The 118,070-nt window shown below is 34.1% G+C and overlaps 5 protein-coding genes and 1 non-coding gene across 10 annotated transcripts in view; 3 read left to right on the top strand and 3 right to left on the bottom strand.

The window, feature by feature from the left end:
• Positions 1–6,466: 6,466 nt before the first annotated feature.
• On the bottom strand, positions 6,467–8,921 carry LOC102662984 (calcium-transporting ATPase 9, plasma membrane-type). Its single transcript, XM_014769468.3, has 5 exons — positions 8,305–8,921; positions 8,138–8,202; positions 7,463–7,579; positions 7,344–7,383; positions 6,467–6,630 (listed from the first exon to the last, which is right to left on the bottom strand). The coding sequence occupies exons 2-5, from the start codon at positions 8,153–8,155 to the stop codon at positions 6,467–6,469; spliced, it is 339 nt and encodes a 112-aa protein (XP_014624954.1). The 5' UTR covers positions 8,156–8,202; positions 8,305–8,921.
• A 4,243-nt stretch (positions 8,922–13,164) lies between these two features.
• On the top strand, positions 13,165–26,459 carry LOC102662059 (putative transposase). Of its 3 annotated transcripts, none has more exons than XM_026126329.2 (8): positions 13,165–13,328; positions 14,983–15,072; positions 15,379–15,544; positions 24,547–24,856; positions 24,944–25,159; positions 25,256–25,520; positions 25,600–26,235; positions 26,324–26,459. In XM_026126329.2, exons 3-6 carry the CDS (start codon positions 15,462–15,464, stop codon positions 25,262–25,264), a joined length of 618 nt encoding a protein of 205 aa, XP_025982114.1. In that variant the 5' UTR covers positions 13,165–13,328; positions 14,983–15,072; positions 15,379–15,461; the 3' UTR covers positions 25,265–25,520; positions 25,600–26,235; positions 26,324–26,459. The 3 variants fall into 3 exon arrangements, with proteins under 3 accessions (XP_025982114.1, XP_025982115.1, XP_025982116.1); XM_026126330.2 differs by having other exon boundaries at positions 13,165–13,333; XM_026126331.2 differs by lacking the exons at positions 13,165–13,328; positions 14,983–15,072; positions 15,379–15,544 and adding an exon at positions 21,047–22,303.
• A 34,840-nt stretch (positions 26,460–61,299) lies between these two features.
• On the top strand, positions 61,300–84,479 carry LOC100779829 (CHD3-type chromatin-remodeling factor PICKLE). The gene is made up of 27 exons (XM_041011425.1): positions 61,300–61,304; positions 61,395–61,642; positions 61,747–61,842; positions 61,975–62,111; positions 62,186–62,398; positions 62,545–62,652; positions 64,014–64,064; positions 64,233–64,332; positions 67,261–67,403; positions 67,528–67,631; positions 67,903–68,041; positions 68,370–68,539; positions 68,714–68,780; positions 68,864–68,986; positions 70,026–70,135; positions 70,212–70,293; positions 74,575–74,775; positions 75,132–75,267; positions 75,362–75,464; positions 75,569–75,643; positions 75,869–75,930; positions 76,332–76,408; positions 82,016–82,146; positions 82,492–82,909; positions 83,553–83,640; positions 83,794–83,867; positions 84,010–84,479. Exons 1-27 carry the CDS (start codon positions 61,300–61,302, stop codon positions 84,340–84,342), a joined length of 3,594 nt encoding a protein of 1,197 aa, XP_040867359.1. The 3' UTR covers positions 84,343–84,479.
• LOC102661985 (3',5'-nucleoside bisphosphate phosphatase) lies at positions 65,191–66,539 on the bottom strand. The gene has a single exon (XR_005889263.1). It is a non-coding gene; the product is annotated as a 3',5'-nucleoside bisphosphate phosphatase (transcript).
• A 7,100-nt stretch (positions 84,480–91,579) lies between the features above and the next one.
• On the top strand, positions 91,580–98,275 carry LOC100779295 (brassinosteroid-related acyltransferase 1). The gene is made up of 3 exons (XM_006601116.4): positions 91,580–92,335; positions 93,347–93,826; positions 97,600–98,275. The coding sequence occupies exons 1-3, from the start codon at positions 91,877–91,879 to the stop codon at positions 98,098–98,100; spliced, it is 1,440 nt and encodes a 479-aa protein (XP_006601179.1). The 5' UTR covers positions 91,580–91,876; the 3' UTR covers positions 98,101–98,275.
• Positions 98,276–116,945: 18,670 nt separating this feature from the next.
• LOC100777171 (two-component response regulator ARR12) overlaps positions 116,946–118,070 on the bottom strand; it is a 6,255-nt gene continuing 5,130 nt past the window's right edge. For all 3 annotated transcript variants that reach the window (XM_041011443.1, XM_003549264.5, XM_041011442.1), the window contains one exon: positions 116,946–117,381. In XM_041011443.1, the coding sequence (XP_040867377.1) occupies positions 117,307–117,381 (75 nt within the window). In that variant the 3' untranslated portion in view covers positions 116,946–117,306. The remainder of the gene's footprint in view (positions 117,382–118,070) is intronic.

Raw genomic sequence — 118,070 nt, 5'->3', positions numbered from 1 at the left:
CAAAATTATGGCATAGGAGACTAGGACATATCTCATAGAAAGAATTAAAAGGCTAGTGAATGATGGAGTACTTGAGACTCTCAACTTTACTGATTTTAGCACTTGTGTAGACTGCATAAAGGGAAAGTAGACTAACAAGATAAAGAAAAATGCTAAGAGAAGTTCAGAAATATTAGAAATTATACATACTGACATTTGTTGTCCCGATATGGACTCACATAGCCAAAAATATTTTATCTTTTTCATAGACGATTGCTCACGATACATGTATCTTTACTAGCTTAATAATAAATATGAAGCGTCGGATGCCTTTAAGGTTTTCAAGGCAGAAGTAGAGAAACAATGTGGAAAATAAATAAAGAATGTGAGATCAAATAGAGGAGGCGAATTTTACAGCAAATACACTAAAAATGGACAAGCATCTAGTCCTTTTGCAAAGTTTCTTCAAGAGCATGGTATTGTGGCCTAATACACCATGCCTAGCTCGCCTAATAAAAATGGTGTGGCTAAAAGAAGAAATCGAACATTGATGGACATGATAAGAAGTATGCTTAGCAATTCCAAACTTCCTCGTTCATTATGAAATGAGGCTCTTAAGACAATTGCATACATACTAAATCGGGTACCAACAAAGGCGGTCCCTAAAACCTTATTTGAATTATTGAAAGGTTGGAAGCCAAGTTTAAAAGATGTGCGTGTTTGGGGTTGCCCAACTAAAGTTAGGATTTATAATCCAAATGAAAAGAAGCTGGACCCAAGGACCATTAGTTCATATTTCATTGGTATGCTGAAAGGTCTAAGGGGTATAGATTTTCCTGTCCAACTCATTGCACTAGAATTGTTAAGTCAAGAAATGCAAAGTTTCTAGAAAATGATGTGGCTAGTCGGAGTGATTTAACTCAAGGTATTGGTCTTGAGGAAAATCAATGTGAAGGAGCAATTCCTACATCAAGTTATAAGCTAGTGGTTTTTGGCGATACTCACCAAAATTGTGTAACACAAGCTCCACATCAAGTTGATCATATCCTAGAAGTTGAACAACATCAAACACAAAATGTTGAGCAACCTATTGAAAAACATCAAACACAAGAGGTTGAACAACCTATTGAACAACAACCAGAAGGTGTGAATGTAACATTGAGAAGATCAACTAGAATAAAGAAACCTACAATTCCTAGTGATTATGAAGTGTATTTACAAGAGTCTCAATATGACTTTGGAGTTAAAAATGATGTTATGGTATGATGCTATGAAAGATGAATTGGAATCTATGGCAAATAATAAAGTATGAGATCTTGTTGAGTTGCCTAATGGGATAAAGCCTATTAGATGTAAATGGATTTTCAAAACCAAGAAGGATTCAGTAGGTAACATTGACAGACACAAGGCCTGGTTGGTTGCCAAAGGATTCACTCAAAGGGAAGGAGTTGACTACAAAGAAACTTTTTCTCCTATATCCATGAAAGATTCCTTACACATCATAATGACATTAGTTGTTCATTTTGACTTGGAATTACATCAAATGGTGACTTAGAAGAAGAAGTTTATATGACATAAGTGGAAGGTTTTTCCTCTAGTGATGGGGCAAGAAATAAATATATGAACTAAAACAAACATCACGTCAATGGTATTTGAAATTCCATAGTGTCATCTCATCATTTGGTTTTGTTGAGAACAATATGGATAGATGCATATACCACAAGGTCAGTGGGAGTAAAACAATATTTTTAGTCTTATATGTGGATGATATACTTCTTGCAACCAATGATTTTGGGATGTTACATGAAGTGAAACAATTCTTTTCTAAGAATTTTGACATGAAGGATATGGGTGAGGCAGCATATGTCGTTGGCATAGAGATCCATAGAAACCAATCTCAAGGGATTCTCGGCTTGTCTCAAAAGGCCTATATTAATAAAGTTCTAGAAAGATTTTGCACTACTAAAAAAGGGGTTTTTAACGACGGTTAAAATACCTTTTTAACAACGATTTTCAACCGTCATTGAATTAGACGACGTTAAAAACCAAAGATAATGAACGATGATTGTTGTCTTAATCATCGTAGAAAATTGAAAGTTTGTAAGACGGTTAATAATTCATAACCGTCTTAGAAAGTAAGGATTCTAAGACGGTTAATTATTAATAACCGTCTTAGAATATATGCATCAAAAGCCTTTCTAAGACAATTATTTTTTATAAATAACCGTCTTAGAATCCTTACTTTCTAAGACAGTTATAAGAAATAACCGTCTTAGAAACAATACATTTTAAATGCTAATTAATTGTACAACCCAAACAAATAAAATGCCAATATTAATTGTACAACCGAAATAAATTAAATGTCAATATTAGTTGTACAAGCATATGTTGTGCTACACACTACCCCAAACAAATTAAAAACCTTAAAGCATATACATACAAATTAGCTAGGTATAATTTTAATTGTACAAGCCAAACAAATTAAAAACTTTAAAGCATGCTATGCTACATACTAACACAACTTTATATGAAAAGTCTAACAATATTATATGAAAGTAAAAGGCATACTTTTTTTGGTGAAAAAAATAGGGAATATGGTGGCTACTCCATTCAGTGACTAAAGCAACACAAATCAAACATAAATTAAAACATTAGAAGCATGTTCTAAACGTTACCTACTGAACCAAACTCATTGGAACACGGTAGTAAAATGGCATATTTTTAAAAATATTATGCATTGGATGTAGATTGAGAACTTTTTAGAATACCTTAAGTAGCTTGGTCCTAATAAATTAAGGAAAAAAGTAGTAATGCAGGGGCATTTAGGCTAACCTGGATCAGTTAGCCATCCAAATGGTAGCATGTCCAAATCAGGCCAAGGTTTTCCCTTTAAACCTTTTCCTCCTATTAAATTAGATGCAGCAAAATCTCTGAAAGAGTGAAAGATAAATCAAAGATGTAGATAATTTGAAGGTAGAGTAGCAGAAGGTGGAAGGGCACATATTTTGATATCAAACATATGAAGGATTTAATTAATGACCTTGCTATATTAAAATGTGTTAACTACATTACTAACCATCTTACCCATTTGTGGTGTTGCACTGTTATTAACCATCTTAGCCATTTGTGGTGTTGCACTGACTCCAGGAGATAGAGAAAGTACAATGGGTTTGTTAAGTCCATTGAGAATTTGCATAGATGGTAACTCAAATGGTGAATAAGTTTTCCAACTTACACTACAAAACTAGAGAAGAGATTATTTACCAGATTTGTTTTCAAGAGCTAAAACAAAAACAAAGTCAGACAAAGATAGCTGAAATGCATCCGACAAAGATAACATGAGTATGCTTCATGTGGACAGACATCTATAATTCCCTCAAACTTCAACATTGAAGCGTGCTGAGAAAAATCAAGCGTGTTTTGAGAACAAAATATCATGTGAATCAGCCAACTAATAAAGCATTTAAAAATCTGAATGGAATTGAATAAAACTTGCTTGATACTCAATTTCTAAAATTTTAGAAGTATCTAAACAAAGTTTAGATCAACAGTTTAGGACACAACTTATCCTCAACAAAGTTTAGATCAACAGTTTAGATCACCAATTTCCTTATATTAAGATTTCCGCAAGGTCCACGATGGTTTTAGCAACATTGTCACCCTCAATAAGCTTTATCTCCACCTTAACCTGTTCAATTTCAATATATATATATATATATAGAGTAAGGTCACTCACTAGCTATCATTGGAATCTACTTTCAATCAATTCATAAAAGCCTATTATATATATCCTAAAGAACCCATCTTAATTATATGTAATGCTTTCCAAGCGAGGATTTCTTTACCTTCGAATCAACGCAGAGGTCAATGAACTTTTGAAGGAGCAATTTTCTCTTGCCTTTCTCCTGTGTCAGATGCATGTTAACATACTCTACATTTACGTGGCTCCTTGGAATTTTCCCGATTGTTGTTAAACACCAAAACATTATAATATTATAATATAATGCACAAAGAAATTAAAGAGTACCTTATCAAAATGTTGCTCACCTATGAATACACCATCTAATAATTAAGATGGCCGAAATAAGAAGTATTATTATTATTATTATTATTATTATTATTATTATTATTATTATTATTATTATTATTATTATTATTATTATTATCTCTAAGAAATACTTATAGTAACAAATAATAAATGTGATAAATTATTTGTAATCAACTAGGAGTGTTTTAATTTTTTGAAATAAAAATAGAATGTAATTATTTAATATAAATAATTTAAAATATAATTTTTTTTAAAATGAACTCAAACATGGATTGAGATCAAGTTACTTCAGCTACAACTTTTAAATAAGGGGATATCCTAGTTAGTCGTTAGTATTCTGGTAGTGAGAATAGTAACTCTCTATTTGGAGGCATAAACATTCACAGAATGTGTCCAGCTCAATTACTTGAATCTCCGAGAGCAATTTCATAACCCAATAGCTTTATAAAGTACAAGCTGTTTTGAAGGGAATGTTTAAATAAATAACTTAAATAAAATACTTATTAATAAATTCATATTATATAAAATTTTAAATCATAAATATGATATAAAATGTATTAAAACAATACTAAAATGGGTGTTTGCTCTGATGTTGTGGACAGTATATCCGATGTATCTGACAATACATTCAGCAGGACTAGTGGATCTTCACATTGGGACCATTTAGAAAATATATATTATGGAAGACAACTTAGCAGTAAGGTATCAAAATTCTTTAGCTAATTTTACTTTTAAAAATTAAAATCATTTTTAAAATTTTAAAAAATGAGCAGCTTTAGTTATCAAATTTCAACCATTACAAGTAGTTTCAAATTGGGTCTGTGATTTAGCAGTATTGTATGCACCAGCCGCAGTAAGGATAGCAGCAAATGCCCAGATGACAGCAATGCAGAGAAGTAAAGCAAACCTCTCAAGTACTTGAAGAATAGCATGATGAAGCCGCTTCAAATACTGCCAGGCCATACAAAAAAAAAGTCATATTTGTATTATAGGAAAAAAAAAACTCTTGAGATGAAGCCGCATGTGAAGTAAGATTTCTTGGATCCATGATCTTTTTGGAATTCATATTTGAGATGAAAGAATGGCATCAATGGCTTGTCTCACTTGAGAAATGTCAGGGGCTTTTCCACCTAGGACTGGCCAAAATTCATCAGCTGCCAACACCTTCACAATGAACAAGTAGAGAACAATGATGTCACATGTGAGATTCCAATTCAAATTAAGCCATGAAAAACTATCTTTTTTAATCCGATATCACTAAAGTGTTTTACGAAATCAATAAAAAAAAAACTTTTTTTTTATATATTTTGATGTAGAGCAACGAAACAGCCAACTAAACAATACAAACAATGAAATGGAGCCAGAACTAAACAATACAAACAATATCCGGTGGCTCTTTGGTTCTTAAATTGGATTAAGGCCTTTAAATTAAAAAAGAATAGTATATAAATTAATGCAAATTTTAGTAAATTAATTATATTATGTATAAAACTAACTTTAAGATTAATTTCATGTATTATTAGTGTTAATCAATTACTAGAAACCATCTTAAATATGAATTTTATTTGAGAGTTGTTTCACAAAAATACATTTATACCATATAGCATTTTTCATATCAACATAATATCATGCGATAACAGCATAAGAGGATATGATATCATGTCATACCAGCATAACACCAACTCCATCTGCTACTTTGCAACCAGACATAAAAAATGGTGTTTTGTGATCCTTGTGAACCTACAGAACACGATTTTCTTAAAAGTCATAAGAATTAATAACCAATAATTTGGTGGATAGAAAGTATATAAAATCAGTCTAAGAAATAAATTGATACAGCTTGTATTAGAACAGAGGGGTCACAAAATAAAATGCACAAAGTAAACTGCTAAAATTTAGTATATTGTGAAGAAATAACTTTTTAATGCATTATAAGAGCATTCATAATTCACGTGTGTTCTTTTCTTGCTGCTAATGCATCTCACTGTTTTTATCCTGTTAAACAATTCTCCATATGAAAGAAATTGTTCAAACCAAATAAGACCTGGTAGGTTCATCTTAAATTTTTTAGCAATTATGAATACTGATTGCACCTCTGTTTTTATTCCAAGTGCCAATGACACCGCAGCAGCTATTATCAATATTATGAGAGTCAGATCTTGTCAAGCTTCCCATAGAAACCTCTGAAACAATCACAAATCACAATTAGTTCATCAATTATAATTTCAGAAAAATTTATATGTAGAATGATGAAGTCATTAGGAATATACCCAGAAACTTCTTCCTTTTTCCGAGGATATGTATTAGTTCCAAATGCATTTTTCCTTTTTAACAGATGAGCATCATCTCCACTAATACCTTTATCCGGATTAGATTTTATTAAATTTGATAAGCCTCTAATCTGAACAAGATATCACTAAATTGTATTAGCAAATCAAATCACTTCAACATTTCTATAAGCAACCAAACAACATGTTGAAGACTTGCCCCTCCATATTGATGTAAAGCAGAAATATTCTGATCCGTAGACATTGAAACAAGTTGTTCGAGCCCAATATCATAGTCACCAACTGGAGTTGGGGGTGACACTGCTGTACTTATCACTGGATGATTCAAAATATAAATTGAAAGACCATAAAAAGAAACTCAAAATGCAGATTGCAATTAAAAAAGTAATAACCATTGACCACAATCAGTCATGTGCAATTGGTATTATTACAGTTAACAAAAAAACAAAGCTTGTACATTCCAAAAGCCGATTAATTAATTGAAGGCTACTGCCAAGATTCATGCTACAGAATACAGATTGATTTATAAACAATATATAATGAAATCCAAATAGGACTAGAAACTGAAAAGCGATTCACATTAATTGCAACAGCTCAAAAGGAGAGTATGACTTTCGCCAGTTAAAATTTCTAAATTGCATATCCACCTAAGGTTATCAAACACATCAGAAAATTTTAATGAAGTTACAGAAAATCAAATAATTTAATTATTTTCCTGACCATTATCAATAGTCTGCTACTAGATCCTTTTGTGATACAGTACCTTAAAACCAACAGCATCAATGCCAAACTATTTCTTTTTTTTTAGATTTTGAGCCAATAGTTGACCACTCCGGTTAATTTCTCTTAACATCTATATTTACACTACAAACTCACCATTGCCACAAATATGTGATTTGTTAATTATGTGTTAAAGTGGTAGTAGGATAATGCTTAATAAAATTGTTATTTCCTAAGCTCATGGTAAGCAAAGATGACAATCATCAGAATCATTAAAAGATGAGAAGAAGAAAAATTAATAAGTGTACCTAGCTCACGTTCACCGGCCAATCTGAAAAGCAGTGCTGCCTAATAAAACAATAAACGGTGGATTAGGAAAGTAAAAGATAGTTAGAAACAATTAATCAGGGAACACGTTTGTCATTACTCTTATGACTTGTGCATGGGCTCTAATCAAGTGTTTCTTTTGCTCTTTCTCTTCTTCCTTTCTCAAGTCCAAAGTATATCTAAAACGCCTGGATGCATTGAGCACGAGTGCTGCTTGCTGTACATGGGTGAAACTTCAGTTAGATGCCTTGCAAAAAGCATACATACCGCTACACTAATGCACCTCGTCAAAATTACACTGGCTAAAGTCACAATCCAGATATATTAAAATAATGGTAAAACTGGCACCAATTAGCTTAAAGAAGAGATGAATCAGTAGTTTTGAATATGAATTAAATCTGAAAACTAACCCCTTCGGCCCGCACCACAGAAGCATCTTAGAATTTTCATGCTTTCCATTTTTTTAATAGGTCTGATCTTCTATTTCTATGCCCGGTATAAGCATGCATTTGCAGGTTGTTAAACAAGAGATAGATAACAAGGCTGTGATGGGTTCAGTGAACTGTGGTTCTTTATTTCCAAGCAAGGATCAGTTTTCTGCCTTTAATTTTTATACATCAAATATGTAGAAATATCCAACAAATATGAAGGAGCTAATAACAAAATTTTCTTAAGGAGCTAATAACAATTATGAAACAGAAAAAGAATGGTACGAAAATAAAAAATAAAAAAAAGAACTAATTTATAGTGAATAATAAAGAAGCGAGGTACCCACAATCAAACATCGAGACATTGAAAACTGCTCTTGGCCAGGTAATGCTCCGCCAATTCATCGGGTATCTAAATGAACAAAGGGGGTTGATTAAATATTGTAACATGGGGAAGAAGAAAAGCGAAATAAAATAAAAATAAAGGAAGATGAAGGGAAAGTAGGTTACATACAGTGGAAGTATAATTCATTAAAGAAGCGAGGAAATCAGATAGAATAGAATCTTCATCGTTCCTTCCATCACTTGATTGCGGGTTCTGGTTCATCTTTCCAATCACTACTACTCAATGCTTCTGAAAGTTGCTCAGTGAATCACTGTTTTTAGCTATAATCTGATGAATCATTTAGCTGCTCGCCATCTACCATCAGTATTGGCACCTTCTGATACTCAGACCATTTGATTTCTTTCTTACTGAGAGGGTTAACCTCCACAACTTTGTAAGGTATATCGTAGTAGTTCAAAAATGTTGGTAAAGCATGTAAAAAAATTAATAACAAAAGAGAACAAAGATGCTGCAAAATTTCAATGGATAAACTATAGTAATAAAAGAGAGAAAAAATATAGTAAAAAAATCAATAACAAACGAGAACAAAAATGCTGAGAAAGACACATCTTTGACTTTGTTGCAGAAATAGCAAGCCTCAAACTCAAACTGGTAGAGAACAACATCGTTCGGGATAGCCTCTGGTGGTGGGGGCTCCTAGGCGAGGACTTCCTAACAGACCAGAGCCCCAACGACGCCAAGGGACGCGACAACGAAAGGCCTAGAAGTGATGAGAAGCGGCGACGAACGGACCTAGAAGCTGTTAGAATATGGGACGTGATTATGCCTTTTTTCTATGGAAGGATATGGTAGAAATGGATGACAGAAATGATGGGAGTAGGAAGAGGATGAGTTTTTAAAAAATTGACATCTTAACTTGAATTGTGCTTATTAGCTTCTTTACTTACATTACATGGCTTGCTACAACTTATGCCTTTATATAGGTTACATAGGTGATTTCTACACACTTCTATACTACTTAGTCCTAGAGTCTTCTAGACTCATTTATCATCTACCATCCATCTCTATAATGTTTTAGGTTCTTCTATGACTTTAGATAATAAGATATTTTTCTACATCCATTAAGAAGTTTCTACACTCTACAACATCTTCATAGGTGTAGAACTCTCTAGATAATGGACCACCAATTATACATCTACACTTTTCTAGATTAATCTTCAATAGAAGCGAGGAGAAGCGACAGTGGTGACAACAAGAGGCGGCGGTAGTGCTGCCGTAGAGCGCAACCACTCTCACTTTGGCGTTGGTGTAGATCTGGGAATAGGATGGTTTGTTTCTAGAGACAGAGAAGAGAAAGAGGCAGAGAGAGGAAAGAAGCACGACCAGTGCACTGCCCGATGCAAGAGAGAGAAAGTGGGAGAATAAATGACCAGCTGCCTGATGAGAGAGAAATTAAAGAAAGAAAAAAAGTGTAAATATGCATCATTCAACGACGGGTTTTCAAATAACCATATTTAAATTCACAATTTTAAGACGGTTATTTGAAAACCGTTTTCGTTATTAGTAAATTTATTACAATATTGCCACCAGATTTTTTTTAAAACGGTTTTTGATCAACCATCATGGTTGACGCGTCGTAATAAATGCTTTTTTTAGTAGTGCTGGATGAAAGATTGTTCACCCAACATGGCACCTATTGTGAAAGGTGATAGATTCAATTTGAATCAATGTCCTAAAAATGAGCTTGAAAGGGAACAAATGAGAAACGTTTCATATGTTTTCGTTGTAAGAAGCCTTATGTATGCGCAGGTGTGTACAAGACCTGACATTACCTTTGTGGTTGGAATGCTTGGGAGATATCAAAGTAATCTAGGAATAGAGCACTGGACAGCTACAAAGAAAGTGGTAAGATATCTTCAAGAAACCAAAGATTATAAGCTTATATATCAAAGATCTGACAATTTAGAAGTTGTTGGCTATTCAGACTCATATTTTGTTGGTTGCGTTGACTCTCGCAGGTCAACAGCTGAATACATCTTCATGATGGCTAATGGAGCAATATCTTGGAGAAGTGCAAAACAATCATTAGTTGCCACCTCTACCATGGAGGTTGAGTTTATTTCATTATTTGAAGTGACATCACAGGGTATTTAGTTAAAAAGTTTCATGGTCGGTTTACAAGTGATTGATTATGTTCCAAGACCGTTAAAGATATATTGTGATAATTCAGTTGATTTTTTTCTGGCTAAAAACAATAGAAGTGAAAGTCGAAGCAAACACATCGACATTAAGTATTTAGCTATGAGGGAACGTGTCAAAGCAAATGAAATCATCATTGAAAACATCAGTACTGAACTAATGATTGCAAATCCATTGACAAAAGGCATGCAAACAAAGTCATTTAAGGATCATGTTAAGAGTATAAGACTTGATTCTATCATATAAAGTTCCTTTATGTAGTAAAACTTTAGTTATTTGTTTGTCTTCTCATTTTGTTGTATACATTTTTGTTGAGAAAGACGTGTAATTTGGACTCAATAAATATTGAACATGTTGATTCAGTTAAATTGTTGCTTTTACTAAGAGTGATTATATTGTAATACATGGAAGGTAATAATCATTTTTAGAAAACCTACTGCCATGATTCATGTGGTTAGCATCTTGGGTGTGAGCATAAAATTATCAGTGTTGTAGATATCATAAAGTGTGAGAAACATTGGACAAAGTGGGAGAATGTTAGTTTTTATTTTGAAATCAAATTAAAGTGATCCTAATTTTTCTCATTCACTTTTTCTTCTCAACCACTTGACTTGGTCATATTTGGTAACGACATTTCAATTTTAATTATAAAGTTGTTAAGAGAATATTTGCATCCTGATATTATAGAATCAATTTTTATGATGGATAGAATCTGATCTATATAAATAGCATAGAGTCCCTAGTCTAAACACAAAAAATAATACTCATTCCATCTGAGTGATTGTGTTAAAGCCTATAGAAGCATTCTTTGCAATAGATGAGTGTTGTCAAATTCATATGCTAAATTATGGAAAGAGCTATGGCTAGAGGTTAGTAACATAATTAAATTACATACACTATTATGTTGTTTTGGTGTACAAAATTTTATCATCCAACTCAAGACCCACCCATGTGGCAACAGGTTGCATGACATACTTGATATGATAGTTGGATTGAACCGGCTGGTGGATGTATTGGTTCCCAGTTGAACTAGCTTGTTTGATCTATTTTTTAAAACTATGCTCTCACATATATGTATATGTGATGCCCTAGTATCTTACATTTAATTAGTCATTATTTGTATCTTGATATATATCCATGTTGTATTCAATTTTCATAAGAAACCAATGCTTCATGCACGCAATGTAGGATGTTACACTTAGATTAATTTTACACCTTTTGTTTCAAAATAATTGATGTTTAAAATTTCTTTCACATAGATTAAGAACAACAATAAACAAATTACTTTTGAAATAATTTTATTAAAGTGTCCTTACTCTTCATAAATGCATTACTTGTAACCGGCAATGGTAGTTGAAAAATTGAGAGGCACAATACTCAACAACCATTGGATTAATGTAATTTATTAGGAAAAATTTTAAATAAAAGTTTTAATAGCTCATTAAAAACTATAAACATAAGTCAATATAAAACTTTTTTAATGCTAAAAGATCAATTTTTATGGAACTAAAGGAGTATCCCCTCTGGTTTCGAATATAAAAAACAAAATTTCATATATTTTAGTCCCAAATAAAAGTAAATTTCAACTAATTTAACTATATTTAAGAGACAGTATCTAAAATAACATTAATATAATTGAGATTCTATTTCCAATAACTCATTTTTTTATATCAATTTTCAATGAAAGATAGTTTGAGAAAAAACTTATATTCTTAGCGAGATTAACAAAATTAAACCTTAACTAATTTTCTTAATTAATTAGTATGATTTTTTTTATAATTGAGATCAGAGAGAGTACTTGGTAACAAGTTGCTGAGTACACTCTTCATATTGTGGCATGTTGGATTTGATTATTTCTTGCACTTAATTTCAATAATAATTTTTATTTTCATATCAAAAGAAAATTATTATTATTATTATTATTTTATCTAAAATGAATTATAAAATCATAATCTTCCAAAGTAAAGCTTTCAGTTTTTTTTTTTAATTCAAGCTTTTGATTAATTAACATGGCAAACGTCAACATGCAAGATGAAGGAAAGCAAGAACATGCTGACATCCTCATCTTCGATTCGTGAATGCATTGGGCGATCTAATTAATCTTCCACTACAAGCAATGCAACTGTTACGAGTTGGGTTATTTACTCTAGTTTTTATGAGGTTGTGATTTCCTTTTCAGTTTAAACCAATTAAGCACCTTGCATGTGAAGCTTTTGCAATAGCCTTGATGGTGAGTTAAACAAGTTTGTCAAATTGTTAGAAGTGGACAATGGTCAGAGTTAGTTTCAACAGTTACTATATGCTAGTGGGGTTAATTACCATTGCTAAAATAAGAAGAAACTTATTGGTTTGTGGAGTTAATTCTTTTTTTAGGCTTAACATCTTCATCTTCGCCTGTAATTACATAAGCATTAGATACCTTTTGTTAATTTGTAAATCACTTCGGTTAAAATAACTACCATTAGATCTTAAATAATAATTCTCATATTGATTTCAGCATAATTTGAAAATTTTCCTTTATAAAAAATAACAAATTAATTTTTAAAAAAATAGTAAAAATACATTGATTTCTTCTTTTCATAAACTACCTGTATGAACCATTGGGTAAGTACGTTGATAAACATGTCCTAATCAGTCACACGAAAAATTTATTATAACTATTAAAAATATTATTTTAAAATTAAATACTTATGGTAACTATTAAAAAATAGGACAAACTCATATTTTTCCAGAAAATTCCATAATATAATATTATATTTGTTTAATATAAATATGAACTAATAGTGCCTTGGGCAGTCACATCATTTCTCCAAGCAGTTTATCCTTGTCACTGATTCTTCAATTCAATTCACTGAATATTATACTTTCTTTGCCATCATTCTCTCTCACCGACACCTTCTTTTAACTTCAATTCTCTTTCTCCAGCAAAATTCTGAAGCTCTCGCTTCTTATCCTCACAGCAGTCTCACTCTCTCCACATTTTGCTTCCCTATGTACGGTGTGTTTTGTTTTTTTCTTTCCTCTCTGACATTCAGTTCATATAGTTTTCCCCTTTGGTTTCAAAAACAACTGTTGTTGATGCCTTATAAATTCTTTTGCGCTGTTCAAAACGCGAGATCGGAAACGGTGCATGGTTCTGATTACGCTCTAGGTTTTTGTTCTGTTCGTGTTAGCAAAATTAACAGGAATCTTGAAGAGTTTTCCGGATTGCACACCAGTTCAACAAGATTCCTCGAATCAGCACTGGGACGTTGTTATGGATTGTCATTTTTCCTTTTCTTTCTTTGTTGTTTTGTAGATTTGTTCATATCCCTGTGTTTTGCTGGTTTTGAATTGTTTTAAGTGGTTTGTTGCTGTTGTTTTTCGTTTTCTGTTGTGGTATTAATGTTTGTGGTGCATGTTGTTGTTTTGTTGCTAGAGTTTATCTGCAATTGAAATGAATAAGTTTTTATGTTCTTTCGTTGTTTACAATTATGTAGAGTATGTTAGTGTGCATATCTAATTGTGTATTTGCTGTTTTGTTTCAAGATTTTTTCTTGCTACAGTTTATCTGAAATTGAAAAGTAGAAATTTCGTTTGTTTCGTTGTTTAATTTTGTGAAGAGTACACTGTATGTGTATCAAATTGTGCATTTATCTGGTGGATTTTGTGGTTTCACTTGCTACATTTGCTGTTGTATTTAGGCATTATTACTTTGTCTATTTGAACGGATTATCCTAAATGACCTATCCTTATTGTTTTTTCTCCTTATTTCACTTGCATTATTGAGAAGAAATGGATAATGATCCTATTTTATATGGGAAAGGAAATAATTGCAGAAATCTATTTTGAAATAATTAAGGAAAGTTGGAAAATTTTACTAATATTATTATTACTTAAGATTTTTCTATAGATATGGGTTCAAGTATGTATTTGGTACGATATGATACGGTATAAATGTGAAGAAAAAATGAGTTTGAATAAAAATGGTTGCTGCCATATGATTCACATGTCTTTGCCTATGATATGGATATGAGATCAATTTTTTAGTAAAGTGAAAATCTATTTTTTTTTTTTTGTAAAATAATGTGTTTGATCTGGGATAAAGCAAAGTGACTTATAGTTTGTTCTTTCAGTGGGTCTTAGAGATTTCTCAAGATTCATGCACAAGTATTCTGCACCTAGTTCAATCATTATAAAGCAATACTCGAAACGTATATTTTGAATAAGGGTTTTCACTATACTGCACTATTTTTTAAACCACACCTTTTTTTGAAGCAAAACGTTTGAAGGCCATTACAATTGCCACGAAAAGCAATATTAAGTGCCGGTAAAATATTGTAGTCATTCCTCAAAAAAAAAAATTCACTGACATTACTGTCATTCCTATGATGCATTTAACGAATGCCCGAGAAGTCAAGCATATGCATTTATTCAGTTTATAAATGTTGCAAGCGTGTGGGCTATTAAACTATTCTTTTGGTGAGAAAAAAAATACTATAGGGTAACTAATTTTATCTCTGGACTTGCGTATCTGTGAGTTGATACATGTGTTTCAGATTAAAAGTTAACTTTCTATGTTAGTTTTGGTTTATTTGTAGGATTTTGGTTGATATTATGAACTGATGTAGTGTTCTTTGTTCTTGTTTGTGCAAATCTTTTTAGCAGAACATGAGTAGCTCCGATGGACTTCGTGCAAGATTAAATGGTAGACGCCAACCTCAGGAGCAAAATGAGAAAATAGATAGAAGGGATTTTGTAAGTTACTTTCTTTCCTCTTTGCGTTAACAGTTTTAATTTGATTTGAAGTCAAACTTTTTTCCTTGTCATATGTTTCCTAAAGTATGTTTGCATCTTTGGCATTATTGCATTGTGGGACTTGCTCAGTGGGTGATTGATAGTTAATTATATTTTGCTTCAACCCCTATTTTATTTCTAGTCCAACTTGATATGTTTTCAATAAATTTTAAAGAAAAATTATAATTCTTTGACATACTATTTATCCCCTTAACTTTTTGTTTGGTTATTATGGATTAATTTGGTTGATTCTATCTATTTAATTAGCAAAACATGGGAGGCATGGTTGAGGATATATCATCGTAGAAGATCCTGTCGCAGCAAGCTAAATTCTAATTTAGTTAAGTCACATGGTGAATCTAATATTTTGCCTAAAAAAACGGGGATCGGGAAGCCTCAGGAAAGAAAAGAGAAAATTGATAGAAAAGATACTGTAAGTTACGTTCTTCCCTTTTTGCGTTGACCTTTTTAATTTGGTTTAAGTTATACTTTTTTAGTTGTCATATTCTTCCTAAATTTTGTTTGTATCTTTGGCATGTAGCATTGTGGGCAATGCTCAGTGTGGGTGATTGATAGTTAATGTTATTTTACAGTAACCCAAAAAACCAACTCTGGGCTTCCATTCAAACTTGATATATCCTTCATAAATTTTAAAGAAATTTTCAAATCTTTTAAATACTGATATCCTTAACTTTTTGCTAGCTAGTAAGAAAGGATATGGTGCTCTTTCTTGTTGCTTATGTGAAAAATCTTCTTTCTACTCCTTCAAACTTTTTCAATATGGTCACAAAGCTTTTTCATTTTTTTTATTCATTTTTAATATGCCTTCTCTTTTTAATTTATCGATTACCTTGATAAATCTCATGTTTGTCATGAATGAATGAGTGCAAATGGAAGAGAGAAAAATGGAGAAAATGAAAAAATGGAAGAGAGAAAGATGGGAAAAGGTAAAACTAATTAATATTGGAGTAATGCTCAAATGAGCAAAACTCTCTCATTACATAAATACATTGTACCTTATATAATTGATACTAGTAACTAACTTGTAACTAACTAAACTAATCTATATCTCTAATATCCCCCTCCCACGCAAGCTGGAAGTTGGAGAAGATATACATCAACATTAAAGGAAATGAGAATAAAATCTGAAAAATTGGAATATAGCTAAACATGTCAAAAATACATCGGCCAAAACAAAAATATAGAAACAAATCAAAATGTAGGTGCAACCATGGTACATAGCTTCTAGAAATCTTCTACCAACATCGGTTTTCTCAATCTTCTTCCAAGGGTCCAAAGCAAGCATCAAATATCTCAACCATCAAGCGAAATTAACAACAAGGCCATTTGGCAGAAGCTCAAATCATCAAAGCATGAAACTATCAAAGCTTAACCACTAAACAGAAACTATACCTCAAAAGTTTAACCACTTGATAGAAGCAACAAGGCTTAACCATCAAGAGCAAATAGCAAAACAATAATTCAATGCTTACCCATCCATGGCAAAAGCTTAAACAATACTTAATCACCATGGACAAAAACTTACATCAACAAAATAGAAGAATCACAAAATTTGTCTTCAATGAGGACTTTTCACAAATACTTTGTGAACCAACAGCAATCAAGGCTTAACCACTCATGGCAGAAGCTAAAACAATACTTAACTATCATGGACAGAAGCAAACAAATGAACAATGCTTAACCACCACACATGCAAGAGCTAAAATCATCAAAACAGGCCCAATATCAATGAAACAATAAAAAGATTAATCACCAAACAGTTGGTGTGCACCTTTTTGAAATAGTGCAGAACTTCAAACAATAGTCAATACCTTCAAAATCTTCAAAAACATTTAATCAAACACCCTGTAGGCAAAGGAAAATTGGGTAGTGCTAGACATGGAGAGAATCTCGAGGTTCTATTTTTGATAATGGAAATGCTAGTGGTGCTGATTCTACAGCGGTAACAAGATCATTTGTTGAACAACATGAAGGTCCAGAGAAATCAACAACAAACAAACACAATGCTTGATTCTGCAGTGGCGAGAACCGACATGAGCAGAGGAGAGGCACAGAACGGTGGTCTTCAGGGTTTTTTGTCATCTATGTTCTCGACTCTCGACAGTGTTTTTGGGGTCAACATTTCAAGAACCGCATCAAAGTGTTTTTAAGGCTTCCAGATTGGAACAACAACAACAACCCATCAATATTGGTGGTGAGAATAAGCAGAAAAACATGGGTGGTGAAGGAAGAAACAAAAGGGTGCTGTAGGATATTGGGAATATTCTATCTTGCAAGATTTCGATTAATGCTTCTGGCCAGTCTAAAGGCCATGGTTTTGTGCAGTTTAAGAGTGAAGAATCTATAGGATTCAGTGACTGAGAAACGCTGAAAAAATTATGCGTGGAGGGTGACATTGCTCTGATACCATGATAAATCTCATGTTTGCCATGAATGAATGAGTGCAAATGGAAGAAAGAAAAATGAAGAAAATGGAAAAGTGGAAGAAAGAAAGATAGAAAAAGGTAAAACTCATTAATATTGGAGTAATGCTTAAATGAGCAAAACTCTCTCATTATATGAATACATTGTGTCTTATATAATTGATGCTAGTAACTTACTAAACTAATCTATATCTCTAATATAGCTTTCTAATTCTTTTGATTTACAAAACTTCCCTTAATATTTTTCCCCACTTTAAGTCCCTACTCTTTTACAAAGATGTATTGTTCTTAAGTTCCACCTATATATTGCCTCATTTTTATGAGTGAGAACGTAAGTTTTTTATTAAGTTCCCCAAGTCCTCTTTTATGATAACAACTAGACTTTGTATATATTCCCCTTTCTTCTTATATTTCTTCTTAGGCTTTCACAATTATTTTTAGTATCTCATTTTCCTAGCTCTTATTTCCATTTTCTTTTCATCATGGTAGCCACCAAGTGAACAATTGTTTCTCGAAAATGTTGGTTCATAAGCCAATTTTGCATTGGTTAAGCCTACAAGTGACAACCTAGATATGGCTTGGGAATGGAATTCCCTAAAAGATATAAGCAACAAACGGACCCTAACTTATGATTTTTGCCTAAAGACAACAAATGGTGGAATAACCCAAGCTAAAAAGCATCAGATAGGGTTCAAAGGAGATGTTAGTGCTTGCAAAAATATCCCACCTTCAATTAAGCTCAAAATTAAAAAGGCTTACGAAAAAAAGAAGGCTGGAAAAAGAAAATGATGATGATGAGGTGGAAGCGGCAGAAGAAATTAACATAAGGGCTGGAAAAAGTGGTGCCAAGAGAAGTATTACAAAAGGCTCTATGAATATGAATACGCTTAAAATCCTTGAACTATCAAACAAACTCACTCTCGGAATGGCCAAGAGAAAAACAAGTATAAGGGATAATGTAGTATTAAAAAGCTAGGGCTAAAGCTAATCAATACATTGCCCAATTCATCCATGCATTATGAAATTCCTTTCAAGGTTGCCCGCTCTAAAGGCTTCAAGATGATGATTGAAGCTGTTGGAGATTACAATCAACAATTGAATCCTCCTACACAAGAAATGAACAAGCCACATGATGATCAGATAAAGCAAACTCAACATGGAGAGACGATTGAAGATGAACAGGTTGTTGAGCCGTCGTTGACGTAGACTTGTGGAGGAAAAGAAGGAGGAAAAACATGAAGAGAACCTCGTTGAAGAGGAAAAGAAGGAAAAGAAGGAGGAAAAACATGAAGAGAACCCCAAGCCCAAGCCCAAGATCACTAAGAAGTATGCAAGGAAAAGGAGGAGGGTTAATGCACTTGCCCTAGTATAGGAAAATGAAATTCCTTAGTTCAAGTTGGCATTAATTAGTAGTGACAATAGCTAGGGAATTTGAGTTGGTTGTGCAGAGAGAAAATATTAGTGGAGGAAATAATAGGTTGGAATTTGGAATTAGGGCCTTGGGAGAGATTAGGCCTCTTGAACACCTAGAGTTTTCTATTTTAATTTGTCTTTTTACCATTAGCTTTTATTGTAAAAACATATATACCCATGTCAGGGGTTAAATCCTTTGATTAAGCTTGCTTATATACCGTCTCGCAGTTCTTTTCCTTGTAATTTGTGTGGTTCCTTTTAGAAATGAAAATAGTGATTCTATTCAAGGAATCACTTGTCATATTATTGCAACACACGCACTCTGCCACAAGATGTCGAGTATGGAGAGGGTTGAATAAGCATGTGACACTTTATACTTATCAAAATAATTAGTTCATGAAAGACATTAAATGTTACATTTAATTTAATGCTTGAATGACCTTTTTTTTTTGTCAAGAGCTTGATGGATGCTAGTGAGTTTGTTTCACAAATCACTTTCTTGTATCCTTTATTCCATGCTAGAGTTAAACTATTGTAGATACCTAGCAGCTCCGCATGCAATGAAGGTGTTAACTGTCTAACTCACTAACTGAGAAATGTTTGACAAGATGTGTTGGCCAAGCAACGAAAGTGTTAAGTGTCTGACCCCCTAACTCAATCTCTTGAATGGGTACAAGAATGGGAGCATCTGCATCTCTAACTTCTTCAACACCAACCTTGACTTGATCATTGCGCAAAGGGATGTTGTGAACGGTTGTCAACCCCTGATAAAGTCTTCCTAAGGCAACCAAGCGGGGAGGATTTTCTTCGACGTACAACCCGCATTTGTCTAAGTCACCCGTGTCTGGGTCGCTCCCTGAGGGATCAACATAACTCTCCTTTATGCTGATACAAGCAACTGAAGGACCAACCTCAGGCTCAGGAGGCAGTGCGAGTCCCTGTAATTGCATCTACAATTGAAACTGAGAATGCATCTGGTTGAAGGACAACATTAGTTGTCAAGTCACTTTTTCTATGATCGACTCTTCCAGTTGGTCCCTGATTTTTTGCGTCAACTACTCCAGGTCTTTGGGAGTCATGGGTGAAGACGTGCAGAAGGTCCTTAGAGCCGGTCCAAAGTATTGTTTGATCGTGACACTGGCTTCAACAACACGCACACAACCAAGGTGCTCTGGTCGCCCAATGGCAGCAGTCAGTACATCCTGACATCCATGGACAACAAAGGAATCCTATGAGGCCTGCTCCTCTAAGGAATCCTGTAATGAACACATTTATTGGTTTAATCAATCAACCAATAAATATAAATAACTGAAATTGACAATTGAAAGTGACTTACAATCTTGTCAACAATTTCTCACTACTAAAAAAATGAGTTTTAATATCGCCCTATTAACATCGGTTATTTGAAAACCGATGTTGTAAGTGTTTAACGACATCGGTTTTCAAATAACTAATGTTAATATAAACTTTTTTTTAAATTATTTATATATTTTAAAAAAATCATATATTGCGTTATTAATTATATTTTAATTAAAAAAAATATAATAATTAATAAACAATAATAAATTCAAAAGGTAAGCATTTAAAAATTAAACTAAATTTTTAAAATGAATTTCGTAATTTTAATTTTATTATTTCATGATTATCATTTAAATATAACACATATTTATATAAATTATTTTATATTAGTTAATTTGAAAAAAAAAATTGTTTTTAATAATAGAGTTTAACTTTTATAGAATGTTGATAAAAATAATTATATCGTAAAAAAATTAAAATTTATTATTAATATATTTTTATTTAATTATTATATTTGAAAAAAATGATATTTTTATTATTTTTAAACAAATTTTTCAGAACAAAAATAAAAATATTTTCATGAGACACGAAAATTATATTTTAAGTCTTCAAATATAGAGTTAATTATAATCCACATGTAATTTATTTTTATTATATTTGTCATTTTTTTATTATTTTTAACTTCATTTGTTAATTATGTGAATTTTTTGTTAATAAATTTAATAAAAAAATTATTTAGGAAACAAGAAACAAAGAAAAAGAATTATATTTAAATAGTGATGAATATTTTTTGTCAAAAGTTATTTTAATACTCAATTAAATATATATTTTTTTAGATTTACTTAATAAAACTTTAAATTTTAATTCACGAACTAAGTTTCAGAACATGAATAGTATATTAGGTCTCGTAACCACGACACACTCAAATTTAGTATGATTATCATTTATGAAATGATTATCACCGAGTTCTTATTATAAAAAATTCATCCTTATTAATATTTAATATTGTATTAAAACTTAAATTTAAAATCACTAGTTAAATTAAAACAATCTTATCAATTTATTTATATACTTAGTAGCAAACAAAAATTGTTACAATTTTTTTATAATATCAATTAATTGAAAAATATTTTGATATAATTTTTAATATAATTATTACAGAAATTTACGATACTATAACTTATTGTCAAAAAAGTCATAGAATGTATGCATACATTATTTATTTGATTAAAACGTATTTTTTGTTCATCTATTTTTTAAAATTCATGATTTTAGTTTTTCTATTATTTAATTTATTGATTTATTGCTAGCTGCGTGAAGTGCACCTAGCTAACGGGTTGATATGAATTTTATTAAACTTGGGGAATATACTATTGGGATTTGAAATGTTACAAATGCTTGTTTGATATTTGAAATTAATCATAAAATTGAAATTAGATTTATTAATTTAAATTTATATAGTTGAAACTTGAAAGTCTTTAAAAATCAAAATTATAATTTAATATCACGATTTTATCAATTAATAAAAAAATATTAATTTTAATTATCTAGCTGAAAGTCTTTAAAATCAAAGTTATAATTTAATATCATGATTTATCAAATAATAAAATAATTTTTTCACGTTCTTTCTAATTCTTACTTATGTTTGTTTCAGATTATCAAGAATTGATTTTGAAGAAATATATATTACATTAAAAATTCTTGTAAACATTTTACTAATGTTTTAAAAAGTTTTTAAAATTTAAAAAAGGTTATCCTATATTAGGTTCAGTTGGGTCTACGTAAAATCAGACCCAAAACCAATTATAAAAATCATGGTGTCCAATTTCTATTACCTAAACCCACTTTAACTAGATTTTTGTCAAACCAAATTCTTAAATTGGGCCTATACGTCATTTCTCCTGTAAAACCCTAAACCCTCATCAAATTGGTCCCACAATTACTGCAAGAGTAGTATTCACAAATTCAAATTTAATACCTCTCCTCGAAGAACTCAGATCACTACCACCACTCTCTTCGCCAGATCTTACTTCCAGGTGCGCTTCTTTTTCCCCCCTCTTCTGTTGTCTTTTACGGTTTTTAGAATTCATTTTTATACATTACTCTGCCATTTGCATTAATTTAATTTTTGTTTGGTGTTCTCCGTAATTCATGAAAATGTCACATGTTTTCTTAATTGTAATTCATGAAAATGTCACATGTTTTCTTAATTGTGGAGCATTTTGGGGATATCCCCTCCCTGGTTGCTTATACGTCGCTTGAGGTGATTATTAGGAGAAAAGCACGTGTGTGTTTTTCTTGCTTATTGTTTATTTTATTTTTCCAACAATTTGGGGTGTATGAATGAAAATGCCTCTATAATAGGAGATTCAAGTTGACTAACGGTTGAAATTCTGGAGTTATATGGGAAAAGGAAAAATTGATGCGACTGACGTGTTTAGATTGTGACAAAATGTATCCACATGATTTATAACAATATATAGTTAAATTGTTTTTAAGAGTAGTAGAAATAGAAATTACGTTAATAATAATATATAGTTAAATTGTTTTTATTGGAGTTGCAATTATTTTTATAAAATATAATTGGAAAATCTACGTTAAGCCCAAGCTTAATAATATTTATAGTTAAATTACGTTAATAATATTTATAGTTAAATTACGTTAAGTTGATAAGTTGTAAAGGAAAGTCTACTTTTTTTTTTTCAGGCACGTTAAGCCCAAGCTACTTAACTTTAGCTAAAAATAATAATAAATTATTGGAAAAAGGATGATTTTGCTGAATTGATACAAATAGACTTTTGTTGCGTATAGAAGAAGTTTGAATTGAAAAATTCTTTCTTCAACAAAAAGTTCCCTTCCCAATTCCTCCATCTCTCTTTCACAAAAAAAGTTCTTCTCACCGCAAACTTTCGTTCCTTAGCAATTCGAAGAATGGTAGTATGATTTATGTTCAAATACTTTTTACTTGATTGATCCATTAATTTGTTTTATCTTAACTCTTCTAGTTTCTGAAGCTAAAACAAAAACTAAAGATCATTTTCAGCAATAAAAATAATTGAAACTTAATAGAATGAAAGATGAATTTTTTTATAGATAATAGCTGAAACCTTGTGCGCAGACTATGGTGGATAGGATTTTCTTGCTATCTTCGAATGGGCTAGTCACTTGTTTATTAAAGTTTGCATGTTGGTAGGAAGGTGATAAATTTCAGATGGTGCAGAATTGTGATATGGTTGCTATTAATTGGATTTCTCTTAGCACCTAGCATTTTGCTTGAGAGAATGAGTGGGGCAGGCTCATGGTGAGTGTCTTTCAAACTGACTTGGCAGCGGGCTCACCTTAGCTTCCAAGTGCTTTTTTAGGAATAAATGGTACGGCTTGAAAGTGATTTTAAAAAAGAATGCAATATGGATCCCTGTAAATTCGATTGGTTTTGAAAGGACAAGGAAAAAGATAATATTAGGAATTCAAGACTGAAACTATTTCTATGTAATGTGACGAAATAGTTAAACTATTGTGTGATTGAAACTAATGAATGCTTGCAGTGATCCTGAAATTATGTTGCTCTATTTGTGGATTTTTCCATAAATGATTTTTCCATAAATTATGTTAGCCACGTAAGTAAGAGTTTGGGTGCAAACAACACTGTATCCTTCTTTACAAAAGCACAAGACCAAAAAAGTACAATGCAAAACAGTGGGGTTACCCTAAGGGCTGAATCTCAACACTTCGCTAGTGTACATGATGACAATCCTTGTGTAGCTTTCATCCCTTACTTTGGTTTCATTGAAGAAATTTGGGAGCTTAACTATGTCAAATTCAATGTCTGTGTTTTCAAATGTAAGTGGGTTGACAGTAATACCGATGTGCGGACCGATGATGTGGGATTTACGTTGGTGGATCTTAACAAACTCGCTTACCAGAATGATCCTTTCATTATGGCAGAACAAGCGAAACAAGTATTTTATATCGAAGACCCTTGTGATCAAAGGTGGTCAGTGGTTTTACATGGGAAAACAATAGGTGTCAATGTTGAAGATGATTATTCATACATTGATACTTATGTTAGTCCTTTGTCCACACAACTGTCACCTAATGTCGTTAGAGAAGAAACTGACGATGTTCATGCTAATAGTAATGATCACGATGAAAGAGAATTAATTAACATCGTCTAATGTAATTTTTTTTTATTTTGTACTTAATTTCAATTCATTTAATTACATTCATACGCATTTATATTTTTATAACATATTGAATTAATGTTTTTTTTTGTTTACAGCCAAATGGCTACACAGCCAAACTCTCCTCCGCCTCCTCCTCCTTCTATTGGTGTAGCATCGCATTCGTCGTCACCACCATTGAAGCGGACTAGAAAGGCCTCATGCCTAAGATCATTGGTGACTAGACCAGTTGGGGCAGAGAGACCCCTTGTCCATGTGGATCCTGTTACTGGCAAAGCAGACGGTCCCCACAACAAGAAATTTAGAACATATTTAGGGATCGTTACTCGTGATAAGGTGGATGTCACATACGAAAATTGGAAGCATGTCCCTATTACTCAGAAGGATTTGATATGGGAGGATATTCAGGTATCATGTATTATTTCATGTTCCATATTGTTTGTTAGCCAAATATTTGAATTTAGTATTCATAAAACCTAATTTACTCTTTGTTAGGCTGAATTTGATATCCCTGAAGCATCTGATTTAAGGACAAAAAAAATACTTCAGACTGTGGGGGAGCAGTGGAGACAGTTTAAGTCTGATTTGATGTCGAAATGGGCACTTGCAGCTGACAAGGATAGTGTCGATGACACTGTATGCAAAATGTACGGCATTAGCAAGGAGAAATGGGCCCAATTTTGTCAGAGCCGTAGAGACCCTTCATGGGAGGTAACTAATTTGTGATTTTCATTTTTTTTTTAACTTTAAATGAACTTATTATAATACATTGTAATCATGAGTTTCATTAATGTTTCATTTTTACAGAATGTGTGAAAAAAAAGCACAAGCCGTCCAAAAACAAAACACTGCCCCTCACGTGATGTCTCGTGGGGATTATGAATATTTAGAAAAAAAGTTGATGGATGAGAAGAGAAAGAAAAAACTAGAGGAAGCTACTCAATCCAGAAGCACTGACACCGTCATTGATCCTCCATCTCCCATCAAACGACACATGAAGTGAAAGCTAGCCTGCACCAAGAAAACTGGTGACATGACATTTGAAGCAGCAAATGAAATTGTTGACAAGATTGTAAGTCACTTTCAATTCATAATTGTAATTATTTTTTTTTATTGTGTGATTAAGTATAGAATAAATGTGTTCTTCACAGGATGCGCTTGAGGAGCAGGCCTCACAGGGTTCCTTTGTTACCCATGGACGTCATGATATGCTGACTGCTGCCATTGGGCGACCAGAACACCCTAGTCGTGTGCGTGTTGTAGGAGCCGGTATAACCATCAAACAATACTTTGGATCAGCTTCAAGGACCTCCTTCATTGCTCCCGAATACCTGCAACAGTTCACGCAACAAATCAAGGACCAACTAGAGGATTCAATCACAGAAAAAGTCACTCGACGACTAATGTTATCCCTCAGCCAAATGCAATCACAGGGACTCGCACTGCCTGCTGAACTTGATGTTGGTCCTTCAGCTGCTCGTGTCAGCACAAAGGAGAGTTGTGTTGATCCCTCAGGGAACAATCCAAACACCGGTGACTCATACAAATGCAGGTTGTATATTGAAGAATATCCTTCTCGCCTGGTTGCCCTAGGAAGAATTTATGAGGGATCCACAACCATTCACAACATTCCTTTGCTGCATGATCAAGTCAAGGTTGGTGTTGAGGAGATTAGAGAAGCAGATGCTCCCATTCCTGTACCCACTAAAGAGGTTAAGGTCATGGGACAGGCTCTTAACACATTCCTTGCTTGGCTGACACATCTTGTCAAGCGTTTATTAGAACAGGTATTTTAGTGTCATTAAATGCTTATTTTTTCAATTAAAATGTTTATTGTGATTAAATTATGTCAATTAATTATGTTGGATAAACAAGGAGCTGTGAGACCCGCGAAACCTGCAGATAGGCTAGATGATGAGGTTGATGATCCGCTATATCTAATAACATTGACCATCCCACAGCTGTTTTTGAAGCCATTGCTGGTTATGTGGGATGCTACCTTGTTTAGTCTGTTTAATGAAAACTTCCCCTTGTACATAAAGCATGAAGATCTGTCTGAAATTGCACACGATGGTCAATGTCTCAGCATATCTGTTATATAGTTGTGGATTCTGTAAGTCAATTTAGATTATTGTTAATTACCTAATTTATTGTTTTACCTTCATGCATAATTTACTTTGTGTTAACAACAATAGGCATATGACTGAGACAAGTATGCAAGCCGGGAATATCGATGTGTATGGATTCCTCGAGCCACAGTCTATCCAGAGATCTGGCCAATCACAATTTGAATCAGAAAATTACATTAAGAATTGGATGCAAAATTCAAAACCGGATGTGTACCTAGGAGCCTACCTGAATGAGTAACTTAAACTCAACAAATGAATTTAAATAATGTATAATAGTATAATAACCTATATTGGTCTCCACTGCAGTGCACATTGGCAAATGGTAGTCATTTTGCCTAAGGAAAATGTTGTCATTTGGTTTTGTTCGTTGCATAATAAGCCAGACAACTACCTCAAAGGCATAATTAATAGGTCAGTGTTGTTTTTCAATACATTTGCATTAGCATTAGTCAAGTAAATCAAAATTTTAAATGTACAATAAGAATCTATGTTTGTATTCAATAGTGCTTTGAAAGGACTTGACGATACTCAACAAAGTAAATCCAAGCCTCCTGCTAGGTGAATTGTTGTTAAAGTAAGTTATTTAAACAATATGTTTATACTTATATTTTAGTACTGTGTAGACTAATTTGTACTGAATGTTGCATATCTAAATTTCATAATGTATTTAGTGTAATAGACAAAAAGGAAGCACTGAGTGTGGGTATTACGTCATGCACTGGATGTCAACTATAATCTTAGGAAATTTCCAGAATAATTGGGAAATGTTAATTTTTAATTCACCAAATTTAATATTATTATGATTGCTAATATATTATTAACTTATGTTTTATTATATCATGCAGTATTTCACTGATCCTAGACCATTGGAACCAGAAAGATTGAAGGCGCTTCGCAACCGGTGGGCAAAAGTACTATTTGAAAGTGAAAAATGAAACTTAGGATGTTTAGACAATTTTGTAATTGTAGTTTATATTTACTTACTTAATTTACAATTCATGTCTCAACATTAAATATGTTTTAAATTCATAGTAATTAGTAAATTTCTCATTGAATTTTCTGGTAAAAATTGTTTCAAAACGGAATGAAAATTATATGTTGTGTGGTCTGATTTTAAAATTTGCAGGTTATTCTTGGGATTTATTGAAAAAACAGACATCATGTTAAAAAAAATTCTAAAACAACATCGGTTTTTAAAAAAACTGATGTGAAATGTTATTTACAACATCAATTTTTTTAAAAACTGATGTTAAATGTCACATACCTCAACATTTTTTATCATCGGTTTTTCAAGTAATCGATCTTAAATGTGACATTTGACATCGGTTTTTAAAAAAACTGATGTTGTAAGTAACATTTCACATCAGTTTTTTTAAAAAACTATGTGAAATGTCACCTACAACATCAGTTTTTTAAAAAACCGATGTCAAATGTCACATTTAACATCGGTTATTTTAAAAACCGATGTTAAATGTCACTTACAACATCAGCTTTTTAAAAAAAAAACTGATGTGAAATGTTACTTACAACATCAGTTTTTAAAAAACCGATGTCACATGTCACATTTAACATCGATTATTTAAAAAACTGATGTTAAATGTCACTTACAACATCAGTTTTTTAAAAAACCGATGTTGATTTATAGATTTATAAATTTTTTTTCATAATTCGTATCATATAACATCGCTTATTTAAATAACCGATGTTGTATTTATTAGTTAACATCGGTTTTGAAAAACTGATGTTAATGATACTACTTTCCACATCGGTACTTTTAACATCAATTAATAACCGATGTTGAAAGTCTTAAATAATCGATGTTAAAACCTTATTTTCTAGTAGTGTCTTTTGCTGCCTCAGACGTCATTTGGTCAATTTTCTTGGTGCAGGTCATCTTCCACTTCACATGTTGTCTGATAGGAGATGGAGGATCAATGATAATGTTAGTGCTTTTGGATTTAGCAGCTTCCTCTAGTTGTTTCTTTTTCTTCTCCTCCATCAACTTGTTTTCTTGAAATTCATAACCCCCACGAGACAACACGTGAGCGGAAATGTTTTGTTCCTAAATGGCCTGTGCCTTATTTTGCACATCCTTTAAAAAATTAAACATTATCCAAAGTTATTATTACTAACAATAATAAGTAAATTTAAAGTTTAAAACAATGAAAATCACAAAGTTACCTCCCATGAAGGGTCTTTGTGGCTCTGACAAAATTGGGTCCACTTCTCCTTGCGGATGTTGTACTTTTCGCAAATAGTGTTATCGACATCATCCTTGTCGACTACAAGTGCCCATTTTGACGCCAAATCAAACTTAAATTATCTACACCGCTCCCCCACGGTCTGAAGTATTTTATTTTTTGTCCTCAAATCAGATGCTTCAGGGATATAAAATTCAGTCTGACAAATGAAAATTACATTTTATTGTTAGTAAATTACAATTTTATTGTTAATCAACAACATGCAGCATTTAAGTAAAATACTTGAATATCCTCCCACAACAAATCCTTCTCAGCAGCAGAGACTAGTTTCAAATTCTCGTATGTCACATCCACCTCATCAAGAGCGACAATCCCCAAATATGTTCTTAACTTCTTTTTGTGGAGACCGTCGGTTTTCCCAGTTGCAGGATCCACATGGACCAAGGGTCTCTCTGCCCCAATTGGTCTAGTAGCCAATGATCTCAACCGAGTTGCTTTTCTTGTCCTCTTCATGGTAGAAGGTGAATGTGATGTTGAATCAGTAGAAGGAGGAGGAGGGGAGCTGGGTGATGTAGACATTTGTCTGTTAAGAAAAAATATTAATTTTAAAAATGATCATAAACTATTTTATGTTATGTAACTGAATAAACTGCAATGAAGTACATATAAAAAAATTACATTAGACGATGTTAATTAATTCTTCTTCATCATGATCATTACGATTTGCATGAACGTTGTCAGCTTCTTCCTCTTCGATGACGTTAGGCGAGATTTGTGTGGACAAAGGACTAACATAAGTATCAATGAGTGAATCATCATCTTTAACATTAACACTAATTGTTTTCTCATGTAGAACCACTAACCACTTTTCATCACAAGGGTCTTGAACATAAAATACCTATTTAGCTTGTTCTGCCATGATGAAAGGGTCATTCTGGTAAGCGAGTTTCTTAAGATCTATCAATGTAAATCCTACATCATCGGTCCACACACCGATATTGTTGTCAACCCACTTACATTTGAAAACACAGATAGTGAATTTGACATAATTAAGCTCCCAGATTTCTTTAACAAAAGATGTTGTATAGTTTTGTTCCTTGCGTAAGAAGTTTGACAATCAAATCAAGGTTGCAGTTAACAAGTTAATTTTCAATTTGGATAGAATTTACTTTATTATTAGTATGGATACATGAATCTTTTTATCTTACAATATACACACATATTTTTTCAACCAACTCTTTGAATAGATTGCATGGTAACCCCTGACAGATTATCACAATTCAAAATAGAAATTAAATAATTTGGGAAAAGAATGAAATTTGATTTGTAGAATATTTGATTTAAAAAGGTAAGGATTAGATAGAAGATAAAAAATATATTTTGAATAAGATTTAGGTTTGAGAAATTTTGGGATTAATTAATCTAATAATTTAAGGTTCTTCATAATTCTTTTCTAATGACGAATCAATCTAAGGTAATCTTCGTTCTCTTTCAAGAAATGGAGATGTGCAGAATTGAATTAACTCTTACTATCGTGGTGCTATGTTCAATTAAACCCTTTACAATCTTTACTTGCTAATTTGTTTTATCCACCCAGGATTAATTTATTGTCATGAATTAAAACTTAAGTTCTCCTCCTATGATTCCAATTCGTTAAGTTCACCTCTCATTTCATTCCTAAGCGTCTAAAATCATGAAAAGTGATCAAGCGTCTAACATATATAAATTGCAATAACAGAAGAATTAAACAAAAAAATTAAAGAAAACCTCAAAATAATTAAATTAACATAGAACAATTGTCAATAAAAACATAAAACCAACGTAGAGGGAGGATATCATAATCTTTGAGGTGATTTTAGCATGGGACCTTTCTCTCTCCTCTTTCTCCCATGAACAAATGTGAAATAAACTAGAGATTAGACTCTACTAGAACTAATTAATAAATAGAGATTATTGATATAAAAAAGGTATAGATTAGACCGGAGAAACTAGAGTGTTTTCTGATTGGTGTACAATATATGCATATACTAGACTTTGGCTCGTGCGGATGCATGGGCTCATACTCCTATTTGAGTATTGAAAAGTTGGAATAATTAATATTGAGTTACATGTAGGTAATAAAGTATGATTTTAAGGCAACATGTTAATACTATATATTGTTTGATATTATTTAGAATAAAAGAAAGGATGCACAATAAAAATATGTGAATCAAACGATTACATGATTGGATAATATGTAGCTCACTAAGTCATGAAAGATTAAGAACACTAAATCATGAAACATCAAGAGGCAGAAAAAAAGATTTGAGAAAAAATATAAATCAACGAAATAAGTTTATAATTAATCAAAACAAACTGTAAACTGTTTAGTCAAAATTAAAAAGAAATTGAAAAATTGTTTGATACCCAAAGGTATTGAACTTACAACATTAATAAAAATATCAAAAGAAGGCACATGAAAGAACCTCTAGGATGCACATGACTACAATCAGATATTAGTAGTGTCATACCGTACCTTCAAATTGTTGACTGCATTTTTTTTCTCTTCTTTTTGATCGAATCCCCTACATCATAAATTAAAGAAAGCAATACACACACAAAAATTACAGAGCATAAACCTTTCGTCTGCGTTTATTCCACAATTAAAATTCATATAACATTACAAGTGATAACCGAAATCTTACAATATTAATAAAAATATGAGAAGGCACATGAAAGAACCTTTGGGATGCACATGACTACTTGTGTCTTCAAATTGTTGACTGTATTTTTTTTTTCTTCTTTTTGATTGAATCCCCTCCACCATAAATTAAAGAAAGCAATACACACACAAAAATTATAGAACATAAACCTTTCGTCCACGTTTAATCTACAATTAAAATTCATAGAACATTATAGATGGTAACTGGAATCTTACAAAATCAATAAAAATGAGAAGAAGGCACATGAAAGAACCTTTGGGATGCACATGGCTACAATAAGATATTAGTAGTGTCAGCCCATGCCTTCAAAGTGTTGACTGCATGTTTTTTTTTTCTTCCTTTTCATTGAATCCTCTCCACCATAAATTAAAGAAAGCAATATACACAAAAATTATAGAGCATACACCTAATAGAATATGCTTATTAATTTGAAAATTATGATAATTTTCATAACAGAATATTTAAAATTCATTGTTAAGTACCTATTAATTTGAAATGAAAACTAACAAAAATATATATAAAATATGCTTATTAATTAAGCGTTAATAAATTGACAATGATTACAATAAAAACAAATACAAAATTGAAGTTGGTTTGAATAATATGTTAAGATTGATAGTGTAATATTTAAGATTGACTCTTAAGTACTTACTAATTAGGAATAAGTTAACGACTAACAGAATATGGTTATTAATTTGAAAATTATGATTATTTGTTGTTAAGTACCTATTAATTTGAAATGAAAATTAACAAAAATACAAATAAATATGTTGATTAATTAAACGCTAATAAATTGACAATCATTACAACAAAAACAAATACAAAATTGAAGCTAATTTGAATAATATGTTAAAATTGATAGTGTAATATTTTTAATTTATTATTAAGTACCTACTATTTAGGAATAAATCAACGTCTAAATTGTCATCATTTCAATCTCCTAATAGAACTTTAATAAAGAAAATCAAAGTTGATAAAATGCAAATTCACCACAAACTATCACACTGTAGAATCTAAAACAGAACCAAAAATCCAACCTTTTCAAAAAATTCTTGTTAAATTCAAAACCAACAATATCAACCTCATGAAACAAAAAAAAGGGTCACAAATCACAAAAACTAACCAATTCAAAACACTATAGCTATGGCAGCAACATTAACACTACAACTATACTCATGCATTTGAAATGAAAATTAACAAAAATACGAACAAAATATGCGTATTAATTAAACATCAATAAATTGACAATTATTACGGAAAAAACAAATACAAAGTTGAAGTTGGTTAACATTGACGAATTTGATTTATTTTGATGACGAATTTGGTAACAAATCCAAAAATCTCCCGTGTTTTATTTTAATAAATTAAACTATAGTTTAATTTTTATCTTTGACATTTTTAAACTATATTTATTAATTATTTATTTATTTTTCGTTTGAAACATTAATGTTATGTTAACATTTAAATTTAAAAATAAAATTAATTTATTATAATGATGACAAAATGTACTGATATTGATAATTATTTATTTCCATGCAAATTGATTTCGGTCATTTGATTTAAAATGCAAATCCATCAATAATCATTGAAACAAATATAGAAAATAAATATAAATTAAAAATATGATCTTTCAAAATCCAGAAATTGAAGTGAAAGCTCAACAAAATCCAAACAGCCCAAGAATCATTCATTCATGGGAAACTGAAGCAAGTTAAACGCAAAAGATCAAAAATTATTAAATGTTGATTGACATTGACGAATTTGAATTATTTTGATGACGAATTTGATAATAAATCCTCACATCTAGCGTGTTTTATTTGAATAAATTAAATTTTAAGCGTTAATTTTTTAGCTTTGATATTTTTAAATTATATTTATTAATTATTTATTTTATTATGATGGACTGTAGACAATGCTGTTTTTTTTATAAAAAAAATTAATTTTCTATTGTAAAACCCTTCGTAAAGTCATAGGAATGGTGATTTATTACCAACATTAGTGTAACATCTTAAATTTTCTACACGGTATCTATTTCAACTCTCAACAATCTTACATTAATGAATACCGTACTGCCTCCACAATTTCAATCCCATTTGAAAAATGACTTTTTGGTAAAGTACAACATTAAATGTAGCAGTTGAGTGTCAGAACTCAGAAATGAGTGTCCGACCATTTAGTGCTCATTCACCTTTTTCCTAGCTTGGGTTCAACTATTTAAGTGTTCTTCACATTCTGATCTCACAAATCCATTTCAATCGGAATAATATGTTTACTATTACTATTAGCATCAACATTGAATAAATTAAATAAATTTTTAATTGATTACATGTTACTAATTGAATAAATAAATTAATAATAACAGTTAAAGTATTATATATTAACCTTAATGATACAATAATTCAAATTACATGTTAATAATTGAATAAATAAATTAATAATAACAGTTAAAGTATTTTAGATTAACCTTAATGCAGTAATTCAAATTCAAATTAGAAATTTTAAAATGTTGCATGATCTGAGTTTGAATTCTATAGACACAATAAACATAAAATGTGGAGGAAAAATCTTTAAAATTGCAACTAATATATTCCAGATAACGCTTTGGGTGGCAGTTTCTTTATTTGTTCAATTGAAGATCAAATCTTCAGCACCACCGTTAGCCTGTCCCAAAAATCAGACCACAAAAAAAACGAGAAAAAAATAAATAAAAATGTCTCCTTTATTCTTCAAGACTTTAATTGTGAATAATATTGTTGCAAAAAATCAGCAATAACTCTTGTAACAAAAATGGCAGAAGATCATTTAAAAAAATGAAAAAGAATAAAGGAGAAACAAAAAGCGGAGAAGAATCAACAACAACAAAAAAAATAGATAAAAATTAGACAAAAAACGGGAAAAAATAGATAAAAATGACACCTTTATTCTTCCAGACCGCCTTGTGAATCATATTGTTGCAAAAAATCAGCAACAACTCTTGTAGCAAAGATGGCAGAAGATCATTTTCAAAAAAAAAAATGAAAAAGAATAGAGGAGAGTAGAGAAGAGAGAACGGAAAGATACCAATTGGGGAGAGAGAACTGAGGGAGAAGAGAGAACTGAGGGAGAACAGGGAGAGGGAATGCGAAAATGGAAAACGCAAAAGGATAGTCTTGAAAAGAACCCAGAAATCATTTTCCAGTCAACCCAAGCAAAAAACTGACAAACCAAGCAAAAAAGCTTCGGCCTTTGGGTTTTCCTCATGGAAGAGAAAACAACCAAGCAAAAAATTTAAACTTTTGTATAAAGGAAGAATAATACACAAACACGGTCAAATAAGGCCGAGGATCACAAAAAAATCCAAGTTTTTGTACCGACAGAATCCACAAATCAATGGAGAAAGAACCATGCAAACGAAAAAGGAAAACACAAAAGGATAGTCTTGAAAAGAACCTAGAAACTGTTTTTCAACCAACCCAAGCAAAGAACTGCCAAACCAAGCAAAAAAGCTTCAGCCTTTGGGTTTTCCTCACGAAAGAGAAAACAACCAAGCAAAAAAATTAAACTTTTGTATAAAGGAAGAACAATACACAACCATGGTCAAATAATGTCAAGGATCACAAAAAAATCCAAGCTTTTGTACCGACAAAACCCAGAAATCAATGGTGAAAGAACCAAGCAAATGAAAAACCAAAACACAGAAGGATAGTCTTGAAAAGAACCCAAAAATCATTTTTCGGTCAACCCAAGCAAAGAACTGCCAAACCAAGCCAAAAAGCTTCGACCTTTGGGTTTTCCTCTTGGAAGAGAAAATAACCAAGCAAAAGCCTTTGGGTTTTTCGGCCAAACCAAGCAAACGGAAAACGAAAACGCAGAAGAATAGTTTGGAAAAGAACCCAGAAATCAATGGAGAAAGAACCAAGCAAATGAAAACCAAAACGCGGAAGGATAGTCTTGAAAAGAACTCAAAAATCATTTTCCGGCTAACCCAAGCAAAGAACTGCCAAACCAAGCCAAAAAGCTTCGGCCTTTGGGTTTTCCTCTCGGAAGAGAAAACAACCAAGCAAGAGCCTTTGGGTTTTTCGGCCAAACCAAGCAAACGGAAAACGAAAACGTAGAAGAATAGTTTTGAAAAGAACCCATAAATCAATGGAGAAAGAACTAAGCAAATGAAAAACCAAAACGCAGAAGGATAGTCTTGAAAAGAACCCAAAAATCATTTTTCAGCCAACCCAAGCAAAGAACTGCCAAACCAAGCCAAAAAGCTTCGGCCTTTGGGTTTTCCTCTTAGAAGAGAAAACAATCAAGCAAGAGCCTTTGGGTTTTTCGGCCAAACCAAGCAAACGGAAAACAAAAACGTAGAAGAATAGTTTTGAAAAGAACCCAGAAAAAATCATTTTTCAGCCAACCCAAGGAAACAACTGCCAAACCAAGCAAAAAAGCTTCAGCCTTTGGGTTTTCCTCACGGGAGAGAAAAGAACCAAGCATCAGCCTTTGGGTTTTCCTCACGGGAGAGAAAAGAACCAAGCATCAGCCTTTGGGTTTTTCGGCCAAAACAACCAAATGAAAAAAGAAAACACATAAGGATAGGAGACAAAAGAACCCAAAAATCATTTTTCGGCCAAACCAACCAAAGAACTGTCAAACCCAGGAAAAAATCTTAGAGCCTTTGGGTTTTTCTCACGTGAGAGAAACCAACGGGCAAACCAAGCAACAACCTTTCGCTTTTTCGGCCAAAACAATAGGAGAGTGATGGATTCCCTCATTCCTGTCCGGCATTTGGAGAACAACAACACCAAAACATTGTCTTCGATTGCACTGGAATGAGAGAGAATGAAGAACGGGTAGGAAAAAAAAGAAAGAGAATGAAAGAGAGAATGAGAATAGGAAACGGTGGAGAGAGAATGTGCATTTTATATCAACTAAGATAATTGTGCGTTTTCAAATTCTGAATGGAGATAATTGGTACCGCATTATTACGGTTTTTGAAAATGCAAATGTCTTGGAATGGGTAAAACATCAAGTAACTCATTTAATTTTTTTTATTAAGAAAAACATAAATGTTAAAATTTGCTAGACCGATACGTCACCAAAGATTAATGTTGACATTTTTTAGCGAGAAATGGAAACACTACGTTGTGACAGCTGACCATCTAGAGTCTTGTTTATATAAGTATAGTAGATTTCTTTTGTCAATTAAAGGGACTTGACTGCGTACTAGATGTCATGATTATTTGATTTTTAAATACGGTACTAGATGTCATGATTATTTGATTTTTAAATACGGTACTGGTGGGATGCAATCATTTTTCACTTTTACTACCTAACAAGATTGAATAAATGAAAAAGGCTGTTGGATCTACCTCACATGTAATTTTGCTAAACTTGCTGCCATACTCTAATTACTAGTAGTGATATGTTAACTTAATTGGTGAGTTTGCATGATTCATTGATTTGGAAATCTGAAAATTATAGTGTTTTACGCTATTTTAACTTGATGTCATGCTCTAATTAAAATGATAAGACAGAATTGATTTTTATTTGGAGGAGGCAATATTATAATTTAAATTGGTGAAAGACTAATGAATTAAAATATACAACCTTACATATGATTCCACGAGATTTTCTAGTCATTTCTATCTCAATTCTTACTTCACATTGTGATGGATTACATTCAAAAGATTGGTGTTGGACAGACATAAAAGGTAATTACATTAATACTTTTAATTAAATATTCATATTAATTATATATTTGAATGAACTTGCTGTCCTTTTCGGGTTCAACTAAATTGAAGGTGGACAAAATGTTACTCCAAAATGTGTTAGATAAAACAGAAGTTTATGATGTTAATATATATATATATATATATATATATATATATATATATATATATATATATATATATATATATTTCAATTTTAACAATATCAATTATTAGTGATTTTAATTTGGATGTTTTTTTGTTTCATAAAACAAGTGGCCAAAGCGAGATTGCTGAAGAGTAAAATATCAATTGAAGAATGAAAATTAAAATTGAAGTTGTTTTTATTATTATTTAGACTTAAAGAATTGAATTAATATTTTTAATGAACTTATGTTTTAGATAGATTAATTTTATTTTAACTAATGTTTTAAAGAGACTAATGTTATTTGAATTTATGCTTATGCAATATATATATATTTTAAAGAGTCTAATTCTCATTAAATTGTTGAACATTATATATTTTTCTTTGTTTACTAAAAAGAGTTTTTTTTTCAGTTTTTAATTTTTTTAATATTCATGGTATCTATGGGTAGTTACATATGCAGGTACCCACAAGTTTACGGACAGACATGAACGGATAGTTTAGCATGCGGGACGGATAGCAGTTAGCTACTCATGTCTGCCGTGGCCATGTCCGTTGCCATTCCTAACCAATGCCCTAATTCATGCAATTGAAAAATTTGGACATCAAAATTGGTCCTACTGTGGAGCTCTTGATGTGGGTATTCATGGATTGTGTCAAACCGTGGCTTGCATTGGATGATCTTCCAATACATGCAGCTGCTACCAGTTGGCTTATCTACTCCAGGTTTTACCGTAGCACAACTTGTTTCATTTGCAGCTTCTTATGAGGGTGCGTTTTTGTTTTGGTTTGAAAACAAGCATCTTGCATGTGAAGTTTTGCAAACGCCTTGATGATGAGTTTGTCAAGTTGTCAAAAGCGAACACAGTTGGTTTTCCTATAAGAAAGGTCGATCAAAGTATAGATAAACTACGTGAACCCATAAGAAAGTTGAACATGTATCTAGTATATGTACCATATCGCGCGTGTAAGATGATAATATTTTAAAAAGTGAGGAATGAAATGTCTTAATTAATTTAAAAAAATAAGAGATTAAAATTACGAATTTCTTCAAAGATAAAAATACTAAAATTATGAATTTTTTTTAAAAAATAGAAATTACATTTTAGTCAAAAGATAATTGTTGCACATATACGATTTAAAGTATTGGTATGATATGATACGGTACGATGTGTTACGCAAGAATTTTTTAAAAAAAATGTAGGATTGAGTATGTAAGTTGTATTAATTATAAAAAAATTATAGGTATATAAATAAAATTACTGGTAAGTTTAAATTATAATATTTCCTAATGTTACAATATAAATTAGCAAAATATTGTAATTCATCATTTCTTGGTTAGAATTTCTATGCATGCCACCAGGTTTGCTGAAATTCAAGTGTTTCTCTATTTTTCTCCTTTGCTCTTCCTGCTTACCCTCAACCCTCAAGCCAAAGAGAATTGAAGTTCTTTTTTCATTAAAATGTAAAAAGAAAAAAGAAAGGAAAAAAAATTCCATAAATATGGTTGCTGCCATATGATTTGGATATCTATTTATAAAAATACGTGCATATGATATATATATATATATATATATATATATATATATATATATATATATATATATGGGTATGAGATCAATTCTGGACTAAAGTACAAATCTTATGTTTTAAAAATAATGTATTTGCAATTGATTTGGAATCAAGGAAGTAACAACAAATCGAGTTCTTGTTTGTCCTTTCAGTGGGGTCTTAGAGATTTCTCAAGATTCATGCACAATTTTTCTACACCTAGTTCTGTCATTTCACCATGGTTTTTTAAAAATCTTCTTAGAAACTACCATTTCAGTCTTAAAAAATATTTGAAGGTACCATAACATATATAGTTATTTACAACAAGAGTTACTATCAGGGTACCAAGCTTCTTCTCCAACAGTGTTTCAATGGCAAGAAAAACTGCTAGCATCTCCGCTTCCAAAGCAGTACAGATTCCCATGTAAGGGCCAAGAGCACCAACCGCCACTCCCCTCTCATCCCGAGTGTACAGAAAGGGTGTTGTTGGCAAAACGTAACTGATTACGAGCTAGTCAAATACCCCACAACCCAAAAACAGTAGCTGATGCTCTTCTAACAAGCATTACCTTTTTGCTGTTTTTCTGTCCCACCAAAACCAATAGAGCATTTACATGTTGGGTTATTTACTCTAGTAATTTTTAAAATCAACGTGGCCCAACCTGCCTTATTAATTTGCATCTTCTTGTAATTAGGGTGCCTCTCTGTTTCCGTTTTAAACCAACCACCTTGCATGTTGAGTTTTGCAAAACACCTTGATGGTGAGTTAAACAAGCTTATCGAGTTGTTAGAAGTGGACCCATCAGTTGGGGTCATATCCATGCCATAAAATTAACAGGGTTGGACTCATTTAATTAGTACGTTTAATTTGAAAGTTTACGAGGAATATGAGTTGTTCATTGATATTGATTACCGTGAAATATTAATATGCTAGTGGGGGCTTTATATGGTGTAGTAATGAGAATAATGCAAAGTAAGTTTATATATAATTCATAAATCAAGAAGATATATATTGGTTTCTGGATTTACCTTTTCTTTTTTAAGGCTGAGCATTTTCAATCGTGCAAACTTGTGAAAAATAAAAAGGGAAATAGTTGTTTATTTCTTGTAACATTTTATGGTATGTTTGGTTTGCATTTTTATTTTTTATTTTTATTTTTTGAAAATTATTTTTATTTTTAAAAGATTAGAATTCTAAAAATATGTTTGGTTTGATTTCTTGTTTTCTGTTTTGTAAAAATAAAAACACGAAAAATTTATAATATATTGATTTCTTATCTTCTTATATTTTTATATTTGCTTAAAACGGAAACATATTTTTATAATATTTTTATATCTGTCACCGCATGAGATTTTTTTTTTTCATTTTCTAGTTTGTTTGGAAAAATATTTTTACTAAAAATGTTTTTAAAAATTCAACCAAACACATTTTCATCACCATTTTTTATTTTCAGTAAAAATGAAAACAGGAAATCATCAAACCAAACACTCCGTTATCTTCCTAGCTTGAGCTGTATTTACCTAAGCATTAGATGGCCTTTTGTTTGTAAACCACTTGAGTTGATTAGTTCTTAAATAATAATTCTTATGATAGATAGTGACAAATCCTTGTTGAGGTCGTGATACATAAATACTCGATGTCTTGATCTTTTAAGCTGGCCGGGCATGCTAACATAAGGTTAATTTTTACAAATAGAACAATACTATATCGATACACACATTTTTCAAAATATATATTAAGGTATTTCTCATTTTCTTATTGGCATCTAATGTGTATAGGCAGATGAGCAATCTAAGTTATTTTAAAAGTAATTTTTTTTCTTTATGATGGTAATGAGTAATTAATTTAATCATTAGATTTCAAAAAGAAAAAATAGTGAAAATATAAAAGAGTTCTCATGGAATAACTTGATTTCTCTTCATGTAAAAGAGTTAATTTAGTCATTCTATCTTTGACAATGTAAGTATTTAATTTGATGTATCTAGTTATTTGATATCCATCATTAATGCTTAAATTTATGTCTTCGAAGAATTCTGGATCGAGCTTAAGTTACTGGCTAAATTAATAAGTTACGAAAATAGCGTAGCTAAGATCTAGCGTAGAATTTGAAGATGGATGAAACCTGTTTGAAGATTTGAGAATATTATTATGTGTTGCTTTAAGCAAAAATAATAAAAGTTCAATGTGATATTTACTAGCCATAAACTTTATTCGTTAGTACGTATTGTTAAACTCTTTGGCGGTGAAGTCTTTTCATAACTTGAAGGAAAATATAGCACATAACATTAATATATATCCACGTAGCATGCAACACGATGAAAGTGGTTCACTATAATTAGTTAAGCTGCAGTTCAATTATGATGTGTCAAAACCAAAGCTTTTTTTTTAAGGACTAAGACTCTTATTAATAAACATTTTGATGTGAATAATTAATTTGAGAATTAAGACAAGCTTCGTGAAAACCTGCGGTAAATGAGATGCATTTTCAATCTTCATTTTCTAGTTCTAGCTATCTAATTCTCGTTTACATACCTTGATCTTTTTACCTGGTGCTAATAATTATAGAGTAAATAGTTAATTTAATCCTTAATTTATATCACGTTATTTTAGTCTTTAAAATTAAAGAAAACTTAAAACAATTGGTTGACTAGTTTGACTTTTTATTAATTTTAGAGACTTAAATGACAATAAAGTATAAATTCAAAGACTAATTATCTAAAAAAAAACTATTTATTTAATAATTACATGAAGATAAAGAAGACACATTTTCAACTTTTTTAAAAAATTAAATATACATTCTCTCTCTCTATATATACTTAAAAAGTCTTTTGGCATTAAAAATATATAAATTTTGATGGATTTTTTTAAAGAAGAATTTTGATGAATTTCATTACACTTTTTAATATATGAAATTTATCAGATAATTTTATCCATATCCTTGAGATTTTGCTATAAAAGATATATTATTAAATAATTGTAGAAATTTAAAAAAAAAATAGAAAATCAACGTATAATTTTAAATTTTTGTTCAAATCCAAAAGTGAGAATGAGAAAATATTATTTCAAAAAAGGTTATTAAAGTTAAAATCAATATAACTATTAAAGATTAAAAAATTATATTAATTTTACTTTTTTTTTTATCAAAATCTCATCATTTCTTATTATTTTTTCACTAACTCTTATAATTTTAAATATATTTCTAAAAATTCACATAATTTTTTTAAATCTTATAAATCTATAAAGTTCTATTCAAATTCTTGAAATTCTAATGATATAAATAAATTAAAATTTAAACTATCATAAAATTTTTGTAAAAAATATGATATATTATAATATTCCTACATAATCTTTAAAATTAATAAAAAAATTTATATTAAAATAATCTTTTAAAATTCTAATTGAATATCGATCCTAAATATACATTTTAAACTTTCAACAAGAAGAGGAAGGAACATTTTCAACTTTCAACATAATTTGAAAACATCCCTTTTAAAAACATTAATTTTATATTAAATAAAATAACAAATAATTATTAAAAAAATTCAAAATACATTAATTACTAATGTTAATATTAATAAATAATGTAAGTTGTCTTTTTGTATAAACTAGTGGACCAATAAGAAACTTAAACGTGTATGTCCAAGTCAGTCACACAAAAAATTCATAATAATTATTTAAAATTAGGACTGACTCATATTATTAATATTAATATTTAATATTAAATATATAATACTACCATAAATGTGAACCAATAGTGCTTTGGGCAGTCACATCATTTCACCACCCTGTTTAATCTCGTCACTTTTTTCTTCTACTAAACCACTGAGAGACTCTTTCAGACACACACATACCTTCTCTAGAAATTCAAATCTCTTTTTCCAGCAAAATCCCGAAGCTCTCGCACACTCAAACTTCTCAACATTCTCGCTCTCTACGGTTCCCTTCGCTACGGTGCGTTTCGTTTTTTTTTTTCTTTATTTTTCCTTCTCTTTGGTTCGTGTTCTTCTCCCTTGCTTTCAAAAACAACTGTTGTTGCCGCCTTATAAATTCTCCCGCGTTGCTCAAAACGCGTCACCGGAAACGGTGCACTGCTTCCGATTACGCTCTAGGGTTTCGTTCTCGTTCGCGGGTGCCAAACGGGAACCTCAAAGCATTCTTCGGATAGCATACTTGTTCTCCAAGATTCCTCCAGTCGGCGCCGTGGTGGTTTATGGATTCGTTGCTTATTCCTTTCATTTCTTCGTCGTTTCGTAGTTTTAGCTGAATCCTTGCGTTTTTGCTTGTTTCGAATCGTTTTCAGTGTTCTGTTGCTGTTGTTTTGATTTTTTGTGTTGTTTTTTCTTTTCGTTCTTTATCGTTTCGTGGTTTCATTTTTAATCCTTTTGTTCTGCTTGTTTTGAAATCGTGTTTAGTGTTCTGTTGCTGTTATTTCGATTTTATGCGTTGTGTTTTCTTTTCTTTCTTTATTGTTTTGTAGTTTTGTTTGAATCCCTTGTGTTTTGCTTGTTTTGAATCGTTTTTACTGTTCTGTTGCTGTTAGTTTCGATTTTATGCGTTGTTTTTTCTTTTCTTCCTTCGTCATTTCGTAGTTTTATTTAAATCTCAGTGTTCGGTGTGGTCTAGGGGGTATTGCTTGTTAAGAATTGTTTTAAGTCTTTTGTTTTGAATGTACGTGGTGTGTGCTGTTTATTTGCATGTTTCAGGATTTTCTTATGCTAAGCTTTATCGGAAATTAAAATGAAGTTTTCGTGTTGTTTGGATGATTATGCTTGTGAAGAAGTATGCTGTACGTTTGTTGGTTTGGTGTGTGTATTCAGTCATATGTGTCTGCACTATAGTTGATTTGTGGCTTCACTTGCTGCATTTGCTTTAGTATTTCATCCTAGGCATGTTTACGTTATTTTCCTACGATGAAGACTTCAGGGTTTATCTGAAATTGAAATTGAAATTGAAATGAAGAAGTATTTAGTATTCGTGTTGTTTTATTGTTTACATTTGTGAAGAGTCTGATGTGTGTGTATCTAATTGTGTATTTATCTGGTGCGTGTATTTGGTTATATGTGTTTGCATTTACGGTAGATTTGTGGTTTCACATGCTGCATTTTTTGCTGTTGTATTTCCTCTTAGGCAATTTTTCATCATTTATGTTTCTAGAATGAAGAGTTCATTTTCCCTGTTAGGAAGTTTAGAAACCCTCCATACATGGGCTGAGCTGTGACCTAGAACTCGCTGAACCTTGTTATTTATTGATCTGGATATGATATGAAAGTGTTGAATTAATTTTATGTCTGCTCCTGTGCTTTGTTTATTTGATTAGATTAGATTATGCTAAATGACCTATCCATATTGTTTTTCCTCCTTATTTCACCTGCATTACTGAAAGGAATGAATTATAATCTTACTTTTTATGGGAAAGGAAATAATTGCGGAACTCTATTAGGAGGTAATTATGGAAAGCTGGAAAACTTGACTTGTAATTTTTTCAACAAAAGAATGAGTTCTTAATTTGTGGCACAGAAATGGGTTCAAGTATGTATTTGGTACTTTGTGAAATGAATGTGTTGTTGAGGAAACTTTTTAAATTTTAGGATTGGGTATGGTAAGTTGTATTAAATAAAATATTTAAGATTCTCTGTATTTAAATAAAAATTACTGGTAAATTTGAATTATAATAATTCCTAATGTTACAATTTGAATTATAGAAATTTCTTCATTCCTCAATTTTCTACCCCTTCTCAACTAGAACTAGAAATCCTCTCTCATCAGGTGGGCTGAAATTCACTACGTGCTTCTCTATTTTCCCCCTTTGTTCTTTGGGCTTGTCCTCCACCCATCAGTCAAAGAGAAGCTTATTTTATCATGTAAATGCAAAAAAGAAAAAAAGCAAGGAAAGAAAAACGAGTTTGCATAAATATGTTGCTGCCATACAATTTGCATACCTATTTATAAAAATGCATATGATATGGGGATGTGATCATGGTATAGTGCAAATCTTATGTTTTAAAAATAATGTGTTTGATTTGGAAATCAAGGAATTAACAGCAAAGCAAGTTCTTGTTTGTCTTTTCAGTGGGTCTTGGAGATTTCTCAAGATTCACACACAATTATTCTACACCTATTTGAGTCATTATACATCAATACTTGAAATAGTAAATTTTAGACGTGTTTTCACTAGATTGAACTTATTTTTTTAACTAAATCTTGCTTGTCCAAGAAGTGCAATCTCCCCTTAAACTGTAGTGATACCTCATTACTGTCATTCCTTGGATGCACCTAAGGAATGATCAAGCATATGTTCTGTTTATAAATGTAACAAGCTTGTTGGTTTATATCTTTAAATTCTTCTTTTGGTGAGAAAAAAATACTAAAGAGTAATTATTTTATCATTGTACTTGTGTGTCTATGTGATTTGATCCGTGTTTCAGATTATCGGCATATATCATAGTTAACTTGCTAGGCTTGTACCATTGTTCACCATGATCTTCTTCCTTGGATTAATGTTTGGTTTCTACGTAGGGTTTTGGTTGTTATTAAGAATTGATGTGGTGCTCTTTCTTCTTGCTTACGTGAAAATTCTTATTTTTAGCAGAAGATGAGTAGCTCAATTGGGCTTCGTGCAAGATCGAATCATAGACCCCTTTATACTATTAATGAGTCAGATGATGATGCAGATATTTTGCCTCGTAAAAAAGGGAAACCTAAGGAAAATATTGATAGAAGTGAGATTGTAAGTTTCTTTCCTTTTTGTGTTAACAATTTTAATTTGATTTTACTCTTTTCCTTGTCATATTTTTGCTAAATTGTGTTTACATCTTTGGCATTATAGCATTGTGAGCAATGCTCAGTGGTTGATCGATAGTTAATGCTATTTTGCTTTAACCCAAGAAGCAAATATTAGACTCAGTCAAACTTGATATGTTCTTGATAAATTTTAAAGATGTACCCCTTTAATTTTTTAGTTCTAATATTGTGTAGTTTGGTATGTAATATATAATTGCTGATAAATTAGATTTCATAGAAAATATTTGCAACATAAATTTATCCCTTTGATAAATAATGTGGAGGCATTTTTTTTTTTTAATTTTGGCTTATATGCACTTTTGGTTCCTATTGTGAAAATTTTAAATCCCACATTGGTTAGAGATAAGATCAATATAAAGTATATAAGTGTGGAACAACTTTCATTGTATAAACTAGCTTTTGGGTTGAGTTAGGCACAAATCCACTCTCTAAGACTCCCCAAATATTTGGTCTCCTAAGCCTTCACAATTTATGTGATTTTGGTCCTTCCTATATGTGCAAATAACATAATAAATTGTCAAAATGTTAAAGAATAAATTAGAATCCCTAATCCTAAACTGTAACAACACTTAACCAGAGGTTCGTGATAATAGATATACCTTAAATGGTAAACAAAATTGTGCATACATTTACTACTAGAAAAAGTTTTATATATATATATATATATAAAATTTAGTGATTAAATATGTAATTTAGATGCTAAATATTTAAATCATATCTTTTATAATGTATATTTATATTTTTTAACTTATTAATTTACCTATTAATATACTAATAAAATTATTAATATAAATTTATCTAGCAATAAAATTATTAATAACCCTCTTTTATCCTGAAACATTATTTAGGGTGTTTTGCCGTAATATGCAAAATATATTTAATATTGTAGTAAACAATATTATGAGATTCCTGTGAGTACATTTGTAGAGATGAGAGAGAGACACCTTAGAGAGAGAGAGTGATTGAGAGAAAGAGACCTTGTGAGAGAGAGAGGCTGAGAGATAGAGTGGGAGATAGAGAGAGAGAGTGAGAGAGCGAATCACTGAGAAGGATAGAGTTTGTAGGCGAGGAAGGGAGAGACGGAGAGACAATGGTAGGAGAAACGTGGAAGAACATTCCCTGCGTCGTGGCAGCAACTCGAGACAGAGGAGGCATGGAGATATGCACAGAAGGAGCTTCAATGGTACTTTAAATAGAAGGTGGAACAGTGACCAAAGGGAACACAAACGAGACGACAAGGAATGCTTTAACAAGAACGCGAAGGATGCTAGCTTTGATAAAATCGAAGAGTGGACAAAGGTGATCAGCAGGAGGAAAGCAAAGGAAAGGAAGAAGATTACCTCAGAGGATAGAACACCCCATAAGTACGACACGCGGGGTAATCCTTCAAACTATCATCTCAACTGGAGAAATAAAGAGGATATCACGTCCTTCTATTTCACCCACTTCACAGATGAGGTCAATGAAGTGTGGCTTTGGGAGAAGTTTAAGGTATGGGGTGACGTGCGTGAAGTTTTTATCGCTAAACGTCGTAACAAGGAAGGTAGAAGATATGGGTTCGTGCGGTTTAAGGGAGTTTCGGATGTAAAGCTTCTGGAGGTGCAGCTGGAAAATATCTTCATCGATGATCAAAAGCTGTTCATCAATCTTCCTAGGTTTGCAAGATCAGCTTGGAACTTAGAGGTGCAGTCAAAGGTTGGTAATGGAGGGGAGCCAAACAAAGAAACTATCAAACGTCCAGAAGCTATCAGCAGACCTCGGGTGAGATCCTATGCGGAGGTGACGGCCTAGAGAGGAGTCTCAGGTGGAAGGACGAGCTGCGAAGGAGATACACCAATCATTTCGATCACACCCCATGAAGGTCGTGACTTCTGGTGCAAGGGGGCCTGGATTGGCAGACTAAAGAAACCTATGGTGTTGGAGAGAATGGAGGACTGCATATCGTGGGAGTTAGGGTACAATATTAGTACCAAATTCCTTGGTGACGATATGGTCCTTCTCACTGGCCTGTCGGAGGACAAGGCTCAACAAATTATCAATTCGGAGATTGATGGCGGCAGCTCTCTTTTCTACTCCCTTGAGAAATGGCAACCGGGTTGCAGGCCAAACAATCGGGTTGTTTGGTTGCAACTATGGGGATTTCCGATTGAAGCGTGGGATGTTGACCACATGAAAGCAGGTTGTCTCCATTATTGGAGACGTTATTGAACCTGATGAAGATACCGACGACCGTCGCCGGTTGGATCGTGCTCGACTGCTGGTCCGGACACCCCTCCCGCCGGCGATCATAAAGGAGGTTACTGTTCGTACTGGGGTCGCTGACTATAGGGTGTGGATGGTGGAGGAGGTTGGAGACGATGGAGTTGTGAGGAGAACGAGAACCCCTTTGTTCGAAGAGTGGACGGAAGAGATAACGTCGGTGGAGGACGGCGATGTAGTTGACGACGATGATGACACAACCTTCTCCTACTCGCCGGAGCTGTCATCTACCAAGATCTAGCTTCGTTCGAACCATCAGTCTCACGCTATACCCAGTGGTTACTGCTGCCAAACCTCCAACCATCCTAGTCCGTTGGATAATACCCTTTCTGATGATGAATGCAGAGACAAGTCAGGAGACAGAGGGGAGCATACTCAGGGTTCTATTTCGGCAAAGGTTGACCCTGTGGTCTGATTCGCAGAGAAGGCTCAAGGAAATGTCTTAACAAAAATGGTAACCTTGGACCCTGCAAAAGCTGGGTCTCGACAGCCTGCTGATGACCAGATAGGAAATTTTTTGAATCGTGAAGAGTTAGCAGAAAAGGAGCAAAACCTTTACGGGATAAGCACGAGATTTGTAACGGATATGGGATCACAACCTGGTATGCCTTCTTTACAGTTTCAAAAGGCTATTGGGTCAAGCTCTAATTCGGGCCCACTAAGGAAGATGGAGGGGTGTAAAAAGGAAAACTACCCAACTTCGGCCCAGACATCAAAAGGGAGCTCTGATATGTTTTCTAAAGTCTACGTTAGACAAAGAAATGGCCCATATAAAGCTGCCCCTCTTGAGCCTGTAGTAGAAGAAGATATCTTGCTAAGGGAGGACAAGGGTCTGGGTGGTTTAAATGATTCCTCTCGTAAAGGCCCAAACAACAGGACACCAGAGGCTATCGAGGAGTTCAAGAATACAGAAGAAAACTCTATTGAAGACATGGAAGAGGCTAAGCAGTAATGGCTTCTTGCGAAATCAATAGGCCTTCAACATGAATCAGATCAATATGAGTGTATTCACAGCTTTACAACCATGGAGTCTCGGGATAGGAAAGAAGCTTTGAAGTTGGGGAATAAGAATATTCAGACATGAATATTCTGTCCTACAACATTAGAGGGTTGGGTAGAGGCCTCAAATGGGCTTCTATCAGGAATTTGGTGGGGAAGTTTAATATTGATCTACTGGGTCTTCAAGAAACCAAAAAGGAATTTTTGGATAAAGCTTAGTGTCAATTTTTGTGGGGCAATCTGATGTGGCTTGGGAATGGCAGCCTGCTGTGAATGCTGCTGGGGTCTGCTTTGTGTCTGGGATAATAATAAATTCCAGGTTGATTTTCGGTTTTCTGATAAAGACTACATTATGCTGGGTGGGGTTTGGCTGCCTCAAATGCAAATGGTGGTAGTCATTAATATCTATGCCCCTTGTGATATTGCTGGGAAAAGACAATTATGGCAGAATCTCAGCATTAGAAAGTCTCAGTCTCAAGACACTTGTTGGTGTCTGGTTGGTGACTTCAACTGTATTAGACACCCTCTAGAAAGAATGGGGAATAACCGCAGCAACTCAGACTCTCAAATCATAGCTGATTTCAATGAGTGGCTTGCTGATATGGAGGTGGAGGACATTCCTTGCATGGGTAAGCCTTTTACTTGGGTGAGGCCTAATGGAACCTACAAAAGTAAGCTTGATAGAGTGCTGGTTTCTGATGGGTGGCTTGAATTATGGCCTGATAGCTCTCAACTCAACCTTGAGAGGAATTATTCTGATCACTGCCCTATCATCCTCAAATCTAAGACCACTGACTGGGGCCCTAAGCCTTTTAAGGTCTTTGATGGTTGGTTAAAGATCAAGGATTATCAGCAGGTGGTGAAGGATTGTTGGTCTGCTTATCAGCCCATGGGGTGGGGGGGATTCCATGAAAACCCTCTCTTGGTTAAGGATTGTTGGTCTGATTGATGGTTCTTGGGTTGAAGACCCTCTCTTGGTTAAGGCTGAGGTTTTACAACACTTTCAGAATAGATTCCATGAACCTCAACTTCATAGACCTACCCTAGATGGGGTATCTTTAAGTGTGTTATCTTCTTCTCAAAGAGATATTATGGTTGAACCTTTTAAAGAAGAGGAGATCACTTGTGCTGTGTGGAGTTGTGGTAATAATAAAAGTCCAGGGCCTGATGGGTTTAATTTCAGGTTTATTAAGAATTTCTGGCAGGAGTTTAAACCTGATTTTCTTAGGTTTATTGTAGAATTCTTTGTTAATGCTTCCTTCCTCAAAGGAAGCAATTCCTCCTTTATTGCTCTCATTCCTAAAGTGAAGGACCCCCAAGCTATTAATGACTTCAGACAATATCCCGCATAGGTTGTATTTATAAAATTATTGCTAAATTGCTGGCTAACAGGCTGAGAAAAGTCATGCCTTATCTTATAGATGAAAGGCAGACAACTTTTATAAAAGGCAGACAATTGCTCCATGGAGTTTTGGTGGCTAATGAGGTGATTGAGGAGGCTCGAAGATCCAAGAAGTCTTGCATGGTTTTTAAAGTGGACTTTGAGAAGGCTTATAATTCTGTATCTTGGCATTTTCTCCTCTATATGTTGAGGAGAATGGGGTTCCATGAGAGATGGATTAGGTGGATAAGGGCTTGTCTCACCTTAGCTTCCATATCTATTCTTGTTAATGGTAGCCCAACTTCTGAATTCAAACCTCAAAGAGGGTTGAGACAAGGGGACCCTTTGGCACCCCTTCTTTTTGATCTAGTGGCTGAAGGCTTGACAGGTCTGATGAGGGAAGCAGTATCTAAAAGCTGCTTTAAAAGCTTCTTGGTGGGGAATAACAAGGTTCTTGTGGATGTTCTCCAGTATGCTGATGATACTGTGTTTTTTGTTTTTTGGAGAAGCTTCCATGGAGAATGTCAGAGCTGTGAAGGTCATTCTTAGAAGCTTTGAGATGGTATCTGGTTTGAGGATTAATTTCGCAAAGAGCCAGTTTGGTGCTATAGGCTAACCTGAGGATTGGTGCATTTCTGCTGCTGCCTACCTCAATTGTGCTCTGCTCCAGCTCCCTTTCTGCTACTTAGGAATTCCAATTGGTGTCAATCCTAGAAGAAGGGTGGTCTGGGATCCGATTATAAGGAAGTTTGAGGCTAAGCTGAGCAAATGGAACCAGAGAAATATATCTATGGCTGGTAAAACCACCCTTATCAATGCTATCTTAACAGCATTACCTCTGTTTTATCTGTCTTTTTTCAGGGCCCCCTTAGCTGTCATTAATAGGCTTTCTGTCATCCAAAGGCAATTTCTTTGGGGTGGTAATCGAGAAGGGAAGAAGATTGCTTGGATATCTTGGAGTCATTGCTGTACTCCTAGAGACATGGGAGGTTTGGGGGTCAAAGACATTAAGATCCTCAATAAGGCTCTTTTATTCAAATGGAAATGGATGCTGTTCCATCAACCAGACCACCTTTGGAACAGGATTCTGGTTTCTAAATACAAAGGATGGAGGGGTTTGGGTTAGGGGCCTCAAAAGCAGTACTTTTCTACTTGGTGGGCTGACTTAAGGATCATTATTCAACACCAGAGCATGAATGCTGCTTCTAACCAAATTTGCTGGAAGGTGGGTAGGGGTCACCAGTTCCTCTTTTGGGAAGATCCTTGGGTTGATGAGGGAATTCCCCTCAAAGACCAATTCCCTGAATTATTCAGAATCTCTTCCCAAAGAGATCTCAGGGTGGCAGATGTGGGATCTTGGTCTGATAATGGGTGGGGTTGGAACATGTCTTGGAGAAGATATCTATTTGATAATGAGCTGGAGATAGCTTCCAAATTTATTGATTAAATCCATGCAATTAGGTTAAACATCAACTTGAAGGACACCTGGGTTTGGAGAGCTGAAGCTAATGGGATTTTCTCAACCAAATCTACTTACCAAGTCATTAAATCTGAGCAGTGCGATGAAGGTCAGCATCTGGGGTTCCAACAACTTTGGGAGATTAAAATCCCTCCTAGAGCCTTATCTTTTGCCTGAAGATTGTTATGGGATAGACTTCCTACTAAGGATAACTTAGTTAAGAGACAAATTCAGGTTGACAATGACCTATGCCCATTCTGCCATAGCCAACCTGAATCTGCATCCCACTTATTTTTTACTTGTGCTAAAATTATGCCTTTGTGGTGGGAATTCTTCTCCTGGGTGAAGGAGGACAAGGAGGACAGGGTTATCCATTGCAGGCCAATGGATAATTTCCTTCAGCACTATTCTTCAGCAGGATCAAAGGCTTCTAACAGAAGATGGAAAATGTGGTGGATAGCAGCTACAAATTCGATTTGGAAGCTCAGGAACGATATGATATTCCATAATCAATCCTTTGATATCACTAAGCTGGCAGATAAAACTCTATTCCTTTTGTGGACTTGGTTGAGGGGTTGGGAAAGGGACGTCAAGGTTCCTTTCCATTGTTGGTCTTCAACAATGTCTATGGTCTTTAGTTAATGTTTTTCCTGATGGGTAGGGTGGTGGCTTGTTGTAGGGTGTTTTCTGTTCCTGTTTTTACAGGATTTTATTCTTTGTATCTTGTAGTACCTCTGGTACTTTGCCTTCTATAATATAAATTATCTTTGCTTTCCAAAAAAAAAAAGGGTGTTTTGCGGTAAAACTTTAATTTCTCCTTCTTTCTCTAATACTTTTTTTTTTTTTTTTTGCTTCAGAAACATGATAGGATTTGAGACCTTTCTTCCTTGACCATTCCACAAAAAGCTACCTCTATTTTGACCTTTGTTCCTTCATACTACATGATTAATTTTTTCCTTGTATTCTATGCTTTCTTCTTTGTTTAAATTTTCCAATTCACATTTTGCTAATTATCTTATTTGTTGTGTTTTTCTTTCCTATTAATTTCACTATCATCTTTTCTTTCTTTATACCAACTTGAGAAGAGAAGAACTTGAAAAATAAAAGAACTGACTATTATTGAGTGTGTTTTGCAATACAAGCACTAATTCTATTTATAGTCTAAACTTATTAAAGGAAATAAGGAAACTAAACATATTGAGGGAAAGAAGAAAAATAGGAAAAAAAATTGATCATAATAATCACAAATATATTTAAATATATACAGGGGGATTCTATCTTTAATTAGTGCCTATTTTCAACACTTTTTCCTGTACCATCTTCAGTCTTCATGTGTTGCAAATAATATAATCCACCCTACTTCTTAACAATTCCAATTGTCCTCTATGTGGCAAGGTCCTATAATACACAGGGTGTGAAAAAAAAAATTACTACTGATTTCAAATCCTGCGTAAGCTTTTTTTTTTTTATCAGCAAAGATAGATATTTATATATAGATAAATGAGTACCAGGGGTACTGAATTACATGTGATTGGCTGGCCGTGTAATTGGTTCTGAAGCAGACTTAATAGAGTCTATAAAGGAACCAAAACACAGGCTGCACCAAGGTAGAACACTATTGCTAATCTATGCATATATTGTTTCCTAGTACAAAAACCCATCTCTAAGGTTACTAGACCACTGATTAAAATGTGTTGAGACAAAATTATTAGCAAGTTTGGGAACATGGAGGACATTGTTCAAGGATACGAATGGTTGAAGTTGAATTCTTTAGCATCTAGTAACAAGAGCATGATATCCATTAAATATAGCAATGTATTTATTTCCAGACAATATGGAGTAGGATGATAAATATGGGGTAGAAGGTGTCATAAGATGAGTAGCACCAGTCAGTTATCCAATATCTTTTGGAAGACTACTAGAGATTTCAAAATAACTTTTACCCATCATGGTCAAAGAATAGGTGCTAGAAGGCTTACTAAAAGAGTCACTAAGAGCCCATAGTGACTGGACAATAATGGATTTGTTTTCAGCCATGAGAAAACAAAATCTTTAGTGCGTGAAAGTCAAACAAATGAAGGTTATTCAATAGTCTTGAAAGTCATGAGGGTTTGACCAAAATTGTGTGACGAACATGGTCATAAGAGGTGGGTGATCCTACTTGTGCCAACTGTGTTGATAGCCGTGAGCATTCTCTAATAGTCTTAAAAGCGTTGAGCATTTGTTTGAAATTGTGAGGATTTGTGGAATGCGGGTAGAAGAGATAGGTGATCCTATATGAGCAAGCCGTGTTGCTAATGCAAACAACACCCTTAATGACAGCGCTTGGATTGCTTGTGCTAGAAACAGGTACTGGTTGTATCTGTGCGTGAAGGCACTTGGAAGCTCCGAATGGCTCGAGATTGCTGGTCATGGTTGGTTGGTGAATACTGGACAATGTTGCAGATGGCGGTGGGGTTGCTGGAAAACCTCTCTAGTGTTGAGGGATGACGACTGTAATGCTTGAGCACCAATGAGGGCTGCCTTAAAAAGGGTTTGATGTGGAAGTAGAGCCCTTTGTATTTGGAGCTCTGATACCATTAAATTTAATCTTAAAATACAAGCTCAAATAAATTTATATAGCATTACTAAGTCATCTTATTTGCTGTTACTTCTAGCCCATCTTTTTTGTGGTCTCTTTGGAGGCTGCTTTAAAAGCCCGTTTCAAGACAATTGGAGGTGCTTTGAGTGTTTTAGTCTACAATACTTTTAACCGATGTTATGTTTGAGTGATGGCTTTATGATTAGGGTTATAATATCTATTTCTTTTGCAGGTTAGCTCACTGAATAATATTGATAAGATATTAGATTGTGAGAAGCGTTCTGGGGTAGCTTGTGAAAGTGATGCAACAAAATTGGGGTCAAAGCAAAGCTTTGTCAAGCAATATCTCGTTAAGTGGAAGGGACTATCATATTTGCACTGCACATGGTAAATTAATTGAAAGTCATCGATTATTTTGTATCTTGTGAACCATACTTGACTTTCTATTCCGGACTCTGATGCTTACAGTCTTGCTCTCTTTTATTGTATAACTATAATTGTTAGCTTTAAATATCATGTTCTTTAATTTTCGCTTTAAAAAATGGCATGTTGAGCTTATATTTGCTCTGAATTTATTTATAACTGTCATTATTATCTGTTTACCAGTTACAATTTTTGTCTTTAGGGTTCCAGAGGAAGAGTTTCTGAAAGCTTTCAAGAATCATCCAGGCCTAAAGACCAAAATAAACAACTTCCATCGTCATATAGCATCAGCCAATAATCCTAATGAAGATTTTGTTGCCATTCGACCTGAATGGACTATGGTTGATCGAATACTTGCTTGCAGGTTCATCTTTGAGAAATTCTATTTTCCACCTCCCTCATTTGAAAAGTAGTACAAGATGATTACTTTTCTAATTATTAGACATGATTTTGAACATTATAGTGAGTTGAAATTCATATGTTACAGGAATTCTTGCAGAAGAGTGGGTGCTAGGTTTTGTTTAAACTATTGTTCTTGACTTTTTGTTCACTTTTACAATTCAGAGAAAGTGTGTGTGAGAGAGAGAGAGAGAGATTGAGAAACAGATTGTTGTATTGGTGTCCTTTGGTTAAATTTACTGGTTATATGTATTGGTGTCCTTGTGGTGGGTTTTTGTTTGTTTTTTGGAAGGTGGCACTTTTGTGTCTTGTATCTGTTATTTTCAGTACCTCTGGTACTGTTCTGTTTATTAATAATATACATATTTTTTCCTTCCAAAAAAAAAAAAATTGAGAAACAGATTGTTACTCAACCTCACTGAAAACAGTTACAGGAAGAGTTTATATAGTTGACAGTGAGAACTGTCAACTATCCTAACTGACAACTAACAACACCTAACTGTAGTAAGTAAAAATACTTGAGTTACAGTATACACTTATACCCCCCCCCCTGCAAGCTCATGAGGGGTGGGAAGAATGTCTTTCAACCACTCTGAGCTTGGATCTGTACAAAAGAAAAGTGGCAGGAGATAAAGCCTTGGTCAAAATATCTGCCAGTTGATCAAGAGCAGGCACATGCACCGCATTGATCTGCTTGGTGAGGACCTTTTCTCTGACAAGAACAGATCCAACTCCATGTGCTTAGTTTTGGAGTGAAGAATAGGATTATGAGCCAAGGAGACAGTACTGGTATTGTCACAAAGAATGACAGGAGTGGTGTGAGGAACTTAAAGTTCAGAAAGAAGGGATTGAATTCAAGTGACCTCAGCTGCTATGAGAGCCATGCTCCTATATTCTGCCTCTGTACTAGAACAGGCAACCGCTGACTGTTTCTTGGACTACCAAGAGATTGAATTAGGTCCAAGAAAAATAGCAGCTCCAGATGTAGACCTCCTATCATCCAGATCAGATGCCCAATCTGCATCGCAATAAGCATGAAGAGGAAAGAGTTGCTGCAGGGAATCAGCCTGGAAATGTAACCCTAAAGAAACTGTACTCTTGAGGTACCTCAGAGTTCTCTTCACAACCAGCCATTGTTGGTCAGAGGGCTTAGCCATAAACTGACAAACTTTTTTGATAGAAAAGCTAATCTGTGGTCGAGTGATGGTAGCATACTACAAGGCACCAACAAAAATTGAGTTGGATCAGAAAAATCCTTAGAACCAAACTTTGTGAGTTTACATCCTCGAACCATAGGAGAAGATATAGGATTAGACTCATCCATGTTGGTCTTGGTCAAGAGATCATGAATATACTTGGACTGAGTTAGAATAAGAGAACCATCTTGCTGCCTCTGAACTTCTATTCCCAAGAAATAGTCCAATTCACCAATATCCTTTAGAGAGAACATAGAATTCATTTGAGAAATCAGAGAATGAATTAACTTGCAGTTATTGCCAGTGATGATAATATCATCCACATATACTAAAATGTATACAACTGAGGTGGAATCAGAAAACTAAAAGGGATGGATGACACCTGCTAGAAGAGAATCCAAAACTGAGAAGAATGGCTTTCAGCTTGTCAAACCAGGCCCTGGGAGCTTGCTTCAGGCCATAAATCGCCTGGTGAAGTCTGCAAACTTGTTGCTTGTTGGAAGACACAAAACTAGGGGGTTGAGTCATGTTAACCTCTTCCTCAAGAACACCATTGAGGAAGGCATTATTGACATCCAGCTGCTAAAGAGGCCAGTTGTTTGAGACATTAAGAGAGAGAATGAGTCTGATTGTGACAGGGGAAAAGGTCTCCTTATAATCAAACCCCAATTGCTGATGGAAGCCTTTGGCAACAAGCCTGGCTTTGTACTTATTAACAGACCCATCTGGATTTTCCTTGACCCTAAAAACCCATTTGCACCCAATTGCTGTTCTGGAAGCAGGAAGATCAACCAAGGTCCAAGTGCCATTTCTCATGAGTGCATCATACTCAGATTGCATAGGTGAGAGCCAAGAAGGATCAGTTAATGCAGCTTTGGTTGACCTAGGTTCAAGGTGAGCCAACAGGAGATGTATAACCTTCAGAGGTTAACAAAGCTGGTTCAGGGAAAAGAGAAGGATAGGGAAAAGCTCTTTAATTAAAGGTAACATCTTTAGAGATGTATAACCTGCCATCAGCAGCAAGGCACTTGTAACCTTTGTGTGAAGGAGAATAGCCCAAGAATACACATTCTTGAGATCTGAACTGTAACTTATGTTTGTTATAAGGCCTCAGCAAAGGGAAACAGGAGCAGCCAAACACCTTGAGAAAGAATAATCAGCTTGCATGTTGAACAATTTCTGATATGGAATCTCATTGCCAATAGCAAAGGAGGGCAATCTGTTTATAAGATACACACTAGAGACAAAGGCATGATCCCAGTAATGAAGAGGCAGTTCTGCTTGAGACAAAAGAGTGAGACCCAACTCCACAACATATATGTGTTTGCGTTCCACTACCCCATTTTGGTGATGGGTATGAGGACATATAAGTCTGTGCTGAATGCCATGATCAGTTAAGAACTTAGTGAAAGGTCTGAACTCCCCTCCCCAATCAGACTATACAGCTTTAATTCAGGAGTTAAACTGATTTGAAACCATAGTTTTAAATAGTTTAAAGACCTCTAAAGCATCAGATTTGTTCTCGAGTAAGTACAACCAAGTGAACCTGGTGTTAGCATCAACAAAAGAAATATAATATCTAAAACCAGAGGATGATTGTTAGTGCTGCGTATGGGAAAACTGGTTTCAAGGGTCCAACACCTCCTGAAGAAGAAGAAGAGAAGAAGATAACACTTGGAATTCGAGGACCAAGCTACCTCCTAAGAACTGAGAGAGAGAAAAGGAAATTCTGGGATTCTTCTTGCATTCTGGAAGTGTAAATTACATACGTATATAGCAGTTATAGAGGGGACAAGGACCCCACAACCAAAAAGGAAAAGATATACGAAATCAGAAAATATCCTAACAGCAAATATTCCTTTATTCCTAAGCATCTTCTAGAAGACACGATACTAGCATATTGGTTGCGCTTCTCCTTACGTACGGTGCATGCTTGCATGAGACCTTGCTACCCAATCTGCACGTAGTCCTTCAAGTGGGTAGGGACAGTGATTTGTCTTTTGGGCCTTGCTTTCTGTAGCACCTGATTGCTATTCGTAACATTGCACAATGAGCAGGGCCCCACAGATCAGTGTAAACAAGGTCAAAAGGTTTATCATAAACAGTAAGGGAAGAAGAAGCAGGAAGTCGATGTTACTTTCCAAGACAACAGTGATTGCAAAAATCTGTTGAGTTTTTATTAATATTTGGAATATTACAAAGTCCGAGTACAATTTTCATAGTGCAGCATTAGGGTGACCAAGCCGAGAGTGCCAGATGGAAAAGGAATTGGAATTATGAGTAGCTGTATTTACAACACCATCAACTACAACAAATTTATTAGAGGAAAAATGACTGAAAATCAGATTTACTAGACATATTAACAAGAGGACTTTGTACAACACCGGTGAAAGACTCAAAATCATTTGTAGGAAGCTTGTACTTTGGCACAAACAAAAGGAGTTGAGGGAGCTGATAGAGACCATCACTCCCCACAAGCCCTTTTAGAAGAACATGTTTAGAATCCTGTGATTTAACAAGACAAAAAGATGAGTGAAACTCAAAGAAGACATTATTATCTTTACAAAACTGACTAACACTAATGAGATTCTTAGTAATGGAAGGAACAAACAATAGATTACTAAGAGGAGAAGAAAAAGAGGAAACTCCTAAAGAATTAATGTTGAGACCTTGACCATGACCAATAGTGATCTGATCAGGACCCTCAAAAGGTGTCACTTGGTGTATATTCTACAACATATTTGTCACATGGTGAGAAGCACCAAATTCAAGGTACCAACTCTGCCCCTGAGTTAGAGTGTGAGAGGAGCTAGCTAGATAAATCTGAGGATGTTTAGAAGCTGGTTGAGTGATCTGAGGTGGTTGAATGTACACATATTGAGGCTGTACAGTAGCTTGGGAATGTGCTGGTTGAGCATATACATACTGAACACAGGCTGAGAATATTGAACTTGCACAGGAGCAGGTTGCACAATAACAGAAGAAGTATGTGTATAAGTAGGAGCAAGATAGGTTGGTGATGGAAGGGTAGGAACATAATTTTCCTCCAATCTATGATAACAATACAAAGCTCCATGTCCAAACTTATAGCAAATCTGACATTGCACATCAGCAAAGCGATCACCATTGCAGCCTCACGATTATTCCAGCCAAAACCCCGACTACCAAGACCATTGAAAAAATGATTTCCAGCGTAATCATTGGTGAGTTATTCTCCGATGCGGACTGGGTGGTCAGATTGACTTGACCTTGAGAATTAGGGTTCACAGATTGCACAGAATTGGAAACAACATCACCTTCATGAGACAAACTTCCAGAACAGCCTTGAGAAGGAGTAATAGAGCCTAAGCTTTGAGTTAGGTTGATAGAACCTAAAGCACATTTGCGAGAACAATCATTATGCACCTCTCGCGCAGGCAACAAAGTTTCAACTTCATCAATAGAGAATGGATCAAATCTGCTGGTGATGAGCAAAATCGACGATTCATATTCATCAGGGAGTCCATCAAGAATCAGATTAAGATGCTTAGAATTGGATACTGGTTCACCAATGGAACTGTGCACATTGACTAGAGTTCGCACATGGAGAAGATAATAAGAAATGGAGCGATAATCAAGAGAGATTCCAAAGCTCATCGTGAACTTGATGACTCTTTGCGTAAGTGAGAGACTGAGAATGTGACTGAATGCGATCCCATAACTACCATGGCGATCAGAAACCAACAATGCGTGGAATAATTTTACAAGAAATAGTGGATTGCAACCACGCAAGAAGAAGTGGATCCTGTTCGTACCAAACAAGATACTCACTGATGACTTTATCTGAATTTGAGGATTAATGATATAGCCTTCAAGATGATGACTGCAAAACAGGTTTCACCTGTTGAATCCAAAGAAGATAGTTTTTTGCACGCAACTTTTTGAGAAATTAATTGTGTGAATATTTTGGAAGAGCTCACCAATGACAATGGCGGCGGTGGGGAGGAAGGAGGAGTTGATGCGGAAGCCATGAAAAAAAAACGCTTGGTTTCAACCTAAGCTTTGCATACCATTTTACAATTTAGAGAAAGTGAGTGAGAGAGAGAGAGAAGAGAAGAGAGAGATTGAGAAACAAATTATTATTCATCCTCAATGAAAACAGTTACAGGAAGAGTTTATATAGTTGACAGTGAGAACTGTCAACTATCCTAATATGGCATCCTAGGAACACGTTGGTTTTCTCCAATGAAGAATTCGATGGTTAGAAAGTGCTGGAGGAGGCAATTTTCTTTTGTTGGTTGTGGCTGAAAAACATGGAAAAGGATTTTGAAATACCATTTCAGGTATGAACCATCAATATTAAAGCTGCGCTTTTGTGTAGCGGGGGATAAGGTTCATTTGTGGGCGGGATCTAACATGCTTTACATCACAGGGATTTGTCACTCTAATATATACTGCATACAGTATATATTAGACTCCCAAACTGGAGTAGTGATGGTAATAGCTTGGCAGAATGTATAGAAAACAGTACCAAAAGGTACTGTTAACAATTATTATTCAATATTAACACTATATATACATATTTTAGCTGATAAAAAAAGACTATCCTAACTGACAACTGACTACAGCTAACAAACTAACAACACCTAACTATAGTAAGTAAAAATACTTGAGGTACATTATACACTTATATTCACTAATTGTTGACACAGGAAGTGAGCTTGGGTTACTGATTGCTAGAAAACTGCTGCTGTGGATTTAATAGTTTTAAATCATTTTATGAATTGTGGTTGAGATTTCCAGGCAGTAGAGATTTTTTCCTCATTGCCATTATTTCATCATCAAGTTTTTCCTTTTGTCTTCTACCTCTTATGTTTTGATGAATCATAAATTCAGTGTTCCTCCTCTCTGTAATTCTATCATTGTATACTTGTTATTGACTCGTGAGAGAACACTGACACTGAACTATGCTGTTCCACCTGAGTGTTTTTAAGAATTATTTATGCTTCTATTCTCTGAAAATGTTGACAAATTCATGGAATATGTTGTTTACATGATACAGGGGTCATGATGATAAGAAGGAATATCTTGTGAAGTGGAAAGAGCTTCCATATGATGAATGCTATTGGGAGCTCAAGTCAGATATCTCTGCATTTCAAACAGAGATAGAAAGATTTAACACCTTTAAGTCTAGATCAAGGAAACTTTTGTCTAGTAAGAAAAAGCGTAGTGTTGAGGATGATGCTGAACTGAATAAGCAGCAGAAAGAATTTCTACAGTATGAACATAGTCTTCAATTTCTTTCAGGGGGTATGTGTTTTGACCTTATTAATTCTTCCGACAATTGTATGCTTATATTTATTTAATCAGATTCGAATAATCTTGATCACCTGATTTCATCTTTGTATATGAAGGTGCACTGCATTCATATCAACTTGAAGGATTGAACTTCTTGCGATTCTCATGGTACAAGCAAACTCATGTTATACTTGCTGATGAAATGGGACTCGGTACTTAGTCTCTGTTTCTCTTATAATCTATCTATTTATTCCCACCTCTAATATTTGCCTCCCATCCCTTTCCTTTTAGTTTGGAGTTTTAAGCAGTAGTTTCACCTTATTGGCTGAGTTTTTCTTCTTCAGGCAAAACCATACAGAGTATTGCTTTCCTAGCATCCCTTTTTGAAGAGAATGTTTCTCCACATCTGGTGGTTGCTCCACTTTCAACATTACGAAACTGGGAACGTGAATTTGCAACTTGGGCTCCTCAAATGAATGTTGTATGTATATATGATTCCTTAGTTGCATTTCCATTTGTATATTTACTCTTCTAACTGGATGTTGTTTTTTGTAGGTTATGTATTTTGGATCTGCCAAAGCTCGTGCTTTTATTAGAGAGTATGAATTTTACTTTCCAAAGAATCAAAAGAGGATCAAGAAAAAAAAATCTAGACAGATAGTTAACGAAAGCAAACAAGAAAGGATCAAGTTTGATGTCCTTTTGACATCATATGAGATTATAAATTCTGATACATCATCATTGAAACATATAAAGTGGGAGTGCATGGTAAACTTCTTCTCATCATTCAAGTAGTAGTACTCGAACCATAAAAATAAATTCGCTGCATGCCTCTATTGCTTACTACCTAATTTCATTCTCATTTTTGCTTTTGTGCATAATGTGGACAACTGGACATCTATATCTATGTGCAGATAGTTGATGAAGGTCATCGTCTCAAAAACAAGGACTCTAAATTATTTTCTTCATTGAAGCAATATTCTAGCAAACATCGTGTGCTTTTAACAGGAACTCCACTTCAGGTTTATTTAAAATTATGCCATTGTTCAATATATGATTTACTTCCTGATGAGGTCTTAAAACCATAAAAATAACATCCCTAAGAATTTGATTTTTGATCAAGCCTAATGGCATTGTGTAATCCATATGATTGACCTCACCTAGTGGGATAAGATTTTTGTTAAGTATATGAAGAGGTAGATCTATCAAGAGGTTGGCCTTTTCATCATAAGATGCACATTGAGATTCACATAAATTATACTAGTGAAGTGAATTTAAATTCAATTCTGTCAAATAAAGCTCGATAAGAACATTGGGAGATTGATGAGAACCCCATTACAAAAGCTAGCCATTCGTAGTTGGAGAGCACAATGCCTTATAAACCCCACACCTTAAACTTCCATGTGGGACTCAAGTCCCATGCCCTGCAATTGGATCCCAACGTCTCACTATGCTCCACTTCCCCAATGCCCATGCAGTCTAGTTGTGGACTGGCCCTTTGATTAGTTTCTATCGGACATTGCAATGTTGGCATAACCACCTGTGCCACTATTTTACTGCTGAGAGGCAAAGCGAAAAGCTTTGATACAAATTGATAAGAATCATGGGAGAATCACACCTCAAAAGTTAGTTGTTGTAGTTGGAGAGTCTAATTCCTTGTAAAGTTTACACTAGATTCCCATAGTTCCAATTGATTTCACTGGAGGCAACTTTTCCTGATTTTCACCTTGAAGGAGGGGGGGGGGGGGGGGGGGGTTCTATAGAATAAAACAGGAGAGTGAACCTGGGGCCAATCAAGCTCAATTGTAAATAAAGCAAATTTCAATTTATTTAGAGGTTGTTACTTTGTTAGAGGCAATTTATGAGAGCCTTATTTATAAGGTGGCATAGGGGGACTCAGGGGAATTCACATGCTTGTGTTCATCTTGTTCAGTCTGTTCTGACACCAGCTTCAGTCTAGAACCCTTGTTTCTTCTTGAATAAAAATATTCTTTTCTCTCATTTCTCTTACCAGAGTAACACACATAAACACAATTACATAACTTTACATTTTGAATCATGTATGAGGACTAGATATTTGTGGTTTTGCACACTAGGTTCTGTTCCCATAATGGTGTATTGGCATGTTCTTCTCCATTTTCATCTTTTACATGAATTGTATATTTAAAGTGTTGTTCTTTATGTAGAGCTTTTGATTTCTGTTCTAGTTCTGGATCAGCAACTCATCAAAAGTGCCTGGCTAAATTTTTTTAATTTTGTATTAAAAGTTTCTTATGGTGACTTGTCTAGCAGATTATTGATTTAGATATCCTGGTTACTTGTATTGATTTTTTATTTTATTGGAAGTTGAAACCTACTTGACAATTTGTTTGATGTATTTCAGAACAATCTGGATGAACTTTTTATGCTTATGCACTTCCTTGATGCTGGAAAGGTTGGTACGAAGACTTGTATTTTAAGAGAACGTATGATTGTTAAGTTATATAATATACTCATGAAGGCCAAGATTTTTTTATCATAAGCCAAATAAATAAATATTATTAAAAGACATGAAGGTCAAGAGTATACTACTATCTTATGAATTTTGTTTGTTTTCTGGTAGTTTGGAAGTTTAGAGGAGTTCCAGGAAGAGTTTAAGGATATCAATCGAGAGGAGCAGATTTTGAGACTACATAAAATGTTGGCGCCACATCTCTTGCGAAGTATACATCTATCTTATTCTTGAATAAGTTGCTCATTTCACCTGATTTGAATGTCAGGATTGGTGCCTATCCTCAACATTTGTTATATAGCATTGACTCTATTGATTGAGCTTATTTCCTAAGTTAATGTTGTGTTCCTTGCATTGATGATGGTGAACCTGTATTTCCGGCTAGTGGTGATTATCAAATTTTGTAATGGCTGCAATTTGTCTAATTTATCAGATATTTAAGTATAAATGAGAAAGAAAAGAAGTCTTTGTTTATCATATCTATGACCTTTTTACGTTTACTTTGAGAGAATGTCAATGCGAATAAAGTGTCTGGTTGTTTGTTCAGGAATTGGATGATATTGTAAATTATTTGTTATCCTATGTGAGACCTTTTTCTCTTTATTACTATTTACTTGTGTATTTTAGTTTTTCTGTGAGCTGTTATTTGTTGTAAGGCAGTTACAACTATCTCAATAGCAGTTGTAACTGTCGCAACTGACACTAGGATTAGATGTAGCTTCTGCACTATAAATAGACGATGTACACAGAAGCTCATTACCTTTTGTACATCTTACTGATTCAATAACAGAAAGATCTATTCACCTTTCTCCCTATTTTTCTATTCTCAACATCCTTTCTAAACTTAGGCAGGCGATGTGGGACTTCCTAACACTCCCCTCCACAAATGCCTGCCAAAACAGGTGAGCCTACTAGAATAGGCAAGAACTAAGATGAATTATAGGCTCTAATACCATGTTAGATTTCAACTTAAAATCAATTGACATTAAGTGAAGTTGCCCAACAATACTGGGGATGATTTAAGGTGGCATAACAAGTTACACAACTTCTATTTAGTCTCTATGAGAACCTAAATTCCTCCCTGACTAACTGAAACATTGGAAAGCTTCAACTTGATAGCTTCAAACTCTGCATTTTTCCATCTCTTGGCTAGACAAATGATCAATCAAGTCCTGTCCACAACTCAAGGGTGAACCTCCCTTAAAACTACAGGTTCTCCCAAACCTAGTAATTGTTGCTAGGTTAGAATCAGAAGGCTCCTCAGCATAACACTCTAATATCTCCCTGATGGCATTGCACCAAATAGGCCGAGCTACCTTAAGGAAGTCATGCAACACTATCACTGGAAGGTTCACACTTCCCAGCTCAGATTCATTGTGCCCTCCTGTCCCATGATAGTCTGACCCTCCAATCTTTAAAAGCCCATAGGCATCAGCCAATTCACTATATGCTGCCAGCCTTCCGTCACTTTTGTAGACCTCCATTCCATGAAGACCAGCTTCTTTTAACCTTCTAACAATGGGAACTGGATTTTTCAATGCCCATGGATGAGCCAGAACAGCAACATCCCCAGTATGACTAATCATTTTTATTGCTTCTTCTGCCAGAGGCTCACTTCCCGTGGAGTAAGCTGGTCCACCGTCAAAAAGATACCGAGCTAAGGCTTGTCTGAGATTCTCTACATAACCTGCCTCAAGCATGGCATGGGCGACATGAAGCCTCCCGGGGGCAACCCCCTTGCCGGCAAACCTGCAAACATGCTCCCATTTAAGAGGCAACTTGAGCTTGTTCAGTTTTAAGACAAATGTTCTGCGCATGAAGAAAACATCCATCCCTTATATTTGATAGAAACTTGTCCAGCTCCTCAAACCTTGATGGTCCAATACAGCTGTAGTATGCTAAAATGTGAACTGGTTCCTCTACTTCAGAGTCTCCTCTTGGAGAAAATATGGTACTAATTTCAACACCTGGGATTATCTTGATGCCATATTTACAAGCTGATTCTACAGCTTCAGGAATGCCTGACATAGTTTCATGATTTGTCAAAGCAAGAACTTTCATGGCGTTGATGTGAGCTCTTTCAACAACTTTAGAAGGGGAGAAGAAGCCATCACTGAATTTGGAGTGCGAATGCAATTCAAAGAGGAGCTTTTCCCCGCCTCTCCCTAGAAGCTTCTGAACACCAAAATCATCAACAACACGGGGAGCAGCAGAAGAAGATGAAGATGATGACGAAACAGAAGGGTGATCCTAGAAAACCCACTCACTCACTAACTTGAAGGCCAACACCTGTTTGTGGGTCATCTTCTTCTTGCTCCCACCCCTGTTCTTCTTCTTCTTGTTCTTCTTCTTATTGTTATTATTGTTATTGGAATTGGAATTCCCCGTGGTGCCCTCAATCACGCACCCATCTCCCATCACTGGCGGTGCAGAAAAGAGTGAAAATTTAAGGGAATGTTTGATTCTTTTTTGGGTTTGTCAAAATTGTTAGGGTAGTAACATAAACAGAGAGAGAAGGGGTAGTGTTCAGGTCACAGGTGTCCTCAAGGTTATGATCGGACAGAGACAGGTGTACTCTCTGCTTTCTTTCTGCAATATACGGCTTACCCTTTTTATGGAATCCCACATCGCTTGTCTCGGTTCTTGGGGTGCAACTTATATATCTATTAGGCAATTTCACTTAGTGCCAATTGGTTTTAAGTTGAAATCTAATAATTTTGGTTTCTGATCACTTGTGTAAGAATCGGTAGATCGTAGCACTAGTTGTAGATCTCATTGTACATATAGACCAATATATCAACTAGTTAAAGAATGATTAGCTGGAAGTTGTTGGAATTAGAATTTTGTATGTTTAAACTGGCACAAGAAGTTTGTTTAAGATATTGACTTTTATTGAAGAAAGAAATTGAAATTGATGTTTAAACTGGCACAAGAAGTTTGGCTTCCTTTTTCCAAATGAAGTCCAGGAGTTTAAGTAAATTCTGAAAAAAATTATTTGGTTGATGTAATTTTGGTGTTCTAGAAGGTTGTTTCTGAGAGGCTTCATTATTCTACAGTTATGATGATATACTTACTAGTCTGTAATTTGTTTATAAAAGATGAATATCTAAAATTTGGATTCAAATTTATGTCCATACAGGACTGAAGAAAGATGTCATGAAGGAACTTCCTCCAAAAAAGGAACTTATTTTGCGTGTTGAGTTATGCAGCAAACAGAAAGAATACTACAAGGCAATTTTGACCCGTAATTATCAGATATTAACCCACCAAGGTGGTGCACACGTAAGATTCATGTTTTGGTGAACTTCACTCTTTGGTGTTCTATTCTTAACCTCAGCTTCATAGGAAAAGGAAATAAGCATGTCAATAGTATTGTTCTTATGTATTTGGGATGTTTCTGAATCAGATTTCTCTTATCAATGTTGTTATGGAACTGCGTAAGCTCTGTTGTCATCCCTATATGTTACAAGGAGTTCAACCAGACCTAAAGGATGAAAAAGAATCATACAAGTAAGCTTTTATGCTTCTCTTATGCTTATTATCTGAGTGCCATTATGGCTGTCTATTTGAACTTAGAAAATTGAAACACTGCTTGCTCAGCTTATTTTGTGCCAAATCCTGTTTCTGTTTTTATATGAAATTGAAAATTGTGAACTTTTGTAACTTAAATAAAGCATTTAGTATTCTGATGTTTAAAGTCATTATTGTAATATTTACTTCTTTTGTTGGTTATTATTATGATTGTGTTACTATATTTTTCTTTTTCATTTCTATTTGGTAGGCAATTTCTTGAATCGTCTGGGAAGTTGCAATTGTTGGATAAGATGATGGTGAAGCTTAAAGAGCAAGGACATAGAGTTCTCATATATTCCCAATTTCAGCACATGCTGGATTTGCTTGAAGATTACTGTGTTTACAAGGTAGTCAGTCATTTGACAACATGCTATGACTTGAGATCAAAGGAGATAATATTTTAGTGACTGTTTGTGAGGGAAAAATAAAATGCACTTGGCCTCAAGAGATTTATATGCATGATGGTTGCAAACCTATTAAATATAGAATGCAATTTACAAGAAAAATATAATTATTCTTGTCTACTTCCCAAGTAACAAATTACAATGTATCCAAAGCTAGCTAAGTTAATGGAACAACTATTATTATGCAATTTGCTATGGTTTATTCCGAATCTGAAAAAAGTTGAATTTTTGGGTGATATATAATTTGCTTTCATTTTTTTTTAAACATTAGCATTGGCAGTATGAGAGGATAGATGGCAAGGTTGGAGGAGCTGAAAGACAAGTACGAATAGATCGGTTTAATGCTAAAAATTCTTCAAGATTTTGTTTCATTCTTTCTACTAGAGCTGGGGGATTGGGAATAAACCTAACAACAGCTGACACAGTTATTATATATGACAGGTGAAGTGAAGCTTTACATTTTTCAATTTTCTTTTTTCTTTCATTTTCTTCTCAAATAACAATAGCCTGATAATCCATATGATACCAAAAGATTAAGATTTTGTTGTGTTATTTATTGTCTAATTTAATTCAATAATTTTTCACTATAATTTTCTTGTCCGACTGTCACTGTAGTGATTGGAATCCTCATGCTGATTTACAAGCTATGGCTAGAGCTCATCGACTTGGACAAACTAACAAGGTTGGGTCTTTTTTTTCATTAATATGTAGTTTATTATTGTTGACTACTTGACTTGAAAGGTCACTGTAGCTCTTGTGTTGCAGGTGATGATTTATAGGCTTATAACGAGGGGAACAATTGAGGAAAGGATGATTCAGATTACAAAGAAGAAAATGGTGTTAGAACACCTAGTTGTAGGGAGTCTAAAGGCTCAAAACATTAACCAGGTAAATATTCTTTTTTAAAATAATGTCTTATGTTGTCAAAATTGATGACAACAGTTTTCAGTTTCATTGCCAAGGTCACACGTATGTTATTCAGATTAATTACTTGCTACCTTATTACATTTTGTGCTTATTTTTTTTAAGGCTTCAATATGCTCTCGGTCCCTCAAATTTCAGGTATGTTTGTTTTTGCTCTCCCAAACTTAAAATTGATCTTTTTAAGTTCTGTAATTTGAAAAGAGCTTGTTTTAGTCTCTCTGCCATATAACAACCTACTTTGATTTTACATTCTCATCACCAAACAGCCTACCACATGTTTTTTTCCTTTCAAAATATTCATTATGACAACATTTAGGTAAAAGGCGTTTGGGCAGAGGGACTGAAACGATTTCATATTAAAATGACTAAAGATCAATTTTAAATTTGAAGAATTAAAAAAAAAACTTATCTCAAATTTGAGGGGCTAACAAATTTAAGCCTTTTTTTTTAAAATAAAACATGTTGATATTGACTAAGATAGCAGAAAATGGATGGCATCTGTCTTAGGAATATCAGAAGTATCTTCTTTTTTGTCAAATGAATATTCATGTATGCTCATGCGTTGTCATCGTCTCAATATGTTTGAACAGGAAATATCAGTGTTACTAAATACCACATCAGCCATAGTAAATAGTGGTATTGGATTTGAGTCTAAACTGACATCAAAATGCAATTGTGTGGTACCAGTGCCATGGCCTCCCTAATGGTCATGCTTTCAAATTGATATTTTGATATCAAGAGGATGTTTGACAATTGGTATGGATGGGAGGGGTGGGAACAAAAAGGAAATTAAAAAGAAGAATGTTGGAGGGGGGGGGGGGGGGGGGGGGGCGTATTCATGAATTCCTTTCATGTCTGTGAGATATGCATACCATCTTCTTCATCAATATTTTTTTATAAAATACCCACAGCAAATGTTAGTTAAACGATTTCAATTCTTAATAATGAATTGAACTATATCTAAATTAGTATTTATGATGATTTGATTGTTAATGATGGTTAGGAAGAGTTAGATGATATCGTAAGGTATGGCTCAAAGGAGTTGTTTGCTGATGAGAATGATGAAGTTGGCAAATCTCGCCTAATTCATTATGATGATGAAGCAATAGACAGGTAATCAAGAACTTTTATTCGTCAAGTAACATGTTAAATTTCAGGATTTTATTTCACGTGTTTCTCTTCATAATAGACTGCTGGATCGAGATCAACTTGGAGATGAAAAGGCTGCTGTAGATGGTGAAGATGAAGATGGATTTTTGAAGGCCTTTAAGGTTGATTCTATCATATAATCTTGCACATGCATTTTTGTGCTCCCAATCTTTATTCAATCTTAATTGCTTCACTTTGGTTGGTGGTGCTTTGAGGTGTAATTGATTTCCGCTCCATCATTTATTATTTTAAGGTAATAATATAATAAACGAATATAGACATACGAAGACACATGGATACACTTAACTCATCCAACACAAAATCGTAGTGGCCTATGCCTGCATAAGAAGTTTTCATGATCACTTTGATACCAATGTACTTTCTCCTACAAAATGCTTATTTTGGATTAATTTTTTTTTTATCAGCAAAAATAGATTTTATGTATGCTCTAGCCATATTCTAAAATCAATTGGTTCATCATAATAATTTTATTTCAAAGGTTAACTAAGTATTAGAGTATGTGCTTGTATAACTGTGGAAACAGTTTTGTAGAATGATAGTAAGATCTGTTAGTTTTTGCTAACAGCACCCCTCTAGTGCTAGACAGCAGGTAATATGCTTGTAAGGGCTGTTAGCTTTTGTTAACAACACCTCACTAGTATTAGGAAGTCTCAAATTTAGAAGGAATAATATTATTTTTCTCATAAGAATTATGAGGTCATTGAACCTATATGTACATGAGTCTGCTGGCTATTTTAGGAAATATGGAAACTAATTCTAGGGAGACAAATCCCTATAATTATGGAATTTATTCTAAATACATAATCCTAGTATTAATAGCCATATACAGTTGTGATAGAGAATAAAAATACAATCAGGGATAAAATATAAACTTTCCTAAAATACACACTAAATAACACGATTTTGACAGGAAGTTAGTTTCTGTTAGTGTTAGTTATGAGGGTTAGAGGTCTATATATATCTCTATTGTAACTAACTCTAACTAACTTTTTAGATTGGAAAAATATCAGGTTTCTTTCTAATTTTCTCTCTTTCTTCTTCTCACTATAAAATATGGTATCTAGAGCCAATTTTTTGTAGTTATTGTGCCTTCACGAGTTCCAGATCTGTGCATCCATGGCTTCTGCTCCTTTAGAATTTTGTCTCTCAATCGTTCCCTAACTCCATTGCCGAGAAGGTCGATGATTTGAACTATCTCCACTGGCAACATGTAGAACCGGTTATCAAGTCGCATAAATTGCAGCATTTCGTCGTCAATCCTGTCGTTTTGCCTCGCTGTCTCACAGAAGATGATTGCATTGCTGTTCATGTGAATCCTAAGTATCAAGCTTGGGAAGTTCAGGACCAAACACTTCTTGTTTGGCTCCAATCTACTCTCTCGAAATCAGTTTTGTCACGCATCCTTGACTCGAATAACTCCTATCAAGTTTGGGAGAAGATTCATGAGTATTTCAATCCCATGCTCGACAGCTTCGAACTGCCGTGCAAGTGGTTGTGGCGGTTTTCCTGACCGTGGTGCCGGATGTGGTGGTGGTGTCTCCGGCAGAGGTCGTGATGGTGACTGATTTGCCAACTTTTAGTGTCAAATTTGCCTTAAGTATGGACACACTACCGATGTTTGCCACTTTTGGTCTGATATGAGTTTTCCGCCTCATGAATCGCTTACCCTTCTTTGATCCTGCCACACTTCAACCAATTCCCTACTCCTCTGGTTTTGCCAGAGCTTCCGATACCTGGATTAATCCTAATTCCAAGGCTGTTGTTCCAACATCCAATCAACCTAGTGCTATGCTCACAAATTCCTCCTATCATGTGAATGGTCCAGCTAACTCCACCTGGATTCCAAACTCTGGAGCTAGCTTTCATGTGACTAGTGAATCATAGAATATCAAGCAGTTCACTCACTTTGATGGACCTGATCAAATTTTCATAGGCAATGGTGAAGGTTTGAGTATCTTTGATGTTGGTTCCTCTTCTTTTGTGTCCCCTAATGATTCTCACATAACATTTTGTTGGAATTACACATATTGTATGGGTAGTTGTTCCACACATTGCATGGGTACTTGTTCCAATAAAGAATAGTTATTAATGTACCTAGATAGTCACATATTCATGTATCTAGGAATTCACATGTTGTACATAGGTTCTAGAACTTCATTAATATTCTTGTAAATTTCACATTGTATTTACTCCCTAAGTCTATATAAACATAGATCAGCTGAGTGGGTTTAGCACTCAAGCATTTCACAACCTCTAGTCTCTTCAATATGGTATTAGAGCCACCTTATTTGTTCTTTAAAGGTTTCTGTATCTGGTCAGTAGAACCTAAAGTCCTGTCTTTGTCCCTTTGTCCAAACAGCAACCTTACTATCCAACAGTCCAAATAGGAGGAAATTCAGTTGATAGTATTGAAGCTTCTGCCATGGTATCTAATCGAGGGGGACGAGCTGGAAGAGGAGGTCGCCCTCAATGTTCTTACTGTAAGAGAGTGAGCCACACACAAAACACTTGTTATTCTATTCACGGATTCTCCGAAAAATCGGTGAATATTTCAAAGTCTGAAACATCTAAGATAAAGTTTTCGAAGGCTAACTATGAAGAGTATCTCCAGCAAAAAGCTGCCAAAGAATCTCTAACATCATCTACTATAAGTGGTCATAACTCCACTGCCTGCATTTCCCAATCTGGTAATAATCAAAGTCCATGGATAATTGATTCAGGTGCTTCTGATCATATTGCTGGTAATAGTTCTTTATTTTCATTCCTCTCTCCTCCTAAAATTCTTCATTTCATTATTTTAACCGATGGTTCTAGAGTTGCAGCAACAAGAATCGGCCATGTATCACTCACTTCTTCTTTGTCTTTAAACTTTGTTTTGCTCATACCTGGTTGTTCTTTCAATATAATATCTCTTAGTCAGCTTAGATCAAACTTCCATTGAGTTAACCTGGATTCATGCTCTTCTAACAGAGTTGCAAGTTCCATTCACTACTCCTGTTATCTTTTGTGATAACCATAGTGCTGTATCTATTGCTTACAATCCTGTGTTTCACAGTCGTACAAAACACATGAAAATTGATGTCTTCTTCGTAAGAGAAAAGATTCTTGTCAAGCAGCTTTCCATTGTGCATATTCCAGCTCTGGATCAGTGGGCTGATGTGCTGACCAAGCCCCTTTCAGCAGCAAGATTTGAAGTTCTCAGGGGCAAACTCAATGTGACAAACTCAATGTGAAGAGTGTTTCTTCTGATAACTCTTCCCCTTGAGTTTGTGTGGTGTATTAGAGTATGTGCTTGTATAACTGTGAAAACAGTTTTGTAGAATAATTGTAAGGGATGTTAGCATTTGCTAACAGCACCCCTCTAGTGTTGGACAACAGGTAATATGCTTGTAAGGGCTGTTAGCTTTTGCTAACAGCACCTCACTAGTATTAGGAAGTTAGTTTCTGTTAGTGTTAGTTCAGAGGGTCAGAGGTCTATATATATCTCTGTTGTAACTAACTCTAACTAAATTTTCAGATTGGAAATAATATCAGTTATCTCTCTCTAATTTTCTCTTTCTTCTTCTCACTTTATCAAATACTAAGCAAGATGATATGTTTTCAATCTCCGTGTGTCTTATTGCCTTCCTGTGGGCGTGATTTATCAAAAGTACTAGTACTTGCATTTCTTCATTGGCTATTTCTTTTTCTTGTTTTATTGAAGACCTTACTCTAGGATTCTTATTTCAGATATTTTGTTCTCTTTTCTTCTAAAAGTTCTCCCCTTCTGTTTTTTATTTTAATGCTTTGATTGCAACATGTTCCTTTTTTGCATAACTGCTGAATCAGGGCACATCTGAATTTCTTGTTGGAAATAAAATATGTTTTTTTGCAATCTTGGTTTTCACTTAGTGGTACTTTCTTTTCTTCCCTTCATTATGTTTGTGAAATGAAAATTTTCTTAGCCTTGAACTATGTGTAATCGTTACTGCAAGTTGAAAATGTGCTAAATAAAAAATGTTGAATATTGGAAATTTAGCTAATTGATAACTTAAGGACACAAGTGCGAGAGTGAACTTGTCACATTCTTAATACTTATTTTGCGGTCTTTTCAAATGTGAATACTGCCGAATCCAGAAGTTTAATTTTCTTTTAATGATTTCTATGGAAGCAAAATTATTCCTGATGGTACTACTACATACTTCAAGGTCCTGGAAAAAGTTGTGACTAGTAAAGTGGCAGAAGTTTTTGTTGGAGGAGCATTCAACCTCTATTACTTTCTCTTTCCTCTTTATCTATCAACATTATTTTTGCTTTTATAACAACAATTGCTCAGACTCTTTGTTCCCATTCTTTCAGATTCTTTGCTTTTCATTGACTAAATGTATTATTATATGTTCTAGGTGGCAAATTTTGAATATGTTGAGGAAGTTGAGCCATCAGAGGAGGTGACACAAAATAGAGCAAAGGAGAACCAATCCTCTGTGACTAGTTCAAAAAGAACAAATTACTGGGAAGAGTTGTTGAAAAATGCATATGAAGAGAATAAAGTTGAAGAGTTAAATGCCTTGGGCAAAGGCAAGCGAAACAGAAATAAATGGCTGGTATGTCAATCTGGTGTTTATGCTGCTTACAAGTATTAATTTGCTAGGAAAATTGTTTCTTTTTCTTGTCTTTAATGATTTAATGTGTGATTACATTTAACTGTTCTAATACATATTCCATTCCTGTTCAAATGTTGGTTTCCATCTTATTATGGTCTTAATGGAACTCGTTCCTTTTTATTTTCCTTTGCTAATTATTTATCTAAATAAAGATCGACATATAGAATTTTGATACAGAGGAATTTTGGGGGTACATTTCTTTTTTCCTTTTCAAATGTGTAGTTTTTTTCATCCTTCTTTTATGTGTTTAAGGTTGTGTTTATCTGTGATTTCCTGACTTGATGATTTCTTTAAAGGGGGGCGGTTTTAGTGGTTTGGAAGATGTAAGCTCTGATGATGAAGATGACAGTTACAAAGAGGATCTTACTGATGATGATTCAAATTCAACTGAAACTACTACTACTAGAAGGCCTCACAAAAAGAAAGCTCGTGGTACATATCATTATCATGTCCATGATAATAGTGATCGACTTCAATTATCTGTCCTTGACTGTGATGTTAATATTCCTTCACTCATTTGCAACAGATAGCATGGGGCCACTTCCTTTAATGGAAGGTGAAGGAAGATCTCTGAAAGTACTTGGTTTTACTCAAAATCAAAGGGCTGCATTTGTTCAAATTTTGATGAGGTTTATCCTGATTGTTAGTTTATTGTTATGTCTAGTCTCTTCTTTTAACCTTATATGTCTAGTACCTATTTGTTGGATTATTTCATTTGCTGAATCAATTACAGGTTTGGGGTTGGTGATTTTGATTGGAAAGAATTTACTTCCCGCATGAAACAGAAGAGTTATGAAGAAATCATGGAGTATTAATCTGACATTTTCCATTTATTTGTTGCGTATAATTTTTTAATTTAACGCTATGCATTTTTTTAATGCTAAAGACCTTGAAGCTTTTTATTTATTTATTTTCTGAGGTGGGATTAGATGACGATTTATCTCATACATTTTGTGATTGAACGTGATATATATATATATATATATATATATATATATATATATATATATATATATATATATATTTTGAACAGGTATGGAAAACTTTTCTTGTCTCATATTGCAGAAGATATAACAGATTCCCCTACATTCACAGGTAATAGATTCTTATTGCTCTATTATTATGATAGTTTCTTTTGTTATTTTCCCCTATTGTTTCATGAGAAACCAATGGGGATGCACCAAGTGAGAGGGTGTGTTTTCATGTGAGTGTGAGGAATAAATATTGATCATTAGATCTTATCATCAATGATTAAGATTAAAGCACATAAGTCGTAGTATTCTTTAAATAGTCACATGACTTTTAATAAAAATTAATCTTAACCATCCATGTATGTTGTAGGGCTGAAATTTGTAACTTTCAATGTTATAAAGGCCTAAAGCCTAAAGGGCTTGGGCTTCTTCTCCAGCCCCATTCACAGCATAACAAAAACTACAATAATGAAAAGTGATACAAAGTAATTAATAACTCTAATACTGCTTATAATGTGTCTTTAGATGGTGTTCCAAAAGAAGGACTTCGAATAAAAGATATACTTGCAAGGATTGCAGTTCTGCTCTTGATAAGGGACAAAGTAAGTTCTTCAAATAAAATTTTGGATTTTAAAATTTTAACTGCTTGTGTTTAGTATATTATTATTTTGGCATTATTCATTCTCTCTCGTTGGCCCCGGTAGACCATATAAAAGAATTTATGAAAACTTACAATTCTTGTTTTTGCAGTTCAGGAACAGTTAACTACTTAAAAATGTCAACGTTGTTAGGAGAGTGGATAATGAGTAGCTACTGTTGAATATTTTAGTATTTATCTATGTTTGGTAATTGGTAGCTTAATTGGTAAGCTTTATTCAGAAGGCAGCAGTGTATTGTCATTGTCAATAGTCCTTCTCTCTCTCTCGTCTTGTATATATATGTATCATTTTGAAATCAATAAAGCAAGAGAGAAAGTGAGAATATTTCTCAACTCACCTCAGTCTTCAAGTCGGCATCAGAGCGGGTTCTGTCCACTGTCCGCCGCCGTCGTCCGCCGCCGCCGTCATTTCTAGCGGCCATTTTCTCCAGCGAGACTAGGGTTAGGCTCGCCTTGAAAAGCGCAACCCAACCTTGGAAAGCGTGTCGCCAACGGTGCCGCCACACACCGTCTTTGTCCCACGCGATCTCCGGCACGTGAAGCCCACGCGCCACCGTCCCGGCACCGGAATCGCGCCGCGCCGCCAACGTTCTCTTCGTCGGCCTCTTCTGAGTCTGTTCCAGCCCTCAGTTTTCAGTTTTGTCATGTGGAACGTATCAGTCCTATTCTCCTCTCCTTTTTACTCTCTTAGGGTTTCATCTTGTTGGTCAAAATGGCTTCCACTGGACCTGTTTTCTCCTTCTCTGGGACCCCAACCATTACGACTGCTAAACTAAATTGGAAAAATTACCCATTGTGGTCTGCTTCCGTGGAACTATGGTTTCTTGGTCAAGGGCACCATGACCACTTGGAGAAAGCTTCTAATTCTGTTCCAAACGACAAAAGACCTAAATGGGAGAAGCTTGACTATCAACTCTGCAGTAAAAAGCTATTGTCGTTTGAATTTGCTCAGTGGAGATTCTTAGATCATTTAAAAAGTGTCGTTCTTTTTGGAAGAAGGCCCAGGAAATTTTTGCCAATGATATCCAAAGCTAGTTTGATGCAACCATGAAGGTTACAGCCCTCAAGCAAATTAGCCATGACATGATTGCTCATGTGGGTAAGGCTCGGGTTGTCGTGGAAGAGCTGAGAAAGTTCCTTGTGGCTGACTCATTGGAAAAAGTGAACAGAAAATTGGACAAGTTCTACATGGTCCTCATCTTGAGAAGCTTACATTCAGACTTTGATCATGTGCGTGATCAAGTACTTGCTGGGGACCAGGTTCCATCAATGGATTCCCTCATCACTAGACTTCTCCGCGTGCCTCATGTATCGAAGGATGAAAATCCTACTGATGGTGTGGAAACGTCAGCCATGGTTGCATCTCGTGGTAGAGGAGGCGGCCGCAACATTAGAAGAGGTCGCAGTGGAAGGGATGGACGTCCTCATTGCACCTATTGCAAGAGGATGGGTCACACCCAAGAAAATTGCTATTCGTAGCATGACTTTCCTGACAAGGTTGCACAGGTTTCTAGATCAGAGAAAGCAGAGTCTAGATTCTTTGATGAGGAGTATCAGGAGTATTTGAAGCTTAAATCTGATAAATCTAACAGCCAAGCTCAATCCTCATCTGTACCATGTTTTTCAACAGCATGTGTCTCAATCCATTGAAGGTCCTAGTCCTTGGATACTCGACTCAGGTGCCTCCGATCATATTTCTGGTAATAAGTCCTCCTTTTCATCCTTTTCCTTTCCAAAAATTCCTCACCTTGTTACTGTAGCTAATGGCTCCAAGGTTGCGTCTCAAGGAAGTGGTCAAGTTTCATTGTCTCCCTCTTTGAAATTGAATTTTGTATTATTCATTCTTCAGTGTCTCTATAATCTAATCTCATTAAGTTAGTTAACTCGTTCGTTAAATTGTTCAGTAACATTTACTGTTAATTCTTTTGTTATTAAGGAACATGGAACGGGGCGACTGATTGGAGAAGGACATGAATCACGAGGACTTTACTACTTGGAATCTAGTCCACCTGAGTCTTGTTTTGCAATCTCAAGACCCAAACTTTTGCATGATCGTCTAGGTCACCCAAGTTTACCAAAATTGAAGATGTTGGTTCTTAGTCTTAAGAATCTTCGAGTCTTAGAGTGTGAGTCTTGTCAACTAGGAAAACATGTCAGGTCATCATTTCCTCAAACTGTACAAAGATGTAACTCGGCTTTCTCTACCATTCATTCTGATATTTGGGGACCAAGTCGTGTTACATCTTTTGGTTTTCGATATTTTGTAACCTTCATTGATGAATTCTTCAGATGTACTTGGGTTTATTTAATGAAAGACAGATTTGAACTTTTGCCTATATTTATGTCATTCTATAATGAGATTGAGAATCAATTTGAAAAAACAATTAAAATTTTCAGAAGTGATAATGCTAAAGAGTATTTCTCTCATGAACTTTCTTCTTTTTTATCTTCTAAAGGTATTCTACATCAGTCCACATGTCCTCACACACCACAACAAAATGGTATAGCAGAAAGAAAGAATTGTCATCTTCTTGAAATTGCACGTTCCCTAATGCTAAATTCTAATGTTCTTACACATCATTGGGGAGATGTAGTGCTTACTGCTTGTTTCCTAATTAATAGGATGCCCTCTTCTTCTCTTAAAAACCAAATCCCTCACTCAATTGTTTTTCCTCGTGATCCACTATTTCATGTTTCTCCTAAAGTGTTTGGTTGTACTTGTTTTGTCCATGATTTGTCTCCTGATTTAGACAAACTTTCTGCTAGGTCAATCAAATGTGTCTTCTTGGGTTATTCTCGTCTTCAAAAAGGTTACAAGTATTACTCTCCAACCATGAGACAATACTACATGTCTGCAGATGTAACCTTCTTTGAAGACACACCCTTTTTCTCACCCTCCTTAGACCATACTTCTCTCTCGGAAGTTCTTCCTATTCCTTCTCCTTGTTCTCTAGGTAACTCAGACCAACTTGTCAGTGTTGTCCCATCTTTCCCACCAAATTCACCTGAAGTTGTCTCTCCACCTCTGATTACAGATCAACACAGGACAAGGCAGATTGAATCTCCAGTACCTGAAGCTTCTCCTCGTGATTCTCGTTCTTCCTCAACCAGTCCTCCACTCATGGATCCTTTCTCTCCTTTCACTTCTTCTCATCATTCTGACTCACATTGGCCCATTGTCGTCAGGAAAGGTACTCGCTCTACTCGTAATCCTCATCCTATTTATAATTTCTTAAGTTATCACCGTTTGTCTCCTTCATATGGTTCCTTTGTTTTCTCCTTGTCTTCCCTTACTATTCCTTCCACTGTCCATGTGACACTTGATCATCCTGGCTGGCGACAAGCTATGATTGATGAAATACAGGCTCTTGAAAATAATGGTATTTGGGAGCTCGTTACTCTTCCTCCTGGCAAGACAACTATGGGTTGTAGATGGGTCTATACTGTTAAAGTTGGGCCCAATGGTAAGGTTGATTAGCTTAAGGCTCGCTTGGTAGCTAAAGGCTCGCTTGATTACTGTGATACTTTCTCTCCTGTAGCCAAAATCACCATTGTTCGTCTATTTCTTGCTATGGTTGTCATCTGTCACTGGCCCCTCCATCAGCTTGATATTAAAAATGTCTTCCTCCACGGTGATCTTGAGGAGGATATTTATATGGAGCAACCTCCTGGGTTTGTTGCTCAGGGGGAGTATGGCCTTGTGTGACCGATCTCTCTATGGGTTGAAGTAATCTCCTTGAGCTTGGTTTGGTAAATTTAGTCATGTTGTTCAACTTTTTGACTGAAACGAAGTGAAGCTGATCATTCTGTTTTTTGCTGTCATACATCTCCTGGAAAATGTGTTTATCTAATGGTCTATGTTGATGGTATAGTGATTACAGGAAATGATACTACTAAGATTGTCCAGATAAAAGAGAACTTATTCAGTCATTTTCAGACCAAAGATCTGGGATATTTGAAGTATTTCCTTGGCATTGAAGTGGCTCAATCAGGAGATGGTGTTGTGATCTCTCAAAGGAAGTATGCTCTTGATATTTTAGAAGAAACAGGTATGCAGAATTGTAGACCTGTTGAAAGTCCTATGGATCCAAATCTGAAGCTTCTGGCAGATCAAAGTGAAGTTTATCCTGACCCCGAGAGATATAGGAGGCTTGTGGGAAAACTCATTTACCTCACTATCACTAGACCTGATATCTCCTTTGTTGTGGGAGTGGTTAGCCAATTCATGCAGAATCCTCATTTGGACCATTGGAATGCTGTCATGCGTATTCTGAGATATGTTAAGAGAGCTCCTGAACAAGGGTTGTTGTATGAAGACAAGGGTAATACACAACCATCGGGATATTGTGATGCTGATTGGGCTAACTGTCCCATGGATAGGAGATCTACATTAGGTTATTGTGTCTTCATTAGCGAAAATCTTATCTCTTGAAAAAGCAAGAAGCAAACTGTTCTCGCTCGGTCCAGTGCAGAAGCTGAATATCAATCTATGGCTATGGTTATTTGTGAACTCATGTGGATTAAACAATTTCTGCAAGAATTGAGGTTCTGTGAAGAGTTGCAAATGAAGTTGTATTGTGATAATCAGGCTGCTCTTTATATTGCCTCAAACCCAGTCTTTCATGAAAGGACTAAGCACATAGAGATTGATTGTCATTTCATTCGAGAGAAGCTTCTGTCCAAGGAGATTGTCACTGAGTTCATTGATTCTAATAATCAGCCAACGGATATTTTGACTAAGTCCTTAAGAGGATCCAAAATTCAGATTATATGTTCCAAGCTTGGTGCATATGATTTATATGCTCCAGCTTGAGGGGGAGCGTTGAATATTTTAGTATTTATTTATGTTTGGTAGCTTAGTTGATAAACTTTATTCAGAAGGCAGCAGTGTATTGTCACTGTCAATAGTCCTTCTCTCTCTCTTTTGTCTTGTATATATATGTATCATTTTGAAATTAATAAAGCAAGAGAGAAAGTGAGAATATTTCTCAACTCACCTGAGTCTTCAAGTGCTACTAAATGATTTTGGAATAGCATCTAGATGAATAGTCAACTATATTTAAATACTGCTAGGTTTTCCCTTCTCAATTGTGCTTGCTAGTCATGTTCCAGTTTGTTTGTGCCTTTGTCTCCAGCAGAACCTAGGCTTAGGGATGCCAAATCAGTGGTGGGCCTTATCAATTTATGTGATATATATTGACTAAAGATCCATTGACATAAAAATATTTGATTTCTCTTCTTAAACTGGTGGAAAGGTAAAATAAAGTTAATATTTTTAACCTTTTTTTATTGATCATGAATTGCTAATAATCAAATATGAAAAAATATTATTCATTTAAACTTATTATGCGTACATGGAAATCTGTGATGATTATATTATTTCTATACTTTACAATATTTTGTAGTGAAATTAAACTTTATGCATCTAATTTTATTCCTTTTCTGTTTTCTATTTTGTTGAAAGGGTGAGGAAATGGGAATATATGTTTTTGAAGTTAATATTTCCTCCAGCTGATGAATGTTTTCTTTATCTTGAAATGTGGAATGACAGGTGAAGTTTGCTTCAGAAAATCCTCGAACTCGGGTTTTTTCAGATGATATCTTATTACGCTATGCAGGTTTGAAGGGGGCAAAAATATGGAAGGAGGAGCATGATTTGGTGTTACTGCATGCTGTGCTGAAGTATGTCTTTTAGTAGATAATTTTGTCATTCTATGCATGGTCAATTGAATTGTATCTCTTTCTCTCTTAATGTACATAATTAATGTAAAAGACGTTCCAAGTTCCAACAGCATGTTATTGTCCATGATAGATTTTTAGGCTTAGATTCCTTAAATTTCTATTGTACATTTCTACTTAATTTGTGTTCGTATGTTGATATTTCTATTTCATTGTCTGATTTGTGAAAAAAGAATTTGAAAGAAGGTAGTATGCTCTGCTGTAGTGGTGTAACCTTTTATTTATTTATTACAGTAATGGTGTAACCTTTATTGATATAATATTTTAACTTAATTCTTTTCTATTAAGGCATGGCTATGGAAGGTGGCATGATATTGTTGATGATAAGGATCTGAAGATTCAAGAGGTCATCACTCAGGAGTTGAATATTCCATTTACAAAATTACCAGTTCATGGACAAGTTTGCTCTCAAGTGTACAATAGTGCAAATATGACAAATGTGGAGTCCAGCTGCAACCCTTCTGCTGAAACTGATAAGAGTGACATAGCAGATGATGGTGCAAATATGACAAATCTGCAATCGAGCTGCAACCAATCTAAGGAGAGTGGTGTGAGTAACATTGCTGCTGAAGGGGCACATGGTTCTGGTGATTCTGGGAATCAAGCACAGTTTAGAGACATGCAGAGAAGACATATTGAGTTTATAAAAAAAAGGTTTCTTCTCTTGGAAAAAGGTCTAAACGCCGAGTACCAGAAAGAATACTTTGTAAGTGCATTAGTGTTCCATGGTACACAGTTTTTTTTAATACTCAAATTTCTTTTGTTTGGAATGCATGATTCAAGCTCAAAATGTTAGTTGATCTTATGTTATTTTTGTTTTGGAAGTTTCCTTGTTTGAGATACTGTCAATAAAGGAATCTAGTAGTTTAATTGTGCTAGGAAACGGAAAAGAAAAAAACTTGGCTGTTTTATTATTTTTTGGGTTAGGTTAGGGGATGAAACAAAGTTTGAGAATGCCTAAGAACCTATTCTCTGGGCATTGATGCTCCCTTCTTTAGCAGTTTAGCCGAATACAATAGATAATACCAGAGTCCAACTGTTAGTAATTTTTGTCCGTGTCCACTGTCCAGATACTCTCCCTTTTGTCTCATGGACACAATTTGGTACATCTCTAGCTCAATGAATCACATTAGGTAGGTGAATTGCTTCTAGTCATTTCATTTCTAGAGATCAATTTACTCCATGTGTTATTGTGTTAGTTTTGCTAGAAGTATCTTTTGGTATCCTTACACCCTTGTTAGAGTATATCATTTTTAACTTTTATGCTTTTAGATTGAAATATGTTTTATTTTCAATTATTACCATAATTTATAGAACTTGTGAACTGACTACCTTACGAACTTCTGCAGAGTGATTTGAAAGTAAATGAGGTGGAAAATGATGAACCTAAAGCTGACATTCAAATGATTGGTCAACTGCCTCGAATCGAAGCAATAGGTACTATGCTATGCTATGTTATCCATTGTTAGCTTCATCTCATGTTCAGACTATAGCAATTGTCTATTTTGCATCAGATAATGCATCGATGTGTTCTCTGTATCTGCATGCCCAAGTCAAAAACTTGATTTTAGCTCTTCCACTTTTCTGCAGGTTCAGAAGAAATTTCTATTTCTGCATATGATTGTGATCCTGATCGATTGCAATTAGTTTGTCTTTACAACAAGGTAAAAATATGTTTGTTTCACTGGCAATCATCAGCAGTGCCTTCTTTATGAAGGATCGCTGCATGATGTTACAGAGAGTGGGAAACATTTATATTCTGAGTATCTATATCAATTATCTCATTCTCTCCCTCTGTATTGGCAGATGTGCAAGACTGTGGAGGAAAACACCATGAATTTAATTCAGGAGTTATCGGCAAGAGAACTAACAGAAGTCAACGTTATTAAGAACTTCCATCAACTGGAAATCATTTCAGCGGATGTCAACAGAATTCTAAATCAACAAAATAAATGTTCAGCTGAAACGCAAGTACTAAATTCTAACAAATCGAATACTTTATCACAGACTGAAGTTGTGGGCTCTGGACTGCTGTCTAGTTCTCAAGATAAATGCAAAGCTGAAGATGTTGTAATGGTGTGTGAACCTAAAAAAGAAAGTGATCAGGTTACCAAGATTTCCCAATACATGGGGAACTGATGTCGAAATGGACGGATCAGAATTAAGAACGATACAAACTTGAATGTGATCATTTTTAGATGACTAAAACCGATACCTTATAGACAGATATTTGTCATATTTGTATCATAAAAGTCTCAAATATCAATATTTTTGAACTCATTTGTAGGAATATAGATATAGATTAAAAAGAAAAGGCACCGTAGCATATACAGTGTTGTAAATCCGTTGATTCACAATACATTGGAATTTAATTGTGTTTTGAGTTGCTAGTAAGAGCTCATTTTTCTTAAATGAATTCCAACAGTTTGATTCATCGTATAGTTAATTTTTGTCTGGGGATGCTGTTTTCGGGTGTTTTGTGATAGCTTACATCAAGTAGCGTGGAAGTCGGCTTTGTAGACATTGTAGAAGGGGCCAGGGAGAGAGAAAACTTGCAAGAAGGGTAAGATGGGAACTTTACCAATTTTTGGGTGTACCAAGCAAAAAATAGGATGCATTAAATAATTGCCCTTATATTAAGTTAAACAAGGTAAGATGGGAACTTTACCAATTTTGGGGGTGTACCAAGCAAAAAAATAGGATGCATTAAACAATTTTGGATTTTTGACAGTTCTTAATTTTACTATTGAAACTGGTCGAATTTAATCATTGAAACTTTTTTTTTTTTACCCACTAACCTGCACGAAATCACCCAAAATGTAGTTTTTCTGGAGTACTCATTTTTGGATTGGGTTTGGTTAGGTCACCCTATACACCCTTAATGAATGGATATTCTTCTTGTACTGTTATAGGGATGGAAATGAGCCGAGTCGATTGTCAAGGGTCTATGACTCGGCTCGTCTTGGCTTGTTTACTATAAAGGTCAAACTCAAACTTTTTAAAAAGTTTTTTTAGATAAAAAGGTCAAAGTCAAACTATAAAAAACGTTTGTTAAACTTGACAAGTCGATTTGTTTAAGTAATAATAATAATAATAATAATAATAATAATAATAATAATAACTATTATCTTTACCATTTTTATGGTATTATGAATGACAGGATGAAGTGGCATAAAGTGCTTAGAGAGTTTACTTGCATGTGGAAAATTTTCAAAAAGAAAAAGACTTAAGTTAAAAGGATAATGCAACCAGAGCAGCTAATGCAAACTTAGTTCCTAGAATCTAAAGAAGAGTTTCTTAATTGATGATGCACATGTTTGGCCAAAGGATATTTTCCAAAAGTTTTGTGAGATTTTATAAATATGATATTTACTCTCTGGTGCTATACTCGATTACCAGTGGCCAAAATAATTTCAGAAATGCTCTTACAAAATTTGAATTTAAATTTTAAAGCCTATAATCGATTACACAAGGCTCGTAATCGATTACCAAAAGTTTTAAACGTTTTGTAACATCCTTTAGAAATTTGAATTTAAATTCTAAAGCCTGTATTCGATTACAACTTATGTATAATAGATTGCCAATAACTTGAGGGATTGTATCATATCTCAACAAAATACCTCAAAATTGTTCAAGAGCCCAGACAACATTGTTTATATGTTCTCCCTCCAAATAGATAAATGCAACTAGAAATGTCATTCTTGTAGGTGTCTAATACAATCCTACCCCTCAAAGGCATTGGATAAAACATTCCAAAATATATCAAGTACAACTTGTTCATCCTTCAAACTATGTCAATGAATATACTGATTGTGTTCAAGAAGTTTCATTAGTTGTTGCATTTCATTATTACTACCTCTTATAGAAGACCATTATGCATATCTTGCATTGTCTACTTGCTTCAAATGTTGTACAAATGTTGACATTCTGCTCCTTCAAAGTGAGCAGGATATTATTTGGTGTGACCATTGACTTTGTCATATCACCAATAATAATTTTTTCATCCTCAATCAGTCGACCAACACATGGATGTCCAACGAATGACTTAGTCAATACATGATTATGAGTCCCACATATTAACTTCACCATCCACCCTTCACCTCCCAACACTGGTTTCACTCACAGCTTAAAGGGACAACCACATTTTCTACTATTAGTCACTATTCGTACTAAATCTTTCTTCTATGATCCATATTTTCAACTCCTCTCACAACCAATTAAAACAAATAAAGTCATTTCTCTCTTTCCAGTATTTGTATCTGACCTCATTATCACAGTCACAAAACCAATATCATACGCAACATTAAGAACCCATTGCAATACATCCTCACTGGTAGCAAACAACTACAAAATGAATAATATATGCTTAGTCTTGGGACATTCATTTGCTTACTTTGAAAAAATATAAAATCATATCAATACTTGAGAATTATTGAAGATATCAGAACAATCAATATTTTCAAACACACTAGGTTCCTCTCCATTGTCTTCATTCATATTAATTTCTTCAAACATTATGTTCTCGTATATCCACTAATCTTCGTCGCTTTTAACAAAACATTAAAAAAATTCAATGACAAACTAACAACAACTAATGAAATTTCATACATATAGCTTATATGGATTGGCATATAATAATTCATACCTCTGTATATATATAACAATAATTTATCTCTTAATAAAATATATGAATTGTTATCACTTATAATTAATTCTAATTATTTATAAATAAATCTATTTATTTTAAGAAAACTACGATGTTGAAATTTATTTTAAAATCTTCTACAGTAGATAAGTATGTAGATATATCAATAAATATGTTCTTTAACATATACTATCACAAAAATTTATTATTTTTTTACTGCATATACTAATATATTACATTGAAATTGATAAGCATATATATTAAAATTTATATTTAAATTCATATTTTATACACCTGAATAAACTATTTAATGTAATATTCTTTATACAAATATATTAAAAAATATAACTAAATTTATAAAAAAACATTAAAAATAAATTTTATTTTATTTTTTAAAAAAAATTGTTAAGGTATATGAATTGAAAATTCGTATAATTTATAAAAATTAACAATCTATATAAATCATGCAAATAGACAATCCCTAAGGTTTATATGAATTGTCAATTTGTATGATTCGTACAAATCGATTCATACAAATCTTACGGATTGTAAATTTGTAAGTTTCTTACGGTAGATATTAATAATGAGTTGTAGGAGTAATCCCAAAACATTTGTGAATGGTGCATTTAAATTTTTTATTTTCAGCCAAATACCCAACTGATCATTTTTTTTTGTATCATTTTGTTTTTGTTCTCCATTTTGTCTGCAAATCAAACCCTAACTAATGTGAAATATAATGAACCTTTGGTTGTACATATATATGATCCAATTAATTGAACCTGCAAGAACATGAAATATAATACAGTATTAATAACAAAATTGAGGTCTCTTTTTTTGCTTCTTAATTTGAAAGTTCAAAGGGACAAAAAAAATAATACTACTGATTAACAAAGAGCTGACATGAGATCGATATGCATGTGGTCATTGAATGGAATGCCTTTCACTTTAAACAAGAAGATATCTAATCGCATATATCCCTTTGTTACTTTGATTTTAATGATATATCTAGAACCGTTGAATGTTACCGGTTACCACCTTATATGCTCATGCGTGACAATCCTTCACATCCACGCATAAAGTAGATATATAGAGTTGCACAAAGAATGTAAGTTTTTGCATAACTAGCTAATATAAATGCTTGTTTAATATACGGTAGTCGTATATATGCCATATGATGATACATGCATATATATGTAACAAGTAATATTAATGTACGCATTGGCTGGCATGATATGTATCTTAGACGCGCATGGATTGCAAAAGTATATACAGGATAAATTCTTAGCATTCAATTAGAGCATAAGTTTGATTAATTAAGATTTAAGAATCATGGTAATTTAAACTTAACGCAAGAATGAAAACTTACTCATCTAGCTTGGCATCTTCGTGAAACAGTTGGATCAAGGTTATCAAATTCGAGAGTTTACTTAAATTCGTAAGAGTTTCATAAACTCGACTCATGACTCAACTCGTAGACTCGTAAGAGTCTATTTCATATAAAAATAATAATAAAATATCTATAAATAACATAATAATTAAATATTTCAACAATATAATAAAATAAAATAGTAAATCATAAAGTTCATAATATTTAATTTAGCAAGTCTAATAATAATATATCACTACTAGATAATAACTTGCAGAGGTTATAGTAGTGGTAGATCATTCTCATCGAAGATTTGCTGTTATTACAAAACAAATGTTTGATATTATTAAAGGTAAGAATTTGTATTTGAGAATAATACACTAAATGAAGGTATATTAAATGTTATACAAAAAGAAAATAATAAAAAATGACTTACATTTTAGTTTAATTTTTTTAATTTGCTAACTCGTTGACTCGGTGATAAACTCGAGAGTTTAGCGAATTTACTTAGAGATTATAAAATTTACCCAGAGTCTATTAAAAAAAAATTTACTCAAGATTCAACTCACTAGATGAATTTATAAACTCGTAAAAATTAGCGAGTTAATTCAAAATTTTGATAATAATGATTGGGATCGATATTATAATGCATGATGAGAATCACTAATATAATTAAAGATATTATATGTAGTCGGTTTAGGCATCAAGACCGTACGCTTTAATTCGACGGTTTTTGGACTTGGAGGATACAAAAATGTGGTCAAGGTATGATGTATGATTACTTCAGAGTGCATGTGAGTATGTGACATGATGACTCCATTTTGTAGTTCCGGTGGCCATTAAATTGTTTTTTCTGTATAAATATCTTTTTAGTATATGTAAATATACTAGATTTGACATTCATCTTTGATTTTTTGTGATGTGTAAGAGATTTTTGGATAAGCTATAATTATGTATTGTATCATAAACGATATCTAATGAGCTCCGACCAATAAAAAAAATTCTAGAGATTTAACATTTAATTCCGCTAAAAAATTTCTTTTGTAAAATTGTATCTAAATACTTCATTTTTTTTTTTGTCAATTTTTGCTTACACAAATGCTTACGTAACTCGGAATTTTACTGTGTAGATGAAAAAAATGAAAGGATTGGATAGTACATACTTCCTAAACAAAAAAAAATTACAAGGATTAAAACCATCGAAATATAATATTATTCATATAAAAATGAAAAAAAAATATTTAAACCTTTAACTTTTATCTTTGCCAAATTCTTTCCATATATGACAAAAAGATAAAATTGGAATTACCTCATGCATGGATTGCATGGTATATCTAGCTAGCATAACTTCCTTGTACTTTAAATGCATGTTAATTGTGAATATGAATTGCGAATTTACACATATGCTCCAAGCAACGTACTATACAAATTACAAAATAAAGGATTATACATACATACCCTCGAGCCTCAATAATGTCAATATTATATACATTATTTCAAGCAGTGCCAAAAGAAGGGTTGGGGTTTTAGACTAAACAAATAACACAGAAAGTGAGGGAAAGGGTGGATGATAGAGAATGAGATGAGGGAAAGAAATTAAGAAAAGAAAGTGTAAAGCTATAAGAACCTGGAAATGAGGGAAATGTGGGTAAAGTGAGGGACAAGAAGACAAGGCCTGGGCTTGAAATGCACGCATGCTTTGCCTACTAACAGCAGCTTCCCTACTCACCACACCCTAACCCCTCTCTATCTCAGACACGCCAACTTGTTTTATTTTCCAACACGGCTAGCTTCAACCCCACACACCCCTTTGCTTTCTTTGGACTCAGCACCTCTTTTCACCTCCAAAGAAAAACATAAAAGAAAGTATAGTTCCCTTTTCCTTTAATGCCTTTTTTTTTTTTTTTCAAAGCTAAGTATTCTCATAGTAGGGATCCATATAACAAACTTCACACACCTAATATGATAAGACTGTTATTATTGTTTATTCTTATAGTCACAAGTTGTGAGATTAATTTTTTGAGACTTAAAATTATCAAAATAAATTTTACTTCTTTAAACGAAATCTTTTCATATAAACGGATAAAGAATCAAATTTTGTCATGAAACTTAGTTATCTACTACTTTAATGCCTTTATTGTCATTGTTTTCTGCTAGATTTATCCATGTTTGTGTACATATTATAGGACTTAGTCATCTTGCAAGGAACTAACTAAAGCGTTTAAGTAATGTGGGCATTAAGAAAAATAGCCACTTTTATTTCACGTACAGTAAATTTTTGTGGTTATTATAGAACAAGTATATATTTTGTGCATGCATTGTGTTAGGAATATTTCTTTTCATGAGATGACAATTTTAGTTTATGGGGCGCATTTCTTTAAATAATTTAGGCTGATCAGTTTGAACAAACTTTTGACAATTATGAGAGTTCTTTGATTGGGAGAAGCATTTGTTCTCTTAGACAAAAAATGGTGATAAGTTTATATGTACCTATAGAGGGTAGTTAAATAAAGGAATTCTGAAATAATTAAGATGCACAAGTTAAATTCAACTTAAATACATAGTAAACTTAACTCATTGTGATTCCTATATTCATTAATTATTTTTTACTTCTAATGTTAAATATCATCTTATCACAAGAGAACTTTTTCATAAGCATTATGTTTAAGACAGCGAATGGAAAATAAAGATATATTACTTTTTATTTTAATAAATTTTATTAAATGAAGTTAAAAGGAAAGTATAAGAAAGTTATAAGTTAATTATTATCAAAGACCTAATTAAACATTTGCCATTTTCAAATTAAGTGTTTATATAATAAAAAAATCTTAAATAAATTATGTTTTTTTTATATGTATCTTGAACTCAAGTATAAAAAAGTTCACAACAATAACTTATGCGCACATACTGCTTAACCAACCAAGGCAAACTTAGTTCCTTAAATAAATTCTATTGAAGTTATTCCATATGCCTAAGAAGCCTAGTGTATTGTGTATGATCTTCATACTCATGAATCACATGAATGGGAAACTCTTCCTAAAGTACATTCATCTTTCATCTGATCAAATTCGAAATATGTGGCCTTCATTTTCCTTTTCAGGTAGCCGTTTATCAGTAAGACTTTAATATACACTCTACTTTTATGACAACAGAAAAGCATAAAATGCAACCAAAAACGTAACCAGTGCTTATTATGTTAGAGAGCATATTAAGGTCCCACACAAAAGATAATCAACTTGAACTTAGCATCATAGAGAGACAGGTAGTAGGTCACTTTCAATCTACAGTGGGAGCCAGATCACAAAGTCGGCTACACATACCACAATTCCTCCTTTTGTACACAACACTACAGTACCATGCAAAATATTCAAGTAATGAGAAAGAAGATATGCCTCAATATCACTAAATTAGCATCAACATTATTCTCATTAGTCCATAATGTATAAAATATAAAACCACCTTCAACATGCTTACCTAGAAAACTATATTAATTAGTTCTCTATAAGAATCTAGCTAGCTAATTATCTCTTCTACATCTCCCTCTATAAATGTAATCCTTTGCTTTCTATGTATCTCACCACTTATCACAAATAAACCAAACAGTGTTTTGCACAGAAATTTTCAGCAATAGTATTATCCAATATTTTTTTGTTCATTTAATCATGGCTGCACCACATGATAATGATCCAAGAAACATTGTTTCCATTTCAAGGATTGTGTCTGTGCATCCAAAGCTTGTGCAACCTCAGAGGGTTTTGACCCTTTCAAATTTGGATAGACAGTGTCCAAATCTCATGCACTTGGTGTTCTTTTACAATAACCTTCCTCACCAAACTCTGAAGGACTTGTCCCTCAATTCAGTGTTCTCCAACTTGAAATCTGGCTTGGAAGAGACCTTGACTCTGTGGTATCCTAGTGCAGGTAGGCTTGGGACAAATCAAAGTGATGGCAAGCTCAATTTGTGGTGCAACAACCAGGGTGCAGTTCTGGCAGAGGCTGAAACCTGTGTTAAAATATCACAACTTGGAAACCTCTCTGAGTACAATGAATTCTTTGAGAAGCTGGTTTATAAGCCAGATTTTGATAAGAATTTCTCAAACATGCCTCTGATTGTTGCTCAGGTGAGAAACATATATATAATCTGTGTAGAATATAATATTGAAGCAATTAAATAGTAGAATATATAGAAGTTACATATGTAAATGTAAAATACGTCATACAAAAGAAAATTAACCTGGTTTGTTTAGGGTTTTATATTTTTTTTGCCATCCGTGTGTTACCTAATTGATTAATTTCTTGATTTTCTAATTTGTAAATCCCTCCATTGGGTCCCTGAAAATTGCTCTTCTCCCCAGAATTAGTTATAAAGAAATGTTGGGATTTGTTTTTCATTATATAAGTATGGCAGAAGCTAGGGTTTGTCCTTGTAGTTGTATAAAAACATGGGACATGTTCCCTTCACACTGGACAATAAACGGAGCCGTAAGATCTTCTTGTTTCTATAATTTATTTGCTTAATATTTGTTAATTCTTATTTTTCTTATGATTTTTTAGAAATTCCAGGTTCTGAGATATATAGAGATACAAGAAAGAAGAAACATAAACCCTCTTCCTTCTGTGCCCTAAGTATCTTAAATATGCAGCCAAATCACACCTCACAACTTAAGTAGTATTTATCACATGATCAACAATGATATTTAATTATCATAGGGTTTCATCTTCATATTTATGTGTATGAAAAATTATTTATTAAAAGAAGTTAATTTCTTAAATAAGACTTAGTCGTCTAGTAAATTAATTTTTAACTCTAAATCAAAAAATATGTTGTATTCACAATCAATCAATATATATATATATATATATATATATATATTATAAATTTGACTAAGTAATAGACTTATATTATTTTTTTTCTATCTCATTTTCTATCTATTTTATCTTATTACAACACATATATCATCTCACGTGATACATCTTTCACTCCTCTCCCTTCTCTTTCTATACTAGCTAGTGCATACACTTAGTGAGTGTATAACGAGTATTTCTCTTATCACATGAAAGGTCTTAGAAAAAATATTAAATTGATTAATTAGACACTTCCCCAAAATAAAAACACTATTTGTTAAATACAGGTTACTAAATTTGGTTGTGGAGGGTATTCAATTGGTATTGGAACAAGCCACTCATTATTTGACGGGCCAGCAACCTATGACTTCTTGTATGCATGGGCCTCAAATTCTGAAATTGTGAAAGGAAGAAGCAGATCTGATGATGAGCTTCCAAAACCAGTGCATGAGAGAGGGATAATTCTGAGTGGTAGTCTTCAAGCCACAAGAGGGACTATAAATTTTCCTTCAGATTCAAGTTCAAATGTTAAGCAAGTTAGGGCCATGGCAATAGATCACTTATATCAACTTATAATGCAAACAGCTAGTGGACAAAATGGCTTCCCTATGCAAATTGGAGGACCCTCTAATCCAAAGAAGTGTGTTCTTAAAACCTATCATCTTTCAGGTGATATGATTGAAGACTTGAAAAGGAAACACTTTCCCATGCAAAGAGGTTCACTTCCTTTCTCAACCTTTGAGGTTCTTGCGGCTCACCTTTGGAAGGTAAGTTAATATGCCTCAGTTGTTGTTGTTGTTTTTCCTGTTGATTCCTGTGTATTAATTTGTGTTTTAGTTCATTATACGACAAAGATGTGACAGCCTAACACACATCTTTTGTTTTGCCCCCTAATTTATGCCACCAAATTTGAGAACAAGTACAGTAAGCACCAAGCACGCACTACTAATTGAACCTATATAACAAAACAACATAGTATAGACTTGACTTTGCAAGTATCAGAATATTAAAAATTAAGACTTTCATGAGTTGCAAGCCAGGAGCGCAATATTATCCTTGAATAATATTCGAGATTCAAATGTGAAAATTAATAGTGATATAATCTTGTAAGAACGAGAGTAATACTTAAATTAAGTGTCACATAATCGTTTAAAAGAGTTGTGTAATATTTAATAAAATTTATATAAAGTATATGTATTTTAATATTGACCATTAATAAGTTAGTTCTAATAGTTAACATTTGATACTTAGAGAAATTGAAAGGTTTTAGTGCAAATATTTTTGGGTCAATAGATGAATGAGTTTAAATACATCCAGAGAAAGGAAGGAAAATAGGTAAAGCTTATTAAATAGAAACTAATTCAACTATTGCTAAAGGAAAAAAAAAAAGTGTCCAAACATTTAAATTTTTATATGGTTACTATAGAATTCTCTAATAATTATTCTTCTTAATCACTTATACAGAAAAACATTATCGATAGATAAAAACATACATTTATAAATATAGATATATAAATATATAAGACATAATTAATTGACACCAAGTGTCCAAATTTATAGTTACACCAAATAACAACCTTTTTCGTATAATATGAAATTAATCAATCTCATCGTTGAATTGAAAGTTATTAATTATAAAATAAATCAAGTTTATAAAAGTTCATGCAAATAAAAATCTAATTCATTGCACTATTTTATTTTAAAAAATAATATGTTATTTAAAATATAGTTAAATATTTATTCATAGATAACATATAAAAATGTGATGATATCAGATGATTCACACGCATACTATTAAATTTGGTAGAATAATTACACATATAATTAATATTAGATGTTAAATTTGGTAATTAAACTAGCCTTTTTTATAAATCATAAATTTTATGAATTCAACTATTAAATTATATTATATAATTGACTTAAATATATTTTTAATGTCTATAATATATTTACTTTTTTACTTTAGAAAAAAAAATTAAAATATGCCCCATTATATGTAACTTTATATATAGCATAAGTCTCTATTGTTATTTAGTTGTTGTTAACCATAAAATAAAAAATATACAAAGTGATTTGTTATTACATGATAGGATCAGTAGTAGTTAATAGTGGTAGAATTTTACTTCAAAAAATTAAAACTTGATATATATAATAGGAGCTAAAAAAAAACATTAAACCAGCTATGTTTTTAGGGTCAAATATATTTTTGGTCCCTCTAAAATTTAAAAAAAAAATATTATTTTCAGTCTTTCTTAATTTTTCGTACTGAATTTTAATAATTCAGACATTTCTAGACATAATTCAATGTTTATAATTTAAGCATCATATTATATATAAAAATAAAATAATGTGATTAAATATTACTTAATTTTTAAATTGTATGAACATTTTGGACTTTGCTAGACTGAAATTTTAATTAAAAAATTTAATTGATACATTTGATATCTATAAAATATTATTAAGTATTCATTTTGTCAAGTATTAGACTTGATATTAATTTTTTTCCGTACACAAAAATAATTAAAATCTATAAAAAAAATATCAAAGCAACATTAAATGTTTATATATTTCACATCATTATAAATTATTCTACCTTCATTTTTTGTATTAAAAAATACATTTTGTCCCTCTAATAGGTTAATCTACATCTATATATTATACACTTTAATGTAAATGAACCTCTTATGATTAATTTACTCTCTTTATGAATTTTAGCTTTAACGAAAAAGCAGTTTTGAGCGTATATTATAAACTTTGGAATTTTAAAATTTATATGAAATCAACTTTTTGAGCAAAGTTCTAACCCATTAATATAATAAGTATTAAAATAATTTCATGTACTAAAATATTAAAATTAGTGTATTGAAAACTGAACCGGTGAATTCAACCGAGAACGGTAGAGTAATCAATCCGGACACTCCAAAAAAATTGAGACTTTTCTGAACTAGTAAGAATCGATCAATTAAGAATAAGATAAACCTGTCAAAAACTGGTGTTAAACTGCTACATAGAATCAATTTGAAGCGGTACATAGAACCGGTTTGAACTAGTCTTTTTTAATTTTTAAATTCAATCTAAAATAATTTTAGGATAAAAAAGTACATATTTAAATAATTCACATAACTAGCAATTATTTTATCAACTATTATTAGTTTTTATCTTATAAAACATATAATTTACTCATTTATCTTAACTTATAATTTTTTAGATCCTGATCTTTTATAACTTTATATTATGTCATTACTTTAAATATTATATAATATTAAAAAAATATAAAACCGATTCAATCATTGTTCAACTATACAATTAGATCATTAAACCTTGAACCAATATCTTCAGTATTTCAATTTTAAAAACATTGTTTAAAATTAATAATGCCATGTTTAAAATTAGCTCTTGATAAACTTAACCTAAAATTAGCTCTTGAAGAAAAATAATTTTAGGAGATCTTTTATAGCTTTTACCATCATTAGCTAACATAATTATTTACGATAAAATAAATTAAATTGTAACTCATACTAATCTTTGAGAACAAGAATGCAATTTAAACATCTCAAAAAGAGAAAATGGCCGTAGTTAATTTATTTATGACAGACAAAAATGGCTTTTGTATGTTTTTAATATCTCAAATTTAGGATGAGTTTATTTTAGGTCTCTAAAATTAAAATTTTATTTTTTTAGTTCCAATAATTTAATGAAAAAAACTATTTTGAATTCATTTGTCAAACACCATTAGAGATTTTATTTATGTGGCTAACAAATTACAAGTAACATTACATGGAAACCTACTTTGATTTTACGTTCTTATTATCAAAACTCCCCATCAGTACATTTGTTTTTGGGTTAATTAAATTTTTAGTTCTCAAATTATTTTTTAAAAAAGTGGTCTCTAAAAAATTAGTCGTTATTAAACATAAGTCATGTCGTTAATGTCTTATGTTAAGTGATGAAGTGTCATGACAGATTAAATATCACGTGTATATCACATATATGTCACATAAGTTTTATTATATTTAGGTAAATAATTAAAATATTATGTTATAAAAATGCAAAAGGAAAATAGAAGAGTCATTGTTGTATCTTAACGCTTTAAACACTCATGAACGTACAACAATCATTTATGAGAAGATTTGTGATGCGGAGTAGCAATCCATTCTTCTCATCTATAATCTATAATGATATTTGTGGTCACTTAAGTAAACAACTCAATACTCAACCAAGATTATTAACGACATGGACTATTTTTAATAATGACAAATTCTTTAGGGACCAAAAATTCAAAACTCTCATATAATTTGAAGACTAAAAACTTCATTAACCTTTGTTTTTTTTCAAAGTATTAACTGTGCTGGGACAGAGACATTTGGATTGAGAGACTAATTAAAAAAAGGTCATTTTTAATTTTTAAAGGATGAAAACAAATTTATGGGACTAAGAATATATTTAAGAATGAAAGAAAAATTAAGGCTTTATTTTCCGTATAGTATTCCTCATTGAGTAATCCAAACAAACTACGTACATTGTTTAATTTTGAGTTTAGGCAAGGACCAAAGCATTAGGGGTGAAGAAAGAGAAGCTAGTATGTTTCCAATTCGCGGTGGACATAAGGAACAAGATGACACCTCCATTGCCAAAATCCTTCAGTGGAAACGCTTATGTTCTCGCCTCCATTATGATGTCAGTGGCAGAATTGGAACAAACAAGCCATGAATTCATCGTTGATAAAATAAGAGAAGCCAAAAACAGTGTAAACCATAACTATGTGAAAGCCTACGTTGGTGCCCTAGATGGACCACAACAAGGTTCTTCACTCCCTCCACTCAAGGAGCTAACTTTGGTCTCTGATTGGACAAGAATGCCCTTTCACAACATTGAGTTCTTTCGTGGAAAAGCAACCTATGCATCCCCTTTGGCCACTCCTATGCCACAGGTTGCATATTTCATGCAAAGCCCTAGTGACCACAAGGGCGTTGACGTGAGGATTGGCTTTGAAGCGGAAAACATAAGTGCTTTTAGTGAATGCTTTTTGAGCATGGCGTGATGGAAATGTCTATTGATGTATCTAATCATAAATAATTGTGTTGGTGAGGGTCTCGTAGGAGAACATTAGTTTGCATGTTAACTTGTGGAAAGATAAATAGCTGAAAGCTATAGTACGTATATACACTACTATTGTTTTTAGACGAATAAATCCTTACCTTTATCGTGATATTACATGTGTTGGGCATTTTATTCTCCAACTTTGCTAAAATTTAACTTTTATACATTATTTTCGAAATCTTTGGACAAGTGACGCTTGATTTAAGTGTTTATTTTTTATTTTTAAATTTTTAAGATTTCAAAACTCATGTTTCAAAAAGAAAGTATTATAATTTGTTATTTTCAGTTTTGTGTTTGCTTTTGAAAATATTTTTTAAATTTTAAGCAAACATATTTTTTAAATCACATTCAAACTTTTAAAATAAAATAATATTTTTTTTAACTAAAAGAGAAAACAGGCAATAAAAATAGAAAGTAACTTTTCAAGCTAAATAATTTTTTCTTCTGAAAGATGTTAGTAACTAACATAAATGATATTTTATAAACTTTTGTGAATACCGTTATTTAAAGAGTCCTTAACATTAGAAGTGAAAGATTTTCAAAATAAGATGAAGAGTAATTCTCCAACAAATTTTTCTACTTCTTTATGAAAGAAATGTTAAATGAAAAGGTAAATACATTTGTGCCCAGCTTGTAGGGAAAAAAAATACTAAAGCTTCTGTCAAAAACAAATTACAAGCTAAAATTAACTTATGTATTACATCTTAACTTTTGTAGAATTTAAATGAAAAGACATTTTATAAAAAAAAAAAAAAGTCCATAAGTTAATTTAGCCTATGCAAAAAGTTTTTATTTTTTAATTTTTTTTCTCCTTCTGTTGAAAATATAATACACATTTGATACTCACCAAGTCACAAAGTCCATACTAAGAATGTAAAAGAATTTACACCTGTACAAACTTTTTTTTTATGATGAGAATAAAAATCGAACCCAAATTCTCATGTATATTATTCAAATTTCCACTATCATATACCAACTCTAGTGGGTTTTTTCAGTGAATATATAGGACAAAAAAGTCCTAGAAAAATTACACAGAACTTGTTAAGGCATTTGCATCAACACTTAACGATTCTAAAACATAAGACAAGACGGAGGAAGGAGGTAAAACACAATTCCTTCATCTAAAGAGAGTTTGTGTTTAGCAAGGCAATCAGCTGAAGTATTGCACTCTCTAAGAATATGCTTGAAAGTCACTTCCATAGGAGTCACAATTGTATGACCAATATTGCTTGCACAATTTGGATACTATCAACACACATACTTGGAGCACCACCTCCATGGTTGATCATCTCGATGACCTCCGCAGAATCGGATTCGATTCCCATCATCATGTATCCATGCTCCCTTGCGAGTCTAACTCCATTAAGAATCCCTATCTAGCAGCTCCGCATTCAGAAAATGCTCCAAGGAATGTAGCAGTTGAATTCCTTAGCACACCTCCGCAAACAACTTTGCGTGTAGAGTGGGACACAACTCCATCACAATTGACGATTATATTCCCTCCCTCAGTAATTATCCAAGTGAAAACACCTTGACTACGAACTGAAACATCAGGAAGCAGATCTTGCAGCTTTTTGTTTGCATTCCACGGCATGTTCATGTGAGATAGTTGAGCCAACAAGGTCTCGTTGCTCCAAATATATTGCCACCAAAAACCTTGTTGTTTCTGCTCTGCCAAAGCAAATCCAGCACTACTCCAAATATTTGGTTCAAGGAAGAAGGGAACTCGCCACCTCCCTTTAGGATCGACTTTGGCGTTAAAGCCATAAGCACTTTTGAGAGAGAAACTTCCATCAGACCCCAGTTTCCAAGACACAATATCCCTACTTATAATATCACTATTTGGAATAATGTTAGTTATAAGTTAGCAAATAACACTCGAGAGTTATGGAGATAGTTTGTGTCACAACCAACTCCATTAGAAAACACATCATCCACTTTCTTCACGACATCTTCCAACTCTCTATTAGCCACCAAAGCCAAAACTCCATTCGAACCCAACTAATTATCAAACCAGACATTTGGCATATTTCTGGTTTACAATGGTCCAATCACAATTCTCATCAAAGCTGTCCCACACTGCTTTTATGCCCCTCCAAAGATTTGACCCATGTCTATCTTTATTGATCATTGGCTTCAAGTCATTCCCGCAACCATATTTGGCTTTCACCACTCTAACCCACAGACTATCCATCCTTGTACTTGACTCCCAAGCAACTTTCATCATAAAAGAGTCGCTCATCACATGCCTTGCCTGACAAATTCCAAATCCACCAACATGATATCCTTAGGCTTGTAAATAGAGTTCCATGACACCCACTGAACTTTCGTATGCTCAGTTGTATCCCTCACAGAAAATTTCGAGCCAATTGATCAAGCTTATCATATACGGATCTAGGATTAAACTCATATTGCATGGTGTACGTAAAGAGGCAAAGCACTCAGAACCGACTTGGTAAGAGTGCGGAAATTACTACAAATTTCTAAAATATTCTTAAATATAATATGTATGAAAATAGTAGAATATCCTAGAACTATAGAATATGGTAGAACAATCTAGAACTATAAGTGTATGTATAAGATAGATGAATCTAGAACTATCATGATACTAATCTATCATGAAAACTCTAGAAAGACCTAAAGTAATGTAAAAACATTTACCACCATTGAGAGGTTGGTGACTTGAGCCTATAAATAAGCAATTGGTATGTTGTAATTGAAAATCCAAGAAATCAATGACATAGTCTTCTTTCTAAAACAATTCTCTAAAATTATCAACTATCATCTAACCAACTACCAACAGTGGCATCAGAGCTATGTTCGGTCATACATTGGGCGTAGTTATCTTACCTACCTACCATTCCAAAATCCTCCCTATTTCAAAAATTTCCTTTGTACTATTAACCCACTCTAATAATATTTTTTCTAAGCTATGGATAACACTACTCAATCGTCAACTATTTCTGTCCCTATCTTCAATGGTGAAAATTATGATTTCTGGCGTGTTAAAATGGAAACATATTTTTCATCTCAAGATTTATGGGACAAAGTAGAAGAAGGCTTCACCATTCTCGCGGATACTTCAGCTCTTAATGCATCTCAAGAAAAAGAGTTAAAGAAAAATAAACAAAAAAATTCAAAGGCGTTGTTCACCTTGCAACAAGCGGTGACTGATCCAATTTTCTCAAGAATTATGGGAGCTAAGACTGCCAAAGAAGCGTGGAACACATTGCAGGAGGAGTTTCAAGGAAGTGTTAAGGTACGTGCCATTAAACTTCAATCTCTAAGAAGAGATTTTGAACTATTGAAGATGAAGGAGTCTAAGACAATTAAAGATTATTATTCTAAAGTTAAAGGAATAGTTAATCAAATGAGAGCTTTTGGGGAAGATATACTTGACAAGAAAATTGTTGAGAAAATTCTAATTACTATGCCCCAAAAGTTTGACCCAATCGTGACAACGATTGAGGAGACCAAAGATCTGTCCACTTTATCAGAGACAGAACTTGTGGGCTCTCTTGAAGCATATGAGCAAAGACTGTATAGGCATAAAGAAGATACAATTGAAAATGCCTTCCAGTCAAAGTTTAAATTTCAGCCCCAAAACAAAGAAAATGGAGGAAAGAAAAATTATGGAGAAACTTCCAGAAGAAGAGAAGGTTCTAGGAATTTCCTTAAGAACAAAACAGATAAAAATCCTCCATGCAATATATGCAAAAGGCAAGGCCACGCAGAGAAAAATTGTTGGTTCCGTAATATGCCACAATGCAACCATTGCAAGAAGTTCGGGCACGTAGAGAAAAATTGTCGCAACAAAAATAGGCATCAAACCAATATCACAGAGGAGCATGATCAAGAACAATGTACGTTCTACGCCACTCAAGAACTCAATAAAAGAAAAGGGAGGAAGCTGGTACTTGGATAGTGGATGTAGCAATCACATGGCCAAGGACAAGACTATTTTTAAAAGTATTGATGAGTCTGTCAAAGTTAAAGTTCGACTGGGAAATGGAAGTGTGGTTGAATCAAAAGGCAAAGGCACTATCATGGTGGAGACAGATAAAGGTATGCGACTCATCCATGATGTCTTACTAGTTCCCAGCCTAAAAGAAAATCTTCTAAGCATTGGCCAAATGATGGAGAGAGGCTACACACTTCACTTTGAGGGAGGTGTATGCAAAATCTTAGACAACAAAAATAAGAGGTCTGAGATAGCCCAAGTAAAGATGAATAAGAGCAATAGAAGCTTCCCTCTAAATTTAAAATATGCAACAAACATTGCCATGAAGGTACAAGTTGATAATTCATGGCTATGGCATCGAAGATTTGGCCACTTCAACACACATGCCTTGAAGTTGTTACATGAGAAGAACATGATGAGAGATCTTCCAAGCATAAAGGAGAACAATGAAGTGTGTGAAGGATGTCTCCTTGGTAAGCAACACCGATTTCCTTTCTCAACAAGCGGAGCATGGAGAGCGAAAGATCTATTGGAGCTGATACATACGGACGTTTGTGGACCAATGAGGACGCCATCACATGGGAACAACATGTACTTCATACTCTTCATTGATGACTTCTCTAGAATGACATGGGTATATTTTCTAAAAGAAAAATCAGAAGTCTTTGGAGTATTCAAAAAGTTCAAGGCCCTTGCTGAAAATCAAAGTGGAAAACGAATAAAAGTACTAAGAAGTGATCGCGGCAAAGAGTACACCTCTCGCGAGTTTGAAAGATTTTGTGAGGATGAAGGCATTGAGCGACAACTTACAGTCGCATATTCTCCTCAACAAAATGGAGTGTCCGAGAGAAAGAATCGCACAATTATGGAGATGGCTAGATCGATGCTCAAGGAGAAGGGACTACCTAACACATTCTGGGCTGAAGCAGTCTACACTGCTATTTACATACTCAACAGATGTCCAACTAAGTCTGTAAAAGACAAGACTCCAATTGAAGCTTGGAATGGGAAGAAGCCATCAGCAAAGCACCTAAGGGTGTTTGGATCTATATGCTACTTTCATATTCCAAACGTGAAGAGGCACAAGCTTGAAGACAAGACTATACAAGGTATCTTCCTTGGGTATAGCAATATCTCTAAGGGCTACCGTGTCTACAACTTGCAAACTAAGAAACTCGTCATCAGTCGAGATGTTGTAGTTGATGAGTACGCTTCTTGGAATTGGGATGAAGAAAAAGTGGAGAAGAACATTCTTATACTCGCTCAACTACCTCAAGAAGAAGCTGAGGAAGAAGACCCAAGTGAACCACCTTCACCTCCACCACAACAACAAGATCAAGAACTATTGTCACTAGAGTCTACTCCAAGACGAGTAAGATCTTTGGTGGACATATATGAAACCTGTAACTTGGCCATACTTGAACCTGGAAGCTTTGAAGAAGCGTCAAAGCAGGAAGTATGGGTCAAGGCAATGGAAGAAGAGATACAGATGATCGAGAAAAACAACACATGGGAGTTAGTAAATCGTCCCTATGGAAAAGATATCATTGGGGTTAAGTGGGTCTATAAGACAAAGCTCAACCCTGATGGCACCATACAGAAACACAAGGCGAGGCTAGTAGCTAAGGGTTACTCACAGCAACCCGGAATTGACTACAATGAGACATTTGCACCAGTAGCTCGTCTTGATACCATAAGAGCTCTAATAGCTCTTGCGTCACAAAAAGGATGGAGTATCCATCAACTAGATTTCAAATCCGCCTTCCTTAACGGCGTACTTGAAGAAGAGATCTATGTGGAGCAGCCACAAGGATTCGTGTCTGAAGGCAAAGAAAACAAAGTGTTAAGACTAAGAAAAGCACTCTACGGTTTGAAGCAAGCACCTCGAGCATGGTATAGCAGAATCGATCAGTATTTCATGGATCGAGGATTTAGGAGGAGCAAGAGTGAGCCTACACTTTACATCGAGTCTCAAGGGCAGTACACTTTCTTACTCTCTCTATATGTAGATGATCTTATCTACACGGGAAACAATACTAAGATGATGATGGAGTTTAAAGAAGACATGATGAAAACCTTTGAGATGACCGACCTTGGTTTGATGAGTTACTTCCTCGGCATAGAGAAGAATGATGGAGCACCAGAAGCTGATGCATCCAAATATCGAAGTCTAATTGGAAGTCTCCTATATTTGACAGCTACACGACCTGACATAATGTATACTACAAGTCTTCTATCAAGATTCATGCAAAGCCCAAGTCAAATACACTTTGGAGCAGGAAAAAGAATTTTGAGGTATCTACAAGGAACAAAAGAGTTCGGTATATGGTATACTACCGAAACCAACTCAGAATTACTTGGCTACACCGACAGTGATTGGGCAGGTTCGGCAGATGACATGAAGAGTACATCTGGCTATGCTTTCTCACTAGGATCGGGAATGTTCTCTTGGGCGTCGAAGAAGCAAGCTACAGTAGCACAATCAACAACAAAAGCAGAGTACATGGCAGCTGCTAAAGCAACGAGTCAAGCTATATGGCTTCGTAGGATACTTGAAGACATGGGAGAAAAACAAGATGAGCCTACTAAAATCAACTACGACAACAAATCAGCAATTGCAATGGCGAAGAATCCAGTTCATCACAGCAGAACAAAATACATGGCAATCAAGTATCACTTTATCAGAGAAGCTGAAGCAACTAAAGAGATCAAACTCGACTACTGCATAACTGAAGATCAAATTGCAGACATATTCACGAAGGCTCTGCCGAGACCAAGATTTGAAGAATTACGAGCTATGCTCGGAGTCACAGAAATTTGCATCAATGAGGAGTGTTGAAATTGCTACAAATTTCTAGAATATTCTTAAATATAATATGTATGAAAATAGTAGAATATCCTAGAACTATAGAATATGGTAGAACAATCTAGAACTATAAGTGTATGTATAAGATAGAAGAATTTAGAACTATCATGATACTAATCTATCATGAAAACTCTAGAAAGACCTAAAGTAATGTAGAAACATTCACCACCATTGAGAGGTTGGTGACTTGAGCCTATAAATAAGCAATTGGTATGTTGTAATTTAAAATCCAAGAAATCAATGACATAGCCTTCTTTCTAAAACAATTCTCTAAAATTATCAACTATCAACTATCATCTAACCAACTACCAACAAAGAGTGAGCCTACATGCAAAGGAGAGAGTTCTAGCTTTCCAAGTTGTCAATCTCTGTTGCATTCTTTCCACAATATGTCTATAGGAATTACTTGACACTTTTATTTGGTGGAGGTTAATGCCCAAATTTTTCCCTAGATCATTCATCCTTTGGAAACTAAGACTATTAATAATCTCATTCCTTACTCTCCAATTTACATTTTAAATTCTAGTTTTGTCACTACTAATCTTTCCTCCTAAGCCACTGCAAAAAAATCAAGACAAGTAGTTGTAACCTCTACTTGATCCACGGATGCCTCCGCAAATAGAAATAAGTCATTTGCAAAGGCCACGTGAGAAACCTTAGGGCCATTCTTCCCCAACTGAATATATTTCCAAAGCTGATTATCAACTACAACATATATCATTTGGCTCAATCTTTCCATGCATGCAGAGAACAAAAGGATAAGGGGACAAAGGATCCCCTTGTCCGATCGATACCTCTTGTTGGAGAGAACTTTCGAATGCTTCACCCTTCCAAAGGACACAAATTGAGGGAGTGGATATGCATTGAAAAACTGCATCAATAAATGAAACATGCAACCCTATATCCTTCAAGGTATCAATAATAAAGTCCTAATTAAGCCTATCATAAGCTTTTCCCAAATCAATCTTGATCGTCATCCATCCTTTTTTCCCCTTTCTATTTCTGATAGAGTGAATTACCTCATGTAATGATAATATTTTATCCCTACTATATATGTAGGGGACAAAATTGCGTTGAGTAGGGCTGATTAATTTCACCATAACCAATCTTAGCCTTGAAGCCAACACCTTAGTAAAAGCTTTGTAGGACACATTGCATAGATTGATCAGTTTCAATTGAGACAAAACACTAACTTCATCAACCTTAGGAATGAGAGTGATCAGAGTTTTATTAAGAGATTTAATGTCAGCAGGGTGCCTAAACAAACCTTTTATAAGACTGCAAAGATTAGAACCCACCAACTTCCATTGAGTCGGGTAGAACAAAGCCTTGAAACCATCCTCTCTTGGAGCTTTGAAACTCCTCGTATTGAAGATAACATTCTTCACCTCCCCATCAGTGATTCCACTTCCAAGCAAATCTAACTCCTTTTCTTCTAAGGCTTGAAATTTTCCTCTTATGCAAAAAGGTTCATGACTTCCTTCTTCCTTAAATAAATACTTATACAACTCATTTATCATAGCCTCAATCTCCACAGAATTCGATATCCATACACCTTTATCATTCAACAATTTATCAATAGAATTATTCCAACGATGAACAACAGTGGTGCAAAGAAAATACCTTGAGTTTCTATCTCCAAATTCCAGCCACTTGCATCTAGATTTCTGGGACCATAGAATCTCCTCTTGGAACAAAATCTCCTCCAACTCTTTCCGCAGATCCTACTGCAAGTCTATAAGAGAATCGTTTGGCCTTCTACTCAAGCTTCTGTCTATCCCCCTTAACCTCCTATGTGTCTCTTTTTTCCTCTTGAAGATATCTTTCAAAACATATATATTCCAAACACTAAGAACATTAATAATATTATTCAATTGGCTACTCCACTCCATCTAAGATCGCCAATTCTCTCTGATAAGTGGGTCAAAACCTTCACAAGTCAACCAAGCCACTTGAAAGAGAAAAGGTCTTCTTCTATCAAAAGGTAACCCCATATCCAAATTCAAATGAATAAGTCACTTATAAAAGAAGAGATGTGACACTTTAGCTCTGGGAAATCTCAATCTCCAAGCCTCATTCATGAGGACCCTATCCAACCTCTCCTGCAGGTTCCCTCTTTGCCACGTGAATTTAGGACCTTTATGCCCTCCATCTAACAACCCACACCACTCAACATTCTCATGGAAGGCTCTCCTACCAATGGTACTAAGATGAGAAGAGCCTCCTTGTCGATCCTGATCATCCAAAATTGCATTGAAATCCCCTATAATGACCCAAGGACTTGTCATCCCACTACACTTCAAAAGCCCCACAAACCATGTCTAGCATATGGTGTTGGACTTCTATAAAATGTAGTAATAAACCAAGGAGATTCACTACGTCTTCTGACCTCCAAATGAACAAACTTATCATCCACCTCAACAACTCTAATTTTCCACTGAAGAATCCCAAAGATACCAAATCCCCCTGCTTGGCCCTTTGACCCCACTATATAGTGTGAATCAAATCTCATTCTCTTAATGATTTTTTCTGTGTTAGAGACTGAAGCATAAGTCTCCAACAGAAAACAAAGCAACACATGAAATTCATGCATGATATCACTCATCAATTTAGAAAATCCCTTACTACTTGTTCCCCTACAATTCCAACAAAGAGCATTCATAAGGAAACATCTTTAGTAATAGGTAACTTACTACCCTCATCAGCATTGGAGTTGGCTCAATTGTTGGAATTCAATTGATCACTGTACAATTGATTCTACACTTGAACGTGAGATCTTGAGAGAGGAAAAAAAATGAATAACAGCAAATTTTGTGAATTTGGCAGTTATACCTTTTAGAGAGAGTGAATGCAAAACAGGGAAAAAATTCTAGCACGTATATGAATTGACTTATTACAATGTGTATTTATAACACTTAGGCAAAACTAAGCTAATGGTAAAGCGTGAAAAATACCATTGCCTAATTACAGTTAAATGAATTTTAACCGTTCACTAAAACTGATACACAAAGTCTTCTTAATTGCTAATAGGTCCTACACAAGTTTGTAATTACACAACAATACTCTTCCTTAATTCAAACTTGCAAGGCTTAGCATTCCTATTTTGCTCCTCATAGCTTCAAACTTGCTGGTCTTCAAGCCCTTTGTTAGCATATCTGCTAACTGATCTTCTGTACTGCAATGCTCCACTGCTAGTTTCCCTTTGGCCACTTGATCTCTTAGGAAATGATACTTGATCTCTATATGCTTGCCCCTTCCATGAACAATTAGATGCTTTGTTAGATCAATAGCTGACTTGTTATCCACTTTCAACCTCATAGCACTTTCACACTTCACTTTCAGTTCATGCAACAACATTTGTAGCCATTATGCCTGACTTGCACCAAATGTTGCAGCAATGTACTCCGCTTCATAGCTTGACAATGCTACAACATCTTGCTTCTTCGAACACCATGCTATTGGAGCCTTACCCATCATGAAAATGTAACCAGAAGTATTCTTCCTGTCTTTTGTTTCTCCACTCCAATCAGCATTAGTGTATCCGACTAACTCAGTAGTTGCAGGTCCTTCTGTACTAGGAAATAAAATTCCCCAATCGATTGTGTCCTTAAGATATCTAAGTATTCTCTTTGCAACCACCATGTGAGTTCTCTTAGGCACTTTCATGTATCTGCTTGCTACTCCAACACTATAGACTATGTTTGGCCTTGAGTGACAGACATATCTAAGTGAGCCAATCAACTGTCTAAACAAGGTAGAGTCAACACCTTCATCAGTGGCATTTTTCTGCAATTTCACAGTAGTATCAACTGGTGTAGATACAGGTTTGCACTCAAGCATTTTAAACCTCTTGAGTACATCTGTAATGTACTTCTTTTGATACAAAAAAATTCCCTTTTCACGGGACACAAATTCCATGCCAAGGAAATAAGACAATTTTCCTAGATCAGTCATCTCATACTCAGTCATCAGTTGCCTCTTAAGCTTCACTATCTCTTGTTCATTGCTCCATGTCACTAACAGGTCATCCACATACAAGCAGATGATTATCAAGTCATCATTTATGTTCAATCTTACATACACACCATGTTCAGTTGAACACTTAGTGAAATTTAGCTTCTGCAGTGAGGCATCAATTTTCTTTTTCCAAGCACGAGGTGCTTGCTTGAGTCCATACAAAGCCTTCTTTAACTTCATTACTTTGTTTTCCATACCCTTCTTCTCAAAACCTGGTGCCTGCTTCACATAAACCTTCTCTTATAATGGCCAATTGAGAAATGCAAATTTGACATCAAGTTGATTTAAACTCCATTTTCTTAAACTTGCCAATGCTACTATTAATTTCACAGTCTCAATCCTTGCAACTGGAGCATATATCTCATTAAAGTCAAGTCCAGGTTGCTGCAAGAAACCCTTTGCGACCAACCTAGCTTTATATTTTGCAATCTCACCATTTGGCTTCATCTTAGTCTTGTAGACCCATTTCACACCAATGGTTCTCTTATTACTTGGTAGATTCACCATCTGCCAAGTTTCATTCTTTTCAATTGACCTTAATTCCTCCACCATTGCTTCTTTCCATTTTGGATTTGAAAGTGCTTGATCAAGTGATATAGGTTCTGACTCTGCCATGAGAACCAAGTGCATTATATCAGTAACATCTTCACACTAGCCTGCAGGGTACAAGGCATAACCTTGCAGTCTCACTGATGGGAATCTTACCCTATCAGATCTTCTCAATTGTTCCATATTGTCATTATCCATATTCTCAACATTGTTTTCATTGGCATTGTTCACATTATCATCATTCGGAATAGTTAGTTCAGGCACATTCACTTCTTCCTCATCTTCAACTCGGTCACTGTCAAGCTGAATGCTTGTTACTTTACTAGTAGATTGCTCAGTTGATTCCTTCCAATTCCATTCTCTTGTTTCATCTACAATCACGTCATTACTCACTACTACCTTCTTGTGAATTGGATCATACAGTTTGTAAGCACCAGTGCTATGATAGCCTATCAATATCATTGCTTGTGCTCTAGAATCAAGTTTTCTTCTATTTTGTTCAGGCACATGCCTGTAACACAGTGAACCAAACATTCTAAAGTGCTTTACACTTGGTTTCACACCCCTCCATGCTTCTTCAGGTGTGATGCCTTCTAGTCTCTTGGTTGGACACCTGTTCAGTATATGAGTAGTTGTATATACTGCTTCTACCCAGAACTTATGTGGAAGATTCTTCTCTCTCAACATACATCTTACCATATTAAGCAGAGTTCTATTTCTTCTCTCAGTTGTACCATTGTGTTGAGGAGTATATGGAGCCATTACTTCATGAGCTATACCCTCATTTTTACAGAAATCTTCAAACTCATGTGAAGTATATTCACCACCATCATCAGTTCTAAGCAATTTAATTGAACTATCACACTGTTTTTCCACTAACAGTTTAAATTGCTTAAAAATGCTAAACACTTCACTCTTTTTCTGTATAAGGTAAATCCACATCTTCTTAGTATAGTCATCTATAAATGACACAAAATAGGAATTACCTCCGATGGATTTGGCTTCAAAGGGTCCACACACATTTGAATGAATGATAGCAAGCTTCTTTGTTGCTCTAGTTGGTATTGCAGACTTATATGACTTCCTTGGTTGCTTTCCTTCACAGCATTTTCCACATATTTTCTTTGGCTCTTCAATTTGAGGTAAGCCAACCACCATATTCTTCTTCTGCAACATCTTCAAGCTATTGAAGTTCAAATGTCCCATCCTCTCATGCCATTTCCACACTATATCATCTACTTGTGCAACTAGACATTTTTTATCGATAGAGTTCACACCAACCTTGAAAGTTCTATTGCTTGTCATAGACACTTTCAATACTACCTTCTCTTTGCTATCAAAAACTTCCATGTAACTTCCCTTCATATTCATTGAGTAGCCCTTCTCCAGTAATTGCCCCAAACTAAGCAAGTTACTCTTTATTTGTGGAACATAGAGTACATCACTCACTACTACTTTTGTTTCGTCTTCCCTTCTAATGGCTACCTTTCCAATACCTTCTGCAATGACACAACTTCCATCACCAAATCTAATATTCCTTCTCATAGTTTTGTCAATTTCACAAAACCATTCTAAATGGCTTGTCATGTGATTAGAGCACCCTGTATCCAAGTACTACCATTCTACTCTGCCACCTTCAATAACTGTCATCAGCACCATCAATTCTTCATCCATTGTTGCCATTAATGCAACAACTTCTTCATCAGAGTCACGAGCTAACTGGGCCACTTCATTCCTCTTCCTAGGCACTTTAGGATTCACACATTCATTTGCAAAGTGGCCCCATTTTTTACAGTTATAGCATTGAATGTGTTTCTTGGATTTCTTTTTTCCCTTGCCATCAGTCTCACCTCCTTTCTTCTGAGATTCTTGCTTGGAATTTCCACCCTCATTCTTGTTACTCTTCCACTTTCCTTTACCTTTCTTCTTCCAAGATTCATTACCACCACTTTCTTTTTTCTGAGATTGTGTAAACAATGCTTTCTCAGTTTCTTTCTCATCTTTCTTGACATCATCTCTATTCTTCAATTTCAATTCATGAGCTTCTAATGAACCTATTAACTGTTCCAATTTCAACGTGTCTAGGTCCTTAGATTGTTCAATTGCAGCAACTATATTATCAAATTTGGGCGTTAAACCCATGATAACCTTTTCAACCTTCATTGAATCAGTAACTGCTTCACCAAAACTCTTCATCTGGTTGGTTAATACAATTAACCTATTCACGAATTGCGCTACTGTTTCAGTTGGTTCCATTTGCAATTGACCTAATTGACGCCTTAAAGCCATTAATTTCACCTTCTTGGTTTGTTTATCGCCAGCGTAAGTGGTTGCAAGAACATCCCAAGCTTCTTTGGCCGTCTCATATTCAATTATCTTTTTCAAGACATTTGAATCTACACATTGATGGAGAAAGTATATCGCCTTGTCATCTTTCTTCAATTGTTCACGGTGAGTTGCCCTCGCCGTCTCCGTTGGTGTTGCATCAAGCGGTGTCACTCCACTGCGAATGACATCAAGAACACCCTGATACCTAAAGACAACCTTCCTTTGCGCCGTCCATCGTTCGTAATTGTTGCCGTCAAAGATTGGAAGTTTTGCATGAATTTGATCACTGGTTTTTGAAGTTTCCACCATGTTCGTCGTCGTGCATGGCTGTGGATCGTCTTGCTCTGATACCAAACTGTTGGAATTCAATTGATCACTGTACAATTGATTCTACACTTGAATGTGAGATCTTGAGAGAGGAAAGTGAATTTGGCAGTTATGCCTTTTAGAGAGATTGAATGCAAAACACGGAAAAAATTCTAGCATGTATATGAATTGACTTATTACAATGTGTATTTATAACACTTAGGCAAAACTAAACTAATGGTAAAGTGTGAAAAATACCATTGCCTAATTACAGTTAAATGAATTTTAACCATTCACTAAAATTGATACACAAAGTTTTCTTAATTGCTAATAGGTCCTACACAAGTTTATAATTACACAACAATATCAATAACATGTGTCGTTGGCAACTTGGCATCAACTTTGTATTCCATCTTCCTCATTTGAGTCACATAAGTTATGGCCTCCTCATCCACGTGAACTTGAATGATAGGAAGTTCATTGACAAGACTACCACTAATCTCACCATTCCTCTTTACAAGCAATAAGGGCTTACTAATTTTATTTTTCCCCTTGTCCCCTTCAAATGTCTTCTTCGCATTAACTTGTGCCACAATCTCAGCTCCCACCTTCTCTTTATATTTTATTTTAGAATTCATGTTCTTCTTACCAAGCACCTTCCCTCTTTTATTCACTTCCTTCCCACAAGTTCCTTGTGGATTTTTTTTGCCGTTTACGTTTCTAACCATTACATGCTTTGGTTGATCATCCTAAAAAATCAGGTCCTTCACTATGGCATTATTCTTCTTACCCACACTTATTTTAAGTGTTACTTGATGGCTCATAATGGACTTCCCATTCTTTATGTTTGCTAGCCCATTCCCAGACACGTTCCTTACACTTCCTCCTGCACCACTTTTATTTTCCTTTATATCTTTGCCGTCACGAGATGGACCCACCTTTTTATTTTGCCTCGCAATCTCTATATCTTTGGCATTATCTAAGGAGGTATTGTGATTGGAAATAACTGTGAAACGTGATTCAGAGCCTCCCTCCTTTCCATAATCAGCTTCCGTATTTGCATATCTTCCATTATTGTTTTTCTGCATCTCCACCTTCACAGAATCTTCCTTTTTTACTCCCGCAACCGCCTTCTACTTTTTGAAATTCCGAAAATCATCCAAATACCATAACGGTCTTCACCCTCTTCAATGTTATTTGCAATCTCTTCCATAATTATAGGCTTTGATATCTTAGGATTGACGTCACTCGTAGCAACAACGTTCTCCTTTACCACGACTCCAACTGTTCTTCGCTTCTATACCTAGTTGTTGCACACCCAACATTCTTTCCAGTACCGTCATCAACTCCCTGCATAGCTCCTTTTTATGCCCTACACGTCCACACCTAAAGCAAATGGCATCCCTCATATTCCAGATTCATCTTATATCCCCTTGCATAGATGTGTGTTTCCAAAGGTTTCTCCAAGTCTAGTACACTTTAAGAAATTTCCCTAGACTATTATCAATTCTTTGGAGAAAGATGTCATTGTATAACTCAATGGGCAGACGTTGAATTCTAACCCAGGCAACCACCTTTTTCTTCTAACCCAGGCAACCACCTTTTTCATCGCTTTCGCCTTTATCAAGAAAAAAGGTCTCCATCATTGTACAATTAGATAGTGATCTATTACCATCCATGGACCTTCAAACAAAGCAAAATTATAGTTTTCCTGATTATTGAAGACCACCTGATAGAACACATCATGCATATCAATGATTCCAATAGTTCCGGTATGAGCCCACTCCCTCTGAAATTTAGCTTCTATGGTGGGAAATTGACTCTCTTCTTCCCAACACATTTATAGGGGTGGATAAGCGGGTTCCGGTCCATGGAATAACAGGCGGGGCCCTCAGTCTACGCGGGTAATAGACCATTTTTTTTTAAATAATCCATGGTTATGCAGTATTTTGGGTCTGTCCCACTTAACCCACAGACTGTGCGATTTTGATTCGTGGGTCCACGGGTTGACCCATAAGCCCGCTTATTAAGTCCAAATATATATTTTTAGTTAAAAATTGAAAGTATCAAGCATTATTGTGCATATTAAATAAGACATAAACTTAGATGAATTTTTTTTATTAAAAAAACTTTTAAGTGTTATCTGTGTTGTTTTTTTAAAATTAGAACTAATAAAGTTTTTTCTTGAAAATATGTATAATCTTTTAATATAAATTTTTATTACACGAATTATTAAGTACAATTTCAATTTTAATTGAAAAATAATTCAAATATTCCTTAAGAACCTATACTGTAAGAGATGTATCAACAATATTTTGTAGCACACATTAATTACAATACAAGTATAACTTTAAGACTCATTCATGCACTATATGTGATACAATGTTTACTTCCATTAATTAAAAAATCATTTCTTGTTGGAGATGTTTAAGTTTCATATTTTAGATTTATTGTTTGAATTTTCTTTTGTTAAGACATTATTTATTTTATTGATGTAATTGACTAATTGTTGAGATTTTATTTGCATTTGTGTTGAACTTAATTTGATTGTGTTGCATTTTTTGTTGAAATTGTAATTTTTTTAAAACTAGGCCATGGACCAGCCCGTTTGAGTCGCGGGGTCCACAAGACGGGGACGGACCAATATATTAGGTCTGTGTAAGAGTGTGGGGCGGGCTGACCCACTTACCCACCCCTATTTACCAATAATGTGTGGACGTTGCTTTGGGCAAAAACAGAATTGTTGGTACATCCAGCATTTAGGGTGAAAAACCAAAAACACCCTTACGGGAAACCTATACAGATTGTCAATCCGTAAGGTCATTACAGATTCTCAACTGTAAGGCCATGGACCTCCACGGCAAGGTTGGCGACGACAAAGGACGCGTGCGACGTGAGGGGGAGACACGTCCGCACTTGCAAGCACTTCATCGTCCGCTCCGCCTATGTGAATCCCGACACCATCATGTGCAGCTTGTCGGATAACTCGCAGACATACGCGCCATGGTTGAGCAACCGGAAAATCCGAACGATGAAGGCTTCCGTGGAAGTCTCGGAGAGTGAGCACGCATTGAGGATGACTATGCCAGCGATCTTGGAGGTAGGTAACTTGTTGGTTAGGAGGTCGACGATTAGGATCCATGGCATGATGAAGAAGGCGTTGCTGCAGGTGTAGAGCGAGGCGTAACAGGGGTAACAAGGCTAGCCTTACAAATTCGTCGTTACGAATTGTGAATCCATATGAAGGATTCTTATGGATTTGCCATTATGGATTGCCACTCCGTATGAATCATTTATATGGATTCGCAATTCGTATGTTTTTAAAAAGGGGTAATTTTGAAAGAATGAAAAAACTGTTGGGTGTAACAAAACCACATTAGGAGTAATTCCCATAATGTGTTCAAGGGTGTTGCGAAGCGAAAGTAAGAGAAACCCCATCCCTCTCTTTCCTTTTTTTCACCCCATCTGTCGTGCTGTGTGACAGCATGGATGGGGTGAAAAAAGTAGCTCCTATCAGCTTGTTCCAACCTAGGATAAGTAGTGTTAAACTAAACTACCCAAAAAGCATTAGCTCTCTCTAAAAAGGAGGTGATCTAACCGCAATCCGTATGACTCATAAGCCCAATTCAAAAGTTTTTTTTTTTGAAAAATAGTTGTGTTTGTGACTTTCAGGTTATTAGCACAACGCTCTAACCAAATAAGCTAATGAGTCAATTACATTATAAAATAAATAATGTTGTTATACATAACACTAAAATTTCTAATGTATATTTAATGCGCATGTAAATTTAAATAATAAATTTTGTGACAATTAATTTTGATATAAATCATATGAATTATTTAATTTGTATATTTTTTTAAAAATAAAAAATATTTACTATTACAAAATTTAATATATATTAAATTTTGTAATGGTAAAAAAATTTTAATGCACAAATGAATAATTTAACATATTAATAATTAAAAAAATAAAAATTTAAGGAATTAAAAAAAAAATCAAAAAACCAATACAAATGAACTTCATCCGTATGCTTTATACGGATGAATTTGATCCGTATACTTTATAAGTATGAACTTCATTCATATAAATCATACGTATCAACTTGATTCGTATGCTTTATACAAATGAACTTCATACTTATGGATCAACTTCATTCATATAATTCATACGGATCAAGTTGATCCATATGTGAAAAATTGTTTATGGATCACCACTCAACCAAATAAAGCAACTTAAAAAGCAACAACAAACCAAGAATATTTTGGGCATTAATCAAAAATACTAGGTGCACCTAACAATACCTGTGTTCAACCATGACGAGGCCAAACACAGAAGCTCAACATTCGTTTACAGAATAAGGGGACCATAAAGATCCTGTGTCCCCTCTCCACTATTCTCTTTTGGGACTTCATCCACATTAGGTTGTTCTCTCCATTCCACCTCCATCAAAACTCCCTCAGCACCCCCCCCCCCTACTGTAGAAGCTTATCAACAAAGGAAATTTCCTCCATAACCACTTCCATGCCCTCTTTAATTTTCTTTATGCTCCTATGGAGGAGGTCCTACTCTCGAGATGCTTCAGACTCATTATTTTCGTAAATGCCTCAGACTCATTATTTTCGTAAACCCTAACAGAGCTCACCATGAGAACTTTTCTCTAATTCACACAATTGGACTCAAAATAAATAATCTAATACTTACAAACTTCATATGCAAGAATGCCTTTAATGCTGAAATAATAAAAGAATGCTATTTGTGTAAAAAAACATGAATGCTATTTCGTCGGCCATTATTTGCATTCATAAAGGGAAGACCCCGAGTTTATTGCCACTAAAATTATTTTATTCTTGCTTATGGACCACTAACAAATTGCTAGAAAAGCATGTCTGCACAAAACTAAACATGGTTAACTCCATAATGCACTAGAGGGCCCCATCCATAAAACAACGCATTTTCACAAATTGAGAAAGCCCTTGCTGAAAGTAATAATAATACCCTAGACCTAGAAAATACCACCAAGAAGACAAAACTGGGAAGAGTGGTAAACCAAGACTTGTCACGCTACAAAATTCATCAACAAAGCATGACATGATGCGCAAATATACTGCCAAAGTTCATATCACATGGATGTTCCGTCAGGGTAATTATTGTTGCATAAATATGATCCGTCCAAGAATTTCACCTTGTCTTGTTTCTGCATCAGATGACAATGTTATTATTGTTAGATGAGCAAGGATGAAAAGGTCATGGTGCAAAATGCAAAAAGGATCAACAATGAAAAATGGATCACAAGTTAAACAGTAAAAATGGATCAGTCTAGTAGTTATACAAAATCATTATGTAACATCATAAAACAAATTTATATAGAAAATAGTGGAAAAAGAAAATGGAAAAAAAAACTAAAATTTGCTTGTATGCATTATGAACTTTTTCAAACAGAAATAAAAATAAAAGCAAGATGAAATTTTTGTAATTAAAAATTAAAACAGGACACATTCTGAAACAAAATCTCTAAGCTATTAAAAAAAACAAAATCTCTAAGGTTCTGCCTTCTGATTGCTTTCAATTAAATCAAGTATATTCAAGTCAAAAGGTAATGAGTCTAAAAATACCAACATTTTTAGCATGAAAGGGTATACCCAGTAAATGTTGAATGTTGAAAAAACGTCTTCAGTTTAAAATATAGCGCAACTCATGAGCATGTTCATTAACCATATTTGAAGTACGTATAACAAATATCTGTCATCTCCTTGAACAAAATTCCCCTAATTCTGTTTAGTTCTGAGCTAGCTAAAAGGGAAATTGAACAGAGATTTATATCCATCATGTCCCTAATGTCTTATAGCATAAGGGAAATTTAAACAAACTTTAGGAGGTAATATG

The sequence above is a fragment of the Glycine max genome, chromosome 17, assembly GCF_000004515.6.
Source record: "Glycine max cultivar Williams 82 chromosome 17, Glycine_max_v4.0, whole genome shotgun sequence".
Lineage (NCBI taxonomy): Eukaryota > Viridiplantae > Streptophyta > Magnoliopsida > Fabales > Fabaceae > Glycine > Glycine max.
This window is presented reverse-complemented; position numbering and strand designations above follow the sequence as displayed.

Bases quoted from the DNA above. Each gene is read 5' to 3' on its own strand.
- LOC102662984 (XM_014769468.3), bottom strand. The intron at 7,384-7,462 runs GTAATGACAAAC...TTGTTTTATTAG, and splicing joins CCCATGCACAAGTCATAAGA to GCAGCACTGCTTTTCAGATT. The intron at 6,631-7,343 runs GTACACTTATTA...TGAATCATCCAG, and splicing joins GGCCGGTGAACGTGAGCTAG to TGATAAGTACAGCAGTGTCA.
- LOC102662059 (XM_026126329.2), top strand. From the start codon at position 15,462: ATGGTGAATCTAATATTTTGCCTAAAAAAACGGGGATCGGGAAGCCTC. The intron at 15,545-24,546 runs GTAAGTTACGTT...TTTTGTTTACAG, and splicing joins AAATTGATAGAAAAGATACT to CCAAATGGCTACACAGCCAA. The intron at 24,857-24,943 runs GTATCATGTATT...ACTCTTTGTTAG, and splicing joins TGATATGGGAGGATATTCAG to GCTGAATTTGATATCCCTGA.
- LOC100779829 (XM_041011425.1), top strand. The intron at 61,643-61,746 runs GTATGTGTTTTG...TTGTATATGAAG, and splicing joins TCTTCAATTTCTTTCAGGGG to GTGCACTGCATTCATATCAA. The intron at 75,268-75,361 runs GTACATATCATT...CATTTGCAACAG, and splicing joins TCACAAAAAGAAAGCTCGTG to ATAGCATGGGGCCACTTCCT.
- LOC100779295 (XM_006601116.4), top strand. From the start codon at position 91,877: ATGGCTGCACCACATGATAATGATCCAAGAAACATTGTTTCCATTTCA. The intron at 92,336-93,346 runs GTGAGAAACATA...TGTTAAATACAG, and splicing joins TGCCTCTGATTGTTGCTCAG to GTTACTAAATTTGGTTGTGG. The intron at 93,827-97,599 runs GTAAGTTAATAT...TTTTGAGTTTAG, and splicing joins TTGCGGCTCACCTTTGGAAG to GCAAGGACCAAAGCATTAGG.